This window comes from Phacochoerus africanus, chromosome 10 (genome assembly GCF_016906955.1).
Source record: "Phacochoerus africanus isolate WHEZ1 chromosome 10, ROS_Pafr_v1, whole genome shotgun sequence".
Classification (NCBI taxonomy): Eukaryota; Metazoa; Chordata; class Mammalia; order Artiodactyla; family Suidae; genus Phacochoerus; species Phacochoerus africanus.
In genome coordinates this window covers 16,822,022-16,966,200 of record NC_062553.1, presented here as the reverse complement: position 1 = coordinate 16,966,200, position 144,179 = coordinate 16,822,022, and the positions used below count along the sequence as shown (strand labels likewise).

The 144,179-nt window shown below is 39.0% G+C and overlaps 1 protein-coding gene across 1 annotated transcript; it reads right to left on the bottom strand.

Annotated features, from left to right (window-relative positions):
* Window positions 1–27,226: 27,226 nt before the first annotated feature.
* Window positions 27,227–141,165, bottom strand: LOC125137784 (cytosolic beta-glucosidase). The gene is made up of 5 exons (XM_047798838.1): window positions 141,055–141,165; window positions 104,515–104,742; window positions 93,253–94,049; window positions 92,444–92,567; window positions 27,227–28,459 (listed from the first exon to the last, which is right to left on the bottom strand). The coding sequence occupies exons 1-5, from the start codon at window positions 141,110–141,112 to the stop codon at window positions 28,257–28,259; spliced, it is 1,410 nt and encodes a 469-aa protein (XP_047654794.1). The 5' UTR covers window positions 141,113–141,165; the 3' UTR covers window positions 27,227–28,256.
* Between the last annotated feature and the right edge of the window lie 3,014 nt (window positions 141,166–144,179).

Here is a 144,179-nt window from a genome sequence, read left to right as displayed (position 1 = left end):
GACTTTGGGCAAGATGACTATCTGCCGACAAGAAATTCTATGAAGATGTTATCTAAAGGAGCTCTGTTAACGGAACTCTGAGACACACATAGGAATACATCCTATGAAGAGACATCTAGGCAAAACATCTCCTTGTCCATCACTGTCCACCCTTTGTGATGAGGAGTAACTTCTCTACAATTCCTGTAGGCCTCTGTTCTCAAGGGAAACTTAGAAGAGGAAGGAAAATGGAACAAAAGACATCCTCCACTACCTCAGATGGTTTCTGGACCACACCTGGTATTCAATATCTCTATCCTCCACTACCTGGTACAGTCCTTGGATGTCATGGTTATAGGCCTACTTCATATTTATTTGCTATAAACTGGCGTAGTATTATGTGGGATGGGCCAGTGAGTCAAAGATCAGATCTGGAAGTCTTTCAATAGTGATGCTGGTTGAGACCCTGTAGTCAGGAAAGAACATATACATAGAACATGCATCCTTTCCTGTGACACTTGATTACTAGACCCTCAATGGTAAAAAGTGACCAGTATAGTCAACTTTCCACCACCTGGCTCACTGGTCTATTCAAGGAGTGGTACTGTACAGTCTCATCATTGGTATCTATTATCAATCACCGGGTCTTTTGCCAATTGCAACAGCCACATCAGGCTTGAAGAGTGTGAGTCATGTCATACTCTGTCTCTGTCACCATGTATACCTCATTCACGTACCCATCATACCATCATTGCGTGGCCGATGACAGAGTCTGGTCAATGACAACCAACCAAGGGTTGTTTTTTCCTTTGTTTTGTTTTGAATATTTGGTTTTTCAGTACCTCTTTCATAGGGGATACTTTCTTCTGAACATTAATGTCCTTTAAAGATCTTTTCACTTAGCATTCATTCCCATGTATTCGCCTACATGCCTCTACCCCAGATGACCTTGTCCCCAGTCTTCTAATCCATCTCCTTCCAGATCTCTTACCACATGTCCAGGAGAGTCACAGCTTCCCATGAACTCATATATATTTTATCTTGAGGTTGTCACTCCTCTGGCCACACAAACTGATAACAAGTTACACCATTTGAATATCTGCCAAATTTGCATGGAACCAACATCCCTTCCGCCCACATTCCATTGTCCATAACTCCATTACATAGTCTTAACCTAATTTAAAGAAAGTTAGACAAGCTAATATCATTCTATTTCTGGAATATTCAAAGCTTTGTCTCTGCTACAGAGACAATAGAGAATAGAAAAAAAAAACGTAATGTTTAAGAATGTTGAGAATTTTCCAGGGCTCTTTTTAAAAAACACCAATTTTCAGTCCTAGGAATTGGAACAAGTCCCAAGAGGATTAAATAAAGATAAATAGACATCTCAAGCATTGTAATACTGAAAAACACCAAAGAAGATATCTTAAAGACAGATTGCTGACAAAGAAATGGATATTAGACCAATTTATTATTTATTAATAACAATAATGAAAGCCACACTGTATTGGAATAATACTTTGAATGTTATGAGAAAAAAAGAAAGTTGAACTATTGTTCTAGAAAGAGGGTAAAGACATTTTCAGACAGATAATATATGAGAAGCTCAACTTAGCTTCTCCCTAGAGTCGAGTCTCTGGGCTATACATTAAATAGAAGGAAAACAATCACAGATAGGATACCTGAGATAGAATGATAAGAAAAAAGTTTGGAAATATGGGTAAATTTAAATCAACATTGATTATTCAAAATAACTATAAAACTTTTTTTTCTGCTTTTTAGGGCTGCACCCACAGCATATGGAAATTCCAAGGCTAGGGGTCAAATTCAAGCTGCAGCTACCAGAATACGCCACATCCACAGAAACTCAGGATCTGAGCCACGTCTCCAACCTACACCACAGCTCACAGCTGTGTCTGCCACCTACACTACTGCTCACAGCTCACAGTTAAGCAGTATCCTTAACCCACTGAGCGAGACCAAGGATACTAGTGGGGTTCATTCCAACTGAGCCGCAATGGGGTATAAGATATTTTAATTGTTGGGTAAAAATAGAATTAAATGCAGAATAATACTAAGATTTAAGTTGGAAAGAGGGGTGAACAATATTAAAACATTTAAAGTCCTTGAATATCCAGTAGGATAATAAAGTGGTGGTGGGTGGTAATGGTTAAATAAATCTGTTAAAGGTATTCAGTAACTAATATAGATATTATATATATAATTAAAATATATTATATGTTATTTATATATAAATAAATATATGATTAATATCTATAAATATATATATTATTAAGCACATAACATCCAAACATACAAAGGGAAAAAATAAAATAAGGAGAAGAAAACAATATTTAGCCAAACAAATATGTCACAGAAGATATAGACAAATATATAGATAGATCATCTTATTTTATTTACATATAGATAAAAATCAAACAACATATCTTCATGTGTAGGTGTAAAATCATAGAGGGAATGTAGAGAGTGATTTAGAGAAAATTCAGGGTGGTGGTTACCCTGCAAGAGTGCAGGGGAGGAAGAGTAATGAGACAGATGCCATGGGGGAGGAGCAGGCATGTTTCTACTTCTTAAGCCAGAAGTTGGCACCCAGGTATGTCTCTTATTTTCTTTTAAAGGAATCATAAATATTTCAAATACTCTTTTACATTTTCATCAAAAAGTAAATATACAGGGAAACCGACCTTAGAAACCATGGTCTACTGAGTATGCAAAGTGGATGGATGGCTTGTCAGCACGTGTATTTTAGAGAAGGAATGGAGAGTGTCAATTAACGCAATAAATGGATCCAGAAAAGCACCAATCCAGCAGGTTGATTAAAGAGAGATCAGATAAGAGTGATTCTACTCTGGGTAAATACAACTATTTGGATATGCTCTCCCAGGGGTGGAGAGGAGAGAAAATCTGGTAGAATTCACTGCTTCTGGTTTGGTTTCTTGAAAACTACTCTGGGTCTTGCTTGTGGGTTTGTCTGACTGTGATGCCTGCATCAGTAAGACTATGTGTTAACTGCATTTGCATCGTGTACACACAATGTCACTTGTGTGGGCTATATACTTTTCTATGCTGTACTTTTTATATATCTTTTTATTTCTTTATTACTCAATGAATTTATTACATTTATAGTTATACAATGATCACCACAATCCAGTTTCCACCATGAAAAGCACAGCAGCAGGTTACTGTTCAATAACAGCAAAAAAAAAAAAAAAAGACAGCTAATAAGGCTTGAATTTCATATAAAGTTGCTTGAATAGTGTCTGCTCAGCTCCTTGAAGAAACTAGGATAAAATAATGGTAGATATTTTAGTAAAATATGCAAGGCGTTTGAACATTAAAACTGCCATTATCAGTAGAGAACTTGTATACCTAATTCTCTATACATTATGCTAAAAAATTAAAGCATTCTGTCTAATACAATGTAAGCATCAACGTTAATACAAAAATTAACTACAGGAAAGCACAAAAGTGAAAGAATGGAATTCTAAACGAACAGATTAGAAAGATGTTAGCATTAAGATATCTACAGCTTCTAAAATTAATACAGAGAGTTTCTAATGCAGCTCTCTGAAAAATTCATCCGTGGAAGTTCCACCAATAGTCATTTACATTTTCATAAGTGATATATAAAAGGACTAGTTGTTAAAATGCAGTATTGACTTCAGGTTTACAGTGAACCAATAAACCAAGACATGCCTGAAAGTGTATTCATCCAAACCGTCATCATCCGCCAGACATGGTGCTTCATCGCGGAGAAATACGAGGACCACACAATCAGTTTTTGTGCCTAGTGGAGTGAGTGAAGCAAATTCAGAGATTTCCCTGCTCACATAATGAGTCTCTGATTCCTGGTTCTCTGTCTCTTAGTAGATGCTTATTGAAATGTTATTTGAATGATGCCTACATGGTATGTTGGGTCAAAGAAATTTCAAAATACCAAGGCGTAGATAATGTTTGAACTGAATCTTTTAGGAGGGACAGGGCATTTCCAAGAAGAGAAATATTCAGTTGGCAGTGATCAATGGAAAGAAAGAGTGCTTTATTTCCATTCAAAATGGAAGATAACACAGGGGTAAATGGACACATAAGCCCTGAAAAGTTCAGAATGTCTGGAGGCTGAGGGTAGAGATGGGACTGGGATGTAGAATGGGCCATATAATAAAAGACCTCCATTCCAAACGGAAGAGCTTGCACTCTCTCCTATATAAGGTAAGTCTTCAGAGGTTGTTTAGCAGGGGAGTATTATGCAGGCTAGTTTCTATAAAGAGGAGAGCTCCTACAGCATATGGAAGATGGGTTGGAAGAGGAATTCCATGTCTTAAGCCCTGTGTCAGAGACCTCATGAAGGTGAAGGAGATACTGTGACTGCCTTCCAGGTGGTGGAGGCAGGTAAAATCAGGGAACAGATAATTGCTATGCAATGGCCAAGTGTTGTGATGAATTTATACACCATGGTGCTTTGAAAGCACAGAGGACTAACTTCCTTTTGGTGGAGAAGTCAGGGAGGGCTTCCAGGTGGAAGTGTCAGCTGAACTGGGACTAAAAAACCAGGAAATAAAGGCACACATGGTGTATTTTAACTCATTCCTCAGGCCACACCATAAGGTTAAGAGATCATAACTGATTCTTATCCAATCAAGTTTATTTGGGGGAACATGGCAGGATATAAACTGAAAAACAATTAATTCAATACTCAATAAAATAATTAAAGCAGTATTTAACCTTATTAACCACAAGGAATGTTTCATTGATTAACCATGCACAGAGAGAGTTTATCAAGGGCTAGGCACCAAAAAAGCTGCAGAAGAATTGTCAGAAGTACCAGAACTATGACCAGTGAGATTCTCACAATGGGAAAGGCCTTAGAATGGGTCCCATTTTACTAAGTTCCCTTAGATATTGAGATTCCATTTCTTCACCATCAAGAAGCTTATAATGCCATTGATAAAGCATATTTTTTTTCTTAGAAAAAAATAAAGGTCTAAACAAGGCTTATTAAAAGCTAGGGATATGAGTTCCCATCGTGGCTCAGTGGTTAACAAATCCAACTAGGGACCATGAGGTTGTGTGTTCGATCCCTGGCCTCGCTCAGTGGGTTGAGGATGGTGTTGCCGTGAGCTGTGGCATAGGTCACAGACACAGCTCAGATCCCGCATTGCTGTGGCTCTAGCGTAGGCCAGCAGCTGTATATCCGATTAGACCCCTAGCCTGGGAACCTCCGTATGCCCTGGGTGCTGCCCTAGAAAAGACAAAAAAAAAAAAAAAAAAGGATAGGAATAAGTGACATGATACAAAATGAAACTTCCAAACTTTCACAGGGATTCTGAGAGATGAACTGAGAAATTCCAGACAGAGGGAGTGCTCTGAACAGGGGGCTCAGGAATTAGCAAAAGCATCGCTTTCTCTTTTTCCCTCCCTCCCTTCCTTTCTCCTTCCTTCTTTTCTTCCCAACTTCCTTTCCTTGCACCCTTTCTCCCTCCCTTCCTCTCTCTTTTCTCCTTTCTTTCTTTTCTTCTTCCAATAGATATTTATTGAACCGAGAATTATGTAAAAAGTCAAAGACATATTCCTTTACTTTAAATTTGCTTATAGTTCAATGAAGGGACACCAAAAAGAGAATAGAGCCTGCCCTCCTTCCCCTCCTAAATCTAATCCATCCTTTGGAGATGGGAATAAGGGATTCACCAGGGCATACATCCCCAAAAAGGTGATGAAAAAACTAATCACGAAGGAGCCCAGAAGGTGTTCAAGGAAGTAAAATAACTCACACCAAAGCAAAATATGGAGTATGGTATATTCAAGGAAACACAAAGATTTCACTGTACTTGAAGCTCAGGGTGTGCTGGAGGGGGATGAAGGTAGGCCCTGAGCAGCAGTACCATGATGATTCATGGAACAGGAGACTGACCTGGGCCATGGTGGGAACCACAGGATGTGAGGTCGAATAGGTCATCTAAGGTTCTGCCAGCTAGAAAAGGCCAGATGGCCTTTACATAGAAAAGGTTCCTGATAGTCCTTCAGGACTGCGTTTGCTAAGCAATTTTGCACACTTGAGAGCAATCTGGGTACATTTAGGCCTTCTAACTATAGTTTGTGTTACCTGTAATTATTATTAATTAAGGAAGAGACTGGTGTATATGAAAGGAGTGTGGAAATCTGCAGGGTTCATTTTCGTATTTGTCAACTTTTATTTGAAAACAGCAGGTGAAATTCTGATTTGGGCAACGTTTAGCCTCAAACTATCATGCAGATTGTTTTGGTATCTATGTAATTGCAAAAGACTGCTTTGGTCGAAGCTCCTGAACACTTTCTATTGCTAATTTTGGCAATAAACCTGTTAATTAGTTAATTGTAAAACATTAGTGAATCAAGCAAAAAGAATCCATCTGTTTATAAAATTTCAAAAATCTCTTCTGGGCATAACATTTAAAAACAAGAGCTGGCTTGCACTGTATTGCCTACTAACTACAAACCATGTCTGTGGAATATTTGTACAGTCCCCTCTTAGGGCTAAGAGGTGATATTTTAATGCAACCATTTGCTGTATTTGAAAGTAATTTTGTAGGTGCATGGTGCTGCATACAATTTGTTTCCGGGACTGTTGGAAACTGAAAAATTGGTGAGAGATATGTGACTTTTTCCTCTATATCCCAAGCTGAACCTAGAAATAATTAGCCAGGCAGGAAATTAAAAAAAAAAAAAAAAAAAGCAGAAGGCCATTTCACACAGAGGCACACAGTTTTAAAAGCAAAGATTGTGGGGAAAAAAAAAAAAAAGAAAAGACAGAGGACTGCAAAACTTCCTAACAAAGAAAATCTGGAGTGGTCCTAGGAGAAGGGCCATAGAAAATACTGGTGAGCATGGCTTGGACCAGACTATAAAAAATGTGTTTCCGTAAAGAGGGATCTTTCAGCAACTATACCATCCAAGTCATGGGAATGCATTGAAAATCCTCCATTTGGAGAGTCCAATGAAAAATGTGTTTTGGAGAAATATTGACAATCTTCCATTTGGAAAACTGGGGAGATTCTTAAGGTCCTCCTTCTCGCTGAGCCCAGAGGTAAGAATAATGAGAAGCCCAGGAAAGCCCAGGCCCAAGAATAAAATAGGTGAAAAGGTCACCAGATTAGAAGCCAGAGATGTGGGTTCTAGTCCCAGCTGTGTACTAAGTAGTGGGTGAGCAAAGCCATGTCACCTATCCCCCAGCTCTCTGCTTTTCTGTTGAGGAACATATTTAGTCTGGGTTTAGATGGATAGATTTACATGCTCCCATTCACCGTCTCCTGCATACATAGCTAAGTTACTGATAATCATTGATGTAGGCATGGCTATGAAGAACTCCTACCACCTGGAATTCAGACTAACCTGATCTCTTGACATAAAGGTGCAGGGACAGAAGCCAAATCACAATGAGCTAAGGCACACAGAATTGGAATTATAAAGGTTTGGAGGAAGAAACAAGGCTTGAAATGTAAGATTCCAAAAACTATCCATGGTCCATAATCATAAACAGAGGTTATAGTTTTGATGGACACCTCATCAGAAGGGGAGTTAGTCCATTTGTTATCATCTGAATTTTTGGTTACAATTTGCCTTTCAATAATGCAAATGATTTCTATTTATGTTTTTTATTTTTTTGTCATTGGTCTTCATAGAATTTGGTTTGTATTCTATTAATTGTCTGAATTTCCTTTTGGATCTTTAATAAATACATTTAAAGATAACAAAGGAAAGTAGTCTTCAGATATATCTATATCCACATCATTTGTTTTGTTTCTTTAAGCATTCCAAAACATCTTAAACCTCTTTCAAAAACACGATTAAAATGAACACAGGTTAGGTCTCTGGAGAAGGGAATCAGAGGATCTAAAACATTCAAATAGTCTACCTCTCATTTATGCTTTCCCTTTCTGTGGAATTTATAATGTCTTGATGCAACTAGTTATTTCAACACTCTGGGAGACCCAGCCACTGGTAACTCCCACGCTCATCGATGACCTAATTGTAAGTCAAAATTCCATTTAGTATATCATTTCAAGGCTCGCCTTGCTTTGATATTTCCACTTGGAGATTCCAGTGAACATCTCTTGTTAAGGACTCAGATTTGCTTATGAGAGAATATACCATGATATGATAGAGAACCAAACTAAACTGGAGACATTTATGTCAGAAACAACGTGGAGATGGTCAGTGTGGGTGCATAATGGAAACTTAACCTAGCCCTACAAGAACTTAGAGCAGAGTACTCCAGCTACTCCCTGAATGCCAAGGGTGTTCACGCTATCTCCAGACTTCCTTGTTTTCCTGACTCAGCTACCCTAATCCAAATAAGGAGGAAAAACACCAGGCAACCAATTGGATAAAAAAGCCCAATGTCTTCTCCATTTACCCCATGAAAACCCCCAAATCTGTGAGCAACTTGGAATTCATTGAGTTTCCTGGATAGCTGATGGAAAGCTTTGCATCTTTTTGCTTCATTTTATTCAGTATGCAGAGTTTGGTTTTTGACATGTGGAAAGAACACCAAGGTAAGAGCCAGAAAACCTTGCCTCCAGTTCAGTCTTGAGAGCTGTGTGGCCTGTAATAATTCATTTAATTTCCTTAAGCCTGAGTTTCCTCAGTTATGAAAACAGAGAGTTGGACCAGGTATCATTTTAGACACTTTCTAGTGTAAACACTCTGAAATTTTATTTCTCAGGCTACTTTTAGGGGCATCCATTTGCTTCCAGCTCAGGCAAGCAGAGGCTAGTGCTGTTATAACCTAACAGCTAGATAGATAGACAAAGAATATAAATTTCCCTAAGTACTCTTGATTCTCCATTTTTATCAATAAATAAAAAGACTTAATTTTCCAGAGCAAATCCTGAGTTGCAAATGCCATTTTTTTCTTCACAGGGAAGTAAAAAAAAAATTAGCATTTAAAAATATGCCAGCATGTAGCATTTCGTTTGTTTCCATAATGTCTGATTTAAGGATAAAGATCTTTTTTCAACACTGAAAGCAAAACCTCCTAATTCATCGGGCTTAGAGGATAATTTACATATCCAATGGAACATTTATTTTATCTGACCAGAATTGAAGATGATACAACATTCTTGGCTGAGATTAAAAATATATAAGGATGGAATATTGATGGCAATACACAGGATAGAGAAGAAGAGCCTAGATGATGCACTGTGGATGATAAGAATGAAATGGTTCCTAGCTAAAGTGAAATGATAACCTCGAAAGATATAGATTAATGACAGTAGTTTATAAGATTGAAAAAGGAGAGGCAAGGATAAAAGAGGAATAAATTTAAGCATTTCAACGAAGGATGGAGAAATTTAAAGGATAGTGTTAATTGAATTATGTGTTGTAACCAGATAATACTCTATTATACAAAGATGAAAGCCACAGCTATATCAAACCATCAAGTGGAGAGACGTCAACTGAATCTGCAAGGGTTATTTTTAAAGCGGCAGATTCTAATACAAAATCTGAATCTCTGGCGTACAAGTTTAGTTTAAGCTTCCTAATTTATAATGGTGATAAACTTAACTTGATTGCTCAGGAACATATATCCAGATATGCAGCAACATCAGAATAGCTGAATGCACTGTTACTTTTCATCCATAATTCACTTTATTTATTTTGTATACATTTATTGAGTTCTTCTGAGTCCCTAATCCTAAGTGATTCAAAGGGCATTGTTTTTTCAATCTTTCTTCATTCAACAAACCTTTCCTAAGTACTTTCGGTGTGAAAAGCATTGTACTAAAGTTCAATGACTTAGAAGAAATTAATATGTTTTTATGGGCAAGGGCTATATTGCCTTTATCTTGCCATGACTAGCCAGAAGATCTGGTCTGATACATGTACCTGATAAATGTTAAAAGGAACTAAAACTTTTAGGGAGGCAGCTATATATAAAACTATATGCAAGGAGAACCAAATAATAAAATACATAGAACATGAAAAATGTTGGAGGAAGATATGGAAATAACCTAAGTATCTATCAACAAATGAATGGATAAAGAAGATGTGGTGTGTGTGTGTGTGTATGTGTGTGTATACACACCATGTATGTATATACAATGGAATACTACTCAGCCATAAAAAAGAATGAAATTTCGCTGTTTGCAGCAGTACAAAAGGACTTGGAGAACATTATGCTAAGTGAAATAAGTCAGCTGGATAAAGACAAATATTGTGTGACATCACTTATGTGTGGAATCTAAAAAATACAAAGGAGTGAATATGACAAAATAGAAGTAGACTCTCAGATACAGAGAACAAACTAGTGATTACCAGTGGGGAGAGATAGGAGGAGCATTACGGGAAATTAAGAGGTATAAGCTATTAGGTATACAATAAAGTTATATTGTACAATGTTTATTTATGAGAGTCAATTTTTATAATAACTATAAATGGAGTATTACCTGTTAAAATTTGAAACACTATATAATTTATATAATATTTTACATCAATTATACTTCAACAAAAAATAAAAGCTAAAAATTTATATTAAAAAGGTGCAGATCTCATTTGTCATTGAATATAATGTTTCCTAGGTTTGTTCCATGGAATAACAGTAAAAATGCTACTAAAATTAAAAGGGGTTGGAGATTCCTTGTTGAAATAATTTTGAAAGGAAGAGAATCAAACAAATTTCTTTACTTCCCAAAGATTTCAATGTGCTAAAATGTTATATTTCTCTCAGAATCAGCTATAGCACATAGCATTTCCAACCTTATTGATTCAGGGTACTTTTATTGTGATTCTAATATTCTGACTTTGGAAAGGGCTCAACTGGTCCATTTTCCTTTTATCTCCTCTTCTCAATCACTCTTAACCTAGTGAAAGACAACTTTGCAACTGCCTAAAGAACTCAGTGAATAAGTGATTCATCTGATTTTTTGAGCAAACTTGTTCTATCATTGGATAGCCTTAATTGTTAGAAATCTTTTGAGTTTTGAGCTGAAATCTGCCTCACAGTCTACTAGAGCATATGTTGGCAAACAATGGTTGGAAGGAAAAATCTGCCTTGGTGGCCTGGTTTTTTTTTTTGTTGTTGTTGTTTTATAGCCCTCAAGATAAGACTGCTTTTAGTATTTTTTTAAAAACTAAAAAAAAAAGATAGACAGAGAGAGGGAGAGAATATGCAATAGTTATTTTATGTAGCCCACGCAACCCAAAACATTTATAGCTTGGACTTTGACAAAAGAGTCTCCAGACCTGTGCTCTAAAGAAGTGGTCTCCAGACTTTCTGATCATGAACGTTTGGTAAGCAGTGTCTAAGGTAGTCCCAAAATATCCCTACATCCTTGTATTCAAGTCCTTGAATAAGTCCCTCCCCATGAGAATAGGTTAGTTTTGACAACTGCCTTCTGTTATTTCTTTTCTATTCTATTCTATTCTATTCTATTCTATTCTATTCTATTCTATTCTATTCTATTCTATTCATTTTACTGAACAGACTTGCTTCTATTTCACTGACTAGAATATGGCAAAAGTGATGAAATGCCTCTTCTAAAATTAATTTATAAAAAGACTGGCTTCTGACTTGGCTACTCTCTCTCTTTCTCCTATTCAAATGCTCCAAGGAAAGCCAGCTGCCGTATTGTGGGCTTTCCTATAAATAGTCAAGGAAAGGAGAAAGGCCTCAAGCTACCAGCAGCGAAGGACTAAGGTCTTCAGTCCAACAGTCTGCAAGGCACTAAATTTTATCAATAACCAGGTGAGTGAGCTTTAAACAGATTCTACTCTACTGAGCCTTCACATATGACACAGCCCTGGCCAACAGCTTTAGTTCAAATGCATAAGAGATCTTGGGCTAGAGGCAGCCAGCTAAATTATATCCAGATTCCTAACTCATAATCACTTTGGGATAATAAATATTTGCTCTTTTAAGATACTATATTCTGGGATAATTGTTATCCGGGAATAGATGACTTACAATATATTCCCATTAGTAACAATTTTCAGAGCATGCAGTCCCAATATATGTATATTTACTTATGAATTATAAACATGCACTACTGTAAATTTTTACTTTAACTACTAGTAAGGCTTACATTTTTCTTATTTTTTAGATAAAAATATAGAAGGGAGTTTCCATACCACGTTATAGGTATGGACCCTATTGCCTTGGTTTATCCAGCTCTTGATATGCCCACTTTTATGTTGGAGAATACAATATGTAAAGTAACACACACACAATCATAATAACACAAACAATCCCTAAAATTATAAACATAGAATTTTATTTGTCAGATCATACCTTTTTGATAAAATCAGATCATCCTGTCTAAAATAATTTATTTGTTCAGAAATGTTAGCTCTTCATTCATGTTAATCAGTAGATAACTCACCACAGATGTTACCTTGGAAACCTGTCCTTAGGTTTGTAGGAAATTTTCAGATGTCTAAGAGAGTTTGTTCCTGTCTTAAGGGTTACTTGGCCGCTGAAGAGGAATGTTAACAGCTGTGGGAGAAGCAATTAGTGTCCATTCTATCCTGATTGACAATTCTGTAAAATGCCCAGTAGCATTTTCTATGGTTGTACAAAATGGCGACCTTCTGTTTCCGAGTGCTGGGTAGACTGCGTTCTGGGTACAGTTATCATCATGCAGATGCCCCATGTGGCTTCCAATTAGAGAATCGAGACTAATTTCACTTCCCAACCAGACTGAAATATAAAAGAGATGGATAAGACCTTCATAGTGAGGTATGAACAGAGATTTCAGGCCAGCAGAATACATGAATATCAACTTTTAAGAACATTCAATTAAAAATGCAAAGGCAGAGCTCTCTGAAAAACTGGAAGGCTCTGGATGAAAGGAGAGAGATTAGTGAGAACCCCACGATGAATGCGCAGTTTTCATACAATGCCCTAATCAGGAGGACGAGTGGCAGTTGTAATGAAGCAGTGAGTTTGGAACAATGCCTTTCCCAGGGAAGTAGTCACTACAAAACAAGAGCTGCAGAAGGACAATACTGACTCATACACATGAAAGAGAATAATTACTTGAAGATGTTGTGTTCGACATCTGGTGAGCATCCTTGGTCCAAAGACAAAAATCCTAGAAACTGGAAAGTAGTGGGTTATTTTTTCCCTTGGCTTCCAAACTTCCTATTTTTCTCATGATGCATTTCATATTATCCTAATTATCTAAGTTGGTGCATTAATATAGAAAAACTATGATCTTCCATTTTCCCTAATTAAGACTATTAGGAAGACATTTTATGCTCTTATTTTTTTAATGAAATTCAATTTAAAGTCAGTGTATCAGATCTTATTAGCGGCTACATCATAACATATAATATTTCATTGGGGGCAAAATGCCTAAATCAAAAATTAGATCCAAACTTAAAGAATGCAAACTGCGATAGTAACATAGTCATGGTCTTTTGCATATATTTCATCCTGTATAAAATAAAACCTCCCTTGTGCCAAGTTTTAATCAAGCATATCCCTAGGAAGAACTATGACATGGAAGACCTGGAAAGATGTTTTACCACTCTGTCCTTTTAAATAATAGGGCATCCGAATAAAAAGCCCCACATACTTTATGGAGGGCATGAGTGGTGAATAAAGGAATTAACCCACCCTACACCATTTTTTTAAAGAACAAAAATAGGAAAATTTCATTCGGTTAATTCAGGAGGTATATTTAAGTGTTAATTGCATCGTGAACATGAAACTAATCACAATGGGATGGGATAAGACCTTGGAGAAAGCCATCCCTGCTGCCCAGCATGTAGCAGCTGTTCAATATTATATTTTTTAAATAAATGGGTCAAGTGTTTACTTTTTTCCCTAAAGGAACATGCAATCTAGTTGGGATTAACATACATTCTCTCATGTAACGTTCACCCGCTAATTTGACCAACGAAGATCAGGGAACTAGAGAGTATGGAGCCAGGAATTCAACCCTGTCTGTCTGACTCTGGAGTCCAGGCTATTAAATTGAACTTGCATCTTTCACCTGCTGGTGTTTCACTCTTTTGAGAGCTAAGGAGCATCCTCAATGATCTCTTGAAAGTTCCTCCTTCCCAGACTCTATTCTAGTATGTTTTCTTCCCTTATCTATTATTCTCCCTTAGAAATGTTATGGAACGACAATTCAGCCTCCCAGAGGAAATCTTCCAGCCAGAATTATTAAAACACAAGTAAACATGGGCTTGAGGGAAAACTATATTTCAGGTAAAACCTTAAGGGCTGCCTGGAAAGCGACTTTGCATGTATCCAGGGCGCCAAACAACCACCACCAGGACCATTGCTACGCAGGGATGTTTTCTTTGTCACCTCTGGACAAGAAGGACCTTTCTCAGTGATTTCCTATCACCACTCGAAAGTGATAAATTCTATGAACAGTTTAATGGACAAATAAAGGATTTCTGGATATCCCATGGAGGGGATTCTCAATTTTGCTGTGCTCCTAGTCCATCTCACAGGTATGCTTTGAGGACACAACCATGTTCACATTTTCACCAGGGCTCAGAATCGTCTGTTTCTCTTGGAATAGCTTGAAGTGGCTGAGCTCAGCTAAGACTAAAGATAAAGCATCTTAGGAAGCTGACAATTTAATTCAAGGCCTCAGTTTTAGCTCATGGGGACATAAAGGTTCTTGCCTAAGATCTTTTTTAAGCCTTAGAAAATTTGAACAATAGTGGGTAAATAAGCCAGAAAATAAAAATGTCAATTAGGATTCCCCAACCAACAGGAATAAATTGCTTCCTACAGCCAAAATATCCTGCCGCTTATTTTCTAGGTGTGCTTTGTTTTATTTTTTTACAATACTTAACTTGTAGCATTCAATATTTAACCTGTAGCTGTCTTTCCTAACATCCTATAACTGTTGAAGGAGGTACAGCCACTCTTGGCCAGTAGGCTTCATCCATCCACCCAGAATTGGATCAAACTGAGAAAAGGGGCAGCTTCAATTCCCAAAAAATGACAGATTTCCAAGTGCAACAAAAACAAGAACTTCTAGAAACACCACAGAATTTTTCTCACCCAATTTTTCTGTACTTTCTTCTGACTTGTAGCCTATCAATAGTCTGCACTGCCTTTGTCCTGTAACCATGATTATTAGGGATCAAAGTTTTTGTTTTCCCCATCCCCTTAGACATCCTTTTATCTTTGAGCAGCTTTCATTGAACAACTGGATAAGAATAGATGATCACATTGAAAGATAAGAAAAAGTTTTAAATCTCAGAGGGTTTTTTTTTTCAATTTGTAAAGTGCTTTCAGGTATGTAATTTGATTGGTACCAACTTTATTATAAGAACGTGAATTCTACAGTGAGGGAAGAAACTTAGAGAAGTTCATTGACAAAACTAAGATGAACAGGTCATTTAAACATTAGCACTGGAAGCTCTACTTGGGTCTTCCAGTTCTTAGGCCAATACCATTTCCACCTCACCACTATTAATGTTAATTGACTCACTGGCATACACCAAGGCCTCTCAAAGTGGCCAGCATCTGGCAACTCTTGAGAAATGCAAAGTCTCAGGTACTACACTAGAAGTGCTAAATCAGAAATTCAGAGATTGGGCCCAGCAATATTTTTTAAAACAATCTCTAGGTGATACTGATGCTCACGAATGTTTGAGAACCATTGTCATAGCTAAACATTGTAGCCTACATAATACCATGATCATCATACAATTTTTCATCAAATTTCTTAAGAACCACACAATATGCTCCAACTTTTGGTATCATAAAGCCATTCTAGGAATTAGTCCCTATACCAATAGTTTTTATATGAAGCCTCCAGAAGACCTCAAAACCACAAAGGGCAGAATGGCTAAAGTTTATCCAGACAATGCAGATGATGTGGCCATCATTTGCTACTTCTCTTCCCCTTATCTCTACAATTGGTAGATAAAGAAAATGATTTTTATTTCTTGAAATCAAGATCATCCAACAATTCAGTTTTATTAGAGTCAAAAATCTTCATCTTAGTTATGCAAATGCTCCCTTAAGGGTCTTCAATTTCTTCTCTTTTCACAGAATTAGAACAAAATATTTTAAAATATTTCATATATTTTTTGTGTATGGAAACACAGAAAGACCTAAAATAGCCAAAGCAATCTAGGAAAAGAAAAATGATTCTGAAGGAATCAGGCTCGGGGACTTCAGACTATAATACAAAGCTGCAGCAATCAAAATAGCATGGTACTGAGACAAAAACAGAAGTGTGATTCAGTGTAAAGGGATAGAAAGCCCCCAAATAAACTGAAGTACTTATGGTCAACTAATCTATGACAAAGGAAGCAAGAACATACACTGGAGAAAATACTGTCTCTTTAATAAACGGTTCTGGAAAACTGGACAGCTGCATGTAAAAGAAATTTTTATGTTAGAACACTCTTTATCACCACACACACAAATAAATTCAAAATGGATCAAGGACCTAAACATAAGGCTGGATGCTATGGAACTCCTAGAGGAAAACATAGGCAGAGCACTCTTGACATAAATCACAGCAATACCTTCATTGATCCACCTCCTAAAGAATGAAAATAAAAACAAACCAACAAAAATGGGACCTAAGTAAACTTAAAAGCTTTTGCACAGCAAAGGAAACCACTAAACAAATGAAAAGGCAACCCACAGAATGGGAGAAAATATTTGCAAATGAAGCAACTGCCAAGGGATTAATCTCCAAAATACACAAATATCTCATGCAGCTTTATATTAAAAAAAAATGCAACCCAATCAAAAACAAAAGGCAGAAGATCTTCATTTCTCCAAAGAAGACAAGCAGATGGGAAAAAAAAGCACATGAAAAGGTGTGCAACATCACTGATTAGCAGAGAAATGCAAATCAAAACTGCAATGAAGTATCACCTCACACCAATCAAAATGGCCATCATCCAAAAGTCTGCAAACAATAGGTGCTGGAGAGGGTATGGAAAAAGGGGAACACTCCTACACTGTTGGTGGGAATGGAAGCTGGTGCATCACTATGTAGGGCAGTATGGAGGTTCCTTAAAAAATTAAGTATGGATCTACCATATGATCCAGCATTCCAACTCCTGGGTGTATGGTGGGAAAACCATAATTTGAAAAGGTATAAGAACCCAATGTTCATTGCAACACTATTTACAATAGCTAAGACATGAAAACAACCTAAATTCCATTGACAAAGGACTGGATAAAGAAGATATGATACGTATATACAATGGAATATTACTCAGCCATGAAAAAGAATGAAATAATGCCATTTTCAGCAACATGGATGGACTAAGAGATCATCATACTAAGTGAAGTAAGTCAGACCAAGACAAATATCATAGGCTATCACTTATAGGTGAAAATTAATTAAAAAGATGCAAAAGAAGTTATTTATGAAACAGAAAGAAACAGAGATTTCAAAAACAATCTTGGTTACCACAGGGGAAATCATGGTGGAGGGCGCTGAGGGAGGAATTAGGAGGATGAGAATAACATATACACACTGCTGTGTGAAATAGACAATTAATAAAAACTGACTATATGGCACAGGGAAATCTATTCAATAGTTTGTAATAACCAATATGGGAAAAAGAATTGATATATGTATATGTATAACTGATTCACTTTGCTGGATATCTGAAATGAATACAGCATTATAAATCAACTATACTCCAATAAAATTTTTAAAAAGTTCCTTCTCAGTCTGCCTGGAATTGTATTTTCATCCAATTCATACGCAGCCAGAAAGCGTGGTTACCTCTCCCCACCCCTTACCCACTTCAGGAACACTGGAAATGTAAACCCTTTCAAGGGCTTTATTCCATGGTAGTTTAGAATGTGCATGTCTTGGATTTCATCAAGAAAAAAGAAGGGAGGTTAAGCCCCCCGTCATATGCTCCATAGCACTCTGTGCTTCTTCACAGTACTCATCACACTTCTAATTACTTGTTCAATGTCACTGTCTAATTACTTGTTCCCCACATGTTCTCTATTAAGACTTTTAGAGGCCCTAAGCTCTGACAGGATAATGGTGTCTCCTCCAACACCATATGGATTTTGAAATTAAAGAAAAAATTAAAACTTTCAAATAAGTTTAAGATGTCCAGCAAGGCTTTATTTCCCATCATGACTGCTTCGAGGCTTTACTCCAGATATCACATACTCAGCTTCATTTTAACAGAGGGGAGGAGGGCAGCTCCTTTGTCAGTGGTGCCTTAGGCATGGGTTGATTTCATTTGGTAACCCAGCATAATTTCCACATCAATTGTAAATTTCATGAGAACCAAAGCTGTATTCTGTATTGGTCACAATGCCGTCCTCATGCTGGCTCAATGCCTGAGTGAAGAGAGATTCTTAATAAACGTCTGATAAAAGGATCAGAGAATGAGTGAGTGAATGAGTGGGTGAGCGAGTAAAGAGAGCCAGAGGAAGGGAAAGGGGCAGAAAAGATAAAGTGACCACGAGGAAAGGAGGAGGGAAGGAAAAGAGGGGGGATAGAGAGGAAGAGGGGAAACAGAGAGAGGGCAGAGGGGCAGAAAGAAATAAAACCAGTTGGTTATCATCTTAATTTTGCTATAGTTTAGGAAAAAGAGGTACTAGGACTAAACATTTTAGTTCATTGTTAGCACACACAAAGAATTATCTGTTTCCTTATTGCTTACTTCTGGAATAAATGATACACTCATCTTTTTATAGAAATATGTACTGTGTCTTTATTTACTGACACGGCCCAATTTTCAAATACGTGACAGCCTACTGCTCACATTGCTTTTGTCATGGAATTAGGGAAATGTAGCATAAGCTTGAAATTTGCAGCTGCTGTCCAGTCAATGAGGAGGGCTCACCACGCAGATAGCGCTGTGATACATGAAGTTAGCTATTCAACTGTTAGAGTCCTTGGGACTTTTGATTTCTGTCACCCTGGAAAATGAACAGCGTTTGTGCTGACAGCTTTTTCTTTTTCCCCATTTCACCCCTTTCTAGTGAATCTAATCCAAACCAAGGTATGCATTTAAATAAATTTTACAAGCCATATCAAACCACAATATTAACAGTACTTGCTGAACAAAAATCCCAGGCAAATTATAGGGAACTTAGACATGCAATACATTTAGCCAAAGTGGAGCTTTTAGACGACATCAATCTTAAAGGTGTCAACACACAGCAATGATATTCAAACCTTATTTTCTCCTTTTTCTCGATATGAACAAAAGTAGGCTTTGGCACAGCATTCAAATTCATCAAATAAGCAACCAAGAATGGACGTATTGCATGGTGTAAAGTTTAGTAGAGGAGGCCCATATGCTGTGTAAAAATCCTCCTATATCTTTAGGTCCCCAGATCCTACTGTGACAAGGATATTATTATCCACTAGAGTCATAAAGCCTTTTATAGAGATATTTCCCCCCTTAGCCCTGTTATTTTAATTTGTGCACAGATTTTAGTACAGGCAATTTCCCCCTGCCAGGGCTTTTCACTAATAGAATTATACTATCTTAGCTCAAAATGGCCTTTGGTTCTTAGTCCACTGGGCTCAAAAGATTATTTCCTTGTGGTGGAGAGCCTTCCACACCACCCAGGAGCCCACCTTTATCTGCACCGAACACCCCAATCCTCTACATCCTTCAAGAGGCTACACAGCTGGGCCCAGCATGAAAATGACAAGCATTAGAACACTCTAAGAGTTTATTTTCCTCTGGCTGGGCATCTTGGCTTCTGGACTCCCGTCAATGCCATCACAACGCATGTCTTTCAATAAAAAGTGATCCTAACAGGATTAAATGTAATTTAGAGTCAATAAGGAGAAGTTTGCCATCGGGCGGAATTATAATAGACAGTGTGATCAGAACGAAGAGAATCTGGAAGGTTTTCAGAACGCATTCTACTGTAAAAATGAAACACAGAGAAGAGGAAAAAAACTCTGTTCTCAGCCAAACTCTCACTAGTTCCATCTTGCACACAAATCAATTCACAGTCTATTAAAGTAATAAGAACCATGTATTGTTACTGGCAGGAAAAATGAAAAAGAGATAGAGAATGGAAAACGAGGGTGACTTTTACACTGCTCTTCTTTGTTGCTATGCACATGGTAAATTAAATAAAATGTTTTGGGTTCTGCCTGATGTGGAATCTGAGCCCACAAAAGGCACATGGAGCCCAACACAGGATTCTAGTATAAGATGGTTCCCAAATCATCACTCAGAAGGCAGCAACTTTAGGAAGGCAAGTTGCTCTTTTGGAAGACAGCCTTCCTGGGCAGGGCAACTCTGGAAAAGTAATGGAGGAATTAGCCACTGGATTGCAACTCTAGCCCCGGGAAAACTAACTCTCCACTGACAGAAGGATGAGCTGCTGCTTTCTTGGATCTGCCAGTGATGTTCTTCATTGAATCACTGCTTTAGTACAGATGGAAGGGATAAGGACGCCAGGTAGGCCTGTAGCAAGAAGTGGTTGCCTGAAATTCTCTTTCCCTAATTTTTGAGTCTTTGCGCTAATATTAACAGAAAACAAAAATAATAAGAGCTACCACTAAATGGACGTGGTAATTTCCATTGAGTGGAGAGTGTTCTAAATTACCTAATTTGTACCATCTTATTTAAATTCTCACTACAGTCCTATAAAGTAGGTAGTTTTATTTTAATTCTTGCTTTACACATGAGGGAAGTAAAAATCAAAGATATGAGTAGTTACTTAAGGGTGTACATTTCATAAACGCTGGAGCTGTGATCAAACCCTGGAGCTGCAATCAAACCCTGGGTTATCTGACACTATCCATGAGCCTAATTTTATCTGCTCAACTGGAGATTGGAAATGCCGAATTTCATCATGGGAATAATTTTAGTTTGGTCAATGCCATTGCTGGGAAGAATCACTAGTTTATTAGGAGATAGAATGCAAAAACAAAATGGCCTGCATGAATGAATGTTTGATAAGGACAATGAAATCTTAAGGAAAGAAAGAAACTACACATCTACTACTTTGTGAAATGACTGGCTGTGAAATGTGGAAAATCAGCTCAAGTTTTACAGACATAGAAGACCTCACACTGAAATGTAGTGGTTTGGCTAAATCGTGTGTCATTGAAAATAACTGGGAACCAAAAACCATGGTTGCCAGGCTTGATGCTGCCACAACCTTATCAGGAATGGATATGAAGTAGCATTTTGATGTCTGGGAACAAACTGAGTTGCAACACTAGCTCCACTACTTACTGGCTCTGTAGTATAGACAAGTTATTTATCTTTCCTATGCCTCAGTTTCCTCGTCTGGAAAATCGGGATAATAATGGGAGAATTTAGTTCATAGCAAAGGATTAAATGAGTCAGTCTCCATCTTAAATTTTCATTGCAAATAAGAATATAACTCCCTAACACCCACTACATCGAAGATTTAATCCACATTTGTATGTTGCTAAGATATGCCAGATATCATGCTAAGTGCTGGAAACATTAGGATGAATAAGACCTCAAGTTGTTTGCCTTGGAGAAAGGCAAACAGAAATCTCTATATGTGACAGAGATATAATGAGTTGGTGATTATAGACTAGGAGTAGCAATTAATTTTTAAATATATCAAAGGTGTAACAAGTACTTTAAGAACATTTGTTGCCATGATGTGTTTAAAGTATCACCTACGTGGAGTAATGTGTATACTTTTCAATTTCTGCCAACTGTGTCATTGTTTCCTTACAGAGCCATCACTGACTTACCTATGTGCATTACTCCAACAACCAATGAATCACCTGACTGCTGAAGTTTGTCTTTAAAAATATTTTCCAGGAGTTCCTGTTGTGGCTCAGCAGAAATGAATCCGACTAGTATCCATGAGGGTGAGGGTTCGATCCCTGGCCTCATTCAGTGGGTCCGGGATCTGGTGTTGCTATGAGCTGTGGTGTAGGTTGCAAATGGGGCTTGGATCCCGTGTTGCTGTGCCTGTGGTATAGCCCAGCAGCTGTAGCTCTAAAGAAAAATAATAATAATATTTTCTAATAATAAAGGAAAAGAGAGCTAAGTTAAAAATTTAGGGAACAAATTATAAAGAAGGAAAAAACTAGCTGTCAGACCACAACACCGAAAGAGAAAAGAAGGACTGTCAAGACATTAATAGTAGTTATTTCTGTCTTATCTTTAGTCTCTGCCATTTCCATATACATAAGTTATTTGTCTATATTTAATATAGTGTCTAAATATATTATTAATTCTTTCCATATACAAATATATTTTTTAGGGCCACACCTGTGGCATATGGAGGTTCCCAGGCCAGGGGTCTAATCAGAGCTACAGCTGCCAACCTACACCACAGCCACAGCAACGTGAGATCCAAGCTGCATCTGCAATCCACACCACAGCTCACAGCAACGCCAGATCCTCAACCCATTGAGCGAGGCCAGGGATCGAACCTGCAACCCCATGGTTCCCAGTCAGATTCATTTCCACTGCACCATGACGGGAACTCTTCCATATACAATTTTAAAACTTTGGTGGAAGAAATAATTTTAGATTTTCAAAAGAGTTGCTAAGAGAATCCAGAGCATTTCATATATTCTTCACCTAGCTTCCCCTAATGTTAACTCCTTGTATAACCAGAGTGTTTATCAAAAGAAGTTGACAATAATAAGGTAATATTAATTAAACTGAAGAGGTTATTTGGATTTCCCAGTGTTTCCACTAACCTTTTTTTTTTCTGTTTCAGTATTTGATCCAAAGAAACTTGTTGCATTTTAGTTCCTGAGTATTTTTTATAATTAGTTATAATTATACATTAACTCTCCATATATGCATGTCCCACTTTAACCAGGGCCCTTAAATGCATCAACTGTGTTCTTCTAGAAAGAAGCTTTCTCTCTGATTCCTACCTCCATGTTTCTACGCCGCCTTTCAACATGTTGCTTTTAAATCATCATCCTGCCCAGAAATCTTCAACTTTCCTCTAAGAGAAAACCAAGGCATCTTTAAAGAACATCAGAGACTCCATATTCTAGTCCCAACCTGCCCATACTCTCCCCTAAGGAGAATTATCTTAGACACTACCTCAACAAGTGTTGTGCTTTCCATTTCCATTTTTTATATATATTCTTCATACTGTATTTTTGGCCACCTCCTCAGCATGCAGAAGTTCCCACACCAGGGCTCAAACTTGTATCATAGCAGCAACTCAGGCCACAGCAGTGACAATGCTAGATCCTTAACCCACTGAGCCCAGGGAACTCCTATATTACATATTTTATATCATATTGTCTTATTTTTCCATGCCCATAGAGTCATTTCTCTCATCCCAGCAAGCAGAGAGCTGTCTCCCCCTCTTAGCTGCTAGAAAATCCACTAAGCATCGTTTGTTATCATTTCATGTCTTTATCCTAGTTCTAACGCTAGACCAAGAGCTTCTTTAGACAACTGTCTTGTCTGCAGTATTGCATCTCCACAATGTATTGAAGTTTAGTTTTAAAAATATAGACTTATTAGGCTGCTGGAAATGTCATTTCTCATGATTATGAAAAAAATGGTGACTTCAGTTTCCAGTCCAAAATGTAAGGTGCTTACATGTTGTTGCTCCCACCCTAAGGACAAAAAAAAAAAAAAAAAAAGCCAAATAAACTGTAAATTAAAAATTCTTCTTATATCCACCAGAAAATTGTGGTCCTGGGGAAAAAAAATGCTGCCACAAAAATTGGAGAGACAGTGAATCACAAGCTACCAGAGCAGAAACCTCTGCAGGAACCAGAGGTAATGCACAGATTGAAATTTAAACATTATGGTTCACATTTATTGTACCCAACTGCTCTAAACCATGTTTCATTTAACCTCACAATAGCCTTAGGAAGAGCCCACTTAACAGATAGGGAAACGGAGGCTTAGGGGCACTCCATAAGGTTCCTCATGTAACTTGGCTGGGACATGTCAGAGCCAGGATTTTTTTTTTTTTCAGGGCTGCAGGTGCAGCATATGGAAGTTCCCAGGCTAGATGTTGAATCGGAGCTGCAACTACCAGCCTACACCACAGCCACAGCAACGCCAGAGCCGAGCCACAACTGCCACCTGCATCACAGCTCACAACAATGCTGGATCCTTAACCCACTGAGCAAGGCAACAGACTGAATCTGCATCCTCATAGAGACTACGTCAGGTTCTCAGCTCACTGAGCCACAATGGGAACTCCAGAGCCAGGATTTAAATGCAAGTGGGTTGGCTCCAGAGGCCACGTTCTTAATGTTACACTATATTTGCCTCTTCCCAGGCGCCAATACCACTCAGGCCAGGTCACATAAGGCAGTCATGGGTCAGGTGACACTGAGAGAGACTGGGAAAACTTGGGACAACCATGGGCTCTGTTTACTCTTCACAGGAGACACCAATGAACTCTCATCATTGGGAATCTAAACCCCCACTTCTACTGTCCCCCCAACTCACCTGCTGCCATAATTTATAAGGTTTCTTCTCCCCTCATGCTGCCATAACCCATAATTCTAAAGGCCACCGTAAAGTGTCTCTAAGTCCAAAAGTCTTCTAATCTCATTCTTTAAGGCTCATCACGCTTTGTACTCTGTACTCTATCTCTCCCAGGAAAGCTAGAGCCTAAAATATCGTGATCAGTGATAGATGTGTTCTCCAGGCCAGGTGTATTGCTAGTAATTAAACAGTATTAATTCCATCAGCTTTGATTTATTCTGCTCTTTCAATAATGAAGCCCAATCTTCTATTTTCTTTCTGCCTAGCACCAAGCAATAGAATTGGTGTTTAAGGATTATCATATAAATCTACTTTTTGGTCAGCCAGTACTGGGGAATTTTTTCCATATATTACACATGTATTCATTATTCCCTCGTTCATAAAAATAATTAAAAACTACAGGTCGAACTCAAATTCCCAGACCACAAAAGCCTGAATGGCACTCCGCTGCCAAATACCAAGGTTGCCATTGTCTTAGTTTACAGGTTTTTTAATGAGAATTCGTACCTTCTCATTCAATAAAGGGCTTAAGTGGACCTTTCCTGGTGGTGTTTGCATGAGTTCAAAATGAAAGCCCTATACCTCAAAATGAAAAGGGACTGCTGTTACCTTCTGCATGTTTCCTGCAATTCAGAAATGACTTGCCCCAAAATGAAAATTATTTTTTTAAAAAAATGTTTAAATAGATCCCCAGGATGTTTATAACATGTGTTCACAATTCTGTTTAAAAAAAAAAAAAAAAGCAAGGAAGGAAGGTAGAGAGAAAACAAGTAGATTCAATCCATCATTGTGATATCCAAGTTTTTCCTTAGATAAAACAGGCATAAAACATGTGCTTTACAAGCTTCAGGATGACCTTCAAGACATCTAAGTACAGTATCTATGGATTTTTAAGTATAATTAACAACTCCTGTTTTTCCATTGAGAGAATCTAAGTTCTGTTTCCTTGACAGGCAAAAGCCAATCAATTTTGTTCTCAAATGCTAATACAAGCAATTAAAAATAACATTAATTAAAATACTACAGGGGCTGTTGGGGTTTTGGCTGGCAGATTTTTTTTTTTCCTTCACCTTAACCTCACGGCAATTCTAATTTACAGGGCTAATTAGAGAAGCACCCTTGGTTTGATCCATCTCTGGGAGGAAGAGCTGGCCTTTCAAAGGCAGCAGAGATCTGCAGGAGGCCACTGCACTGTGAGGCAGCCAGGCACTGCCGCTAGATTGTTTGTTTCACCTGGTAGACCAAATGTGACAGATCGTTTTATTTACAGCACGAATATTAATTTTCTGGTTTTGGTAAGGAAAATACAGTGCTCGTTTGTATTGTTGTAAAATGTGTAAATATGCCCTGTAGGATAAGTAATATTCAAAGCAACATCCTAATTAAAAGGAAAACTCAGTTGTCTTGCAAGATAATATAAGGAGAGCACATAAATTGTAAATAAGATCCATGGTAAAAATGAAAAAGACAGGCTGGATAGGAGAGGAATGAAATAAGATTTGGAAATGTGCTTTTTAAATGAACACAAATTGTGAGATAATGTCTCCTTGAACAATAAAAATAACAAACCAGTGGCAAAGATGTAATAGAATTTCCTGTGTATACCGTTTTAATCTTCATATAATTTTCCCCAGTGCATCCACATTTATTGAACTACTACAATCACTTCTCTCTCACTCTGTTCAAAGTTCCTGAGAGAGTGTACTTTGCTGTAAATAATTCCCTGATTATGAACATGGAAACGATCCAAAAACTGACCACACTTCTGTTTTGCTTTTGTTTTTTAAATGACAAGAGCATCCACTGAAGGTGAAAGCCCTAGGAGAATGGCCAAGATTGTGCTGTTTCCTCAAGGAAGCAGAAAGAGAATGTAGAAAAACACCCTCCCCCCATCTTCCAACCTAAAGTTAACTCCACACCCTACTTTCCTTTTTTCTTTATTCACAAAATGCCGAGAAGACTTCCATGGAACCCCAACTTCCTCTGTGCTGGACAGAGAACAGAGCTGATGCCAAGGAGATATCAGGCTCAGTAAACAAGCCTGGAGGTGACTTGAAAAATGCATGTGATTGTGGCCTGTGTCTCAGTCTGAAAAATGGGGGTGATAATGCTTACCTCTTTGCTTCAAGCCTGATACACACGTGAAAGTTTACTAAATGTTACTTAAATATCGATGTATGCCATGGGAGCAGCTCTAGAAAAGGCAAAAAGACACACACACACACACAAAAAAAAAAAAAAAAATATATATATATATATATATATATATATATATGGATGTGAGGGCACAAATTCCATATCTGTGGAAGATTTGCTGGAATGAAGCCATGAAGTCCATAGGAAGCCCACCATCCGCTACTGACCCCCCTGGGGAAGCTCAGCGCAGTAACACATCCAATTGCAACTGACCACACACACATACATCTCAGACATTCAACTGCCAAACAATGAACTCCCCCCCTCCCGCTTTGTTTTCACTTGTGTAAGTCAATTAACTTATGTATTTATTTCCTGGCTGTCACTAATGTTCTTACAGATCCTTAATTTTTAAAAATATCCCAGAGTTGGGAGTTCCCATTGTGGGTCAGCAGAAATGAACCCGACTAGTACCCATGGGGCTGCAGGTCCAATCGCTGGCCTCACTCAGTGAGTTATGGATCCGGCATTTCCATGAACTGTGGTGTAGGTGGCAGACAGGGCTCAGATCTAGTGTGGCTGTGGCCGTGGCTTAGGCCGGTTGCTGCAGGCCTGATTCAACCCCTAACCTGGAAATTTCCCTATGCTGCACCTGTGGCCCTAAAGGACCAAAAAAAAAAGGAGAGACCATGCCCTGCTCATTCTTTTGTTTTTAATTTGGTGTCACTATACAGTAAGTATCCAATTGATGTTCAATATCCATACTCAAATACTCCTTTTGCCATTTACAATCTAATTTATATTATTTATGTATTATTTTTCAAAGACTTATCAGACAAGAGGAAGATGTACTCATTCGTGCAAAGATTAAAATAGTTGCCAAATACATCGACCAATCCATTTTATTAAGTAGGTTATCACTTCATCCTGTTGGTGGCTAGAATGCATAGCTATATAATGTAACTAAATTTGAATTTTGATTTGTAGACTAGATTAAATAGTAAAAAGTTATGAACCACATTACAGTGGATCTACATAAGCAAACGATAACTTACATAAACAGAAAACAATAGGCTCATAAACAAATATTCTTATAAGTGATTCGCTGTTAGAGTTGCAAATCATGAGCCTACTGTGCTCATAAATTTTGCGTTTTTTTTTCCAGAAAAATTCTAAGGATCTAAAATGAAGTTTACAAGTCTACCTGATTTCTTAACATAAAAATCAATTTCAGAGTTCCCATTGCGACACAGTGGTTAACGAATCAGACTAGGAACCATGAGGTTGCGGGTACGGTCCCTGCCCTTGCTCAGTGGGTTAACGATCCGGCGTTGCCGTGAGCTGTGGTGTAGGTTGCAGACGCGGCTCGGATCCCGCGTTGCTGTGGCTCTGGCGTAGGCTGGTGGCTGCAGTTCCGATTCAACCCCTAGCCTGGGAACCTCCATATGCCGCGGGAGTGGCAGAGAAAAGGCAAAAAGATAAAAACAAATCAATATCAGTGGCTTTCTATTCTATTTTTTTAAAGCGCCATTGATCAAATACGAAGAGGAAAAGCCATGATTAAATACATCCCCAGGCATGACATATTCAGACTTTGCGATCACAGATCAGCTGGGAGGACCTCTTGATTACAAATGCAACTTGAGGATGTCTGAGGGATCACCAAAGCAGATTTCATTATTGAGAGCAAAGGCCTCTTTTCCAGTGAAGTCGCCCAGCCATCATTTCTACAGGGGTCCTTCCAGGCCATTGTTCCTGATGATCTTAGCATACTCCTTGGCTGATGTGTAAGGCACTCGGGGTCTTGCTGGATCTTCAAAATCAACATGGAAGAGACCAAACCGGCTGCTGTACCCATGGCACCACTCAAAGTTATCCAGAAGAGACCAGGCACAATATACTTGAAGATTGACTTTATCAAGTTGTATAGCTGAAATTAAAAAAAAAAAAATTACCATTTCCCCCAAGGTTTTATGAGAACCCAGACAAAATCATCAGTGACCACTCTGGGTATCTTTCTTCTTCAGAGGATCCCAGTGGGAACAGAAAAAAAAACCTTGTCTCTATTCCCTTTTCTAATTATCCATTTTAACCATGCAGGGGCTTCATTCAAGAAGTTAAATTCCATAATTCTAAATATTTGGTTATTCATTCACTTTGACATTCATTGTATTCATTCATTCATTTGCTCAGTACATATCTTTTCAATACTTACTGCTTTTCAGACACAAAGAAATGTGTGCATGTCTCTCTCTCTCTCTCTCTCTCTCTCTCTCTCACACACACACACACACACACACACACACAGTTTCTCCCCAGTATGCTAGGATTCTACTCAGTAAAAACCCTACCCAGCTTCTAAATGTAACCTCAAGATAATCTAGAAAGTCCATTGGTAATTTGGGAAAAGTGATATTTAACGCAACTGAGAAAGCTCCAGCACTTACCTTGTGTCCCCATGATCAAATTAAGATATGTCTTATAATTCTGGAAATAGAATCTCCAAAGTGAAAAGAGTCCATGCAGAGTTGTGGCTGTGCCTCTATCCTGGACTGAGTAGGCCCAGAAATGCCATGACATCCTCTTTGCCCCACAACTAAACTCAAGAGTCATGCTTAAGCCCTCTAAGAACCAAAGCAAGAGACACCTCCCCTCCAAATGCACATATTTATAAAACAATATTTTGTATAATTTCATTCAATGGATGCCCCATGGCCCAGCCACGGATGCCATGTTGAGACCTCAAACTGTGGAGAATTCTTTAAGTAGTTTTGTACTGATTTCTATCACTTTAGTCGGGGAGTTTGAGCTCATTTTTTGCATTAGCATTTTTTAAGTTTGGCAAAACTCTTAGGTTGAATGAATATTTTCATCGAGCATTTTTTAAAAAGAATAACAAGTAAACTTTATATATGGGATGGGATGCACTAATATCTGTTTCATGGTGCAGCAATTAAATTAAAAGGCAGTTTTTCTTTACAAAATAGACATATTCCTAAATAAGCCCAGTGAACATGAACATTTATGTAACAAATGGGGATTGCTTTAGACCAAATAACTCTTATAACTTTAGCAAAGCAAGATCTTCCTTTATTTTTTCTGTTGTAAATCTGCATTTTTCAGGTCTCTGAAAAGTACTATACCCATATACTACTACACACGTGTTGGTCTCCAAATCTTCTTGGAATTTTTTTGACTATGGATATTGTATCAATAAAAGTTTTCTGATAGGTTAATTGATGTATAACCCCTCTACCTTTGTGCATGGAGGCACGCAAAGTACTTTATTTAGTGCCTTAGGAATGGCTTTCCAGGCAGGAACTGGCTCTTTTTAAAGTGTTGGAAAATGAAATATATACAATTCAAGCACATCAAGCATTGCAGGAATGAAAACATTTACTAGGTATTCCTTCTCCTACTTGTCCACGTACCCACATGTGTTTCCTGCTCTCTGTCAACCACAATCTTCAAAATACCAATATTTTAAAATAACTCTTGAAAGTTTAATTTCTGGATGGCATATGTCTAAGAATTAAAACGACCGAAACCAAATACCAGGTCAGAAAATAGCTCTTTTTTTTGACTGCCTCATAATTCAATGCAGGGACATGTGAGAATCTGCATAGTTTCTTTCTCATTTGCAAAACTACTGTCTAACAAGCCCGTCTGCCAGGTATAAAGCCAGACAGTTTCTGAAAACACACACAGTCCCACTGATCACGTACAAAAAGGATTGACTCATGTGCTAAACCAGGGGATAAAAACGATGCCCTGCCTGCTTGGAAGGGAACAAAAAGGAAATCTTGACAATTTCATTGTTAACTGCCAGGAGTTCCGCAGCAGGTACTAAACGGCCCGAGTGACACTGGTAGATGTCTCTGCGTTTTCATTGCAGGCACATTCGAGTAGAGAATTACCTAGTTAGGGCTGAGGAGCTAGCCTACTGGAATCCCTCTCGTGGTGCCACCACCGGGAAAAATTACAAAACCGTACTGGAACCTGCATGCCTCTCCTGTTCCAATCTCCTCGGGAACAGGAAGAGACTGTCATCACACTTCTTGTCACTGTGATTTATGAGGTCCCCAATCTTTAGTGGGGAAAAAACACTTCTGTGAATTCATTCTCTTTCTCTGAGCAGAGTTGCCGGCAGAGTAAACAGACTGACAGGAACTGTGGGTGGGTACAAAGTATGCAGGGCTGAGTATGACACCCATCACAGAGTTGGCTTGGTTTGGGACCAAAAGGCCAATGGGAAGGGTTAGCAGGTTGAACATAAATATGCAAAGAGAAAAGTATGTAAGACTAGCTAATATAATATAGCCTTAGGTTGTTCTCATTATAAGAACTCCATGCCAGCATTATACTACACACACACACACACACACACACACACAGCGGCACTCACATATACACTCACTGCCCAGTACTGGCCAAACTAAAAAGCTGAGGAAAATGTCCTTCACCAGACTCCCCTCACCTGTGACATCAACTCCAAATTCAAGGGATTGTCAAAATCACACTCAGTTTCAGTAATTTGCTAGAAGGAATCTCAGAGCTCACTGAAACTTTTATAGTTTATTATAGCAAAGGATGCAGATTACTATAAGCCAAAGGAAGAGACACATAGGTCAGAGACTGTTGGGTTTCAAACACGAAGTTTTCATTGTCCTCTTCCCAAGGAGTCAGGACAAGTTACCCTACTGGTGTTGGCAGGTGACAACACATACACAGAGAATTGCCAACCAGAGAAGCTCACCTGAGCACTGGTGTCCTGGGTTTTTATAGGGACTTTATTAAATTGGCATGATTGGTGGTGGATTGCCCATGTGAGTGACTCGGTTCCCAAGTCTGACCTAAAGCCCCCTGATCGGTCACGTGGTGGGTTTTCCTAAGGTGACTAGCCCTCACCCTCAACAAGGACATTCTGTCAGGTATGAACGGATTCCCTCCCAGCTAAGGGCAAAGACCAATCCATACTTTGGATTGGACAGAGCCAATTCTTTTTTGCACACATACATAGGCACACGATCTATTTTAGAAGCTCATTATATCTCATGATATTGGGCATATTAGTCTCAATGTACTGGTTTACATGGTGCTGCAATCATGCCTGTGTCTCTCATGTTACAAAAAGCTAGGAATTGGGCACTCAGCATCAATGAGATTTATTTCCCCACAGTTTATGAACAGAGGTAATCTTTATTTTCAAGATTGCCCAGGATTTATAGAAGACATCCGTGAATGTGGCACAACTAGGAAGCTATGAAAACAATCCACAGACCAGGAAAGGTCTGGGACAGCAATCTCACAGGGAAAAAATGAGAGATAAAACCCCAAGAATGCATGAGAGGAAAAATTACAGGCCTCTAGATTTCTGGGCTCAGGTAATAGCAGACTACACTATGCAAGCAAGTAACAACAACTGGTAAACATGCTGGATTAAAAAAAAATATATGGTCATACCCACAGCATATGGAAATTCCCAGGCCAGATATTGAATCCAAGCCACAGCAGTGACCTATGCTGCAGCTGCAGCAGTGCCAGATCCTTTAACCCCCTACACTGGGCCAAGGATCAAACCTTCACCTCTACAGTGAACCGAGCCACTGCAGTCAGGTTCTTAACCCACCACACCACAGCAGGGATTCCTTGGATACAATTTTTAAACAAATCTTCAAAACATCGGAAAGCCGACAGTTTCGTAGAGAATTACAGGGCCAAAGCAGAAAGTGGAAACAGATTGGTGGGCATGGCAGCTACTTTGCCTGATGGAATTCTCCAATCTTAGGAAATCAGAAATGTTTTATATTTTTTGGAGTGAAAATAGGTGTCAAAGAAATCAAATACGAGACCTCACACACAGAAAACTAAGGCCTCAAAAGACTAAACTCTCAGGGCAAAAGTAAGCCAGAAGCAAACCAGTCACCAGAGTCTTGAGTACCCTGGAGGTTCACCTCAATCTTGGATTGAGGTGATCTCAGCCTAGTAGTACTCAAGTACTGTGAAGATGCACATTCAAATTCTTTCTAAAGTAAGATACCTATATTCTAAACCTCCAATTATTATTAAAATTATTTTAAGTATAATTACTGGCACATAATTAAATATAACCAACAAACATGGGAAAGTCATAACATAAAAAAGCACCAGCATCAACAGACTACAGAAACAAACCCAGACTGATCTCAGTATTAGCATTGTCACACAGACTATAAAATAACCATGCTCATTATGTTTAAATCATGGAGACAAGCCTTAAATATATTTTGGAAAAGGAACCTCTGCAAGCTTGGGTCTGAATCTCGGATGAAGCAGTTACTTGGTGAAGGGACCTCTCATTTCTCAAGTACAATGGAGACACTACTATCAACTACGAGGACAATTGTAAAGATGAAATGGGATAGCATGGACACTAGCACAACACCTGGCCCATGGTAGGCTTCTGTTGCTTTCTTCTCTAGCCACCCCTGAGGAGAATGCAGAAGCCAAAGTAAAAATATACATGGATGTGCTCTCTCCCCCAACCCAAACAATCTGTTAAAGTAGAAATTGGGTTTAGTGAACATCTGGGACAGTGTGAAAGGGAAAAGGGGTCGCAGAGACAACATTCAGTCTAAGAAATGTGAATATCAAGATGAAGGAAGAGCTATAGACTGTGTAAATCTGAAGACAGGGCTCCTTACATGAGTTGACAGACTTCTTTCTTTTCTCCAGGTCAACATCTCCAAGTCATTGCCTGGCTTCCTGCCTCCCCAAGTCCTGAGAAGCAGTTCTGGGACCCAAGCATTGAGTTTTGAGTGTCCAAGCTCTCAATCCCGTGTGGTGTTACTTGAGCAAGTGCATCAGGTGTGGAAAAACCTAACAGAGTGAGTCTGAGTCAAAACCTTAAGTACAATGTAGCTAAGTCAATGTTATTACAAGTCCAAAAGACAGGACATCAAATAATCTCAGATTCAAAGTCATTGAAGTAGAATGATAACAGATCTGAGAAAAAGTAGAAGTAGAATGATAATAGATCTGAGAAAAAGACACAGGAGTTGTGGAGAGGTCTTGGGGAATGTTCATCGAGTATCTTCTATTTGCGTTAACTCGTTGCTGCATATGTGATGTATGGAAAAAACTAAGCCAATATAAAGACATGGAGCCCAAAGCAAATGTTAAATCATTACCAGTCCACCAGGGAATTTTCTCAAAATGTTGACTCTGACCACCTAAACCAGTTAGATCCTGGGGCATGGCTTTAAAAAAGTGTGTTAGCCCTACCCCAAACCTACTAAAATAGAATCTCCTGGGCTGTCTTATGGGCTAAATTACATTCCCCATAAATTCACATGTTGATGTTGAAGCCCTAACCCCTAGTACCTTAACATATGACCTTATTTGGACATAAGTCTTTAGAGAAGTGATTAAGTTAAAACGAGATCATTAGGGTGGGTCCTAATCCAGTATGACCCGTGCCCTTATAAGATGAAAGAGAATCACCAAGGGAGTATGGGCACAGATGGAAAATCCAGGGAGGACAGAGTGAGAAAGTGGTTAATTGAAAGCCAGAGAAAGACTTCAGGCAACGTCAAACCTGCTGATAACCTTGATCTAGGACTGCCAGTTTCCAGAACTGTGAGAAAATAAATTTCTGTTGTTTAAGCCACCTAGTATGTGGCGTTTTGTTACAGCAGCTCTTAGCAAACTAATACAGGTTGACAAGTGAGAGTTTCTATTTTTAATAAATTCCCTGTGTGATTTTTATACTTTATCAAGTTTGAGACACAAAAACCTGCCATAAGCTCTGATGGTCAGCCACAATTTTTTTTTTAATTAGAGTACAGTTGATTTACAATGTTGTGTCCACACAGAGACCAAGGGGAAGATGCTGTGTGCTCAGGATTGTCAAATGCCTTTTCATCCCACTGCTGAGTTGAAGCCGAGCCTTATCCCAGTGGATTGCAAGAAATCATCTCAATTCACCACGTGAAATAGGTTGTTTGAAGGCTCCTCCAAAGGATTTGTCCAGCCCAAACCTGTGAAGTGACCTGATTTGAGAAAAGAGCCTTTGCAAATGTAAGGGAAGAATCTCAAGATGAGATCATCCTGCATAATGGTGAATCGTACCGCCAATGACTAGTGTCCTTAGAAGAGAAAGAGAGAAGACAGAGAGGGAAGAAGGCCATGTGAAGACATGTAGAGATGAGAGGGCTCTGCCTACAAGCTAAGGAATGCCCAGGCAGCCACCAGAAGCTGGAGGACAGGCCTGGAACAGATTCCCTCCAAAGCTTCCAAAAGGAACCAACCTTACTGGCAAAACTTGATTTCAGTCTCTGGCCTCCAGAACTCTGAAAGAATGAATCTCTGCTCTCTAAGCCACCAAGTTTGTGGTCATTTGTTATAGAAGCCACAGGAAACAAATGCATCAGACTCTTTGGGGTGGATGCCAACTAGGCCCTGAGTACCAAACCACCCACTTGATCTTGCTGAGTGTTTGTGAGCCTCTCTCTCAAGACCAGCAAAGCTGGAGAGAGAAAGCCTTCCTGGAACATAGTCAGAAGCAGATTTTCTGGCAGCTTCCCCACACACTAACTTTGGAAATGTCTTTCTCTGCCTTTGGTGGACGTACATATGAATGCTATGACCAGAGGGCAGCTTTAGTTAAACGACAGTTTCTGCAAGAGGAGGCACACCAGCCGATTTCCCCTGTCTTTAAAAATAATAAAATACAACAGCATCAAGAAAATCTAAACACAGAAAATGCACAATAAGTCCTCCCCCTCCAACAACTCCAGGGGAATATTGGGTTGGGCAGCACCTGCGAAAATGCCCAAATAATCCCACAGCAGGAGGCCCCACCTGCCCAAGGGAACTCCTAGAATCAAAAACTATGACTCTCTGAAGAGACAGACTTTGAAAAGCGAAGGCTAATCTGTAAATATTTTATAGGGAAATGACAATTAACCAGAAATGAGCTGTAAAGATCTCTTAATTATCTGCATCATTCCTATTACTTACATTAGATTTAGGGGTGAGGAGGTGAAAGCTGCAAATAGCAAGCAGATCAAAGGTATCATACACAATTGTATTTTTATTCAATTATAAAGCTGATCAGAGGATGGGTACACATTCAGTGTCATCCTGCATAACTTCTCCATCAATATTACTCTTACAGTTACTTCTGTTGCGGGGGGGAGTTCTCATAAGAACCAAATTTCTCAGCAAATAAAGCTCTCTTCTACCAGAAAATCTCTCTTTCTTGCTCCGCCCCCTCCCTTTCTCTCTTCCTTCCTTCCTTTCTTTCCTTCTAGGGCTTTTCCCTTCTGTAAAGTGTGAGTAATAGAATCTCCTTCCTAGGATTGTGGTAGGTATGAAATATATTAATATGTATAAAGGTTTAGGAATAATGCCTAAGTTATAGCAACGACTCAATATACACTACTTGTTGGTACTGTTGTTGTTGTTATTTCCCTTAGAGTCTAGAAGGTCAATGAATGAAACCCATTTTTTCTCTTTCTCCCATCTGGCTCCAAACAGCTTTCAGAGGGTGTGGAGTCAGCACAAAACACTCAGTGCTGAGAATCAGAGAAATCAGGGCATCCAGGGAAAGGGCAGCATCTGGGGCAGGGTTGGTGCTCAGTGGGGAAGGGTCAGTTGTGGGTCACGAAAAATAAATCACTAAAGACAAGGACCTTAAGTTGAGCCTGCCGGGAACACCAAGTGTTGCTGAAGCCCACCTGCCTCGGTGCTCTCAGAGGTGAGGAGGGCATCACTTATGATTTCTGGAATCCTACTTCCACCTTACATATATTAAAGAAATATATGTGATGCTAGGATTTGGGATGATAAAGGTGAACAAAATAAGCAGCCCCTCTTTTTAAAGAGCTTAACAGCCTTCGCGGAAGACATAACTTAATCAAATTGCCACTCCGTGAGCCTTTAATTACAGTCTGTGAAAAGAATTACACAAGGAAAACATGAGAACTATAAGAACAGCATATTAGCTAACATTTTATTGAGCATTTGGGTACAGCTTTAAGGGTTTCATGTATGCATTAATTCATTTCATCTTTACAGTAAACCTGTAAGTTAGGAAGATATTACTGTTGTCTCCATCCTACAGAGAAGGGAATTGATGCACAGAGAGGGTAGATAACATTTGCAAAATTCAAATACCAAGTCAGTATGAGAGTTGAGAATGAAACTCAGGCAGGAAAACAACAGAACCAGGACACCATACTGAGTCATTTGTGTGTTTGTGTGTGTGTCTGTTTTACTTAACAACTCCAATTTTTTTTTCAATTTTTTTTTAAAAATCGTGTGCACATTTTACAGCTTACTTTCCATTTACAGTTATTACAAAATATTGGCTATATTCCCTGTAGCATACAATACGTCTTTGAACCTATCTTGCAGCCAATAGTTTTGCCTCCCACTCCGCCTATTGCCCTTCCAACCGGTAATCACTAGTTTGATCTCTATAGGAGTGAGTCTGCTTCTTTTTTGTTGTATTCACCAGTTTGTGGTATTTTTTAGATTCCACATATAAGTGATATCACACAATATTTGTCTTTCTCTGTCTGACTTATTTCATTTAGCATAATGCCCTTCAAGTCCAGCCATGTTGCAGCAAATGGCAAAAGTCCATTCTTTTTTGTGGCTGAGTAGTAAGTATTCCATTGTGTGTGTGTGTGTGTACATATATATCTTATACAAAGAAGATACACCATATCTTCTTTATCCATTCATATGTTGATAGACACTTAGGTTGCTTCCATACCTTGGCAACTGAAAAGAATGCTGCTGTGAACACTGGGGTGCGTGTATCTTTTTGAGTCAATGTTTTTTTTTTTTTTTTCAGACACGCTAAGGAATGGAATTACTGGGTCACATAGTAGCAAGGATATGAAGAAAAGGGAACCCTTGTACCCTGTTGGTAGGAATGTAAATTGGTGCAGCCACTGTGGAAATAACTATGTGGTTTCTTTTAAAAAAAAAAAAAACTTAAAAAAGAACTATTGTACTGAGTATTGACAACCACGGTAATGGAAGATCTATCTTGGTCAGCAAGGGTGGGAGGATGGGGTAAACAGAACAATTCGCTGGTGTGGGCAAGAGCTGAGAGCTCAAGGGTTATTTGGAATTATCAGCCGTTCCAGCCAGGGTTCTTTCTTACTTGTAAGTGACAGACGCTAACCTTCACTGATGAAGCATGAAAGAGGTGAAGTTGGAACTTGGCTCAAATGAAGCTCAGAAACAGTGCCCAAAAGCACAGAACAGAACTAGTGAGTGGAAGAAACTTCCTTAACTGCTAATGACCCTTAGCTACAGGGTGCCAAGTCCTATAGCTCATGTTGCTGTCAAAACCCATCTTTCTTGCAACCACAACAGCCCAGCATCTCAGCTGCTTTTGCACCAAAAACTAGATTTTATAACCACTGTCATTCTCAAAAGCTAGATGCCTCTGATCCTATCCTACCAGCACAATAGCTTCTGCCTCCCTCAAGCAGTTTGCTTTCAGATTAAATTTCATACGACTCAATCTAATTGGTGGAGACTAGATCACAGGTGTGTACTCTTGCTCCAAAGAAATCTGGGGAATATCATTCTCTACCTTGACGAGACAAAACTCTTTAAGTCTGGATATTCCTCAAATGTAGCAGGTGTATTCGACAAGTGCTAGACAGCCAGAAAACCTGACAGATGTCCACTTCACTAAATGAAGAGCGAAAAAATCCAAGAAAAATGAACAATATGTGAGAAAGACCAGGCAAGGAAAAGTTCATAGCACACTTAAGGAATGTAAAAAATATAGTTCAATGGATCATAAAGACTTATCAGGAACTCATCAAAACAGAGTTTACAGTGATGGTTACCAAGGGCTGGGAAGTGGGGGAAATAAGGAGATGTTGCTCAAAGGGCCCAAACTTTTAAATATAAAATGAATAAGTTTGAGGGAATCTAATGTACAGCATGGTCAATATAGTTAACAACACTGTATTATGAGAGTGAAAGTTACTGAGAGTATATTTTTTATTTTTTATTTTTATTTTTTCCATTATAGTTGATTTACAGTATTCTGTCAATTTCTACTGTACAGCAAAGTGACCCAGTCATATATATATTCACACACATTCTTTTTCTCACATTATCCTCCATCATGTTCCATCACAAGCGACTATCATTCCCTGTGCTATACAGCAGAATCTCATTGCTTATCCACTACAAATGCAATAGTTTGCATCCATTAACCCAGACTCCCAGTCCATCCCCTTTCCTCTCCCTCCCCCTAGGCAACAAGTCTGTTCTCCAAGCCCATGAGTTTCTTTTCTGCGGAAAGGTTCATTTGTGCCGTATGCTAGATTCCAGATATAAGTGATATCATATGGTATTTTTCTTACTCTTTCTGACTTACTTCACTTAGTGAGAGAGTCTCTAGTTACATCCATGTTGCTGCAAATGGCATTATTCTGTCCTTTTTATGGCTCAGTAGTAGTCCATTGTGTATATATACCACATCTTCTTAATCCATTCATCTGTTGATGGACATTTAAGTTGTTTCCATGTCTTGGCTATTGAGAATAGTGCTGCAGTGAACATACAGGTGCACGTATCTTTTTCAAGGAAAGTTTTGTCTGGACATATGCCCAAGAGTGGGATTGCTGGGTCATATGGTAATTCTATATTTAGTTTTCTGAGGTACCTCCACACTATTTTCCATAGTGGTTGTACCAATTTATATTCTCACCAACAGTATAGGAGGGTTTCCTTTTCTCCACACCCTCTCCAGTATTTGTTATTTCTGGACTTGTTAATGATGGCCGTTCTGACAGGTGTGAGGTCCTACCTCATAATAGTTTGATTTGCATTTCTCTAATAATCAGTAATGTTGAGCGTTTTTTTCATGTGCTTGTTGGCCGTCTGTATGTATATCTTCTTTGGAGAAATGTCTATTCAGGTCTTTTGTCTATTTTTCAATTGGGTTGTTGCTTTTTTTGCTGTTGAGTTGTATAAGTTGTTTGTATATTTTAGAGATTAATCCCTTGTCAGTTGCATTGTTTGAAACTATTTTCAAATAGTTGTAAATATTTGAAACTATTTTCAAATAGTAGGTTGTCTTTTTGGGTTTTTTTATGGAGAGGAGATATTAAATGTCCTTGTCACAAAAAATAAATTGCAATTATGTGAGATGATGGAGGTTTTAGCTAATGCTATGGTGGGGATCATTTTGCAAAATATAAGTGTATCAAATCAACATGTTGTACATATTAAACTTACACAATGTTATACGTCATTATATTTCAAAAAAGCTAGAGAAAAAAAAAAAGAATTCTAGAGAGAAAGAGAGCCAGGAGTCAGTGACCAAGACATGCAGGTCATTATGAAGATTTCAGGATTTTGATCTTTATCTCAACAGCAACAAAAAGTCATTGAAGAAGTTAAGCAAGGAAATGGGTTTAGCTAATTTGCAGCTTCAGAAGATTTTTGTGACCTCTGTGGAATACAGTTGAATGTAGCAAAAATGGAATCCAAGAGAGCATTTAGGAATGACTGCAGTAAACCATGAGGGAGATGATGGGAGCTTGGTCTGGGCTGGCAAAAGTGAAGAAAGAGAATCCAATTGATTCAACAGATACTCAGATAAAATCAACAGGATTGAGCAATTTATTGGTGATCAATGGTGAAGGAGATAAGGTAGAAAAGTCAGTACCATTTGATGGATGGTACTCAGCTTAATGAAGACATTATGGTGACTTTTTTGACCTCCGAATGAAAAATTGAATAGGTAGTTGGATAAACAAATAAAGAGCTCAAATTAGAGTCTGAGATTGAAATCTAAACTTTGGATTCATCATATAAAGATGGTAATTCATAGCTGATGTATTGAATATAGAGAATAAGAAAACAGGACTTGGTACAAGCCTTATGTTATCTCAACATTTAAAGATACTCTGTAAAGAGAGATGGATGAGGAGGACCAGAAATGCCCTATATCCTTGAGCTGATACAACCATAGGTGACACTTTCTGTGGATATAATTTAACTAAAGACACAACTAAAAGGGGGAATTTTGGAAATGATAATAGGTCTGTCTGACTCCGCAGCCCATAATCCTTCTATCAGAATAACATGGAAAGAGTGAAAATCTGGGACTATGGGTGATATGATAGTGCCAAAGCCACTATGGGAATCTCCTGGCCATACCATGTGGAGAGCATAAAGTGAGTGAAGTTTGGGGTGGTACCCGTAATGTAAATTCCTTAAGAGCAAAAATCTAGTGCTTGCAATGCAGGAAAAATACTTGAGTCTCCACCACTGCTTTTATAATCCTCTTATACCTCTCCAGGGAAAATGCAAGATCAAAACAAAAAAAAAACTTGCTCCAGTAAGAAATAAGTACACTCAGTAATTGGTCCAAGTATTCCTGGGGTGATGCAGTTAGGTTATGCAGTTATAACCTACGCAGGGAGGATTTCTCTTTCGTGAGATCGTGAAGTCAGAATGGTCATATAGCACAGATTCCTTCCCCTTGGAGCACCCTTTGCCCATGCTCAGACTTTATTCGAAGTCTTTTTTTCTTCGGAGTTCCCTGGTGGAACAGTGGGTTAAGGATCCTGCATTGTCACTGCTGTGGTCAGGGTCTCTGGTCAAATACTACATGATGACTCTAAAATTTATATCTCCAGCTCTGGCATCTCTCTTATCTGTAAAATCTATATGAAACCGATGACTTTATTTCTGCTCCTGTGGTCTAAATGACATTTAAAATTTAATATGTACATTTGTACACTAATGTTCAAAGCAGAATTATTCCCAATAGTCAAAAGATGGAACCAATACAAATGTCCATTACCGGGTACATGGATAAACAATATGTGGTAATGCCTACAATAGAATATTCTTCAATATTAAGAAAAATAAAATGTTGATGCATTCTATAATATGGATGAACACTGAAGACATGCAAACTAAAACAAGCCAAACATAGAAGACACCTACTCTATGATTCCATTTATATGAGGTACCTAAATGTCAAATTCACAGAAACAGAAAATAGAGTAACACTTACCAGGGATGGAGGGGAGGAACAATGAAGAGTTATTATTTAATCAGTACAAAGTTTCAGTTTGGGAATATGAAAAAGTTCTGGAGATGGATAGAGATGACAGTCGCACAACAATGTGTGTGTACTTAATGCTACTTACCTGTACACTCAAAAATAGTTAAAATGGTAAACTTTAAAAAAAATTGTAAATTTAATTTTGAAATTTTAAAAATTAATTTTAAAAATCTTTTACACTTTAAAAATAAATACACAAAATTTAACATGTCTAACATAGAACCTTTGATTTTTTTTTGTCTTTTTGTCTTTTTAGGGCCACACCCATGGCACATGGAAGTTCCCAAGCCAGGGGTCAAATTGGAACTACAGCTGCCAGCTTACGCCACAGCCACAGTAACGCAGGATCCAAGCCGCGTCTACGACCTACACTACAGCTCACAGCAACGCCAGATCGTCAATCCACTGAGCGAGGCCAGGGATTGAACCCACAACCTCACAGTTACCTGTTGGGTCTGTTAACCACTGCACAGCGACAGGAACTCCAAATTCTTGATTTTTAACCCACTCCTCCAACCTGACCCCATTCTAGATTTTAGAATCCCAACACATGGCATTGCCCATTCAGTTCTTCACACCAAATGCCTAGACGTCATGCTTGCTTCTCCCTTTTCCAGGTCCTCTCCCCCTGCCCATCTGTAAAGGGTTCGGCCTCCTCCAACTCCCTAGCATTTTAACCACCACAGTAACTTCCTGACTGGTCTCTTTGCCACTACTCTTCCACACAATATGGCCAGAAAGTGTAAATCTTTGCAAAACCAATTTCCCTCATCTCTTCCTCTTGTTTAACTCCCCCAGTTAACAGTTTCCTATTTCACTTAGAGCAAAATTTTAAATCTATCTCTGCCCGGCTCTCTTATGTCCTCTCCTTCCTGCCTTCCACTGGCCATTCTCCAGGCACGCTGGGTTTCTTTCTCTTCCATTAATGGACTTTACACCAACTCTCCTGCCTGGATCACTCCTTTAGGTCTTTACTTTGTGGTTCTTTATTGCCCTTCCAGTCTTACTTTAAATTCACCTCCACAACTGAATTTTTATGATGCCCCTATTTACATTCCTAACTACCCCATTCTCTCTCATATCCTGTACTATTTTCCTTGTGGTCTTATTGTTTAGTGGTATTGTCTTGTGCATGTATTGACTTATTTTTTGTATTGTTCTTCCCTATAAGACTGAAAATCCCATAAGAAAAAAAATGGGGGGAACTTGTCAATTTTTTTTCAAAATGTGCAGCACTGAGAATAGTACTTAACATGAAGTAGACTTTGAATAAGCACTTGTTGAAGGAATGAAAGAGAGAGGAAGGGAAAAATATATGGGAGAAAGAGAAAGGAAGGAAGGAAAAATTAAGGAGGGGAATCATTTAATATGCTCTTAATAATATTCTGGTCTCAGTATTCCAACTGGGTATTTGAATTTTACCATCTTCAGGCTGAATAGTTGAGCCTTCAATGGCCATTGATTGCAAGTCCCTATCCAGCCCCTGAGTCCCTGTTATTGCACTGCTGTCTGTTCCTACCACACGGGAAACCACTCTCTGCTTCCAGTCCCAACCTGGCTACTCCAGCTCTCCATCCTTCAGACCTAAGATTCCCTGGCACCATCCACTAGCCTCCCATTCTCTGACATTTCCCAAAAGCTTCTCCACTACCTCAACTTCATTTCTGATTCCCAGTATCTCTCAAGGAACCCTTTGTTTGAGCCTTGGCTGCATCTCTGGGGTAGTCTTCTTGAGGTTTTTTCCCCTTCTTTCAATGCTCTTGAGCAGTCTCATTCCACTCTCCTGGACACAGCACTAAGTGTGAATGGTGGCTCCTTGATCCCAGGAGTCCCTAGGGTACCATAGCAGCGCTTCAGAGGAAAACACATCTCGTTATATGACCTAATCCTAGGCCTGATGTACACACTTCAGAATAGCTATTATTTTTTAGATCATAAGAATATTAATCTACTTGTATATAGAACTATCCTATGTCTAATAAGTAAGAATAGTCCTCAAAAAAATTAGCTGGTGCCACAGATAGAAATATCAGAGTCCTGTACTTCTACATACAGGTGAAAGCCTAAGTTCTGGGTTCTATGGCTCCAAAGCTGGAAAAATGGGCACCACTGGTAAATTAAAAATGGCATAATAAAAATGTGCAGTTTTTCTCTAAAACTGATTAAGGCTTTAGAATTGAAACTTGTCAAACCATATTCCAAATAAATGGACTAATACTAGTACTTTGTTCTTGATTTTTTTCTTTCATTGCTTACATCCATAAAGTACTTTATACTATATAGCATCTACTGTATACAATGGTGCAGGAGGAAATCTAATGCAGACCTTGCCCTCAAGGTGAAGTAGAAGACCAAAGACACCACATCATTTCTCTGTTACGTGTATTCACTCAACACTGTAACTAACTTCCCTTTGTGGAAGTGAGTAAGACCCAGAATTAGCCATTTGTTCAGGGTCTGTCTTCTATTCCAGACTCTACACTCCATGAGGACAGGAAGCATGGGGATCTTGTATTCCCAAATCTTGGCACATTAGCGGATGAAGAATAGTTATCTAATGAATATTGCTTAAATGAGGGAATGACCACAAATCTACGATACTGAACATAATGTTAGCAAGATGAGAGTAGAGAAAAAGTCATTCTCAAGAAGGCAGGATTATTTTCTTGACCAAGATGACAAAAATTCTATTCCAAATGCACTGTGTCTAAATAAAGAAAATATTTCCTTCCAATCTTATCAACTCACAGTGCATTTGGAATGCTGGAATTTTTTTTATGATCACCTAGCTTCAAGATTATGTCTCTTATCACTTACTACTATTCCTATACATACCCAGTAATTGTTGAATCAATTATATTAAATACCCCCTAAAAAGCCATCCTCAGAAGAGTCAATGCCTCCTTTTGTGAATGACAAAGGGAGAGAAAGCAAGTGTCAGCATTCTCCTCACCACAAAAACATTTCGAGTTCTTGTGTACAGAGGCCACTGCAATTGCCTGAAGTAGAGATATAGGAAAGTGAGCCGCAGAGAGTTGGGAAGAACAGTGACACATTTTTAAAATGCTACCGTGTACATTTTCATATTGCTGGCACCAAGTTCAAGCCCAGGTGGGTACACCTCACCCAGACGGCCTGTCCTAGCCTATTGTACAAGTCTCACCAGTCTGATTTTTAAGGACAAGGAAGGACACTGCTTGGTGATGTGGCCACAAGCTGTTCAGGGAAGAGACTTTGCTCAGCACATTTCAGCTAGTGAGCAAGGCTGGGCTCGTTTCAGAGAGCCACATAAAATAAATAATCATGCAAAAGCAGATTCCTTCTGATAGGGCTCTGACAGCTGCTCCGAGAGGTGGGTGCTTGCAAGCCCATCTTTCAACAATGAACTGACCCAAAGATCCAGGAAAGCTCCAGACAGGACCATATGGCCTGGAATAAAAACATATTTCAAACTCTGTTTATTATGCACATCTTTCAAAGGTTCACTACTCTGTGATGAAACATTGCACCTGCAAGGCTTTAATAAGCTTCCCAAGCAAGTACAATTATAAAGTCCAGGCACCTGAAGAATTTGTCTTCTCTTACATTTAGCCATGACTGCCCACCAATGAGTCGTCTCATTCTTAATTATATGGGTTTACAGTATTTTGTAACCTCTGATCAATACATATTCAGAAAATAAAACTTCTTATTAAATATCTCTCCTCCTAAATTTTGGGGACTCCAAACTTATTGCCTGTAGAACCCTCCAGTCTGCAGAAAAGAAAAGCAGTAGTTTAATCATGCAACCCTTCAAGGACAGGAGAGCACTTGGAGTGAACTGAGGTAAGGCTTCATTCACCAGCAATGGGTAGACCCTGACCATTGACAGTTTCCCTTCACAAGTGAGCCCTATGACTCCACATCTGATCCAAATATTTGAGAAATGCAATCTGTTCATTATTCACTCAACAAATATCCACTGAGTAGCTAATATGTGCCAGACCCCAGGCCAGGTATGGTGATTTGGAGATTGATAACACAGTTTCAGCCCTCAAGAGTTGATGGTCTCATTGGGAAAATATATCCAAAAAGAATTGGTAGGTCCAAAGAGACACTGAAAGGACAAAAACTGGGGTGACTTAGCTCTCCTGGGAATCCACAAACAACTTTCCAGAAGAACAGGCATTTGAATCAAAACTTGAAAGATAAATATGAGTTCCTTAGATAGTCAAGAATGGGAAGGTATGAGCTGCATCTGGGTTGAAACTTTGTTCGTGTGTCCATTTTAATGGCCTCTCCCAAGCTCAAAAGCAAAGCAATACAGTTTGATGCCCTGATTCCTATTTCTATCTCTGCCTCTGAATAGCCTATGCATGAATGAGATGTGTATCTGAGACCACTAATATGACCCAACAATGGAATGGGCATCATGGGGGCACAGAAGAGGAACTCCCAATTCAGGTTTTTAAACAACCCTATGAGGCTGATGTCATCCTCATCTCAGATGAGAAATCAAATGACATGTTCAAGCTCCCATAAATAGCAAAGAGAAGTAGAATCTGAACTCTTTCTCCATCTCATTTTCTTTCCCCTATACAATTCATGTAATACTAGTAGCAAAATGATAATGATGATAGGAAATGTGTGTTGAATGCCTAGGCCCTCTTCTGAAAACTTCACATTTAGCAACTCATTTAATCCCCATGACAGTTCTACCTGGTAGGTGTTATTGTTGGCTCCATTTTTATCACCAAAGCAAATGAGTCCCAAAAGAGGTGCCAGCAATAAGCAGTATAAGTTGGAGCAAAGAATCTGCCTGTTGGCATATCCCCTGTGGGGAAAGTCTAGCACCACGGCAAACAGAACCATGGAGCTGTAAGTCAGTGACCTGACCCATCTTGTGTTCCTCAGAAGAGGCCACGGTATTTTTTTGTTGGTGGTCTTTTTTTCCCTTTTCTCTTTCTTTTTTTTTTTCTTTTTACAGCCCTACCTGCAGCATATGGAAGTTCCCAGGCTAAGGGTCAAATCAGAGGTACAGCTGTGACCTATGCTGCAGCTTGCAGCAATGTCAGATCCTTAACCCACTGAGCGAGGCCAGGGATTGAACTTGAATCCTCATGGAGACTACATCAGGTCCTTAAACCACTGAGCCACAGTGGGAACTCCCATGGTTCTTTCAAAGCCTGTGAACTAGGAAAAAATCCAGAACTCAGGCCCTCATTGTTTTAACCCACATATGAATGCTGAGTGCCATATCCCCCATTCTACCCTCAATTTCTTGAGTTTACCAGCACGGATATCCAGCCCCTCCTTGCTGGGCCACTAGCATTTGCCTTCTGAAATCTAGAGCCATGCTCCATGGATCCAGTTTGCATTTTCAAGGGGGAACCATGCTCCAGCAGCTTGAGTGTACTGACTGTGCTATCCTGGAGTGGGATTAACAACCACAGGCTTGACTGGCCAATGAGTCAGGCTGTGGAAACAGCCCTCTGGAGGACACTACTCACCAAAAGCCCATTAGCCAATTACTCAGAGCCCGTTTAGTAAATGAGCTTTCTGTGTACTAATTGGAGTGCTGTGAAAGGAAACCTGCAGTGAGAAGCCAGCTTGCTGCAGCCAGATTCCTCTCTTGGTGCACCCGGAATCAGGTGTGCTGGAGAGGCAGGTGGTATAGTGGCACAGCCACACACTTTCAGCCCAGGATGCCCAGATTTAAATCCCAGCTCTGGTCCAGCTGTGCAGACTGCAGCAACGTATTCTGGCCTTGGTTTCCCCATCTATGCAATGAGGATCATAGGGTCTATTTCGCTGGATTTGGAGGTCTCAAATGAGATAATGCACCTGTGTTCCATACATAACTATTGAGTAAATGTTAACTGATATTATTTACTGTCTTTGTTCGCTTGTGTGCAAAAACCCACCATATTCCAAAGGATGCAACATTAAAAAAGTGAGAGGAGAGAGGATACATTCACTCCAGTTTGATTACTCAGGTTTGAGTAATTAAACTTAGGGCATCTGCAATGTCTGTACACCACTCATTTGACGATTAAGATATACTTTATTAATAGTTTGCATCTGTTTGCTAAGTGACTTTTCTATATGGAAGCATTTGTTCTCTCATCATTCTGATTTTATGCTCCTTGAAGACAGGTTCCATATTCCTTCATGTCTGCCAGTACCATCCAAACACTCAATAGCTATTTGTTTGCTGATTGATGTTCTCGGTGTTCAGAAATTGAGTAAATTTCTGTCATTCCTAATGAAAATCAGCTAGAGTGATCACTGGCATGATAACTTTACTACCATGAATATGTCATTCTTTAAGATGGAAAGATTCTTTATTTTCTTTTTCTTTTTAGGGTCACACTTGGGTCACATGAAGTTTCCCAGGCTAGGGGTCCAATCAGAGCTACAGCTGCTGACCACAGCCACAGCCACAGCAACTCAGGATCCAGGCTGCCTCTGTGACCTACACCACACCTCACAGCAAGGCCGGATCCTTAATCCACTGAAGGAGGCCAGGGATAGAACTCGAAATCTCATTGTTCTGAGTCGGATTTGTTTCTGCTGCGCCAGGACAGGAACTCCAAGATTGAAAGATTCTAATCAGTTTAACCTCTATTCAGGTTTTGGTGTCAAATTAAACAGACACGTAGTCCAACCCATAGGGCAAAATGGTAGTAAAATAAGCCAAGGCCAGAACTTACACTTCTCCTGAGCCACAGGTAGTTTACTTTATGAGGACTTCACAAGAAAGTTAAAGTAGATGAATACAAAGGCTTGTGTGATCTTAGGCCAGCAGAGTTGGACTACAGTCAGCCTAAGTAGAATAGGCATGTCTGCCGTAGCCCAGCGGTCTACGTGAACCTGACTAGTATCCGTGAGGACATGGGTGCAGTCCCTGGCCTCACTTAGTGGGTTAGGGACCCAGCATTGCTGGTCTGCCATGGAGGTTGCAGACGTGCTTCAGATCTGGCGTTGCTATGGCTGTGGCGTAGGCTGGGGCCTGCAGCTCCAATTAGACCCCTAGTCTGGGAACTTCGATATGCTGCAGGTGTGGCCCTAAAAAGACAAAACAAAACAAAACAAAGTAGAATAGACTCTAAAAAGCAAAATGAAGTCCTGCATAAATTAATTGTAATTGTAAAAACTGGGCAAACTTGATCAAATAATTTTATTGTCTGAAAAACCTGAGGTCTATTTTAGTATACATGAAAACCATATGTTTGGTATTATTAAAACAACATTAACCCAGTTCGAGTACTTGATGATTACTCATTGAAAATTATAGTTGTCAAGATAAATACTAAAAAGAATAACTTCATAATGTGGTAAAAGCCAATTACTGCCATTCAATTTCTTTTATTTTTAATTTAATATCTCTTAAAAGCATAAAAAATAATATGTTGATTTGTTTAAAAGAAAAATAAGAAAAAAACAGTCACATCTTTTGTTAAACATAGATTGAATGGAAAAGTCAGAATTGTATACCTGCAGACCTGTCATTCAAACAGACTTAGGTAAAGAGTTAAATTACTCCTAATTATCAAGTTTCTATGGAAATAAATTTGTACTTTAAAAAAAAGAGTAGAAAACCCTGAAATAGTTTCCTTTCTTTAGTGTGGTCATTTTCCTGATTCCACAAGCAGAAGCAAATACAATGTGACCAGCTAATTCCCAGCTGTGTAAAGATTTAAATCCATGTCTGAACATTGGACAATCAAATTATGTAGTATCACAGTAGCCAGAAATAAACCCAACACATAAATGCAGTTTATTCAACATTATTAACACAAATAAAATTTATACCTACAGTCCTATGCATTAAAAATAACTTCTCTCACATCAAATAGCAATATTTTGCTATGCCAATCAAATTAAACCACCAGAAACATATGGAAAGAAATCAATTCTATAACAAACCTTTGAAAAATATGGCATTCATCATGTTCAAGACAGGTTAATTCCAGTTCTAAACAAACTTTCTCCTTCCAAGTTGGGGTTTTTGTTTTATGTTCTTTCTTTTCTTTGCTGGGAATGTACACAACAGAAACATTCTGTCAATCTAGACACAAAATCCTTTTCTCCCACCTACATGAATTAAAAGGAGAAGAAAAACAAAGCAACACACACACAATCCTACAAGATTCAGAAATTTTAACTGTATTTATTTTAGGCAAAAATGGGACAAAATCCTATGCCAAGAACGAGAAACTGAAAATCCTGGTGAGAAATGTTTATAGAAAAAGGCTGTCCCCTTGTTTTTTTGTCAACAGCTTTGGAAACTAAGTGTAAAATCACATCAGCAAATCTACTTGACTAAAGGGAGAGAAGCCACATTTAATGGCCTTCAAAACCCTATGCTCCACATAGCTCTCCAGATGAAAACTGATCGCCAGCCCCAAGGAGAGCCCGACTCTGAACAATAACGGCATCATCCACACCACCTGAATCATATTCCCAAATTAGCATCCTCTGCAGCTGCCATTAGCTCACATTTGAAAGACAGAGTCAGGACCAGTCTTCCAAATCATGGACCACAATAGCCTCACCTACAAGTTATGAGCAGAGGAACAATGGCTGCTCTAAAGTGCATACAGAATAGAAAAGGAGGAAAAGAAATGCATAAGTTATATATTTTGCAGCAGAATGAGACCTTACCAATTACCTAGTCTGGTCTTGTAGCTTCCATCACATGAGAGTGTGGGAGTGAAAATGTGGAATGCACTTTCCCCACTGGCAAAGAAGAAATGAACATACAGTGCCAAATGCCCATGGGGCTTCTCAGCATTTCTGCAGGTACCTACTTATTCTCCACGAAAATGGAAACAGTCAAAACTATTGTGTCAAAATTAAGAAAAAAGTTGGCTTTTCAACTTTTTTTTTTAGGGATTTGAAATTTGCATTTAGTTAAAACCAGTCAGTTGAAACATCAAAGTAAGTTTATTTTGTCTCAATTTTATCTTCAACATCCTAGTTAATTCATCAGGCATTCACTTATCAAGTCAACAAATATTTACTGAGAGCTACCAAATATCAGGCACTGCCCTGGCTGCAGGGGTAGAGCAATAAACCAAGCAAAGAAAGTCTCTGGGGGAAAAAAAAAAAAAAAAGCAAGAAAGTCTCTGGGAGAGGGTTGTCAATAAATAAGTTCAGACATGTATATACATCAGGTGATGGTAGGTGATATTAAAAAAAAGAAACTAGTGTAAGAGCTGAGAGTGTCAGAAGATGCTATTTTTTATAGAATAGCCAAGAAAAGCCTCACTGATTAATTGATATTTGAGACAGCGTTTATACAAGAAAGAGAGCAAATCTGAAACTATCCAATGAGAGCATTCTAGGCTAAGGAACAGCAAGTGTAAGCCTCTCCAGTGAAAGAATGTTGACATGTACAGGGAACAGCAAAAAGGCCTGGCTAGATTTGAATGATCGGAGGAAGAGTTGGAGAGCAGGAGGGGGAGAGGAAGTGGGGCCTGTCAGGTAGGCTTCTTGGAGGCCACTACAAGGACTTAGGATCTAATTCTAAGTGAGATGGAAAGTCAAAGCATTTTGAACAAAGAAGTGGCACGATGCGACTTGGCTGCTGTGTGAAGCGTGGACCACCAGGAGGTCAAAAGTCACTCTTGGGGAACCTGCCACACAGAAGAGTGAAAGCCAGTCTGTAAAGGAAGACAGACTAAAGGGCTCTAAGAAAGCCTGAGAAGCCCCTTGCCCTAAACTATTGCCTTCTATGTGATAACAATGTAATTCTGGTGCTAGCTCATTGAGGAATTGGCAAACGCGCCCAGTTTAAATTGTGAGAACAACACAGTGAAAATTTTTGACATTAAAAAAAAATGCCATTATCAGAGTTTCCCTGTGATGAATCAGGTTAAGGATCTGGTGGTGTCACTGCAGCGGCTCAGGTGGCTGCTGTGGTGCAGATTCAGTCCCTGGCTGGGGAACTTCCACATGCTGCAGGCGTGGGGGAAAAAATGCCATTGTGAAAGGCTGATTAAATAGAGCTTATGTACATTATACATTTACAGAATTAAATTCAAAACAGTTCTCTACCTGTATGTGTAACTGGGTCACCATGCTGTACAGCAGAAAATTGACAGAACCCTGTAAAGCAGCTATAATGAAAAAAAAATCATTATATAAATTTTAAAAAAAAAAGTTCAACAAAATTTTAAAGTTCTCTCATAAAATTGTATTCATTTGCTCTTGGGTTTTCTAAATTCTTAAAATTAGGCAAAAATATCATTTTCAAGAATTGACTATTTTAAAATCATGTGTATGACAAACTTAAGAAAGAGCAATAGAATGGCGTTAGCCTGCCTCTACCTCCTTCACTGTGATTCTATGGACAAGTTCCTTCCTTTTGCAGAGACGATATTCTCAGGAAAGAGTTGTAATATGGAAAGTGTTCCTAGTCTGTGCATTTATAGTCCTTTGGGGAGGGTCCCTCCTAATATCTGTTTTCTCCCATCTGTTCTCATGGCCAGGTATCCTGGAATCCACTGTGCATCTCTCAGGCACATCTGTGAGCTTTGCCTGCCTTGCCTGTACCTCCCACCAACCACTGGCAAAAACACCTCAGCTTTCCTGGAGAAATCATACTGCCCATACTCAGTGCACACATTTTGGATGGGACTGGCCCCATCCGCTAATCTAGATCTGGACACAAGCTCTATTTCTGGTCAATCAACTTTTTTCCCCAAACTGAAGTCCTCGTGATTTGGGCCCAAGGATGAACTCCTGATTCAGGTAATTTAGCCAAGGCTAAGCCAAGCATAGGCTAGAGAAAAGGGATGATGTAATTCTCTTCCCTTTGATCTTGAACCTACAGGATGTAAGCCTGGATCTGCCAGCAACTACCACAAAGAAAGAGAATGGGAGTTGAAGAAAATCCATTGAAAAACAGCACCTGGAGATGGAGAAGAAACAGATCTCTTTCAACCTCTAAGTTCAAGTAATTTGAAAAACTATCCTTGGACCTCTAAATCACTTGAGCAAATAGTTTCTTTCTTTCTGCTAAGTTTTTGTAACTGAAAGAGATGTATCTGATGTACTTGGTCTACAAGTCAAATTATTTATTTAGTCTAATACAATGATACACAAATATTCACATAATACAGGTAGATTATGAGCAACTAAAATATAAATCAGCATTAAAATAATTCTCTAACTATAAATATAAATCAGCATTAAAATAATTCTCTACCTGTCTTTACTAGGATTTTCTCAATAAATATATAGTAAAGGTATCATTAGAAAAGCTTGGTAGCCCCTTCAGGTTCTAAAAGCTTTGATTTATGCATTACATAAATCAAGGTATAAAACTGTTCATAAAATGACACACAGGCATTGGTCTTCAGAGATTAATCAATAAGCAGCTGTGGACTTTTGCTGGGTATTGTGACAATCATGTTACATTGTGGTTTTTGATGATTAGAGACATGGAAATAAATAAGGCTGTGAATTCTAAAACCAAACCAAACAAAAAAAAAACATAAAAATCCTAAAGATGCCTTTTGTTTTGATCCTTCTTCTGGTGCCAGTAGAGATTTCACACTGGGTAAAATAAATCACCAGCGCGCTAATGAAGCTGTGTTTCTCACTTTAAGGTCTTTTTGTGCTTCCCTCAAAGTGATAACAAATGGAACATCATCATTTTCCTTAGATCTGAGATCACAAAATGTCCACAAGCTATATACAGTTGTAGTGATACAATAGCCAGCAAAAAATAATGCTTTAAATATCACCCGCCACAAAACCTGGAATATAAAATGTGAAATTTGCAGAAGCATGACTAATGGGGTGATTTCTATTTTTTCAGCAACTGAACACCCAATCCATGAACTATGCACATATAATACTTAGAAAACAGTCTTAGAGAAAACTGACAGATATATGGGGTATTTTATCTTGCATTATGTGATTTGTAGAAGTAATCTTGACTGGAAGTACTTCAAAGGAAGGCATTAAACAAGTATAAAATAACTAATCTACAAGTATTTATTAAGTGTTTGCTATGTAGCCAGCCAAATCCAAGGTGATTGAGGAGGAAATAAGGTGAAATCTAGGGACCCTGTTGAAAGCGACCTGCTAACTGTGTCCCCCTCTTTCAGCCTCTTCCTTGCAAACCACTATACATGTGGGTCCCAGGCTAACTGGTTCAAATCACAGTCACACTTCACTCTCCAGCTCAAGGATCTTCAGTGGCTCCCTGATGCCTATTAAATACATTCTGGATATCTCAGGTTGGCACAACTCAGCCTTGATCTAAGTGTCTGGTCTTATCTCCCAGGTGACATGGACACAAATTAGCATTTTTTCTAAGAAGGAATTAGTTGGCTAGAATGGCTATGACAATTAGGATGGAGAAGAATAAGAAAAGGAGAAGAAGAGGAGACTAACATTCTTTGACTATTGCCATATGCTGTATATTAGCCATTGTGCCAAGTATTTAATGTCCATAGTCTCATTATAACCCATAAGAAGTGCACACATTTTCATCTCCATTTTTTTTAATTGAGGTTAGATTCACATACCATAAAATTAACCATTTTAAAGTGCATACACATCTGGTGTATTTACAATGTTGTACAACCACCACCTCTGTCTAGTTTCAAATATTTTCATCACCCCCAAAGAAACCTACATTTCTATCAAACATATTCTCCCCATCCTCCCCTCCTCAAAGCCCCAGCAATCACCCATCTATATTCTGAGGAAATTCAGTCTTAAAGTGGGGAAGCTACTCATCCAAATTCTCACTGGAACAGAATTGGGATTCTGTCTCTTGGCTTAAAACAATTAAGCTATGAGGCTTTTGAAACACAATTACTTGAAGAATAAGCTTGCTATGAAGGTAGGGATTAGAGAGTGGTTAAATGGTGCATCATGGGGACCTAGTAACCATAAAACAGACCAGATAGCCCAGCCACCCTGAAGGGAACACAGGCAATGCATCCAAGGAGATGTCACTGGAGCTCTCATTCAGTAACCTGAGGCTTCTAGAGGTTCATTTCTAGCCAATGTTTGCTCCCACCATTTATGTACCAGATGATATGCATTGAACACCTACTATGAGCTTAGTGTATAGTTTCCAGCTCTAAGCATAGTCCATTGATTTTTTTTTTATGCCTTTAAAACATCCCATGAGGGACAAAGTTCAAAACAACTGTAGATAAACCTGTACATACCTATTCTTGGTAAAATGGGCCATTTTGTTTGTCTCATGTTGGGAATCCCAGTTCTTTTGTAGGCTATAGCATGAATATTTTAAAATATATAGCAGATATAAATATCTCAGACTACAATATGATAGGCATACTGCAATATTATATTTATATGACATTACATGTTATGATAATTTAATCCAAATCTAGATGTACTATTTACACATAAGCAATCACACAAAGAGAAGGATCAAGATGGCAGAAGAGTAAGATGTCATGATCAAATTCTCTCACAAACACATAAAAAAAAATCTGCATATAGAACAATTCACACAGACCATCTTCTGAGCGCTGGCAGAAGACCTCAAACCTCCAAAAATGCAAGACACCTTCCACATAACTGGGTAGAACAAAAGAAAAAGAGAGAGAGAGAAAAAAAAGATATCAAGACAGGACTACCACTCCTGAGAGGGAGCTGTTAAAGAGAAAAGGAACACACACCCTGGGAAGCCACCTAACTGACGGAGAGACTAGCTGAGATGGAGCGACCTTGAAGTTGCCAAGAAAAACACAGCAGCTGGAATGAGGAGGGCAAAGCAGAGTGAGAGCTGCACAGACCATCTGCTCTACCACCCCAGACACCACAGACTGAGATGCTCGGGTGGAGGCTGGGAACTGAGAATCTGGCTTCTGAGGTCAGTTCTGGGGAGAGGACTGGGGTTCGCTGGGACAGCCCGAGGGGCTAGGGAGTGGTGCGCCATGGGCTGGGGAGCAGAAAGCCACAGTCAGGGAACCTGGGAGGAGGTATTGGCCCATAGGAGAAGCAAGGAGCCATTGCTGGTGAGGTTGACAGGAGGAGGGGCAGACCACCATAGGAATCTCTTTCCCTGTGCACACATGGACTCTCAGAGGGTGACATGCCTCTGGCACAGGATATGGGTGGTGATGCACTGCTTGCTCAGGCTACAGGAGACCAGGAGCCTCTTGTGCAGCTACACATGGCTGGGCAACTCTGTGTGGGCTAAGGGCAGTGGGGGGCTAAGCGTGATATGGCACCTCTTGCAAGACCTACAGGCAGCAGGGACAAAGCATAGTAGTCATCTCAGAAACCAGAGGAGGGTTGGGCTGCCACCATTAGGGGTCTGTGAATAGGCACCACCTGTGGCCCCACTCACTTCAGAGGTCAGCAAGAAAAAGGGCACTGCAACCGAGTAACACCCGTTGTTGCTCTCACTCCCCTGGGAACACACCTGCCCTGCTGCTACCACTGTCAAATGCTCCAGGCACCCACACATACCTTATTACTGTCACCTCCCAGAACCCTTCAACGAGGAGAGGCCTGAGCAGCACCTCCCACGTGGGCCGAGCAGGATAGGGTGCTTTTTATATGGTCTACAGGTGGCAGGGGCAAACCCACCACAGTTATCTCTGACTCCAGAGGTGGACATGGCCCACCACCACCAGGGGTCCATGAACAGACATCACTTGTGGCACCAGTCACCTCAGAGGGCACCAAAGAGGAGAGCATTTCAACTGAAGGCCACCCATTGTTACTCTCACACCCCTGGGAACTCACAAACCGTGCTGCTGCCACTGCCAAATGCTCAGGGCACTGTCTAGATCTACCTGATTTAGGGCTCTGCAACTAGGAGTAGCCTGCACAACCTTCCAGTGGGTCCTTGCTAATGTCAAGACCCAGCAACGAGGTGCTGACTACTAGCCCTGCCCATTGCCTCCTTCTCCGTGGAAATACACAGCACCCTATCAAGGGGATAACAGCCTGCTCACACTGAAGAAAGAGACAGCAAATATACAAAGTCCCACACCAAAAATAAATAGCAACCCCTCACAAAATACAAAGGGGCGCTCTTGCATAGAAATAGCCCTCCAAGACTACAATAGCTGATTTCCCTAAACTCACAGAATAAGAAAAATATAAGCAAAATGAAGAAACTCAGTAAACATTCCCAGTTAAAAGAACAGGAGAAGTCACCTGAAGCAGCAAACAATGAAACTGAACTCTGCAGTCTAAGACACTGAGTTAAAAAAGGAGATATTGAAAATACTGAAGGAATTAAGTGTGAATATGAAGGAATTAAGAGCAGATTTAAACAGTAATGCAGATTGCTTTAGAAAGAAACTAGAAAATATGAAGAGCCAAGAAAAATTAGAAAATTCATCTGAGAGATGCAAACTGAGTTAAAGGCACTAAAGAGTGGAATGAATAATGCAGAGGAACAAATTCGTGACTTGGAAGATAGAATAATGGAAATCACCCAATCAGGACAACAGACAGAAAGCCAAATGAAAAAAACATGAAAGAAATATAAGAGATCTATGAGCTAATATGAAGTGGGCCAATCTATGCATAATAGGAATTCCAGAAAGAGAAGAAAAAGAAAAGGGGATTGAAAATATATTTGAAGAAATTATGTCCGAAAACTTTCCAAATCTAAAGGAAACAAACATCAAGATACAGGAAGCACAGAAGGCCCCAAACAAGTTGAACCCAAACAGGCCCACACCAAGACATACCATAATAAAAACAGCAAAAGTTAAAGATTAAGAGAGGATCCTAAAGGCAGCAAGAGGAAAACAAAGCATCAATTACAAGGAAACCCCTATAAGGCTATCAGCTTATTTTGCCAAAGAAACATGAGGGCCAGAAAAGATTGTGGCAAGATATATTCAAAGTTCTAAATGGGATAAATTTGCAGGCTAGAATATTCTAACTAGCAAGAATATCATTTACAATAGAAGGAGAAATAAAGAATTCCTCCAACAAACAAAAACTAAGAGTACAGCAATACTAAACCCATTCTAAAATAAACACTGAAGAGAGTCTCTAAATTAAAAAAGAAGTAGAAGAAATAGAATGGAGGAAATCACAATTGGAAAGCAATCATTAAAATAAGCCAGTATTCATATCTAAAAGAAAAAAAAAAAAACAACCTATTGTAAAAGTGACAATAAACACCAGGAACAGCAAAAGGACAAACATGAAGATGTTAAAAATGGACTTCAAAATCATAAAATGTGGGGAAGGAGAGTAAGAAAATCTAGACTCTTTTTTTTTAGAATGTGTTTGAGCCTCCATGACTATCAGACTAAAGCAAGCAAATATAGGAAGTGTTAACATACTTGAAAAACAGGGCAACCCGCAAATCAAAACCAAACATTACATTCACAAAAACTAAAAAGAAGAGGGCACAAGCATAAAATAAAAGGAAATCATCCAAAAAAAAAAGAACAAAAGAGAAACAGAATCAACTGAAAAACAAGGTTTAAAATGGCATTAAATACAATTTACTAATAACTACCTTAAATGTCAATGGACTGAAAGACATAGAGTGACAGATTGGATAAAAAAGCATCTCAGCTCCACCCAAAGACAGCCACCGGGTGCCCACTCCTGGCTCATCTGGGAAAACACAGGCACCTTGGCTCTGCCCAGAGAATCAACAGATGCTTGCACCAGCAAAGCAGCGCCAGGGGGGACAGGGAGGGAGTGGGATGGATTGGGTATCTGGGGTTATTAGATGAAAACTCTTGCATTTGGAGTGGACAGGCAATGAGATCCTGCTATATAGCACAGGCAACTACATATCTAATCACTCGCAATGGAACATGATGAAAGATAATGTGAGAAAAAGAATATATATATATGTATATGACTGAGTCACTTTGCTGTACAGTAGAAATTGACAGAACACTGTAAATCAACTACAATGGAAGAAAATAGAAATCTTTAAAAACATTTTTTAAAATTAAAAAAAGAAAAAAGAAATCAGACCTGATCTTTAGTGACCTTCAACTCATTTTTAAACTTGTTTCCAAAGTTGAGAATGTAGCTTTCCGCCCTGTAGAAACCACGGGGTTATTATGGGATGATGCAAGTGTACTCTAGTTCGATTATTTCAACAAATAAAGGATAATAATCTTAAAAAAAAAAAAGAAATCATGCAAGTTAACTCTAAGAGTATAATGTTGTAGGATATCTCACTTGACTCTGGTCTGGATGAACTTCTAAAAGAGCTGCATGATTTATGCCCCTAATCCCGCCCCTGCTACCTACCTGTCTCAGAGTATTCCAGAGAAACAGGACCAATAGGATGTGGGGAAGGAAGGAGACATAGAGAGCAAGTGTTTTGTTTTTTTTTTTTTGTCTTTTGTCTTTTGTCTTTTTAGGGCCACAATCGCGGTATATGGAGGTTCTCAGGCTAGGGGTCCAAAATTGGAGCTGTAGCCACTGGCCTACACCGCAGCCAGTGGTAACATTGGATCCTTAACCCACTGAGCAAGGCCAGGGATCGAACCCAAAACCTCATGGTTACTAGTCCGGTTAGTTAACCATTGAGCCATGACGGGAACTCCAAGAGCTAGATTTATTTTAATGAATTGGCTCATGTGATCACAGGGACTCAGAAGTACAGAGTCTGCAGGGGAGGCTAGAGTTGATGTGGCACCTTGAGTCCAAGGCAACCTGGAGGCAGAATTCCTTCTTCTCCAAGGGAACCTCATTCTTTCTCTCTTAATTTCTTCAACTGATGGAATGAAGCCCACCTGTACATTACAGAGGGTAACTTGCTTTACTCAAAGTCTACTGAGTTAAATGTTAATCACAACTGAAAAAAAAAAAAAAAAAAAAAAAACCTTCAGAGCAAAATCTAGACTGGTGTTTTATCAATCTGGCTATTATAGCCAAACTAACACATAATTTTTTTTGTAGGTTCCACTGAATATATTTTGCATTTTATTTTTTCAAAAACTTTATTATAGTCAATTTACAATGTTCTGTCAATTTCTACTGTACAGCAAATGGACCCAGTTATACATATTATTATACATAATTAAGGGGGGGGCCCTAATCTTATTAAACTAGTGTCCTTATAAAAAGAGGAAGTGAAACTAGACATCTTTATCTTCCCCCTGTGCTCAGAGGAAAGGTCACGTGAGGACACAGCAAGAAGGCAGCTATGTACACACTGAGAAGCCTCACCAGAAACCAAATTGTTAGAAATTTTATCTAGCCTCCAGAAACGTTAATAAAATGAATTTCTGTTGTATAAGTCACCCAGTCTGTAGTATTTTACTATGGTAGCCCTAGCAAACTAATACACTCCCCAAATCTCTTCCTGGTGGAGCAGCCAGGGGTCCACTGAGAACAAATATCAGATTCCCTCCATCCTCTGCACAGAACCTTACAAGGACTCCTATCTCCATCCAAGTAGAAGTCAATGCAATTAAAGGCTTACCCTGCCCTATGGGACCTAATCATATACTTTTCCTCTCTCCCTCAGGGACTTCTTTCCCCTCAGCATGATGTTCCAGCCACACGGGCCCCCTTGCCTGGGTCATGCCAGGCCAGATCTCAGCTCTGGATCTTCTCTCTGCCTGGAAGCTTCTTCCCAAGTGCAAAAACTGTTCCCACTCTCATCTCCTCCAAGCCAAACCTCATAAGACCCCTACTTAATGAGATGTGTGCTACAACCAGCCCTTGACCTTCACCTCTAGCCTCTGCTCCCAGCATCTCTGGTCCCCTTGCCCCTGCTATACCTCATCAACTCTCAGGAACCCCATGAAGCATATGCTATTGTTACCCTCATTCTACAGAGGAAGAAACTGAGGAACAGATGTTTTAGTTGCCTTGCCCTTTCCCATGAATCCCCAAAGTGGAGAGACCAGAATCTGAGGCCAGGCCGTCTTACTCTAATTCCATGCCCTTCATCACTCAATTAGACTCTCTTAGCTATTTAGAGGGAGAGAAGGAAGTGCCATTTTTTCCCAGTTTTACTGAGATACAATTGACATATGACATTGTGTAACTTTCAGATGTTCAAAGTAGTGGTTTGACATACGTATACATTATGAAATGATGACCACAGGCAGTGCTGCTTTCTGAGTGAGCAACGAGCCAGACATAGCCCACAGCCTGGTGCTGGTGCACACATTTGTACACTGTTTCATTTAACTGCCAGACAATTCTGTGAAGTCAACATGGTTTCTTTTATACAAATGCAGAACAGCTTTTTAAGGAGAGATTGGGTAACACAGCGAATGAGAGCATCCCAATCTCCTCTCCAAAATCTGTATCTCCTCTACCCCATGCCCCGAGGAGCCAATTCTCTTCATCCCTCATTCTGACTTCAATAATACCTGCTTCTGTTATAGGAGTCCCTCAATGCCTCCAACGTTCCAGACTCTCCTCTTGTGAATGTAACACAATGGCCAGAATTTCAGACTTTTCTCACACCACATGAGAAAGACCAATGTCTCCTTTAATTGCTTCAATGGAAAGGATGGAAACTATCTTTGCAAATATCTTCTTGTATCCTTCTATCTCTCTTTGGGTAATATCCCCTTCCATGCTCCAATCAGAGCGTCTCGGGAATGGGATTCTCTTAATGACTTGAACTAATTAAAGCTCTTCTCTGAAGCTAGGAGAGAACCAAGCTTGCTAAAAATAGGTTCCCAAAATCAGGACCAAAGGAATTGCTCAAAGGAAATGTGGGATGACGTCAGAAGAGATAACATATGTCCACTAGGAAAGGATGAGGTATAAAACCATTGTAGGTGTTTAATACTTAATCAGGATATTAGTGCATTCACTGATTTCCACATGTGGTACCTAGTCAGGTACAAGGAAATGAGAAGAGTGTGCATGGGATGATAGTCTGAGTGGGAGTTGATGGGGACGTATAGGGGAATATTTCATCTCCTGCCGCAGGAAATGGGTAAACAAATGCAAGAATGAGGTCACGCTGAGAGGACTGAGTGCCTTAGGTCAGCCGTGAGCATCAGAAGTTTGAGGGAGAGCAAGAACAGGAAGGCCGAAAGTTGCATGAAAGAGAAAAAGGTTTTGCTTACTTGACAATTTTGCCTCCTCTGTGAGGCATGAGCTATCAGACAGGCAAGCTACAAAACAAGAAGAGATCGACTCTGCAAAAACAAGCATACATTACAGAAATTCTCAGATGGGATGATACTCCTGAGAATTCTGTTATGTCCTAGCTAATTAGCCAAGTAGATAATTCATTTTACTCTTGAGAATCCCGTTTCCCCTGGGGGGGGGCGGAATATTCAAGGTCTGCAAAAAGAGAGTCCCATACCACTGTGAGTGTTGCTAAGTACCAAGCATTTGTCCTCCAGGGCAGGAGCCCAGCAAGGGCAAAGCAAAGCCAAATTACCTGGCTTTAAGGATAGCCACTCCCTCATCCTTCCCATCCTCCCCCTCCATCTAATATTCCTGTCACCTCCCAAGCGTTTAGGCATGGAGATATCTCATGCTGTGGGAATGCAGATCCTAGAGAGAATTCCTCTTGTTACAACCAAAGTATACAGTAGGGAGAATCACACAGCATGATGCGGGCAGACACAGGGGGAACAAAAGGCATACCCAGTGCTCAGTGCGTGAGAAGAGCATCACTGGATAAAAATGAGTGAAAGCAGATAGCTGCAGAAGCCCTCTTGAGCAACACAGTCTCACCCCTGCCCCCACCTCATGCAGAACAGGTCTGGACAGAGCTATAATGAAGGTGGGAATGCATCTAAAGACGGAATGGAGCAAGAGAAAGGAGTTTAGCCATGACAACACAGGAAGTTGGGCAGAATTTGTCAATATGTGTCCAGCATCTCGAGGGATTGGTGCCCTGGGCAACAGGTACCATTTTTTGTGCCCCCATGTAGGAATCACGTTATAATAGAGGTGAGAGCATCAAGCTAAAAGATGATGCTGCTGTTCATCCTTGCCCTACCATCACCATCTAGCCACTTTTTAAGCTTTTCTTATGTTTCACCTACAGCTTTCTTCCAGAAAAAGAATGTGTTAACTAACAGTATTTCAAGTCATAAATTAATAAATTGACAGTTTGGTTTATATGTCAGTGTCTTGCAAGTTCTTAGATGCAAGTCTACCCCATGAGAAACTGATATGCTTTGGAAATGCTAACACTTTAGTTCCTGAACAAGAAAAGTTAAAGAGCATGGCTATAACCATGCTCCAAAGGGCCATGTCCAACTCTCCGGCTGGATTCTCCAGACCTCACTCCTTTAGTTCCATGCCCTTCAGACTACAACAGCAATGCAGGGTCACCACCAAGCTCAACTTAATGGCAAAGGATCCACTCTAATTAGAAATATAAGAGCCAGCTTTTGTAGGTTGAAATGTTATGGCTGCCTTATTCAAAGCAGCCAAAAGGCAAAACACCAAACAGAATTTAAGAGCTGTAGTATTTTTTTAAAAAATAATATATATACATACATATACGTACAACTGAATCACTTTGCTCTACAGCAGAAATTGTCACAACATTGTACATTAACAATACTTTAATAATAATATAAAAAAAAGAGCTGTAGTGAGTATGCATTTCATAAGTGAGGACAGAGAACCTCCAAGAAGTCAAATGACTTGAATATGGTCACAATTATTGGCAAAAACAGAACACAAGATTCTTGATTTAAGTCTAGGGGTTTTTTTTCCTACTGCAGCGCAATGGTCCCCAAAACCATCAAAGTTATCACCATACCCACAAAAAGCCATGTTTCTATGACATCTCTCTTTTGTGTGTGTGTGTGTCTTTTTGCCTTTTCTAGGGCCGCTCCCACGGGCATATGGAAGTTCCCAGGCTAGGGGTCGAACCAGAGCTGTAGCCACCGGCCTACGCCAGAGCCACAGCAACATGCAATCCAAGCCTCATCTGCAACCTACACCACAGCTCACGGCAATGCCAGATCCTTAACCCTCTGAGCAAGGCCAGGGACTGAACCCGCAACCTCATGATTCCTAGTCAGATTCATTAACCACTGCGCCACGACAGGAACTCCCCTATGACATCTCTTGAATTCATAGTTATTCCTTTTTCTTATCCAGAAATCTTTTCCTTCATTTTTAAATAAATTTTGTTGGAGTATAGTTGACTTACAAAGTTATATTAGTTTCGAGTATACAACAAAGTAAATACATATACATATATCCATTCCTTTTCAGATTCTTTTCTCATGTAGGTTATTACACAGTACTAAGTAGGTTATCCTGTGCTATATAGTAGGTCCTTGTTACCTATCCATTTTATATATAGTAGTGTGCATGTGTCAATCCCAACCCCCTAATTTATCCTTTCCCCACCATGTTTCATAGTTATTCTTAAGCAAAGTAAATTTGAAGATATAGCTAATTCCAGTCTTTGTCCTCAGTATAGGAATTTGATTGAATTTCAAAGGTGAAATGCTCCGACTAGTTTGTAACCAAATTCTAACTGCTCTCATATTCTCTGCTTCCTTACTATAATGATGCTAATATTTCATAAAAAAGTCAATACTGATCAAGAGAAATCTTAATCTCAATATACTGTCAACAGACATGAGTTTTAACTCTTGCATACGACACAGAAAGCTACTGACAAAATTATAGACTGTCAAACCTTATTTATTTGGGTATCAGGAGATGATACCATTTTGTCTCTTGAAGAACTCACATGCATCCTTCCACTGAGTAAAGAAAACAATGCCACTCACAGTTTTTTGTTTTTTTTGGTTTTTTTTTGTTTTTTTTGTTTTTTTTTTTTGTCCTGGGTGATGGGCGACTCAGCAGTACATGTAGTGTTCAATCAAAGGGACTGTGCCTGACTGACTAGACTTCATGCCTTTCCATCAAGCTAGCCATGCTGAGTTCAAGCCATATTCAGGCAGAACTTCCGGAGAAAGCTATTTAGTGATCATGAAAAGTGGAGAGTCTAGGGATGGGTCACCTATGTTATGGGCTGAGCTCACTAACTAAACATTTAGCAAAATGAAAAGCTAGGGAATTAGAACAAATAATGTATCAGATTGGAGAGAGAAACTATAGACAATAAAATAGAAGTGAAACACATGGTGGCTAGAGATCTGGAAATCTAAAGAAAGTAACTACTCAGGGGAAAATGCCTATGAATTCAGCATAGAGACCCTGCCATTTTCCTTGTGATTATAATGATTGGTTTCCCAGCACAACTTAGATTCCTGAAGAGTTATCTTCTTTAGTGTTACACTTTTGTTACTAATCTGCCTAATCGTATATGTGAATTTTGCTTTAAGCCCTCTCTATTCCTATATGAAAGCAAGCAGCCAAAATAGAAAATACCCATTTTAAAAATGTATTATGGTGGGGAGGGATGAATTGGGAGTTTGGGATTGGAGTATGCACACTGTGGTCTATGGAAAGATTGGCCAACAGGAACCTGCTGTAGAGTACAGGGAACTCTACCCAATATTCTGTGATAATCTATATAGGAAAAGAATCTGAAAAAGAATGAATGTGTGTACAAGTATAACTGAATCGCTTTGTTGTAGAGCAGAAATTATCATAACATTGTAAATCAACTATAATTCAATAAAACCTTAAAATTATTGTTTTAAATGGTTGCAGGGAGTTCCCGTCGTGGCGCAGTGGTTAACGAATCCGACTAGGAACCATGAGGTTGTGGGTTTGGTCCCTGGCCTTGCTCAGCGGGTTAAGGACCCGGCGTTGCCGTGAGCTGTGGTGTAGGTTGCAGACGTGGCTCGGATCCCGCGTTGCTGTGGCGTTGGCGTAGGCCGGCGGCTACAGCTCCGATTCGACCCCTAGCCTGGGAACCTCCATATGCCGCAGGAGCGGCCCAAAGAAACAGCAAAAAGACCAAAATAAATAAATAAATAAAAATAAATAAATAAATGGTTGCAGGAGCTAAGTGGTAATGCACAAACCATATATGGATGGGTTAGCAACCATCTTTCTTTTAAAATATGACTCTGATCCTAACTCTGGGCAGTCAGGTGTCTGGAGTGTTGAGAAATAGCAGAGTGCAACCAAAGTGGACTGAGGCAGCAAGAGTAGTGGGAGACGAGGTCTAAGAGTCTGAATAAGAAGGGGACTGTGTAGGACCCTGTCAGTCCATTAAGGGCTTTGCACTATTCCTCTGTGTGATGTGGAAAGCCATTGAAGAGCTCTAATCAGGATATATACATGATCTGAGTTCTGCTTTAAAAGGATAGCTCCAGCTTCTGTGTGTTGAAGAAATGAGAAACCAGTTACAAGCCTAGTCCATTAGTCCAAGAAAAGATGAAGCTGGCTTAAACCTAGGTGTTTGCAGATTTATTGGCTGAGAGGGCATTAAAAAATAAGAAGAGACAAAATAATTCCACAATTTGGGACTCAAGTCACTGGGAACTTGGAGTTGCCACTGAATGAGGTGCTGTGCCAAGGGACCAGGCATGCAGGGATGAACAAGACATGGTGGCTCTGAGAGCCCACAGTCTAGACGAGGAGATGGACAAGAAAATTGATGTCCATAAAAGCAATTGCATTTCTTAGACACTTCCTTTGTACCAGGCACTAAATTTTCTACAAATATGACATAATCCAGTCTTTATGATGATGTCATGTGGTTGATACAATTCACCCTGTTGTTCAGATGGGAAAATTGAAGCTCGGTAGAGGGAAATGGCTATCTGAGGAGCTAAGAGCTAAAAGATGGAGAAGGGGTTTGAAACCATATCTGCCTAACCTCAAACTTATGCTCATTAGTACTCTGTCTGAACCAAACTCTGCCTCAACCTAATCTGAGGGAATAAGACGGTCAGGCAATCTAAAGCAGACCCATGAGGACAGGGAGCAGTTTACCTATGACAGGATGATTGCATGATCACTTTTAATCCAAAAAACAATAAGGATGGACTCAATGATTTCCACAGTTTCTATCAACACTAAAAGCCTATCATTTTAAAACATGGTGATGCTTCTTTACAGCAAAATGAAAGTCATTTTTATTCCTTAAGATTGAACAGCATGTAACCCAATTCTCTTGTTTATACAAAGCTATTCCAAACTGAGCCGAATTGAGCCTCAAGCCTTAGAGTTTGCCCATTTTGAAATAAAAGACCATTAAGGGTGAGAGAAGACAGTGAACACAGAAGGGTAAGGAGAGAAAGGACAAGGCACATCAAGGGAATAGAGGCCTTGTCATAAAATAAGAAAGGGGAATAAAAATGAGCTTTGGAAAGTTGTCATTTTCCAGAAAACTGAAGAACTTTTGCATCATTTATACTGAGACATCTTGATTGTGTACTAAAAAGTTCAATGACAACTAAAAAAGGAGCCTGTGTTTTAACAGAAACTTTCCTTTCTACACTCTTTGTTGTTCCAAATCCTGGTTTGTAATAACACATCTTCAATTTATCACAACTGCAAAATCATATGAACATGTTTTCACCCAGAAAGCACATAAATCACACACAGCCAGAAAAAGATAATGTAGCATATTTATGTTTGCCTTCGATATGAGATATGTCTGTGAGATTAAAGTAAAATTTGGCCTAGATGTAAGGAATCACAAAAACAACTTAGGGTTTAATTAGCATGTAACAGGGGGCATGTTTTTCTTCATCATCGCCACTAAATTTATGATGGGCGTGCATAAAATGTAGGGATCCCAGTAGCAGTAGGCAGCTAAGGGGATATGTCACTTGACTTGCTGATATTGAAAGCAGATGAAGTTACAGTGAAATGACACCAAAGTGTTTGATTAACATAAACAGAAAAGGAAAAGTTCTAATCTGCGGTTTTTAAACTGTGGCTCATGGAACCAGAGTGTCATATTCCAAAGGGAAAAATGCTCTCTCTCTTTTTCTCCTCTTTTGGATGGCTTCATATGATATTGCTGATACAATTACAGCTTAAAAATCTCATTGCAAGTTTTTTTTAAAAGTTGTGTAAAACTGCATCTAAGAATATAATGAATGGATTCCATGTTTAAAAATATGGAATATTTTTCCATCATGGCTCAGTGGTAATGAACCTGACTAGTATCCATGAGGATGTGGGTTCAATCTCTGGCCTCACTCAGAGGGTTAAGGATCACGTTGCCGTGAGCTGTCATGTAGGTCACAGACGCAACTCAGATCCTATGTTGCTGTGGCTGTGGTGTAGACTGTCAGATGCAGCTCCAATTCAACCCCTAGCCTGGGAACTGCTATATGCTGTGGGTATGGCCCTAAAAAAGTGAAATATATATATGTATATTAAAAAATGGCAGACTTTGCTGCCTATTTTAAAATAATCATTGTCTTTACATACTTTCTGGAGACTGCTAGGAAAAATGCTATTCAGTTGTTATAATGGCTAGCATCTTCTCAGAACAAATGCTAAAAATGAAAACCATAATAGGATGTACAGACAAAAAAAAAAAAGGAGATCCCATCATGGCTTAGTGGAAACAAATCTGACTAGTATCAATGAGGATGCAGGTTCGATCCCATGCCTTGCTCAGTGAGTTAAGGATCTGACATTGCTGTGCCTGTGGTATAGGCCAGCGGCTATAGCTCTGATTCGACCCTTAGGCTGAAACCTCCATATGCCAGAGGTGTGGCCCTAAAAAAAGACAAAAAAAAAGACAAAAAGAAAAAGAAGGTTTAGAGGAATTGAACAGCTGCCTCATAGAAGACATTTAGATAACTAATTAATAAATGAAATATTCTCTAAAATTAAATAAATATAAATGAAAACAATAGAAACATATATGCTAATGTAAATACCACATCAAATTAGCAAACTGTATGTCACCTGTATGTGTGCAATTTAAGTAATACTTACTATTTATGAAGATGTGGCAAAATGGGTAACCTAGTAAGTCTTAAAAATTAATTTCTAGAGATCGATTTGAAAATATATATTTAAACACCTTTAAAAATGCATATTTTTGACTCAGTAATTTTCCATCTTGAATTATATTCTAAGGACACAACAGAAGCTTGGTCAAAAAAATATTTTCCAGTTATTTACCATGATTTTATGTATGATTTCCATGTGAGCACAAGCACCTAACTCCACCAATTTCCATATTCCTATAAATATTTCAAAATGTACATAGGTGAAACCTGCATCAATTCCAGAAACCATAAAATATTTGCTCCATCTGCCAAAAAAGCAAGGTTTTTGGTTTGTCTGCTGGAGAGAGAGAGGGCAGATGGCCCCAGAATGAATGGATGAAGAACAGAGGGTACACTGGTGTGGACAGGAAGTAAATACAGAACATGTCTATGGAAGATCACATCATCAGCAGGAGGACCACAGCTTGGTTCCATCCAAAAGAGAAGGAAAACAATTAGACCTTTGAGAAGGTACTGCCTGTCATAAGAGAACTCCTAAAAATATAGAAAATGCTTTACTCTGAAAGAGACTTACTGTGGGAGTTCCCATGTGGTTCAGCAGGTTAAGAACTCAACATGGTCTCCATGAGGACACGGGTTTCGATCCCTGGCTTCATTCAGTAGGTTAAGGATCCAGTATTGCCGCAGGCTGTGGCATAGGTTGCAAATGTGACTCAGATCCCATGCTGCTGTGGCTGTATAATAGGCCTCAGCTGCAGCTCTGATTCAACCCCTAGTGGGAACTTCATATGCTGCAGGAGCGGCCATAAAAAAGAAAAGTGAATGAAGAGAGAAAGAGAGAAAGAGAGAAAGAGAGAAAGAGAGAAAGAGAGAAAGAGAGAAAGAGAGAAAGAGAGAAAGAGAGAAAGAAAGAAAGAAAGAAGAAAGAAAGAAAGAAAGAAAGAAAGAAAGAAAGAAAGAAAGAAAGAAAGAAAGAAAGAAAGAAAGAGGAAGGAAGGAAGAAACTTATTGCAAGAAAAGTACACGTTTCCAAACTGTCTGTCTTTTTGTCTATTTATATGAGGATTTAAGTAGTCATAAGTTCAGGAAAAACACATGGAGAAAATTAATTAATGACTCAAAAAGCACCATGGTGGTAGAGATCAGATAACCAGGCACAGTCAAAAATCAAATTAGTGAAGTGGAAGAAACAATTGGAAATCTGCCCACAGAAGGGCAAGAAGATTTAACTGTAAGAAAAAAAAAAATAAAAAGACATGGAGAACAGATCCAGAAATGCCGATCTGTAAAAGTTAGAATCTCAGAGGCTGTGGTATAGATGAGACACACCTATCAAAGATATAATAGCATAACATTTTCATGAGCTTAAGAAAAACCTGAAACTAATGTTGCAAATGGTTCATCAGTGGGCTACATTAATGAAAGGAGAAAAATCATAGGTTACGTAGCTCAAGAATTAACAGCTGTTCTCATAAGCATCCATGTAGGTGCTTGATCACCCACAGAAAAATACAAATCAATTTGCAAACTTCGCTTCCACAATGGTAACATCCAGAGGAAAAATTGATCAAACTTTCTATTAAAAAAAGAAGAAGAGGAGAAGTTGGAAGGGGAGAGTTTTGAAGGCTTACAAGTTGTTATTCATGTGCAAAGACAACAGAAATGCACTCTCAAACAGTGTATTTCAGAAATGCTCTGAAAACATCACACCTGTATAAAACTCTTCCTAAGTATTTTTCAAATAAATTCTACCATTTCACAATAGCTCAGCATAAATGAGAACACTAGTCTGAAGTATCTCTTAGAAACTAGGTCTTTTTCAATTCTCAGATCCACAGAGAGGCTATGTTCTATGCAAACGATGCTCCACAAATAATAACATGGAAATTTTTAGATTTCTCTTTACTATTAGGAGATCAAAGCCCTTAAATCAATGATTCTCAGCATCATCTGCACATTAGAATCTCCGGGGGAACTTGTAAAATCCCTAATGCCCAGGCCATACCCCCTACATTTAAATTAGGACCGCTGTTTCTGTACTCCCGTTTTTCCTGTAGTGTTATTCACTATAGCCTAGATATGGAAACAATCTAAATGTCTGTCTTCAAATGAATGGATAAAGATTGCGCGACATAGATAATAGATCTCATACATATGTGTGTGTGTATATATACACATATACACTGTGTATATAGAATATATACATATATACACAATGTATATAAATATACCCATACAATAGATTTTGTAATGTTATTCAGCCATGAAAAAAAAAAGAAAATCCTTCCATTTGCAACAGAATGGATGGACCTTGAGGACATTATGCTAAGTGAAATAAGTCAGATAGAGACAAATATTGTTAAGATCTCACTTATATGTGAAGTTTAAAAAAAAAAAGCTGAACTCATAGAAACAGAAAATAGAATAGTAGTTGCCAGATGCTGAGGTGGGGAGGGGAGAGGAATGGGGAGATGTTGGTCAAAGGGCACAAAACTTGTAGTTATCGGATAAATGAGTTCTGGGGATTTAAAGTGCAGTATGGTGACTATAATTAATAACACTGTATTGTATACTTGAGAGTTGCTAAGACAGTAGATCTAAAATGTTCTCACCACAAACACACACAAAAAGGTAATTATATGAGGTGATAGAAGTGCTAACTAACCCTATTGTGGTAATCATTTCACTATATATATATATATATATATATGCATGTATATAAACTTCACCCTGTACACCTTACAATTACACATTGATATATGTCAATTGTTTCTTTTAAAAAACTGGAAAAAATAAATTATAATCACTGGGGGAGAGCCCAGATGGAACCCAGTATTTTTTAAATCTCCTCAGGCTATTTCAACATGCAGCCAAGATTAAAAAGCAGCACTCCAAATTTTTATCCTGTATACAGTAGAAAAGAGATCATTTTAAAAGAAATGTCAGAATATGCAACTTCCACTATAATATTTTTAAATTATGTTTATTTTGCTTTTAAGATCCTTTAAAAATACTTGCATGCCACCATAAATGAAATTTCAAGCCCTGTTGGTGGATCATTCTCAATGACTCCAAAATAATGGCTTGGGGAAACTGTCTCCATCACACACTCCCTCTGTATTATATCCCTTACTCAGAACACATTAATCCGAGCTACACTTGGAAAACATAATTTTAAACTGGGTTAATTTCAAAGTCCACAAATGGAAAGGAGACACACACAAAGGGACTTCAGCCAGTATAGGAAATAACCAGGTCTGCAGACTATATGGCAAAGGAATATTTTTAAAGATTATTTCAATATCTTGTATATTTTTATTGCAGTAATAAAAGCAAGCATTACATATCTGGATGCATAATTGACTCAGGGTCAAAGTGACCCCAATGTTATGTTAAGTAACCACTAAACATGGCTCCTTCGCCATGTTTATGTTCATGCTCCAAAAGGAGAATGTTCAGGAGTTCCCGTCGTGGCGCAGTGGTTAACGAATCCAACTAGGAACCATGAGGTTGCAGGTTCAGTCCCTGCCCTTGCTCAGTGGGTTGACGATCCGGCGCGTTGCCCTGAGCTGTGGTGTAGGTTGCAGACGCGGCTTGGATCCTGTGTTGCTGTGGCTCTGGCATAGGCCGGCGGCTACAGCTTGGATTGGACCCCTAGCCTGAGAACCTCCATATGCCGCGGGAGCGGCCCAAGAAATGGCAAAAAGACAAAAAAAAAAAAAAAAAAGGAGAATGTTCATCTCCTAGGTCACTGAGATAGCATGTGGGTCAGTGACTATAGGAGATACACTGATGAGATTCTAACACTCTTTTATGAAGTGTGTGAAAGAAAGGCCCAATCCATGCAACAGCGAAGGTCATGACTTTGGCACAGGCCAGAGAATTCAGACCAAAGTTAGGTTCATAGTGGGATCTCCAGATTGAACCTCCAAAACTGTTCTGTCCAGACATTTATTTATTAATGTTCTGCAGCATAGTGAAGGAGGTGTCCAAGTCGAACACCTCGTGATTGATTGGGGCACACGACTTTAAAGAATCAAGTGTGCTTACTTATAATTCCACGAAGTCTCTGTAATTCATGTTTCTATCATCCACGAGAATCCCTGAAATCCAATTCCAATGCAAAAATATTTATCTCAACAGAGTTTGAGGAAATAAAGCCAACACATGTCATTCTGAGCACATATTAACTTTAAAGACCAGAAGTCAACCAAAAAAAAACTAACTTTTTATACGCTGTAATCATTCATGTTATGAAAACAAAACTACTGGATCTTAATAATTCCAAAAACTAAAAAGAAACAGGTACATGAGATGATAGAAGTGCTAATTATCATAACAATGGCAACCATAGCACAACTATAAATATATCAAATCAACATGTTGCACAAATTCAATTGTCACAATCTTGTATGTCAAATATACTTGATTTTTTTTTTTTTTTAAGGCAAAAAAATCGCAAAGCCAGAGCTTAAATTGGGAGACCAAAGTAGGACTTGGCTATGAAGTGGTATTCCAAACTGTGTTCTTCCATGCTGGGCATAAGGTTAAATATTATACTGGCAGGTTGGCAGTGTTTCAAGACCTCATGACATCGGACTGCTCTAGTGTGGAATTTGTGAGACTTACATCAGGGCCTTGGCTAAAACTCCCGGAGATTCACAGAATTCAGGATGGGAGGTGATCACATCCAGACAGCAGCTGTGCCTTATCTATTTCTGTGTCCCCCAAAGAAACAGACACGCCGTGGGTATCCATAAATATCAGGTGATTGCTCACACTTGTGGAATGACCATCCCACATGGGACAGACTCCTCTCAACAGTGTCTTTGACAGATGCGCATCTGGCATCTGCTTCCACGCCATCTATTGACGTGTATCTAATGATCTGCTGAGGACATCCGTTCCCTTACTCAGCCCTGCTAATTGTCAGAAAGCTCTGTCTTCTATTGAACTGAAACTTGCTTTCATGTAATGGGCCCCCACTGGCCCGAGCTCTGCCCTCTCCAACAACACAAAATGAGCCTTTTATGTGATAGCTCTTTAACAATTTTCGCAAAAATTAACAGGCCTCTCCCAAGATGAGATTATTCTGAGTATGATTTAGATTGTTAATATTAACACTAATGCTTAATAGTGCCATAGATAGAAGATAATATTCCAGATATAAATGGAGAGTGATGCCCTTGCCTCTTTTAACCAGGAGATTTGGCACTATAAATGCAAGTAAAGCAAAATTTTATGACTTTTTTTTTTTTTGTACTTTTTTTTTCTTGGCCACCCCATGGCATATGGCGTTCCCAGGCCAGGGATCAGTTGCAACCTGCACTACAGCTGCAGCAGTGGTAATGCCAAATCCCTTAATCCACCGTGCCAGGCCAGGGATCGATCTGTGTCCTGGCACTACACAGACACCACCAATCCTGCCACAGGAGGAACTCTTAAAGCAAAATTTTAAATGGCTAAAACATGTACGTTTGCTTCCATGGAGTATATTCAACAATTCCTATCAAGGTTCTAGCTTGACTCCTTTCAAGTTTCATGTCCAAACCAAGAATCATATTGCCTAATATCCTTCAGTGGTTCCTATCAATTTCTTTCAATCAAGAGAAATGTATTAAGTTCCTATTATGTGCCAGGAACAGTTCTATGTCCTGGGTTGCCAGAAACGAGCAGGGAAGCTTGTCAAGCTTATAGTCTATGAAGATGTGTCAGGAAACCAATAAGAAATGCAATTTCAGGTCAATAAAACAGATAAAAAGTGATTGGAAATGGAGTCTGTATCATAGATCTAAAGGAAAAGCCTCTGTGAGAAGGTAAAATTTAAGCTAAGACCTATTTGATGAACATGGACAAATCATAAAAGTAGCAGCAAGTATGTTCCTAATGAGATTTTTGTCTCTGCAGAATTTGTCATGTGCAAATTTGAAACATCCCTCAACTCTTCACCCAAAGTGTTGGTTCAAATGTTGCCGGGGACAGGATCAGGACAAAAGAAACTTTAAGCAGCTAGGAGTTTCCTGCTAGACTGCCTTGTTTCCACATCTAATTACAAGGACTCTGCAAAGCAAATAATAGGGTTTCAGGATTTCCAAAGCTGGACCAGAATTCCTCCCCTAATAAACTCCCATCAATAGTAGAGAGGATAGTGCACTGCCGGCTATGGGGGTTGTTTTCCTCGCCAGCAAAGCCACCTAGTGAGGACCCAAGGAACTTAGATGAATGCATTTCAGTGTATTGATACTTGCCACACCAGCCCCAGTGGGAGGCTCACAGCTGGGTATCTGGGGCCGATACAGTTAAAACTTCCTTTCCCAGAGCAAGGGTGTATTTGCCTCCCCTAAACAACTTGCCTTCATCAGTAGCATACCCTTGAGTTAGCAGATGAAGTCTAGGGCAAGCCTAAACTGCGTATGTGTTTACACAGAAGGCCCTTGAGGGCAATATTCTGGAAATGGGGTGACACAGACAACGCCTCCATAAGTTATCACTTGGCCCTGCCACCAGTTCACCTACAAAAAGCAAAAGCCTTACACATCTTTCTTGTGTTTGCCTTTGCAACATATTATCTCCAAAGAAGGGACAATTTCCCTCAACCCCTACGTTTAGCTAGAAAACCCTCCAATTAATGCTAAGCACACGTATTTTATTTAGATTCCAGTTGCTAGCCTATTAAGCATACTAATTCACCCAAACTCTGTATAGCCTACAGATTTTTATACCTATGGCACCCCTTATACATAGGGTAAGTGCTTGTGATAATGCAGGTTATATTTGCACAACTCCAGAGAACACACTTGACATAAAGTCATTGTAGATTTGTTTAGTCTTTGACATCATTTTCCAGAAAATGTTATGTAAAGTGTTTTGAAGAAAAGGAGCCTTATTCTAAGGGGTACAAAGACACCATGTGGGCTAACTGTGGAGCTTCTTCATAAACCCCCATGTAGGAAATGCCTTTCAAACATATGAGCTACTCAAGGACATTCAGTACAGCACTGTTTGTACAGGTGGAAAAAAAACATGCCCATCATTTGGACCCCAAAGGTCTATCATCAAGAGAACAGATAAATGAATGTGATCTGGTCACATATCAGAATATCATAGATCCATTTTTTAAAGTGAAATAAATCTAAAAGTACTGACATGGATAAAATTGATGGATGTAATGTTGAAAACAGTTATGTGTAGTGTGACATCATTTATATAAATAGTAAAATACACAAAACTATGTTCAAATAGGTTGTAAGTCCCTGCGTTTTGTAGCAAAATGTACATCTAGAACACAAGTTGACACAAACCATCTTCAGGATCAGGGTTATCCAGGAAGGAAGAAAGGAGATTTAGGAAGGGCACAAAGGGGTTTCACCTGGGTCAATAGCATCACATTTCTTCTTTTAATGTAAAATATATGCTGCAAAATATTAACATTTGCTAAATCTGGGTCACAATTATGTGGATACTTGTATTTTTCTGTATGCTTGAAATACCTTTTTTAAGTGAAAGAGAAAGGAAGTGAAGCTTCATTTCCCCAAAGGAGCTGCTATGTTTTCCCCCCTCTGATAATGAGATCCCTATTATTCAGTGGCTTTCCTATTTTTCTTTTTTTAGCAACAGAGTCTTCCTTTCAAATGAAAATTTGTATGGATTCCTAGTAGATACAACCAATGAAAGCTGAGGTGCCCTGGAGCCCTGATTTATCACCTTCTCTCATGCAACGTGAGTCCCCAAAGATATCTCTGCAGAACCCAAGGCTCCACAGTACACAATCTGAACTCTACTGAAATAACAAATGGTGAGCCTCTTTTGACCAGGATGCCAGGAAGCTAAGCTCCAGTTTTCCAGCTTTCTGTCAACATTTATGGTCAGGACATTTGCATTCTCCCTTTCTCTCCTGGTTCTGGCTTACTAGATGGTATTTCTTTTCATCAAGAACCTGGATGTAACAAAATGACCCATCTTCAATAATTGACAAAAATTAATACCTCTCAACAAGTTAAACTGGCATTTAACTGTCCTCCCTACCATTATTCTGAATAACAGAGATTTAACTGTGCTTGTGTTATTCAAAATATATTTTTAAAAATAGAAATACAAAAAGAAGATGATTTTTTTAAAGAAGCAAATCTCACATAAAAGGAAAGCAACAAATGACTTAGACTGAATACAATTACACATATTTATAAGATAATCTAGGATTAGGAATATCAAAAGTTAAAAAATAATTTAATTTATTTGAGGGATGACCACAATATTTACAAATATTGAATAATTATACTGTATACCTGAAATTAATGTTACATATCAATTATACCTCAAAAATTTAAGTTAAAGAATAAGAAACATCATACAAAATTCCCTCAACTACTGACCAATATGATATGGTATTTCTGTGACGAACAACATATTAGTAGAAAAAGCTAGTGAAAATATTTTAACTTTAACTTTGTGAATATTCTTAAGTTTTAACATTTTATATTAACATAAATTCATTTGCTCTGCTAGGGAAATCTGATGATATACTTAGGAGAATGTCACATTTCCTTAAAGAAGCCTACTCAATAAAACATTGCAATTGACAATTCTAATATACCAAAGTTCAAAATCATGCTTCCCAGAAGATTCAACATGGTCCTTTAATGTAAGTATAGTTTGTCAAACATGAAACATGTTTACAATTGTCAAGACTGGCCATCAACAAAAAGTCTACAAACAATAAATGTTGAAGAGGGTGCAGAGAAAAGGGAACCCTCTTATACTGCTGGTGGGAATGTAAATTGGCACTACCACTATGGAAAATGGTATGGGGGTTCTTCAAAAAACTAAAAATACAACTACCATATGATTCAGTAATCCCACTCCTGGGCATCTATCTGAAGAAAATCATAATTCAAAGAGATGCATGTGATCCAGTGTTCACTGCAGCACTATTTACAATAGACAAGACATGGAAACAACATAAATGTCCATCAATAGAGAAATGGATAAAGATGTGGTACATATATACAGTGGAATTATTACTCAGCCATAAAAAAGAATGAAATCATGCCATCTGCAGCAACATGGATGGATTTAGAGATTTTCACACTAAGTGAAGTTAGACAGTGAAAGACAAACATCATAAGATACCACTTATATGTGGAATCTTAAAAAAAAAAATACAAATGAACTTATTTGCAAAAGAGAAGCAGAGACACAGACTCCGAAAAACTTATGGTTACCAAAAGGATCAGGTGTAAGGGAGGGATGTACTGGGGATTTGGGATTGGTATATGCACACTGGGGTATGGAATGATTGGCCAACAGGGATACACTGTATAGCACAGAGAATTCTACCCAATATTCTATGATAATCTATGTGGAAAAAGAATCTGAAAGAGAATGGCCATGTGTGTATATATATATGACTGAATCACTTTGTTGTACAGCAGAAATTATTACAACCTTGTTAATTAATATCAATAAAACTTAAAAAAAAACAGACACAGGTTTTCTGTGGCTGGAGAAACAGTGATAGCCTTACCATTGAGTTGCTGGCTTTTTTTTTTCCTGGGCTAGGGGTCAAATCAGAGCTATGGCTACTGGCATATGCCACAGCCACAGCAAAGCAGGATCTGAGCAAAGTCCGCAAACTACACCACAGCTCATGGATACTAGTTGGATTTGTTTCTGCTGCACCACAATGAGAACTCCCAAGTTTCTGGCTTTTAATATATGTCTATACAATGAGAAAAAGAGTCACGTTGGGATGAAATTACCCACAGTAGTAGTAATAGGCAACTTACCCTATGAATTGATCTGCAGTTACCTAGTGAGTTTAGTCTCAGACAACACAGGGTGAGCCTGCCTATTGCTGCTTTCTGGCTTTTTGCTCAGGCTCCATGTCTTCACCTAGCATCCACCCAGAGGTCACCAAGAAAAGCTCTATATTTTGACAGGAGCATCCTCCCCAATCCTGGCTTCACACCAGGGCCAAGAGTTGCCTGACCTTGCAAAGAAAAATTAACTCCTCACCTTTCCTTTCTCCCCATTTAAAGAAACAATTAGCCTCCTTCTACAGCTACCATTGTTCTCAGTAAGTCCTGGGGGTGTCAGCTGAGATGTGAAGGACACTGCAGAAGAGAAGACTGTCAGTTGGAAGGGGGGGGATACCGGGTCAAGACAGAGATTTAAGGGAAGGCAGCATGAGGCAGACAGAGGGGAGTGGATGAATACTATGTCCTATGGTCATCAGTTAAGCCTCTAAAATCAATCTGCTTGCCTGAAAATCTCCCTTACTGAGATCACAAAGAAACAATAATACAGATAATTTTTTTAAAAAAAACTTTATTTCTAACACAGGTCAGTGGTGAAGCCATCTTTTAAAGCAGTGTGTGATATCATGTGGGAGAAGCAACAAAGGGGGGGAATGTAGAAAATTCAAAGAACCACAAAAAGGATTAAAAGCATGGTGATATTTTCATGAGGAAGGTCATGTAACCTAAGAAATCCAGTGAAGATAAGTCTAAAACATGATTGAATGAGAGTAAGTGCTGATGAAACACCAAGATAGATTGATTACCAATGTCAGTTGAACTGTCCATCGCTGGAAACCCATAGGAGAAGAACAGACAACCCTCAGGGTTAGAAGATGTAATTACTCACCTGCACAAAATCAGACTGGATGACTAGTATTATGACCTTGTCATCAAAAAATGTGCAGAGGGCATTGTATAGATTCAGATTACTGTTTAAGAATATTCAAAGGTTAATTCTAGAGTTTCTTCCAGGCAATAAAGTCAACACATAGGCTCTGAGAATGGATATAAGACCAGTATTAAATGAACCCATACAGCAAATGTCCAGTTGATCCCTAGGGCAGCATTTGGATTCCAGCAATATACAATAAGCTCTTTATTAGTCAGGTCGTCAGGAAATGGAGTGCTCCAGCTAATCAAATATTTTCTGTTAATTGTTACCACATGCCGAAGGATTACAAATTTTTAAAGAAAGAGAATAAATTAAAATACACTTAACACTGAAACTAAACTGATTATAATTTAATCTTTAATTATTCAGAATGCATTTCAGGGTCATCAAGAGAAGCATAAATTGTCAGTGCTTGATGACTGTGCAGGAAGTCACAATTTTTCTAAAATCCTGGTTAATAGATGCTAGGTAACAAGGAATTCACTGCGTTCGTTATCATTTGGGGATTTACATGCCAGGCGTTTTGTTTGGATGTGAAGTGTATCATTAATCCTCACTAAAAATAAAATTCCACAGATGATGAACTGATATTCATAGAGTTAGAAGAACTCATCCAAGGTTATACAACAGGAAAGGGTGTCAGCTAGATTTTGAATATAGAACTTTGTCTTTAAGTAATATGCGCTTTCACTATATCAAACAAGCAAATCCTTGTTGTGTAAAAGTATCCAAAAAATTTGCTGCCTGGGAAGTCCTGTTGTGGCTCAGCAGATTACTAACCTGACTAGTATCCACAAGGATGTGTGTTTGATCCCTGGCCTCACTCAGTGAGTTAAGGATCTGGCGTTGCCATGAGCTGTGGTGTAAGTTGCAGGTGCAGCTTAGATCCTGAGTGGCTGTGGCTGTGGCACAGGCCAGCAGCTGCCACTCCGATTTGAATCCTAGCCTGGGAACTTCCATATGCCACAGATGTGGCCCTAAAGAGCAAAAAAAAAAAAAAAAAAAAAAAAAATCCTGCCTATCCATATAAAACTGAAGTACAGTCAGTGGATCATATAGTTTGTTTTTCCAAACATGCTGAAGAATTTTTCTGAACCATTCTTGAGATTGCTACCATGTATTCATGAGGGCAGCATGTTTTAGCCCTGAAACATTTTTGCAGGTTTTCTTTTTTTTTTTGATAAAAGGCCAAAAGATTAAGAACACAGGGCAAACATCTTTGGAAAAATATTTTAAGAGACTAAATTAGCACAGCCTCATCCACATAAAAAAATGATTTACCAATAAGTATATATACTTCCTATACATTCATTTACTCATGTTTTATGCAATGATCTAATTTTTATATTATCCCACTTATTTTTCACTATAAAATATATTTGAATTGACTATTACTCATACAAAAATAGTCATTTGAAGCTACATAAGACTTTAGGCTGGGTGTACATCTATAAAAGAAGATGTGGTACATATATACAATGGAATACTATCCAGCCATAAAATAGAATGAAATAATGCCACCTGCAGCAAAATGGATACAACTGGAGATTATCACACTAAGTGAAGTAAGTGAGAAAGAGAAAGACTAATACCATATGACATCACTTACATGTGGAATCTAAAATATGACACAAATGGACCTAACTATGAAACAGAAGCAAATTCAAGGACATAGAGAACAGATCTGTGGTTGCCAAGGAGGAAGGGGTTGGGAGAGGAATAGAGGGAGAGGTTGGAGTTATCGGATGTAAGCTATTATGTATAGAATAGATAAATAACAGGGTCCTAATGTATAGCACAGGGAACAATATTCAATGTTCTATGATAAACTATAAATGGAAAAGAATAGGTCAAAAAAGAATGTGCATATGTGTATAAATGAATCACTTTGCTGTGCAGCAGAAATTGTAAATCAAATATACTTCTATTTTATAAATAAATAAATAAATGGAATTCCACTCTTTAGGGGAGAAAAAGTTGTTTTATTAACAAACTGATATATTCCTTCTCCTATCACCTGCTTTTTAGTCCTAAATGCATTCACAATGTCACTGGAGACATTTATGGCTTCTTGTTCACCTGTATTCACAAAGACCAACTAAAATTTTTCAAGGTTCAAATGCATTTTCTTCCTCCATCCATAATGGTTTCATTTATCTCTAAAGCAGGCAGTGATTCCCATAATGGAATTTCACAAACAAGGGGGAAATATGGATGAACTTTAGAAGAGCACCGAATCATCTCAGGCCATGATACGGTTTCATTAGCTAATCTCATTCACACACAGGAGACTCTGCAGTTCTGAGATGACCCTCATCAAAGAAACTGGCCTTCCTCCCCTCCTCTGCACGAGGCATTTCTAGATAAGCCTTAAGAATTACTTTCTATTCCAAAAGAAACTATTTTCATCTCTAGCATCATGCTGATACTTTCATTGTAATGAAGAAAATGTGACCTAAACAGTAACTTGGGTTAAAAGGAGCCCTGATTGGAGTAAACGCTCTGCTCAAAAGTTCAGACTAGAAAAGTCGACTTCCCACATATGAAGTCCCTACACAGAATTATGGTCGGGAGGTAATTCCGAAATGCTACCCCTCCTTCTAATTCAGGATCTTGCCCAGAGACAAAAGTTTCCTGCTCAAGTTAAATTTAAGGAAAGTTAAAATTACTGCACTGCCTAACTGAATTAAATTATCCATTTATGGCGAAGCTTGAAAATCATACTTAACTGTCTTAAAACTTGATAGATTAGGTGGTGCTGGCCAGGATCGTGTTTTGAAAGGTGATTTCACTGCTTGTGATTGTAACGGCCATGGAGTTGTTCAGTTGGGAATTTTACTCTAATGCTTTGAACTGATTTGTTCATTCAATTTCCTCTCGGAGATTTTATACCCTCCACAGTAACTTTGTTAAACTTGAATCTGAGGTGACCCTTCTGATTCTGAACTGCAGGGGAAAACTTTCTCAGGGGAAGAAAAGTGAGGTTCATTTTCAACATGAATGACTAAAAGAGGAAACACCCAGATTGAAGGTCAAGAAAATGTTACCTGGAAACTGAATCAATATCAATAGAAAGAGTTCACTGAAGAGCAAGGTCTAATTTTATGGCCAGATAAAAAGTGTTCACATTGCAAATTAAGTAGCTGGATAAGAAGAATGGAGAAAAATTTTTAAAGACTATTAATTATAACTCCTTAGCCTTAATTTTATAGCCTAAGGAGTTATCAAGAGTTCTAATAAAATATGATCCTTGACAAACCTGTCTAGAAAGAATATTTAAAGGGTCACATAATTCTTAAACTGGAAGGATCCCAAAAGAATAGCAAGTTCAACTTTTTTGTTTTGTTTTGTTTAATTAAATTTTTATTAGAGTTGATTTACAGTGTTGTGCCATTTTCTGATGTAGAGCAAAGTGACCCAGTGTGTATACACACACACACACACACACCCCTTCCCTTTCTTATATTATCTTCCATCATGGTCTATCCCAAGAGACTGGATATAGCTCCCTGTGCTATACAGCAGGACTTCATTGCTTATCCATTCTAAATACAGTTCAACTTTTCCTCTTTTTTTTTTTTTTTTTGTCCACACCCACAGCATGCAAAAGTTCTAAGGTCAGGGATCAAACCTGCACCACAGCTGCGATCCAAGCCACAGCTGTAGCAATGCCAGATCCTTAACCCATTGCACCACCAGAGAACTCCCAATCCATTTATTTTTCAAATGAAGAAACTGAGGCACAGAAAGATTAAGTGCATTTACAGAAAAAAAGATTTTAAAACTTCAGCTTCAATAGACTTCAGTTATTGTTACAGCAAACCTAAGTTTAATATCAAAAGGGTATTATTAGCACCCATGCATAATACCAATGTATGAAAATTGTTCTCATAATGGTAAAAGCAATCTACCATTTCTTTACAATTTAAAACAAAAATGGTATATAAATCTAATATTTCATTGAAATTCTCTGGAGTAATTCAGTTTTTCTGCTAATCTACTCAATCTCCTACCCACTCATTAAATATTTGCTGAGCACTTACTTACTGAATGCTAAATATATAGCTCAAAAATCCAAAATGGTATTCTGGTCAGAATTCTGTCTGTAAAAAAAATGGTGAATAAAATCTTACTACACACCGTTCCTGCCTATGAATGCTTATACCTTTCAATAACTTCTATTTTGTCATAAAATGGTTTTCTTCCTTTCAAGGATTAAAATGGGCATTGTCTTCAAGAATCAAAGTGTTTTCCAAGTTCCATCTGTTCAATTGTCTTATTCAACAAGTATTTAAGTGTGACAGGGCTACAGCTGTGCAAGGATCCCATGGATCAGTTACAGCATCAGTGTTTAATGTTTTCATTTGTAATATTGTTTCTTTTTTCTTTTTTTTTTTTTTTGGTCTTTTTGCTATTTCTTTGGGCCGCTCCTGTGGCATATGGAGGTTCCCAGACTAGGGGTCGAATAGGAGCTGTAGCCCCCGGCCCATGCCAGAGCCACAGCAACGCGGGATCCGAGCCACGTCTGCAACCTACACCACAGCTCACGGCAATGCCAGATCCTTAACCCACTGAGCAAGGGCAGGGACCGAACCCGCAACCTCATGGTTCCTAGTCGGATTCTTTAACCACTGCACCACAACAGAAACTCCTATTGTTTCTTATATAAAGTGTCAGACTCACTATTGAAAAAAAATATATAGAATGTAGTTAACCATTAATTTAGCCAATGACAAGCCTGAGAAAGCTGGCAGAAACAACATGTATGTCACTATAGAATAATTGCCCAGCATTGAGTAATGTCAAAGGTGTAAATAGGTAAGATAAGGCCACAGAGATGAAGACCATAGAGCTTGTGAGTTTAACACGGCTTAAGGTCTAATTATCCATGCTGCAAATTCAGAGACTCATTTTTTTAGAGCACACAGAGCTAATCCCCACCGATGAACTCCTAAGACTCACTTATAAAATATAATGTCAATGTAATGATTTATAGTAGGGAATATCCTTTTCCAAGCTTTGGAAAACTCCAAAAGTTTCTTATGTTCCCTGAGTAGGAATGGCTAATCCCTAGCCATCCACTTCTCTTTCTTCTCTCCAAAAACCCACTACTTTCCAACAGAATCCTTAAAACAGTCATACGGAGAACCTCTGCCAATCATACTAAGATAAATTCTACTAGCCTCGTTCCAAAGTAAATTCTTAGATAACTTATGGGTCAGGTAGTAATAAGGTTATTTTGGAGATTAGGAAATAAGAGTTAACGTAGGCAGACACTTGAGGACCACTTCACCTGGGCCCTGGGGAAAATCTGAGAAGTTCACCTTCTCTCAGTTCTAATAGCTCTCTCAACACCTGAATATTCCAGCCTTGCTCTCTCCTGGAACAGGTTAAAAAAAAAAAAAGTCATTATCTCTTCAAACTCCTGTTTCCATTTCCTTTGTATATATACCTCAAAGTGGATTTGCTGAATCATATGGTAGTTCTATTTTTGAGGAACCAACATACTGTTTTCTATGGCAGATGAATCAATTTACATTATTACCAACAGTGTACAAGGGTTCTGTCATCCCTACAGCCTCCCCAATACTTATCTCTTGTCTTCTTGGTGATAGCCAAGAGATGTATAAATTCCTGTGTTCACTGAAACATTATTCATAATACCATGACATGGAAAGGATCTAAGCATCTATCAACAAATGATCGACAGATGAATGAATAATAATAAAGTTGTGGCACACACACACACACAGTGGACTATGCCATGGAAAGAAGAAAAGGAAATCCTGCTATTTGCATCGACATGGCTGGAACTTGAGGTCATTGTGCTAAGTGAAATGCCAGACAAAGACAAATCACTTATATGTGGAATCTAAAAAAGCCAAATTTGTAAAAACAGAGAATGATGGTTACTAGATGCTGGGGTGGGAGAGATGTCTTTTAAGGGCACAAACTGTGAACATTTAAATAGATATGTAAGTTCTGGAGAGCTAATGCACAGTATAGCAATTAGTAAACAATACCATATTATAAACTTCAAAGTTGCTATGATACTAGATTTTAATTGTTCCTACCAAAAAAAAAAGGCAATGATAATTCTGAACATAATAGACGTATTAGCTAACACTAAGGTGGTAATCATATTATAATATAAATATATCAAATGAACTTGTTGCCCACCTTAAACTTACAGTGTTTTATCTCAATTTCATTTAAAAAATCATTATCAAGTCATTCTTTTTCTCCATTTCTTTGAGATTCTATTGATTCTGCTATTTATATTAGAAAAATTGATTTTCTTCTATTTGGCAGTTCAATTATTTTACAGGTATCTTTTACAGTTATAAAAATACAACTGCACTTCTGTTTGCTGCTACATAACAAAAAACTGCTGGACAGATTGTCATAAGAATGGAGGGTGAGTTTGGGATGCTCTAAATTAATGTTTCTAAAAGCTGTATAGTAGCCTTAAAATTCACTGGGCCTGGGGTGGTAAGGGACCTTAAGTAATTATCCCCTCAAAGCAGTTGGAACTGCATTAAGAAGATGCTCAAGAGAATGTCCCTCTGTAGGGGCAGATGTATTAAAAAGCTATGGGAAGAGAAGATAAAGAATGATTCCTAATCAGGAATCACAAAGGCAGAGTCTCTGATGGCTGATTGAGCTGCTTCTCACATGGGTAACTCTATGAAACCTATTCCCATGAAGTAGATGCAGCAGGTTCTATGTTTCTAAGAGAGTGCCTGCTAAATGGTGTATGTTCCTGATCATAGCATGTTCCTGAGCATCACCTGGATAAGCCAGATCAAGTACCTCAACAACAGTGTGTGTGTGTTTGAGAGAGAGATTCTGAGCTTTACCAAGCACCATGCCAGTCATCTAGTTATAGAACACATGCTCTAAAACCCCTAAACATACCCACCATCATCGCCCTTCAGAAACATGGGAAAAGAAGAACCACAGTATAGAATCCGAGAAATGTAGGTGTCAGTCATGATCCGGATGCTGAGCACCAATCCCTTCTCTTTGCAGTGGAGAATCCTAAGGTCCAGATTCTATATTTTGGCCACAATGGTGAATGCTCTGAAAGGTATAAAGTAACTCTATCAAAGGAGGAAAAGAGGACCTACCATTTTACAGAGTTCGGGGCATATGAATACATAAATTATCTATAAATTATCTTATTTCATTTTCACAACTGACTGTGGGTTAGGCAATATGGCCATTAGCATCCATCCCATTTAACAGGTGAGGAACTTGACATTCTGAGAGCCTGATGAGAATTTACCCGAAGGCACATCCCTAGCGCACAGGACAGAACATTCACTCTCCAGAACCTGCACACTTTCTACCCTGCCATGGTTCATATAGGGGATGGAAGACAAAGGTAAGGATGCCACGGAACACAAGTAGGGGAGGAGCCACAGGGGTGGTCACCTGGCATATTTCTGTTTAAGGTTGACTATGTAATCTCTGGCTAAGTTTATGCATGGTCTGAGCATGTAAGTTGGTGGGAAACAAATACACTGGAAATTGTTTTTTTCATGACGTCTCAAATTCCACAAGTCCATACACCAGCACACACTAACAATTCTTGTGCACAGCCTTCGAATCTCATTCTTCCTTCTCTATTATGACCTTGACTCCTCTTTGCTAGCTGCCATCCAGTCCAACAAGGACCAACAGTCCCGAGTGAATCAAACATCCCACATACACCTACCCAAGGCTGTGAGCTCTCCATGAGCTATGAGATGAACGGCTCCTTGGGGCTAAGGTGACAAAGGTTTACTTTGAGAAGCAATAGAACAATAGGCATGGAGTGGGCCTCTATATTCAGATAACTGAGTCTCTATTCTGCAATTGCAATGGATTTTTAATTGGTTCATTTTTCCAAAAGGTCAGTGTGTCAACCTTTGAGATCCTTCCTTAATTCTTAGGATTTTTTAAATGCACATTTTGAAAAACACAGGTGCTTAACACATTTTGTCCAGTTAAATGGGCCTCTGTAATCTGAAATTGACATAGGCAGGTGGCTGCCAGGTCTGCACCACTTTGGGAAATGGATGTATTTCTCCTTTCCCGGCTCTCCCTGGGAAGGGGAAGCGGAGAAGGGAGGGAGAATGCTGACAGTCAACAGCAGGGTGATTCTGCGCTCAGCATCCTGTCTTGGTGGTATACCCAAGAGCTGCAAGATTTATAACCTTCTTGTTACAATGCATCAGCTTCAACACTTTCAGTGAAGTCTTCAATAACTTCGATGACATCTTGCTGAGGGGTTTTGTCATTAAAAGCCTAAAGCTGGTCATTAACAAACCTTCTCTGCAATCATCTACCGCTGTGCTAACTCAGGCATGGATCTGACTGGAAAGTTGGGCTGGCTCAGAAACTTTCCAGAAGGCTGCTTTTTTCTTTCTTTCTTTTTTTTTTTTTTTTTCTTGTGTAGGGTATATTTCTTTAGGGAAAGAAAACACAATTCCCAGTCATTTCATCATTTATTTCTCATTATCTATTGATGAACTCTTCTCTGATAGACATAACCAAATTCAACAAACATATGTAGAAAGCTACTAGATGACGGAAATGGGGCTCGAGGCTGAAAATATAATTATTAAAAAGACAGATCTGACTCTCAGATGGTTCAGAGATTCCACACACACCCCCCCCTTCAAATTAATCATCATTTAGGCACTCTTTCATAATGTGCCAGACTCTGTATTTAGGCTTTATAAGCATTATTTTGTTCATTTTTCACCGTGTTTTAGAAGGCAGATGTTCTTATTATCTCCGTTTTTAAAGAGTAGATGGATGAAGTATTGTTTTTCGAGACTTTCCCCCAAATTATTGAACTTATAAGTGGAAGAACCAAGTTTCAAACCCATGTCTTGCGTGACTTCAAGCTTGTCAATATACTCAAAATAATAGGATTGGACCAGGAAGAAGGCAAAGTCCGTGCCATTCCAAGTTGAGGAAAAATAGTGAGCCAAGTGAAGGGCACAGACACATTGGGTGGGCACAGGATGAACCCAGGTGGAATCCCCTCCCAGGAGTTGAGGTCATGGGCCAGGTGTCACCAGTTGGGAATAACCTTCCCTGGTTTCACAGTCTTGCTCACCTTCTCAACAACATTCGAATTATTGACATATCCATGTGTGTGTGCTTACCTATGAACTTCAACTTGCCTGCTGGCTTTGGAGCAGCAAGGACTGACATAAATGTTATGAATATAATAAAGATTCATATCAGGTGAGAAAAGCCTCAGTCTTTGTAGATCACTGCTTCCCGAACTTTTACCAAAATTCTTGTGGCAGAATAATTCCAGCCACACAGTGATTTGACAGTTGTTTCTCCTGCTAAGGATTTGATTTTTTTCACCTAATGATCCAGTGGAAATAATGAATGGAGGAGGTCCTGACTGCTTTGTCCTCCACCAGATTCAACTGTAAATAACCAGCGGGTCAATGTTTCAACATTAATTCAGAGGTTTCCCAAAAAGAATGATGGAGAAAACTGCAGACATAAGGGAATGTTTGTTAAGTATAACCTAGAGACTTGGGGTGGGGAAGGGGGATTAAAAAAAAAACAGTTTGGGGATGCTATTTTTTTAATAACAAGGAAAATAACTTGAGATGATAAATACACTCTTAAGAATGCACATTTTGGAATCACAATAAGTATTACCATGGGTTGAGGTCCTATTGTGTGGCAGGCAATTATTTGGCGTTTTTAACACAGTAGCTTATGAAATGGAATCCTTACAACAACTCTGCCAGGGAAAGTGTTATCCCATTTTTATAGATGAACAGAGGGTTTGGGAAGTGGAACAATTTGCCCCTTATTAAATAACTGGAGCTGGAATGCAAGCCTAGTTATATGTTATTTCACATTTTTGTGTCTCTTCTGTGTTGCTTTTCTCTTATCTGTATCTACATTAATTAAAACACAACCTATTTAAAGGCATTTAAATAATGCAATGATTAAAAAGGCATTAGCTGATTCCTCTTTTTTTTTTTCTTTAAATGACATTTTTCCTCTTTTTTTTCTCTTTCCCAAAAGGAAACAGAAACATTAGCTTTCTTTTTACTGCTCAGTTAATTGCTGTGGGATTTTTACCTGAAGAGATTAGTAAGACCTCCAGGCAGACGCCATTGATCCAACTATAGTGTCATTATGTGCCTGTCCTTATGCGTGATGCTGGAGGGAGGGCTTTGTTCATGGGAATCACAAAGACATCATCCATCTGACTCCCTGGGTTCTGGCGGGCTCTCACCTGCAGAGCTTCCCACCAATGTCTTCCTTGGTCTGTTATTATTTTTAATTGCTCACAGGGTGTTTATTACTAGTAAAGTTTTCCCCCATCAAGATCATCAGAGCTACCTCAGAGGAGTCTCAGAAAATTGATTAGTAACTTCAGCTCCATTCCTCTGATACGAGGCATGATAGGGCATTGTATGAGCTTTGCCCAAGCTCATCGGACCTGCAGGCTCCTACACAGGCAGCAGGAAGCACTTTCAAAGAATCTATGCAAGCCCAGAGCACCAAAAGTTAAGGGAAACGTTCTATAAGACTGGTGGGACAAGCAAGTACCCTGAGTCAGAAAGCCCTGGACTCATAGATCTTATTAAACACCAAAATAATAGTAGTAGTGGTAATAATACACACATTTTGGCTTCTTCCAATAAATATTATTTGGAAAGATTTTGATCTTGAGCAAATGACTCAGTCTCTTCAAAACTCAGTTTTCTCATCTGTAAAATAGGTGCAATGATCTCATCTCACTGTTTTGAAAATAAAATAAGATGATGGTATCAATGAAGACCCTTGTGTTCCAAGTGATAGAAACAATTAGAATCAAGTGAAACCAAAAGAGTACTTAATGGTAATTAAAAGTAATGTCTCTCACTTGCAATAGAACATGACAAGATAATATGAGAAAAAGAATGGGTGTGAATATATATATATATATATATATATATATATATATATGCACGACTGGGTCACTGGGTTAGAAATGGACAGAACCTTGTAAATCAACTACACTTGAATTTAAAATTTTTAATTAAAAAAATAAAAGTAATGTCTCAAGAACATGAATGCCGCTGAGTCTGAAGGAAAACTGGAATTAGAGGGGCAAGTGCCATCCTGAAGCTCTTCCTATTTCTTGTTTTCATTTCTCTTGATGCACCTGCAGTTTCTGCCTCTTCAGTACTCACTTGAGCTTCACATGGCAAGACACAGCCACCAATGACCCACAAAGTCACATCTCCTTGCCAAGCCAGGCTACAAGACAGACACTAAATGCTCCAAGTTCTAAATCTCAGAGAAGAACTGGGATTGGCTCAGCTCATGTCATTAGCTTACAGCTAGCCCAATTAATTATCTGTTGACAAAGAGCACTATTTTATTCTACTTACAGGGCTATCCCTATGGTAAGCCTAAGAATAGGAGGAGATGGGTATTTCACCGGAAAAAAAAAAGGATTAGTTACTAGATTTTCTAGCTTTCTAATTCTGAGTTTCACCACAGATGAACTAATTGGTGCCCACTACAATAATATATGAAATGTAACTATCGCCAAACCCAGTCCAGAATAGACAGATTTAATAGGGAATTTTCTATCAATGTGTAGACTTCCGCACGTTTTGAATGGCTACATTTTTAAAAGCAAAATACATACAATACCCTATGTCGATTATACTAAATATAAATCATCTAATGTTAAGAATCAGGAGAGAATGTAGATGCTATGAAGAGTTAATGGTTTAAATGCATCATATCATTTACATCAATTCAAAAGTACAAGAGAAATTCAACACGTTCAGAAACAAGATTTTGTTCCTAACTCTATTCTTCTGTCCTGTCATTCAGAAATCTGAATCGTCTCACATTTTCTATTCTTGTCTTCAGGTGCTTTTCTACAAGTTTTTAGTGTTAAAGATCTAAGGGACTGTATAAAGTACTTGAAACAATTTCTGAGAGCAAGGAAATGGCCTTATACGTTAGCACTACACAGAGCAGCAAGCTGGGAATGAAGAAAGCCAATTTCTATTTTACTCTCTTTTCCCTAAAATACACAGACCGATTTTGGACAAGCCATTTGTGGTCCCTCTGCAATCCACAAATCTAATGGTGGGAACCAGCCCTCTTGTCTCAGGGTGAAGCTGCGAACATCAGCATATCCACTATGAATAGAGTCATTTACAGGGAACAGTGGGGAGGAATCCCAGAAAACTAGATATTTCCCTTTCTTATCAGAAGAGGAATTCCCACACAGAAGAGGAATCTGGTGTGCGTAGAACACAAAAGAATGACTGAGTGTGGATCAGATTGTAGGAATCCAATTGCCCTCTGCCGATAAACTCCAGGCCTGAGTGAGGGATTGAGTCAGTATATTTTAGGTTTGGGAAAGAAACCACTTTATGTCACTTTCTGGAATTCCCTCTGGTGAATTCCAGTATATTACTGATTTATTTTGGAAAGAATCATTCCAGGACCTCTCAAATAGAATGTTGAGAAATAACTGCGCCCATCATCACAAAAAAAGGTGTGTGTGTGTGGGGGCGGGGGGTTTGAAAGTCTCATTTTTCCATTGGATTTGGTTACAATGAAATGACTCCTTTATAAGGAGGAGAAATTAAATTTGCGAAGCAGCATCATTCCAAGTGGTAGCGAAAAGGGAAAAATTAACTGAGGTAGAAATGGGTGTTACCAGTTAAAACTTATGCCTTTACATTTGTTTTCAAATATGAAAAAAATTCCACGGGGAAAAAAGGAGTTACCAGAATAATAATATTGTCTTGAAACGAAATTCACAGATTCTGTATCATAAATAAATAAATTCACAAACAAACAACTGTTTCTGCCACTTGGTTACAGTGTAAACGAAATATGCATTGATTGAAGATACATACTACTTTATATTTTATTGCACAAATGCTTAATTTTGGCCCCTTAAGAATTCTGTATTCATTTTCTTGGTATTTAAGATATTAAAAAGTGCAAATAAGCATGCTCACATGCTCTAGTTGGTCAGTGATGATCTTTTTGTAAGAAGTAGTGCTCTCTTCCAGCAGCCACCACTCCTATTCACCTTCCCCTTCACCCAGGAGTCGCAAAATGCTGAAGACCATCAGTGTTTACTTGATTAAATTTTAAGAGGTTGAAGCTAGGCCAAATCCTCATCTCCCTCTTTTCTACTTTTTCTCCTCTGTCTCTTAATTACATGGCTTTACACTGATTTACATGAATGCCAGCTATCAAAATCATTGGTCTTTGCTGAATGCAGATAGGCACACGGGAAAATTATATTAAGTTTGCTCAATTGATCTTTCATCATTTCAAATGGTACCTTTGAACAGCTCCTGAAATGTCTGTCTGAAATACTCCCAGCGCTGAGTGTCATCAAAAGATGCGGGGTCACCCTGGGGAAACCCATTCTCGGTGATGTAAATTACAGGGTTATTATATGTATCCTGGAAAAAAAGAAAGCAGAAGTTTTATTCCAAACAGATGTTTAAAAAAAAAAAAGCTCATAAAATCAGGTGCATTACCCTCTATCTTCTCTAAGCTACAACCCCCAAACTAGTTTTCATCAAATTGCATTGACCCTATTAACTTAATTTTCCACGCACTGACCTTTTATAACTAACAATGGAAAAGAAAAACTGTGCAAATATCCATGAAGACAGTCAAATGACTCTTGTTATAGTGAGACAGAAATATCTTACTTCCATCAGCATCTGCTGATTGTCACTGCTCCTTAACCCTTTGGTCCCCTCCCCACAGCAGGGACCCTATAAACTGATAATTTAAAATATTATGCCAACCAGCGTAATAGAAACCCAAAAATAATCCAGCTATTGTGACCCTTATTATGCCTTTTAGAAGCCCCAGTTGTGACCCCAACTTGAAAAATATGTCCGAGCTGCTACTCTAGCCACAACTAAAGAGTGAATTCCAACTTTATAATCATGGTTTTGAAGCTTTTTGTCAGCTAGTCACTCTTCATTAACTTAAATCCTAGTCTTCTCTTCCAAGGACAACAAACGCAAATACTACTGCCTAAACCATTCTATTTTTCAGGTTCTTATACACACAGACATATGCCTACCTTCCCATGTTTGGGTACCCATGGAAGCAAACAAACTGGGCATCTACCTTAATGTATTTCAGTAGTTTACGTATTCCCCACGGTACCACGTAGATCCACTTCATACTTATCCAGGATGGGTCTGGAAAAATCTCAACCTCCGCATCTTGGAGAAAGCCCAGTTCTCCTTTCTCGTTCTCCTGGTACTTGACTAGACGAGTCGTGTAATATTGCACAGCAAAGAAATCAGCTGTGCCTTTGATCATTCTCTTCTCTTCTTCTGTAAATTCTGGAAGCCTTGACGATGGGTAGCCTTGCTTTTTACTCATGAGGGCAATCTGGGACTTGATGACTTCTGGATAATCACCATCAATAAATATAGGCTTAGCAAAGAAATCCAACTGGAAGGCCATGGCTCTTTTCGCTGCTTCCTGGTCAGACACTGAATTGGGATCTGCTGGTTCCACCCAGCCAGCAAAAATTGCTAGAGACACCTTCCCCTTCTGCTCTTTTCGGAATAAGGAATCATAGCTGTGCCATGATCTGGCGTGAGCTTTAATCAAGTTATGAGCTGCCTGATAACCTTTAGTTCCAGGGTGAGGCACACCAGGAGGAAATATACCAAACTCATATGCCATCAGGGAGAAAATATTAGGCTCATTGACAGTGATCCACTGCTTGACTCGATCCCCAAAGGTACTGAAACAAAACCGGGCATAGTTGTCAAAAGATTCAATGATAGTCTCTGACAACCACCCTCCTTGGTCTTCTAAGGCCTGAGGCAAATCAAAGTGGAAGAGGGTCACGATGGGTGTGACCCTGTTTTTTAACAAGTCGTCAATGATCTTGTTGTAGTAGTCAATTCCTAGGAGAGAAATAAAAGAAGTATGAGAATAAAAGTTATTTTTAGTATGTCGACAGTAAATAAGAATTGGGAGAGGATCAGGAATAATCAGTTTTTAAATAGCTTTAATCCAAAGTAAGATTTATTACTCCCTACCTATGATATTAAAGGCTGGGAGGAAACATGAGGAAGTCCAAGAAAGGATGGCTGATCAGAAAGGGGAATGGGAGGGGGGTGACACAATTGTGGAGGAGGTATATCCAGAAAGGGATGCATTTGGGCAAGCACCTAACTTTGTGTCACTGACACTCTTATTGAAAATATCACACATGCTTCTTGGTGTTTGATTCATCTCTCAGCTCCACTAGAATACAAGCTCCCATGATAGCAGGAGCCTTGTCTTTCTAATTTACCTCTGGATCCCCCAAATCCTGGAACAATACCAGAAATTTAGTAGAGACTCAATAACCAGTTGTTGCACGAACAAATGGATTTCGACAATATTAAATATAAAGTAAAGAAACTGAATTCAATGACCGCCTCAGTGCTGCTCCAAACCCATCAATCTCTGAAGTCCAGGAAAAGAGACTCACTGAGCATGGACCAGAGCTCATCATTGGTCCCAGGGTGTGGGTTCCAAGGGCAGGGATATAGGGGCCTGGTCCAGCAAGAAACACTCAGGGAATCTGATCTAAAATTCAAGACCCCCCCTACATTAATTCAATCATTAATTTATTCATTCCTCAAATACAGATTTACAGAGAAACTACTATATGCTGGACTTATGATCATAAGATAAGAACCGTCCTTGTCCTAAGAAAACAAATTTTAGTAGCGACAAAAAAGTTCATAAGCAATTATAATACAGTATTATTTTTAAAGATAAATTATAGAATGCTATTTAAACCATGTATTAAAGAGTCCAAATCCTAAAGGCGTTTGGAAATCCGTTTTGAAAGTAATGTACTAAAATGGTTTCAAAAATCAACTGCTGTGATAGACTACCTAAGTTCTACCCCTTTACCCACTAATTCAGTGATCTCAGGTTATTTACTTTACGTTTCTGAATTATCTTTGCATGTCTGTAAGATGTGGACAACAATAGAAATCTATTTCCATAACTGTTGTGAGAGTTTAATGAGTTGATAGAGTGAACATACTTAGAACAGTTCTTGGCATCGTTAGCTATCATCCTAATAACAATTATTATGGTTCTCGTTGGCATGAGTGACATCTAAGTGGATACTCTAAAGATGGATATTAATGACACACATAAGGCAAGGAGGAGTGATCTAGGAAGAGAAAAAAAGGAAACAAATGTGCAAAAGATCGATGGAGGAACAAAAATAAACTAAGGGCCCCCAAATGTGACCCTTCTATTTATTCCAAGCTTGCTGTAGCAATGAGTCAGCCATGGTTACTTGCAATAGTAGGTACTTAAATGCTGTCAGGGAAGAGGGAAAGATTTGTAATAAAACAAAAAAAAAAAAATGGAGGGAGGATTCGGCTACCTTCTGATTTAAGGAAGTTGGCACAGGGAGGTTGGGGGTGACCTAACTAAAACCAGGGTATCCTATGCAATGGGTTTGGCTTTTTCTTGTTGACCCTGAGTTCAAATTGGCGGGTAGAGAAGTGGAAAAACAGAATAGCTGGCATTTGTTGGCCATGTTCTGACTATTCTGGGCTGACTGGACTGCCGCAGAGGTTGTGGTTTGGCTTCCTGGATTTCCCATGTGGGTCAGAGTTTTGTTGTCATTTATGGCATGGACATTGTTTTGTTTGAACATTCATTCTCTTAGAAGAATATGGCTCTTTTCGGGAACTGCAAATTCACAATAAGGAAAGTGTATAGCTCAGCAAAAGAGAAATAAGAACAGAGAGATATAAGCAGGGTAAGCAGAAGCCAAATTATCCAAGGTCATGTGGTGTCTGCCTAGCTGCCCATAAGAGAGGGTTATTTTAACAACAGCTCATTTAATTTGCAAACATGAACATAACATGAAGCACACATAGCACCTCCATATTTGGAAGACCCATTTTGATGCCACTACTGACTGATGAACATAATAAGCTACCCGCTGACCCCATCTCTGCTCCACAAAATGCCCACGCCATAATCCATGGAACATAAATAGGTCACCTGACAGATGTGATTCAGGTTAAAGATCCTGAGATGGGAAGATTTCTCTAGATGGTTCAGGTGGGCCCAATCTAGGCACCTGAGCCCTTACAAGTGAAAGAGGATGGCAGAAGAGTGGGTCAAAAAATGCAACAACAAAATAAGACACAATAAGTGGCAGCATGAAAGGGACTCCACCTATCAATGCTGGCTTGGAAGATGGAAGAAGAGAGCCACAAGCCAAGGAATGCAGGTGGCCTCTAGAAGCTGAAATGGTCCTCAGCTGACAGTCATCAAAGAAATGCAGACTTCAGTTCTATGACCACAAGAAACTGAATCCTGCCAACAATCTGAATGAGCCAAGACTCAGCTAAGACTCTCTTCGATCTGTGAAAAAGAAAACAGCCCTGTAACCACTGTGATATAATTCTGGGGAGACCTGGGTCAGATTTCTGATCTACATAACTCTAAGATAATCAATTTGTGTTGTTTTAAGCAAGTAAGTGTGTGATGGTTTGTTGCAGCAGCAATGGAAAACTAATACACTCACCAATGTATTAGTGAAATGCCAACGCTTTCCTTTTCTCTCTCAATAAAAGAGGGTTTCCCATCCCATTTATGGTCCTCTGTAAGCCCACATTCCCTTATTTGTAAAGAGAAATATCCAAAGATGGTATGAAAGGATCATCTTGGTATCAGTACGTATTAAGGTTTTCACAGCCAACACCTTACATTGACTTTAAATATAAAAATACTAACAGTTCTTATTTTTCACATTCATACTATATGTACATGATATCACACACTTTGCTTAATCTGCGCTAAACCCAAGAGGTAGGCATTTTTAGTCTCAATAAACCTATGAAAAAATGGAGATTCAGAAAGTAACTTAAAACACCAATGTTTTCAGGTAGCACAGCCAATGTTTAAAGTCTTTCTGTCTCATTACAAAGACTATACTGTTCCCGCCCTAACATTTTCACACTTTCCAATGTTTCAGAACCAGAAACATGGTGATTCTGTCTTCCTTGCCTTAAAATCACCTACTTTGGAGCTGATTCATAATATCTTTTTTTTTTTAATTTCTGGAGGAATCAGTGATTTATAAGCATCATTAGATATGGCACTATCATTAATGATAACAATCAATGTAATTCAAATAACATGATGATCTGCAATTGAAGATTAAAAAATTTTAAGTAAAACTTTTTCTCACTCATCACCATGGCAGAGCAACAAAGCATCGCATATTTAATATTTATCATCCCAGAACTGAAAACTGTACTTCTGGTTTGTAGTTTCTTTGATGCTGTAATTACACAGTAAAGCGAGGTTTTTAAGAACAGAGTTCTGGACCAGACAATTCAGTCAAGGGATCATGGAAACTTTGCTGTCCAGCCAAAATTAACACAACATTATAAATCAACTGCACATCAATAAAACTAATTTTTAAAGGGGGATCATGGACAAATCACACTGCCTTTCTACACCCACATTTCCTCATTTGTAAGAGAGGAATATTAATAGTGCCACCTCATGGAGTTTCCGCCACGGCAGAGCAGGTTAAGGATCTGGCATTCTCCCTGAAGCAGCTTGGGTGCTGAGGCTCAGATTTGATCTCTGGCCTAGTGTAGTAGGTTAAGGATACAGCACTGCCCCCAGCTAGGGTGTAGGCTGCAGCTGTAGCTTGGATTCAGTCCCTAACCTGGGAACTTCCATGTGCCACAGGTTTGACCAAAAGAAAAAAAAAATAGTGCTACTTCATGAATGTTTAAGTATTAAATGAGAAAAAATAGAGGATTCTTTAGCTTTATTAGACTAGTGAAATTCAGGGTAATTAATTCTATGCATAGATATGTATTTTCAAATGATCATATGTTACACATCTAGGAAACTTAAAACCCTAAGAGGTCATCTGGACCCTGTTCTGCATTTGGATATTTAGGGCAGGGTTCTTCTAAGTATTAAAATTTCCACAGCAGTATTTCATAGTTACTGTCATCACCTCTGATTTAATTAAGCTCACTCATTCTTACTTGATTTTTGAAATTTAAGTTTAAGTTAAAGGTCTTTTGGAAATAGGGAAAAGACATTCACTAAGATTAACTCAAATATAAAAGTGCTATTAGAGACAAGAGGCTGGTTGGAGTGGGATGCAATGGGTGTTATTTGAAATGATACAGAGATAATAGACACCCAATGACAAAAATATAATTGCAACTGGGACTCAAGGATTTGAAGCTGAGAAAATCTTTGCCTCTCAGCAATGACTGGTGTCTCCCATCCCAACTTCTCTCAACACACCTGTTCCATCCTTCTGCTGCCCAAAGAACCAGGTTCCTTCATGCATTCAGTTTCCTATGGTCTCAAAATGACCTGCCCATCAGCCAACCATACCTCATATCCCTAGTGCCAACAACCCACCAACTCAGCCTCCAGGTCCCTAACTCCAAACATCCCTGAGAGAGGAAAGCAATTGAGAAGGATTCTTTTTTAATGAAGCTGCACAAATTATGTATCACAGGAAAATAAGTTTTTCCCTCATCCAGTCAGTTGTGGCCATGAGCAGAACTGGATTATTTAGAACAAAGAAATGGGGACATGCTCTTAGAGAGGATGTGGCTGAAACTTGCAAAGATGATTTCTCAGTACAGAAAACAACTGCACTGGAAAATTCTCCTAGTCAAACTGTAAATGTCTCAACATTGAATTCATTTTGACCAAGTGGCTACTGTGAGTCAAGCGTGATAACCATCTATGTCCACTCCTCACTAGACAAACACCACCGACTTCCTCCACTGCTCCAGCTTCTCTTGGCATATGGACTGGGTTTGTTTCCCATTGCTGCTGTGACCAGTTACCACAAACTTCATGGCCTGAGCCAACACCAAATTATTATCTTACTGTTCCAGGCATCAGAGGTCCAAAATAATTCTCACTGAGCTAAAATCAAGATGTCAGCAAGGCTGCATCCCTTCTAGAAACTCCCAAGGAGAATCCATTTCCTTGTCTTTTCCAGATTCTAGAGGCTCATGGCCCCTTCCCCCAATTTCAAAGCCAGAAATGAGAAGACCTTGTCTCCTCTCTGACCTCTGCTTCAGTCTTTATATATTTTCTCTCTGACTCTGATCCTCTTGCCTCCCTTTTTCAGGGAGCTATGGGATTACATTGGTACCGTCCAGATCATCCCAGGTAATCCCCCCACCTAAAAATCCTTTACTTAATCATATCTGTAAAGTCCCTGTTACCACGTGAGATAATATATTCACAGTTGCTAAGAATTAGAACATGGATATTAACTGAGGGGCTGTTAACTGAGCCTATCACATTGCCCAACAGAGAGGAGGAAATTTGCAAATGTTTCTTCAGTTATTTACTTAATGGCCATTCTTGCTAAGTGTGCTCATATTTGAAAATCTTAAAAGTGCAAAAGAAATGCTGCCTAACCATTCCTTTTTTCTTTTGTATTTCCAATATGTGAGCCTTTGGCTAATCACCCAAAACTTACATTTTCAGCAGATAGGAAAATGCATTTGAACAGTTGAGAAATACAGAAATATGTGATTTCAGTGGCCAGCTCCATCTCTTCTTGTTAAACCTCAAAAACTTGACATTTGAAAGAGAAAGGCTGTGCCACAATTCCATTTTGTAAAACATTCTTCCATTTTGGGAACACCGGATTTTACTTACATATTTCTAAATGTCTCTCACTTAGCTTTAAAATAGGGAGTCAAACCAAAACAAACAAACAAACAAACAAAAAATCAGGCTTCCTTGCTTGGGAAGGATAGTGACAAAGGCTTTCTAATTCTTTACATGCTCTTTGAGAAAATGTTTAAAAAGAAAAAACAAATGTTGGCCTTTCTAAGTTAAAACAGTTCCAATTGCTTCAACAGATCACTGCACAAGAGTGAGCAACCACTTATTGAAATTCTGCCTACTGGAAGCACCTCCAGTGCCCTCTTGTTCATGGAAAAGTCTGTAATATTAATCAGCAATGGCTTTACAGAAGCCGGTGCCAAACATAAAAAGCTCAGTGCTGGGAGCACGTGATCCCCACTTGAGAATTGCTTAAGGGATTCCCTGATGTTGTCCAGGTGGCCCCAGTGACTCCAGCCCCACCTGCTAGCCTCTAGCCTGTCCTGCTGTCCTGCTCTTGGATTCCTGATCTACACTGTGATCCATGAACGTCTGTGCATCGTAAGTTGGGTTCTAATGGCTGGGTATGTTGATGTATCAGTACAGGTCCAGAATCCTTTATTGGAAAATCTTGGCAGCCATGAATTCAGAATTTGGGAAATTTAAAAAGTAAACATAGAGTAAATATTATACATTAACACCACCAGTGTGTCTGGGTCAGTATCCCTTAATATTTCTGCAGCAAGGCGTTCCCACTGTGGTACAATGGGCTAAGAATCCAACTGTAGTGACTCAGATCATTGGTTTGACCCCTAGCTTGGCACAGTGGGTTAAAGGATCCAGCATTGCCACAGCTGTAGTGCTGGCTGCAGCTGTGGCTCATATTTAATCCCTGGCCCAGGAACTTTCATATGCCATGGGTGGGACCATTAGAAGAATAAAAGAAAGAAGGAAGAGTTCATTTTTAATATATATACAAATATATTTATTTAAATTTACAATATATATTTAATACATTTATAATATATGTTTATTAAATATATATTTAATATAAATGTATGTTAAATATATATTTACATATATATTCCTGCAGTGAAATAGAAAAATATTTATGTAAATATATATTTTAAAATATAAATATATATTAAATATATATAGTTACATATATATTCCTGCAGTGATATAGATAAATATTCTCACCAAGCAAAATTAATTGAGACGATAAAAAACTTTCCATCAACCCAGGTCAGCTTTTGCTGCCAAATTTGTTTTAGAACTAGACTTGCTAAAAAGGATTCAGTATTCAGAACCTTTTAGATTTTAGAATTTCAGATAAGGGATTATGGACCTATATTACAAGTTAATAGCTTGGGTCGTTTTGTTGTTGTTGTTGTTTGCTATTCAAATGGAGTCCTGGTGAAAACTCCAAACTCCTAGAATCCTAGGTTAGAACAGCGGAAAGAGTATTTTAGTAATGCAGTGCATCCACTTCATGTTCCTAGCAGGGAAACTGCAGCACAAGAGTGCACATGGTTTGGTGAGGTTGTCAATGTCTCTAGCTCCTGCATGTTTGACATCAAACAGACCTAGGCTGAACTCAGCACTAACTAAATTTGTCATTTTGGCAAATTCATACCCAGCCTGCCACCCCAGGTTACTGTGACTCCCTCTGTTTAGAGAAGGCCCGTACTCAGAGGGCTGTTAGGAGCATAAAGTCAGCAAAAGCAGGAGCAGTGCCAGGCACCGTGAGCTGCACATACTACATGCTCAATAAAACGCAACCATTTTCATCTTCAGGGTGATTTTGATGGTTGTTATTGGCCTAATCCAATTAAATTCAGTACGTGTTCCCTGAATTTCTCCTGCAAGGCGCTATACTAGGTCACAGTGGTGGACAAGGCAGAGTCATCCACCCCTCACCCTGTAAACAATTCAGGATTCTCTTATACCTGTGTTATGAGCACATAGCACTGTCCCTGACATAGTAGATATGTGCTTGTTGGGTTGAATTAAACTCAGGGAGCTCACAATTTAACAGGGGATTTGATAATGCTAAGAGCGGAGAATGTAAAAAATAGCCTAAGAGGTTTTCAAAGTGCTATGGGAATTTGTTTTTTAAAAAAATATTTTTTAAAAAATCGTAGAATAAGGAAACACTTGAAGAAGAGGAAACACTTATGCTAGACTTTAACAATAGAATAAACATTCAGCGAGCATAGTTGGGAGTTTTAAATAGGCTGTTCCAAGCAGGAGGAAGAACTTAAGGAAACTTCTACAATGTGGGAAACTGCATAGTATGTTTAATAAGTAGTGGTTTAGGTGCTTAGGGCATTGAGTGGAGGAATTGCATGGACCACATTCATGGGGGAATTTCAACCTGCAATGCTTCAGAGATGAGTGAAGACCAAGTCAAATACAACCTGGAGTGATATATGAAGGAGTTTTGATGACTCAAAAATTTTTTATCTTGCTTTGATTGTTTAACAAGAGATGATGCAAGCCAGCATGACTTGGGCCAAGCTTTTTGAAAACTGCTGTGGTGGCATTCTGTACGAAGAATTAAAGGACAAAGAGGGTGGAAGTAGACAGACCTTCAAGGATATCAAAAAGCCCTTGACGAGAATGATAAACACCTAAACCAGGGCAGAGACAGGGAAGAGAACTAGGAGGGGAGATGTTAAAGAGGCATAAAGAGAATGGATCATATTTGGCAACCAATTAGATATAAGAAGCAAAGAAAAGAGAAGATTTCAAAGATTACTCTCAGTTTTAAAACCTAGAAGGTTATGATGGTGCCAGAGAAAAGGCAGGGTGCAGATGGTGGAAAATTACAAGTTAATTTTTAAACTGAACAGCAAATTATCTCCTGTTCAAAGTCAAAAAATGAACCTAGTGAGTGATGCTAAGAAACTAGACTCCAACAAACAAGTTAGTCAGGAATATCTTTAGAATCAGGTCATGGACCTGCTAATCTTGTGCTGGCCTTATCTGGGGGAGGCCACTTTAAGGCCATGTGCTACAGATGAGTCCCTAAGTCGTGGTTCTGTTTCACATTGTAGAGATAACCCCACCTTTCGGTGCAAGTGCACAAGCTCACCTGGGAACTGTTATCACAGGTGGTTCTGACTGGGTAGGAAATCAGATAACCCCTCAGTATCAGTGTTTGCTCTTTGAGCTGGAAGTGTGGTGAGGCAAGCAGGTGCCTTCACAAAAAAACTTGCAATTGTGAGATGTGGAGAGTACATACCCTCTAAATTTTGCAAATTTTAAGTATCCCCTGCGTCACCTACTCCCAGATCTAGGAGTAATGTGAAATCTGTCCCAGAACAAAGGAGCAATAAAAGTTATTTATTAAGAAGTCATTATAGGAGTTCCCACTGTGGTTCAGTGGGTAAAAAACCCGAGTAGTATTCATGAGGATGAATACTACTCACTCAGTGGATTAAGGATCCATCATTGCTGCAAGCTGCAGTGTAGCTCGCAGATGCAGCTTAGATTCGGTGTTGCCAAGGCTGTGGCATAGGCTGGAGGCTGCAGCTCCAATTCGACCCCTAGCCAGGGAGCTTCTATATGCTGCAGGTGCTGCCTTAAAAAGAAAAACCAAAAATTGAAGTTATTACATCGTCATGCAGGAGTTACAAAACTTTTCCTCTAAAGGACCACATAGTAAACATATCAAGCTTTGCAGGTCAAACAACCTTTGTCTCATCTACTCATTTCTAACATTGTGGTGGGAAAGCAGCATAGACTACATGTGACAATGGGCACAGTAGTTTTGCAATAAAACTTTATTTACAAAAACAGGATCCAGGCCAAAATTGGTTTTCCAACCCTGTCCTATGGCAGGAGTTAGCCAGAGTTTAGGTTAAAATTTCAGATTCACCAAAAAATACAAATTTACGAAACACCTGGATTTGAACATACACCTCTGTAAAATGTGATAATTTTACCTTCCCCACTAATTTGTGGCCATTAGAGAAAATGTATGTAAAATATCTCATGAATAATAGGTGTTCAAATAGGGCAGTCATCTCTTTAATTGCAAGGCATAAAACAAATGATAGCTAACACTTATTGAATGCTTTTATGCTATACCAGCTACTGTGCAAAGCCCTTTAAATGAATATTTCATTTACTCTTCCAACATCACCCTGAAGTGGGAAGTATTACGGTACTGCTTTCTACTACTGGAGAAACTGAGGCACCAAGTGACATCCAAGAGCTGCTCTCACAGATAGTAAACGATGTGGCTGGCACTTAATCCCAAGTAAACAGACTCCAGGGGCTCTAGAGCTAACCTTTGTGCAAATTAATTAGCTCCACTAATTCAGCTCCCATTGAAATGCTCAGAATCTTCTCAAGTTCTTACAGAGCTTTTCATGACTCATCACAGCATAACACAACTGAAAATAGTTCATACACAACTTTTGGAAATTCACCTTTGGGTCGATATTCAAATAACATCTTACATAAATAAAACCCTTATATCAACCCCCACCCTGCCCATCAATTTCCACCCCCTCCCAATAAAAATCCCTGGTTGAGGGAAACAAGAATAGTACTGAGAAAACTCATGCAAACCCATTTCAAAAGATTTATCCTATAATCACTCTAAAAACTTGGAATTTCAAAGCTACACTGCAGCATAGCATACTGGATTAATTATGCCAGACTGCAGCAATAACCTTGAATTAAAGCTGCAACCTTCTATTTTTAAGAAACACTTGCCTTTCTGGTTGATGAAACCTGTCGTCCCATCAGGTAACAGACGTGACCAGGAAAGAGAGAAGCGGTAATGAGTCAATCCAAGCTGTTTGATACATTTCAAATCTTCCTCCCACAGAGTGTAGCTGCCACAAGCTACATCACCAGTCTGGTTCTTGAAAACTCTCTCTCTTCCCTGATGGGTGAATGTGTCCCAGACACTAGGGCCTTTTCCATCTGCATCCCAGCCTCCTGAGAAAAAGAAGAAAATGAAACGGTTACACTCTTGACATCAAGAGGCATATGTGGAATGTAAATATTTGTCGCCAAAAGAACATCCCTCATTAACTCAATGTGCCATATTTATAACTTTAAAATATGCCTTGAAAATAACATGCATGAGCAGGTTATGTGTTCGGCTGTCCTTGATCCCTGAAGCTGACTGGTGGCAAATGAAAAATGATTGCATAATGCCACAGCAGAGCGGGCTTTCACGGTTCATTATCTGAAGATCTCCCAGCTGGTAGACAGAGGCAGGGCTCAGCTTATGCATGTCTGAGCTGCAAACATCTCCTCCTTGTGAACGATTCTCCTGGCCATGACTGATATCCCTTGTCCTTGTGGTGCATGAAGCAATCTCAGGACCTTATCTTTGCCCTGGAACCCTGAACCCTATCCTCTTGTCATCTGACAATGGAGCACAAGATGGTCCAGTCATTGTGGGGTGGGCGCTAGTTCCTGCCATTGTGGAGCAGATACTGTCATCCTATAATCATTCCTTCACACCTCCCGTAATTCAACAAATCATGCTATGTGTCAGTCAGGCTCTATGCTAAGCTCGGGGGATATCAGGGTGAATTCTGCTATGCTTCTTGTCCCCGGAGAACTTAGCTACATGCAATAATGGTAAAGCAGCTGGAATAAGGGATGCCACAGGGAAGCCAGGGAGGGTCGTTTATGGAGACATTGCCAAGAGTCAGAAGTCTCTTGAGACACTTCAAGACTGAAATCTGAAGGAAACGTTGAATCATCAAGGTGAATTTCTAGGAAGTGGGGGTAGGAGGGAAATAGGAAAAAAAAAAAAAAAGAGGATCTAGGATCAGAATAAGCCCGGAGATAAGAGAGAGAGTCACAAACATTAGAGGGACAGAAAGTAAAAACTACATTAGATTTGAAATATCTACTCATATAGAAATGTTATTTAGAATCTGTTTTATGGTTTAAATGATTAGCTTAAAAAATCTCATGACACCTTAATTCCATTTCTAAAAGCACACCCTGGAGAAATGCTTACATATTTTCACAGAGATTATATGAGATTATTGAGGCAAAGTTTCCTGTCAGCAAAAATTCTGAAAGCAACTAGGTCCTATCAACAGTATAACAGATAAATATTTTGAGGTCTATCTGTAGAGAGGAAACACTAATCAGCAGTTAAAGTGAATGAATCGGAGTGTAGATAACCCCTCTGCTCTGGTCTGGATGTCTGTGTCCCACCAAACTCAGATGTTGAAATTCTAATGCCCAGTGTGATGGTATTAGGAGGTGGGACCTTTGGGAGATGCTTAAGTCCTGATCCTAGAGCCCTCATGAATGAGAATCGTGCTCCTAAAAGGATGCCCCACAGCACCTCCTAGCTCCTTCACATACAAAATGGTCTGTGATACAGGAGTCAGCCCTCACCTGGTCATGCTGGCACCCTGGTCCCCAACTTCCAGCATCCAGAAAAGAAATAAATGCTTGTTGCTTATAAACCCCTTAGTTTATGGTGTTTTGTTTTTGTTGTCCAAATGGACTAAGACACCCTCACAACCATAATGTTGAACAAAAAAATCAAAATTCAAAGAATGTATGTAGGAATAAATACACAGAGCCCAGGATATTTTTATGACAGTGAAACTACTAAAATTGAACACAGATTTTTCACTGTGCAGTGGGTCTGCTCCCCTAATGCCACACTGTTCAAGGGTTGACTGTATTCTATATGATACTGTAGTGGTGTATACATGGCATTTGTCAAAACCCATAAACTATGAAACTTATTTGATAATAACATCCCATGCTAATGCCAGATGTTAATGGTAAGGGAAATTAGGGAAGTGGAATAAATAAGAATTCTGTACCTTCCTTTAAATTTTCCTATAAATCTAAAATTACTCTGAAATATAAATGTTATTAATTTTTAAAACATATATACAGTACATTTATCATGTTTTGCATGTTTAAAATATGTAAAACAACCCATGGTTTTTCAAGACATATACATATGAGGTGAACATATATAGCGTGCCTGGGAATGATCAATTCAGGCTAGTGGTTGCCTTTGGGGAGAAAAGGGAGGAAAATGGAAACAGGAAGGAGCCTGAGGGCAGTCTGCATCTTGTATGTTTCACTCCTTAAGCTGCCTAAAAGGAATATGAGGGGCTGTTGATTACATTATCCACAATCCTTTTTATATCCCTAAAACAGTTCATAATGACATTTATGTAAGAAAGGAGGTCACAGCTAGAGTAAACTAAAGCAGTTAGAGGAAAATCCTTTGGCCCTCATTTAGCATCTGATTACTCATATTTTGTGCACAATTCTAATAGGATTAGGTGTAGTCTCCAGACCAACAAAAAGCCAACATGAGCTATAATTTATAGGAGAGAACCATGGGGAGACAGAAAAGGCTGCTAAAAGAAAGACTGACAAAAGCAAAAATGACAGTTGATGTCAAGGTAGGGTACTAGAGATCCATACAAAGAAATCATGAGGATTAAAAATTATTGTACTCTGAAGCCATGTAACATAGAAGCAAGATGTTTTATATAACCGAATGGCTCTCAAGTTATGTCTATATATGGGTTTTAGAGAAAGGAAGAAAAAGAATACTGGTATTAAGTCTCAGAGTGAAAAAGGTTTGAATACTAAAATACAATTTTGGTCATGTATGGTGTGTTCATAGTTTTGGATAATGATTTACAATTAACAAAGAAGTTAAATCTCAGAGAGTTTAGGCAGTGGTGTGCTGGTAACTATTAACAACTGGCCACATGTTAAAATACATATACATATGTTTATTGTAAGTGTTATTGATATAAAGGATGTGTGATACACAATTTCAAAATCAGCAATTTTCTTTACTGTAAATTACATATAGCCAATTGATTTGCACAGAATGCTCATTTAGATTTTTGCCAAATGCTTATATCAGTAGCCAAGCTATATATACAACCTTACAAATGTGAGTAATGACTCATGTGACTGCTGACAGATATTTTTGTATAAATTAAGAATGAAAGGAAAAATAACAAAGGTGTAGCAGAATTTTACTTATCCATCAGTGACATGAGCAACTTCTTCGCTGAATTGGATAATAGTTTTCAAACACTAGAAAAATATTTCCTTGATTTTTTTGTCCTGCTCACAATGCAACAATTATAAGCATGACATACATACATTTATTGCATTGTTAATATTTTCTCTATCACTTTCTTAGGTCCAGACAATCAATAAAACAATAAATCAAATACCGATTTGGAGCACTTGCCAATTTCTGTGGTGTAAATACTTCTACATGCCCAATTTCAAGCAACCAATGGGATAGCACTGAAGGCAGAATTGCAAAAAGATGAGCAGCACCACATTCTTATATAGTATTTCTTCTATACAGATATGAGCAATCTAAATAACATCAAGATCATAGCTAATAACAAAATGCGGTAAAAATAATTAGGAAGTAATGATTTTGAATATTTATTACTTTTGTTTTTACTATAAATTATTTACTTATAAGTTCATATAATTGAATTTTTAATGCTGGATGTGTCTAAGAATAGCTCATAAAATTGCTGAAAAATTAACAGTAGGCACTGGTGAGGCAGCACTAGCCAGCTTCACCACATCACTGATAAGTGACTTGCCTAAGATCACACTCTTAGTGAGTAGTAGAACCAAGGTGTGTCTCTACATCTGTCTGATGTTGAAATGCAAGTCTTTCCAGGGGACCATGCCATTCTTAGTAATACGATTGACTACTGGCAGAAGACTCAACTGATGCCCCTGCTGTTCAATTTATGAAGTCTCAGAAGCACATAACATGACTTACACACATTTTGGAAAACACTCCATCTGAAGTGCTGAAAACAAGTTTTGACAATCTTAAGAAGTAAATGCCAGTTAGCAGGGAAATGCACTTACATGGAGAAGCTCATTCTAGCTGTACACTAGATGAAGCATGTAAAAGCAACATTGTTTCTATGAGAACTAGAACATTATTTGAAAATTAACCATTATAATTAAAATTTTGAGAAAAATACATAGTGGCCAGTACTCATTAGTACTTGAATGTAAATCTCCCTACATGGGTGAAATTAATAATTCATGCGTTCACTGGGGATTTTCTCAAGATTGCAATTATGTCCACATAGTAAAAGTCTGCTTGTTCTTTGTGAGGAATAAGGCTAACATTTCCAGGCAGACTACATATCCTGAGCTGTCCTAGCAACTGCAATTGCTGGATGAAATATGGGAAACATAATTTTAAATATGCCACCAATCTGGCAGGATGTTAGACAACCCAAAAACAAAGTGAGAGAGGTAATTCAGAGGCATGAGTGAGCAGTGATGCAGGTTTTTGTCCGAGAGAACTTGAAAAGCTCAGATGATGTGAGCTTCCATTTTAATGGCTTATGGGACAAGGGAGAAAAAGTCAACTTCTAAAGCTCACCAAAGATGGGAAGCCTCTATTGACATGCTCACATAAGTGTGATGACGCAAGGACTCCACATACTGCGCCAGAGTAAGAAGAAACAAGCTCTACCTAAGACAGAGACAACACAACTGTCTTGACTCAGAGTTGCAGGGGAGACGTTACTCCTTAATGTAGGTAACCACCACTCAACTTTCAAGCCACTAATGAAGCGTGAGAATAAAGTTTTTAGCAGACATATAAGCTCTCCCCCTGGATAGTGGGGAAAAAAAAATAAATTCTGTCATTGATCTTACTGGAGGATAAATTTCTCCAAAACAATGATGTAAATCAAGAAAGACTAAAATCTAGGCTCCGGGAAATGAGGAATTCAGCAGAAGAATAACACAGTTTTGCAGGACACTCAAGGGGTAACCGGTCCATTTGAGCATGTCAAAAGCTATGGGAGATATTTCTTCATGAATATTATACTACTAGAATATCTAGTTTTAATTTTATTTTTTTAATTTAAAAGATCTACTAGGGAATTGTCAGCATGCACAATAGGAGAGAATAGTACAGCGAAGCCCCATGTACCTTGGATTCAGCTTTGGAAATTTCCAAACTTTTATCAATCCTGTTTCACCTCTGTCACACCCATGCTTCTTCATTCAATCTGTAAACATTTCAGTATACTCAACTGACAAGAATATTTTTTAACTGTGGTAAAGTACACATAACATAAAACTCGCCATCTTAACCAAGCTTAAGGGTACCGTTCAGTGGCACTAATTGTACACATGTGGTTGGGTAATCATCACCATCCATTTCCAGAACTCTTTCCATCGCACAAAACTGAAACTTTGTCCCAACGTAGCAATGACTCCCATTCTCTATGGTATTGGAATTATGCATGGGGGCAGTAAAAGTGGGAAGGGAGAGGGAGAGAAAGTGAGCAAATGGGTATAAATCTTCATTTTCACAGGGAGAAGTCAATAGAATATAACTACAATAGAAAAAAAAAAATCCTCAACAACTAGTAATACAAGCATGCTATTTAAAATACAGTCATTGATGAATCTACCTCCATGATGGGATATTTTAATTAACCCAAGTTCTGTCAAACTTTTAAAAACAAAAACAAAAACTCTACTCTTTTATGAGTTATTCCAAAATATATGAAAGAACTCCTCCACTCACTTTATGTGCTTAGAATAACCTTGATACTAAAAACCTCTCTCAGAAACTGAAACAAAAGAGAATCAGGATAGTGATTAACAAGATTGAGCTAATAGATACATAGTCACTGCACAATAATGAATGCTGCAATGAAAAAAAATATATATACTCTTTTCATATAGACAAAAATATTATGAAAATTGAGCACAAACTGCTTCATAAATAAAGTCTCCATAAATTTCAAAAGGTTGGAGAAATACAAATGGCAATCTCTGACAAATCATGTTAGAATTAAGTAACTAAAGAACATTAGTTTGGTTTTTCAGTAATCTGCAAAGGTACATTTGAATAGCTTAAGATTAAAGAAAGCATCAAAGAAAATATTAAAAACTAAAAAATTGGAGTTCTCCTTGTGACTAAGTGGGTTAAGAACATGACATAGGGTCCATTAGGATGCAGATTCAATCCTCAGCCTTGCTCAGTGGGTAAAGGATCTGGTACTGCTGCACGCTGTGGGGCAGGTGTAGGCCTGCAGCTGCACACCAAATTTAACCACTAGCCTGGGAGCTTCCAAATGCCACAGGTGCGGCTTTAGGGGAAAAAAATGAAAAACTAATTATGACATCAGTTAATGCATGTATTAGAAAAAAAAACAAGAGTTACAGCTAATAAATTAGCTATGAGTTGTAGCTCATAAGCTAAAGAATATATAATGGAGTTATAAAAAATAATCTGAAAAAGAGGGGGAAAAGAATAAAGACAGATGGGGCAAAATAAAAAACAAATAGCAAGGTGGTAGATTTAAACCTAACCATATCAATAGTATCATTAAATGTAAATGAGTCTTAAAAACCTAATTGAAAAGCCAAGATTATCAGGTTGGTAAAAACACTAGACTCAGTTATATACTGCCTATATGAAATCAACTTTAGGGATAAAGACAAAAGAAAGTTAAAAGTGACAGGATGAAAAAGATGATGCACCATGCTAACACTAATCCAAGGAGACTGGAGGAGATCTATTAATACTAGGATAGATTTCAGAACAAGAACATTACCAGGCACAAGGAAAGCCACATCGAAACATTAAAGGGGGTTATTTTATTAAGAGAACTTAAAATCCTAAATGTTTATTCACCTAATAACAGAGACTCAAGATACATGACGCAAGCAAAAACTAATCAAACTGCAAAAAATGAGACAAATCCACAATTATATTTGGATATTTCAATTAAAAAGACCAGCCAGACTACTTAAAAAATGGACAAAAGATGTTGAGTTCCCTCACAGAAGGCAAGACATAGGGCTAGTAAACATTTTAAAACATGTAAGCGATCATTAAAAATCTGGGAACTGCAAATGAAAACCACAATGAGATACCATTCTACAACCACACAGTTGGCACAAATTTAAGAGCTGAGCAGTAGCAAGAGAGATTGTTGCAAAGCAGGAATATTTATACACTGCTGGTAGAAGAGCTATATGGAAATATTTAGGAAAGTTGAAGAAGCACACATATTGAAATTCTCTAATTCACATACCACTATATACCCTGTTGCTACAAATGTAGACCAAGAGACATGCACAGCCATGATTGCAGCAACAATAGCAACAACAACCCACACTGGAAACAGCCCAAATGTCTTTAGTCAGGACAATGAATCAATGAATGAATAAATAAACCAAAAGATATTCATACAGGGAAAGACTATAGAGGAGTGAGAATGAATGAACTACATTTGTATATATCATTATATGTGCATTTCCCAAATATAATATTGAGAGGGAAGAAGCAAATTTCAAAAAATATAGACAATATATTTCCATTTCTATAATGTCCAAAACATGTAAGGCTAAATAATAAATTGTTCAGCTATATAGGCTCATGTGCTGAAATTATAAAGAAAAGCAAGGAATTAATAAATGCAAAGTTCATTTTAGTGGGTAACTCTGGGAAAGGGGTTAGGAGATATTACTGAAGAAAGGTCCTAGAAATATGGTGACTATGCAGATATTACTGGGGGGTTGTTTTTGTTTTTTATGTTTTTTTTGTTTTGTTTTTTGGGGTTTTTTTGTTTTGTTTTTTAGGGCTGCACTTGCAGCACATAGAAGTTCCCAGGCTAGGGGTCGAATCGGAGCTACAGCTGCAGGCCTACCCCACAGCCACAGCAACTCGGGATCTGAGCTGCCTCTGTGACCTACCCCACAGCTCATGGCAATGCCATATCCTTCACCCACTGAGCAGGGCCAGGCATCAAACCTACATCCTCATGGATACAAGTTAGATTTGTTTCTGCTGGGCCACAATGAGTTCCCTATTTTTGTTTTTTGATTCCATACCTATAAACTATAAATGCTTTTTATGTATTGTTTCTCAAAGAAACAAACTTTATAATGCATTTTCTTGTTCACAGTAAAAGCCATTTACTGAGCATTCGCTCTCTCTCAGTCCTATACCAACAACTTTCATGAACCATCCCATTCTTTTCCTTATGATGATCCTTAGAAGATGCACTATTAATACGAAGAACAAAAGTATAAAGACTGAGTAGGTATCCAAGCTCATGTAGCTAATAACTGTGAATATCAAAACATGTTTAATACCATGAACATATTTAAACGCTTGATGTTGATAAGGGTAAAACTAGTATATCATGAATATCAAAACGTGATATACTACTTTTACCCTTATCAACATCAACAGTTTAAACTCCTTCATTACGTACAACTTAGGTGAGTCTTGGACAAAATGAAATCTTTTTTTTGTGAATTGATGTTGTGTTCTACCTTCAAACATTTCCCCCCAAATAACTGCACTATCCACTTTACTGTGAGTACTTCACAGTCTAGTTGTTAGCAGATAAATAAAGTCTCAGACTACATAAAAGTTGTATTAAAATCATGTAACAAACACTGCAGGAGAACCAAGAAGCAAGCACTCAAGAGTTACTTCTATCTTTGGGAGGCAGATAGATTTGCCCATGAGAAAACATTTAACGCAGGTGTTGAAAGATGAGCAAGAGTCATCACAGTGGATCCAATGAGGAAAAAAAAATATGTGCAGTTCAAGTGCCAATGCTGGGGCTGAATTGCAGAAAGAACATACTAGGAAGCCAAAGACCAGTTAGCAGATTATTGCAATATTTTTGGCATGAAATGATAAGCTCCTGTATTTTGTTTAATAATTCAGGAGAAATTTGAATCGTCTCTCAAATTCTCACCATATGAGGACATAGAAAGTATTCCCACAAAAAAGTAATTATTGATATTACCTATAAACCTAAATATCGAAGGCTTCTAAGGCTGCAAAAATTGTGGAAAGAGCACAGGCTCTAAAGCCGGCCTAGATGCATTTCAGGTCTATCTCCACTTCTTACTTGACTCTCTGTATGTAGAGAGGGTGTACAATATCTACTTTGTAGAGTTCTCATCAAAATCAACTGAGGAGTTCCCGTCGTGGCGCAGTGGTTAACGAATCCGACTAGGAACCATGAGGTTGCGGGTTCGGTCCCTGCCCTTGCTCAGTGGGTTAACGATCCAGCGTTGCCGCGAGCTGTGGTGTAGGTTGCAGACGCGGCTCGGATCCCGCGTTGCTGTGGCTCTGGCGTAGGCCGGTGGCTACAGCTCGGATTCGACCCCTAGCCTGGGAACCTCCATATGCCGCGGGAGCGGCCCAAGAAATAGCAAAAAGACAAAAAAAAAAAATCAACTGAGCCACAGCAAAAGTGTCTATCAAGGTACACAGCAGACAGTGTATGTCCAGCAGGTGTTAGTTTTCTTCTCTTTTAGACTCAATGAAATAAACACTCACTACATTTGCACAAAAAGTGACCGGTTGCTCTCTTTTCTTCTTTCTGTGGCCAGCTCTTGATGCCAGCGCATACATGTAGAAAGCACTCTAAACTACTAATATTGGCAAACTTGTCTTTGATGAAGATCCAGTGTCTGGATCTGCATAACTCGGTCTGGGGGGCCCTTGGCTTCCTGATTTAGAAATCATCACTACAACTGCTGTCATGTCACTTTCACTTTTGCCATGACAATGCCCTTTGTGAAGACAGATCTATAGAGACCTCGTCCTCTGCGCAAAGGAAATCACGTCGAGCAAAAACTAAACAGGTGTGAGTGTGTATATGTACATATTTTTCCTTCAAAACTCCCAAAATGACCCTACCGTACTATTTTTTCTCAGGAACATTCTCTGACTCGCCACCACAATCACATAGCACTGGACAGAAAAACACATAGCATCGAGTCATCCTTAAAAATACCTTTTGCCTCCTTTTCACTTTGAGCCCTGCCAAGGCAGGGGCCATGTTTCACCCACTTACCTGTGTTTCTCCAATAGTAAGAATGGTGTATGGAAACAGGGTGTGCGGAGTGAAATGCTTGTGGTGTGGCATACTTAACGTAAAATAGGAATATCGATGCTTACTATGTCGTTGCTTCACCGAGATAGGGAAAAACCATCCCCATATTTGTAAGTGATTGCAAATTATTTACTTGAAATTCGTGACTGCCATTTATAAATGAAGACCAGGTGTGCTTTCACATGAAAACATTTGTTTATTTTTACAACAGCATTCATTAAGATATTCGCAACTATTCTACCTGAAACATTGAAGTTGTAAGGAGCAAAGATGCTCAGATCTAGAAACAGTGCTCTGTGCCTGAAGTTAATCCAGAAAGGACAGGAACCCCCAAAGTGACAAGAAAAATCACCATATGATGTGGAAATGCAGTTCACTATCATAGCACAGGAGGATGGAAGGTTCCGGAAGGGATATCGCCAAGAAAATAAAAACAAAAGAAATTGATGAAGTATGTGATGTGTTTGAACATGTCGAGAAGTAATTTACATTTCAGGGAGACAGTGTAGGTATGAATTAATGAGAGAATCACAGAATAGGAAGCCAGCAATAACGAAGATAAGAGTTCCCACTGGGATGCAGTGGGTAAAAGATCCTATGGTTCAGTCCCTGGCCCAGGAACCTCCATATGCCATGGGAGTGGTCATAAAAATAAATAAATAAATAAACAAACAAACAAAAAAGACAAGTACCAACTCTCAGGCAAAATAAAAACCATGTGAGAGGAGTTCCTGTCGTGGCGCAGTGGTTAACGAATCTGACTAGGAACCATGAGGTTGTGGGTTCAATCCCTGGCCTCAGTGGGTTAAGGATCCGGCATTGCTGTGAGCTGTGGTGTAGGCCGCAAACGTGGCTCGGATCCCTCATTGCTGTGGCTGTGGCATAGGCCAGTGTCTACAGCTCAGATTAGATCCCTAGCCTAGGAAGCTCCATGTGCCGTGGGAGTGGCCCTAGAAAAGGTAAAAAGACAAAAAAAAAAAAGAAGAAGTGAGAAAAGAAACTCAATCATAAGATGTTGGGCTCACTTGCCCATAAGATGACATAAAACTTACTACATGATAATTAAAACAAAATTTGTTACATAACCACATTGGAAAAGTGGAGAAGAGAATTTTGCTTTGTTAGCAGAAGCTATAACCAGACCTAAAAAATAACTAAATAAATAAAAACCCTAATCTAACATAACAGGAAGTCAATATGTTATATTTTCAACTAGAACATCAAATAATATCTGTATAGGCATGCTATTTAGAAATACAGAAGTGAAGAAAAAGTAAAAGGATTCAAAAATGTTGGTTTGGGGGAAAATAAAAAGCAGAGAGGAGTGACATAAAAATCTTTTTTTGGTGTTGGGTGTTATAACTTTCACATTACTGAGTTTTTAAACTTTGCACATGTTATGAAGACAAACCTAAAAGATAAGTTAGAAAGATAAAGATAACCACAAGAGAACGAAAATGGTAGACCTAGGCTCCAAACTAGTCGCACTGGTTCACGGGTAGGAGGACACGTCACTGAAGGATGCATGTGGAAACGTGCGTGTGTGTTTCCATTATCCCAGTGACCCAAAAGCTGCTGAAATTTAGTGGTAGAGCCAATAAAGAGGTTTTGCTAAGTACAGAGCAGCCACAGACACCAAGGAATGGCTGGATCAACTGCCAATGGTACCTCCACTGGGAAACACTGCAGGATATAGGAAAAAGAGTAAAGAAAAATATAACGAGGAGGTAAAAAAGATAGGAGGGGCCGGACAAAGCAAAAAGAAACTATCATGTTAGAAGATATAAAAGAATGCAAACTATTACTTTTAGAGCGGATAAGTAATGAGGTCCTACCGTGCAGCACAGGGAACTATATCCAGTCTCTTGGGATGGAACATGATGGAAGAGAGTATGAGAAAAAGAATGTATATATATATATATATGTATGACTGGGTCACTATGATGTACAGCAGAAATTAACAAAACACTGTAAATCAACTGCACTTTAATAAAAATAAAAATTTTTTGAAAGATATTGAAAATGAAATGGCAGAAAAAGGTTGAAAAGTATTGGTATTCATAAAAATTATAAATCTACAAAAAAGTCCTATTTCAACAAAAGTAAAGATTAAGAGGAAAAAAATATGTACATGTAAGTCCTGATAAAAAAAGAAGTAGACTTAGTAATATTAATATGATACAAAATAAATACAAAGAAAAAGCATTGTCATGCAAAGAATAATAAGCTTATATTAATAAAAGTTATAGTCCATCAAAACTATGGTAATCATGAACTTTTGCATCTAATAATGGGTTTTTGGGGGTTTTTTGTTTGTTTTGAAATATACAAGAAAAAAACCTGCCACCAATGAAGGGATATATTGAAAGATTAATTAACAGGGATATATTGAAAACTTAATTAACACAGTGAGATACTCTTTCAGAAGTTTACAAAGAAAGAAAGAATTTGATTAACATACTTTATCCGTTTATCAGTTTATTCTCTATGGATAGATGTCTATGTATGACTTTATGCATATTGATAGATATGTATGTATGTGTGTATATATAAATATGATACACATACATGTGAACGAGAAAAACAGACTGGTGCTCAGCAATAGAAAATTATTGCCAAACAACCTTGAAATATTCACAAATATTAGAATTACGCCAGTTACATTCTCTGACAATTAAATCAAAAAGAGGAAAGGAAGGGAGGAAGGAAAGAGGGAGAAAGGGAGGGAGTGGAGCGGGAGGGAGGGAAGGAGGTGGGAGGAGAGAAGGGAGAGGGAAGGAAAGCGGAAGATTTTTAACAACCAAAGAATAAGCCAATCTATCCACTTGGATTTTTTTTTTTTTTTAATTCTAACTAAATCTTAGAGTAAACAGAGAATAAAGCAGAATGATTTTTGAGGGAAAATGTGTTATTAAAATTATCTTAAGAAAAGGCAAAAACCTGAAAACAAACATCTTAATGCAGCTAAGTGCTGTAGAACAGACTTTTCCTGAACAGATGGGAGCTGAGGCTGACTGACTAGAGGAAGTGATGGGCTGGGGAGACAGCTTCCCATGCACCTGGGGTACCAGGATACAGCCCTGCATGGGGGAGGTCTCTGGAAGCCACAGACGCATCCCTGCGAAGAAGAATCAGTTCTAAATATCTGCCAAAATCAGATGTTGTGAAGCCAACTGAAGAACTCGCCTTTTCTTTACCTTGCCTGTGACCAGGTCAACTGGGTTCAACCAGGTCAACTGGGTTCTACCAGATGAGAAATTTTGGGAAACAACTGGAAATAAGAGAAGCAGGGGGGAAAAAGACCACAACTCCTCCTCCAAGAGAGCTAAGAGAGAGACTTAACCTTAAATAGGATTTGGAGTTTTAACTATTTCATAGATTAATTATTCTAAAAACCAAAATGAGGCTATGTTTTGCAACTGAAGTGGGCATATGTATCAGCCAGGATCCCAGCAGGGAACAGATGGCATTCAAACTGGGTAATTGAGGAGAGTTTCTCGCAAGGGCTGTTTGCTATGGAGTGAGCAGGGTTTGGGGGAAGCAACAAGGGGTGGGCTGTACCTCCAGGCTTGCAACAGCATGAAGTCATTAGCACCCCTGAGGGGGCTGGGGTGGGGCACAGAATGGGCTTCCAAAGCCTGTAGAGAGTAGTGGCTTGCCCAGGGCTCCCTGGCAGAAGGGCCTTTAGTAGAGCCAGCCCACTGCAGTCCAGCAGGAGGGGAACAGAAAGAATAAATACTTCATCTTCTCCCTCCTTCCACCCAAACTCTACCACCTCCTGCTAATGCTTCCGATTGATTAAGTCCAAACTGAAGCCAAAAGAAAGATATGATGTCATTTGCAGTGACATGGATGGACCAAAAAATTATCACATTAAGTGAAGTTGGTCAGATAGTGAAAGACAAACATCATATGATATCACTCTATGTGGAGTCTTAAAAAAAAAAAAAAAGGATAGAATGAACTTATTTGCGGAATAGCAACAGACTCACAGACTTTGAAAAACTTATGGACTGGCGGGTTGGGATTCACATATGCACACTGAAGTATATGGAATGATTGGACATTGGGGACCTGCTGTATAGCAGAGAGAACTCGACACAGTAGTCTGTGAAAATCTATGTGGGGAAATTATCTGGGAGAGAATGGATACGTGTATATGTATGACTGGGTCACTTTTTTGTACAGCAGAAGTTATCACAGCCTTGTAAATTAATTATGCTTCTATAAAACTTTAAAAAAATAAAAAAGGAGCCCCCGTTGTGGCTCAGCAGAAATGAACCCGACTAGTATCCATGAGGATCCATGAGGTTTCATCCCTGGCCCTGGTCAGTGGGTTGAGGATCCAGCGTTGCTGTGAGCTGCAGTCTAGGTCACAGACGTGGCTCGGACCTGCCATTGCTGTGGCTGTGGCATAGGCCGGCATCTGCAGCTCTGATTCAACACCAAGCCTGGGAACTTCCACATGCTGTGTGTATGTATGGCCCTAAAAAGACCAAAAAAATAAATTAAATTAAAATTAAAAAAAAAAAAAGCTGAAGCCGAAGGACAATGCATTACTTAGAGGCTGGCTCCCAGGGCCAAGAGCAAGGAAAAGTAGGGAGTGGATCTCAATGGACAAATGGAAAATATCCAATGTGATAGCTAAACAACAAAGTCCTACAGTATAGCACAGGGAACTATTCAATATCTCGTAATAAACTATAATAGAAAAGAATATGAAAAAGAATGTATGTACGTATATGTAGAACGGAATCCCTTTGCTGTATACCAGAAGCTAATACAACATTGTAAATTAACTCTATTTCAGTTTTCTTAAAAAGGAAGAAAATATTTAGTACACAGTAAGATTTAAGGCCACCAGAGAAACAGAGCCCCTCTGTGTTTTCTCCTAAAGGGAAGGGAAGAACTATCCCCACTAGGTAAGCATAAAGGTGTGATAGTTGAGGGTGTTCCCATCGTGGCTCAGCAGAAAACAAACCCCACTAATATCTGTGAGGATGCAGGTTCAGTCCCTGCCCTTGCTCAGTGGGTTAAGGATCTAGCATTGTATCCTTAATGGTGTAGGTCGTAGACGCAGCTCATCCCGCGTTGCTGTGTCTGTGGCATAGGCCAGCAGCTGCAGCTCTGATTTGACCTCTAGCCTAGGAACTTCCATATGCCACACCTACGGCTCTTTAAAAAAATAATAATAATAATTAAAAAAAAATAAAGGGACAGTGTGGGGGGGGAAGAGAAGTTGCTTTTATGAGTATGCCCCAAGTATGGTACTTGTGGACTGTATGATTACAATGTATAATGGACCCTGATTGTAAATTGATCACTGACTTAGTAATTTGGGGAATGATAAAGCCTTCTAGGAATAAATAGTGAAAGGAAATTTAATCCTGGTGCAGGGATTCAACCTTCTGGGCTCCAGCTGTGAACTTGTTCTGCTGTTTCTGATGCCCGTAATGTCTTCAGCCACAAACAGCCCTCAGCCTCCTTCATTTACTGCAGTCCTGCTTAACATAAAGCTTTTGTCTTCCCTGCTTTTGCCTCCGCTATTCTACGGCAATTATTCTTTTATCTTTCAATTAAGTCTCTGCATTCAGTCATTGATGCACAGAATTACCCCATCTAGTGCAAGACACTTTTCTCAGTCTTTGAAAGAAAACCTCTACTCTTCTTTTCAGCCATCAGAGCCCTGCGTTCATCCAGACTGGCTTCAGCTTCTGATTGCCCCTGTGCTAATCTGAGCCCCATTCGGAAGGATGGAATGGAACACTAGAAAAAGCATCATGGTGATAATTATAGTTATCATTTATTAAGCCCTCGCCATGAGGTAGCAAGTTTGCTCAGCACTTTACATGAGCAGGGAAGGAAAAATTTTTTCCTTGACTCGCTAAGGGTCTCTGACTGGGCTTGAAAATTAAACAAAGACAGATTAACTGGAGAAAAGCATACAGATTCATTTCATATAAGTTTTACATGACATGGGAGGCTTCGTGAGGAAATGGAGACTGAATGAAATGGTTAAACCTGAGTGTTTTTATGCTGGGCTTGATGAAGAGCATGTAGTTGGGGAGGAATGTGACAGGTCAAAGAGTATGCATTCATGTGGGGGAAACTTAGCAAGGCTCATTTATTCAGATTTTTCTCAGTGTCCCCCTGTCTTCTGAGATAAGGATGCCCTTTTCCTCCAGGTAGAGGGAGAGCACGGGAAGGTTTCATGACTGTTTCCGGGGAAGAAGGTCAGAGTGACCTTCCTGTTTCTGCCACTTTCTCAAACTCCTACACTTCTGAAGCTGCCATGGTTTGGGAGACAGTACCCTGAACCCCATGGCATGCTTTTTGCCTTATGAGTCTACCCCTTTGAGACAGGAAGAATCTGAAGCTTCCTTGAGTATAAGGAGTGATAAAACCAAAACTGTAGGCTGGTGTAAGCTGATCCAAATCATGCCCTGACTACACTCAATGGCTTCTCCATTCACATTTTCTGTATATTAACTTAATGCTATGCCTCACTATCTTTGTGACCTTGGAGAACTCACTCACCCTCTCTCTGCCTCCGTCTCCTTATCTGCAAAATGAAAACGATAAGAATGCCTGGGTCCTCCTGAGTGGCGGTGTTGCTGAGAAAATGTACTGGTTGCCTTATGGGACTCGAGGCCTTTAAAACTGACTGGCTGGGAGGCAGTGTCTAATTGTTGATGCTGGATAACAGTATTTATAACTACCATACCAGGCTATTCTCTCTCTTAAGGAGGGATCTCAGAGTAACTAGTCCTTTTAGGAACACCTTGTCTCCCTGCCCCTGTTGATATCCACAGGGCTTGTCTCTTTTCTAGACTAGCTGGCCCCCCAGCTACATTGACTCTCCAGGCTGGTGACCATCCAACCCGTTGGCTGTGGCTGGAGAATCTCATGTGGTTCCTCTCATGCCTACATCCTGTCATCTTCTGGTCATTCAGCACCTTGAGGAGGACATTCATCCTGTTCCAGAACCTTGGAGCAGGGGGGGATGGCTCTTGAACAAAATGCACTATAAATATGTCCCCCTAGAGGCAAGCATTTTTTTTTTCCAGCAGGCTTTTTTTTCTATTTCCCTTTTAAAAATAATAATAATAAAGTTCTCTTATTACATAACTATGGGACAAGGGATCAAACAGTGCTTAAAATGCAAAAAGTGTCCTACATTCAAATAGCTGTTGCCCAGAAAAAAACACCCTTTGCGAGACTTAAATAAACCCTTTAACTCTTTCTTGCTTCTGATGCATAAAAATTACAAAGAGCGCCATGCTTTCATCTGTTATTTCCTCCTGTGAGACGCAAAATACCCCAAGAAACCTCAACTCCTGGGAATTCTGGCCTAATTCCAGAAGCAAATCAACCCCAAAATTTTATAAACACTCATTTTATTTTCATTATTTTCTTATCAACTTCAAATTACAGATTTTCATTGTACAACATAACTAAGCAAAATAATGGGCTCCCTAAATCTACTCTGTGAATTGGGCCAGGTAAATCGATTCTGTTTGTCAGTTAAATTCAAATGTCTCCTTTTAATTAATTCCATGTTGATCTATGTTTTCTAGAATACCTATAAAAACTTGGCATTCATGAAAATGGGCTAATGGCATTCTTTTTTCATTAGTAAAAAAAATCACAAGCTTCAGATGCTTGCTGGATCTTTCTTTTATCATATCAACAAATATTCACGAATAATATAATGGTGACGATACTAAGGCATGATTCTGGAGTTTCAATCCTACTTTCCATTTCCCAGAAGAAGAGAAAAGAGCTGAGGGTAGGTAGATAGGAGAGCTAACCTGAAGACAGGTATTAGCACCTAAAGAATGTCAAGCCCACAAATTAATGAAGCAAGAATTCCTGACAACCTGCCCAAACAGGAACATGGGTTTATTTTTCCATCTGTAATTAAAACTAAAAATTCTAGAACTCCCACATACTAATTCACCCTGGACAACTTAACTTCTTTGAAACTGTATCCTTATTTTTAAATAGGGAATAATTATATAGGAAATGCAGCAAATAGTAGTTGTTTAAAAAGTCACTTATTGTTGTTATTATTATTATTATTATTATTACCATAGTTCCCATGATAGCAAGCTCTCTCCATACGTGATTTTTAGCTTTTCAAATATCTCATTAAACTTGCTAAGGTATATTTAGATCTGTGTAATAGATCCAAACCCATTTAATGACAGACTGTGTCATAAGGGAACTCTGCTGTGGCTTTTGTCTTTGAGAAAAATGCTGTTCAGAATCAATGTATCATAGAAATTAAAGGCCCAACTTGAGGTATTATTGAGTCATAGTCCATTGCCCGAGGAGAGCAGAACCATCCATCCCCCACAGAGAGGTCTACACTTGGTACCCACGGGTCTTACTAAATCTTTATGTGATCTAAGTTTTGTTATACTTGAAATGGCTAATTAGAAGAGGTAGGGGAGTCTGAAATGTCACAGCAAGTTCCTCTTGGCCCACTGTCACGTTTCATGAATTCTTGTGTTGAACCCATTTGGATTAAGCAGTGACCCAGTCCAAACAAATTGCTTCTGTGCCTCTTATCTCCTATTACCTATTTATGTCCCAATACATCTGCATTGCGTGGCTCAGTAAGATCCATTAAGTCCTTGGGCAGTGTTTACAGCTAATTTTTTTTTTTTATTATTTCTTTGAGGCTCAGATTTATCACAATAAAGTGATAGAAAGCTCCTGTGCAGACCGTGAGTAAAACGCTTTTTAAAGGAAAGGGAAGAAAAGAAGTCTAAGATATGCGATTTCAGTCTGGGAATTCTCAGAGCAACCCTGTGGGTGCGAGACAATCATTTCTTGTAGATTTTAAGTAAAGTTACAGTTTACCTTTATTTGCAGACCCAAAATTCTAAGAAAACATTACTTGCCGTCAATTCCTCTGGCTTTAAAAATATTTATGAGATTGAAACGGTCACCTAGAGGCAGACATTTCATTTCAATGTCAAAGGTCAGGCACATTGGCTAACACCCCAGATGATATTGATGTACTTTCAAAATTTAAACTAATGTTTATACCATTTATTTATTCATTCATTCATAGAGCACCCATCTTGAAGGATCTGGGACACTGAACAAGGTTTACATAAATCTGACTGTTTTTTCCTCTGGGCCATTTGGCTCAGTCTGGTAGACCATAAATATTCAATAATACTTTACAATGACAAAGCATCTTTTATGCAAACATCTCTAAGCACATTATTCACCAATATTACAATCTCCTTTTTAACCTACTGGTAAAGTCACAGAAACTAATTGACTTTCTTCAAGGTCCTACCACAAATTGTTTATTTTGTAGAGTCCAGGTGTCCTGATCTGAGCTCTAACTAAAGGGAGGAAAAAAACAAACAATGACATTTTTTAGGTGCTTAAGCTGATGACCTCCACTAAATATTTCTAAATTGAATCTGTTTGGCAAAACGTCCTCCTTAAAGATGTTAAATGTTGCGATGCATCCAATCGAATTTTATAACTTTTGTTCCAATTTGCCCAGGGCCAGTTACCATTTTCAGAGCCCCGAGAATAACCTATTTTAATTGAATCCTGTTAAAATCACTTAAACTTTCACTCTTTAATCAAATCAGGTTTCTAAATAGAAATTAAGGTAGGAGCAAAAAAATAAAACTTTGCATGGAAAGGTCCAGCTGAAGTAATAACATGACTGTATCAAAATATTCCAGCAAAGTAAAAAGCTGGGAATTACTGTGAGATTTGGGCAAGTCTCAAACAGTTCAGGTTACCTAAACAAAAGGAAATATTTTAAATTCTTTATTTTGCCTCTTCTCTCAAATGTTAAAGTGAGGCAGGTTAAAGGTAGAAATTTAAAAAAAAAAAAAAAAAAAGGAAGATTTTTTTTTTTTAAATGACTTACAACTGTGAACGCCGTAAGAACACACTTTGCAAACCCTCAACTTCAGTGGGTATAATTGACTGAGGGCCCCATCTGCTGAGCCCTGAAATCCATCACATGTGCTAGAGTTTGCACTGAGGCATACTTCTCCATGTTGGCCCAGCTAATGATGAGTGTGGCAAGACTGCTATGACAAGCCTGGACCTGGAAGATGCAGGACTCTTCTGATAGGCAATTTTGGATCAAGGACTCCCCAGAAACCTGGGTAAACTTTCTTTGAACTGCACTTAAGTCTAAATGCTTCATTCAAACTTCCTTTCTTCCTTCCCTCACGCCTTCACTCATCAGATCCCCATCCAAAACTTTCCTGGCTCCCACTCCAGTTTCTTTCATGGATACTTCCTTGAATAAATTTCTTCCATGTCCAATAGAATCCTGGCATCTGCTTCTTGGAGGACCTAGACTTAACACATCACTTAAGGGTGTTGAGGATGATAATGATGATGGTGACAATTCTGGTGATGGTGGTGGTGGTGGTGGTGGTGGTAGCAGTGGTGTGGCAGTCCTGATGGAAGTAAATATAATGATGATTAAGGACTAACGTTTAAAGAATTCTTGAAAAATTGCCATGCCCTATGCTAAGAGATTGCCTAAATTATTTCATGTGTTACTCCCAGTGACCTCCAGAGGGTAGATATTACTCATCTGAGGGAAGTAAACCTTAAAAAGCTTAAGTAACAAAAACAAGACCACATTGCTTATGAAAGTCAAATTTGAATTCTTGTTTTTCCTAAGCCAGGGAAGTGTAGAAGCACTGGTACCAGCAACTACTGTATTGTGTCACTGCTGTATTAATATTTTCTGTATAATCTTCCAGCCCTTTTTCAGAATAGTCATTACATAGTTATAATTATACCCCAAATAGTAAATGTAATAAGTTAGCCTTTTGTAAGAAATTAAATTTTACTTGAATTTTCTGATTCCTCTAAAATTTTCACAATCGAATTCATTTTTGTTGCATAGACCTGATTTGATCATACAAATACTGTTAGTTAACTTATGTAAATAATTTCCATATTTATATCACATGTACAAAGAGCAACTTCTGTGTAGTGGGGGAATTTTTTCCAAGCCATTAAAACAAACAAAGGTCAAGCAAATCAGCTAAGGCCAAGTAACTTAGAAAACCAGGACCATTAAAACATCCAAAAAACAATACCCAGTCTTCTCTTTGAGAATTTATTGACACTATTAAATAGACCACTTAATAACAAACTAATAGGCTTTTTCTAAACACAACAACTTGTACAATAAAATGCACTTCAAAGGATTTATACCCTGTAAGTGTCTTTCTAAGAAGACACCAGCCTGGAACCCGTAGCTGCTTGCTTATTCCAGAACAGAACTTTCTGATGGCAGCAAATTCCAAAAAGAATGATTTGAAGCTCCTTTGACTCATATACTGACTGTCCTCATGGTCCCCCAGGAATCACTGGGTCAGTCTTTAATCTTGGCACATTTCAGATGATATCTCAAAACAACTCCCGGAATACAGAGTATTCTGAAGTTTTCATGTGGAGGAATGATTGTAGTTGCTACAAATAGTTTCTACTATATTCCAGCTGGCAGTAAAAAGGGATTTCCATCAGAGACCTCTCAAAACAAGTCTTCTTAAATAAATATGCATTCTAACGAGAAAAGCACGCTTGTCTTGCAAATAGAACTTTAAGACGAGCTATCATGATATCAATTCCCAATAGGCTGTCCCTCTTGAAGATCCTCTTACCTGAAAGGGAAGCTATTGCTGCCCTTCGCTGACTCTTCCACTCATCCCATCACTAAAATTCCACTTCTGCTGGAATTTGGATGGGGTCAGAGCTATATTGTGATGCAAATCAATGACAATATCCTCAATTGTGTAGAGGTTGGAGAAGACCCAATTTTCAACTTTCTCCATCCAACCCGGTACAAACCTTTAGCTCTGACACTTAAATGGGCAAGACACTGAATCCTTGAATATTCTCTTAGCCTTTCAAAATCTACCACCTCTGCAACGCCTTCCCTGAATGTCACAACTCATGTTAACCCCTGTCCCTTGAAAACATGTATTGTCTCCACCATTGGGCTGGCTTCAAGTTCCCTGTTGCCTTTTGTTGCTTTGTTTCTTCTTCCCATATCATGTTCCTTCCCACATTGTGTTCCATCATGACGCCATTGACATTGATTATATCAATCCATAGTCTAGCCTCTATAAAATAAGGAACATACATTGATGTTTTAAAAAACACATTCTGGGAGTTCCTTTGTGACTCAGTGTGTTACATCCCTGGCCCGGGAACTTCTGCCATAAAGATAATTTTTTTAATGTTTTAAAATAAAAATTTTAAATATAAATAAAAATAAAAACCACATTCCCTGGAAAGGAGTCAGGAGTTGCCAAGCGGGGAAGAAGTGGTAAAGAAGGGAACACTAGGTGGGCAGGCTTACATTCTCCCACCCTTCTCTTCAACTAGAGATGCTCCATCTGTGTCAGTTTTATGAAAGTTCTGAGTTTGATTTTCCTTGAAAACCAAGTTCAACTGCATTAAAAAATATTTTAGGAGTTCCCATTGTGGCTCATGAGTAACAAACCCAACTAGTATCCATGAGGACGCAGGTTTGATCCCTGGCCTCGCTCAATGGGTTAAGGATCTGGCATTGCTGTGGCTGTGGTATAGGCTGGCAGCTGTGGCTCTGATTCAACCCCTAGCCCAGGAACTTCCATATGTGCCAGGTGCGGCCAAAAAAAAATTTTTTAAACCACTGGACTCGACGGTTGCTCAAGTTCTTTCTAGTATTCTCATATTCTATAACAATGTCACTCTTTCTCACATTCTGGAAGAATACCACTCATCTAATTCTTTCACATTCTTCTGCAGCATTTAATCAGACTTTGCAAACTGCTCCTTTTTCTATTTATTTCCTCCCATTTCCAGAATTCTCTTTCTTTATGACTCGAACAATCAGCCATACAGTGGTGACTACCAGCACATTCAACACAACAGGGAGATATAAATCTCCAGTCACTTCCTCGGCGTTTCCATGTACATACCCCGAGGGAATCTCAAAGTGAACCTATTATAATTCTACCAAATTCCAAACCTGCTTCTTCTCCAGTATATTTTCTCTCTCTTCATAGCATCATCTGCCAGAAAGGTACCTAATCTGATAGCCAAGAGTCGCTTTCATCTTTCTTCTGTTTCCTTCACACTCTAGATCGTTTTTATGAACGTATCCTTTCGGTTCTTCCTCCACAATGTCTCTTTCCGCTTTTTTCTCCATTTGGTCTCCTCCGTTCAAACTCAGGTCTTTGTCATCATCTGCCTCCTCTGTTGCAGTTGCCTGACATCAGTTCCTTTGCTTCCATGGTTCCCTCCTTCAGTTCATCCTCCACACTGTACTCAAAAGATTTTGAATATACAGACTTGATCATACTACTTGCTGCGCTTAAGAAGAAGCTACCAAAAACTCATTGCACATAATCCTAATACCAACCCCTTAGCCTGGTGCCTTATGTGCATCACAACATGGACCTATTTACTGTTCTGATTCCAGGTCCTGCCGTGCACTGTATCATCAGAAAACATGGCCAGTGGCAGGCAGTCTTTCTCAAAACACAAGCCAACAACAGCACAACCACACAACCACATCTTTCTTTTCCTCGGCAAGATTAAAAATTTTTGTTCTTCCAAAAGATACAGTTAAGAAAACAGGGAGTTCCCATCCTGGCGCAGTGGTTAACGAATCTGACTAGGAACCATGAGGTTGTGGGTTCGATCCCTGCCCTTGCTCAGTGGGTTAAGGATCCGGCGTTGCCATGAGCTGTGGTGTAGGTTGCAGACGTGGCTCGGATCCTGCGTTGCTGTGGCTCTGGCGTAGGCCAGTGGCCACAGCTCTGATTAGACCCCTAGCCTAGGAACCTCCATATGCCTCAGGAGTGGCCCAAGAAATGGCAAAAAGACCAAAAAAAAAAAAAAAAAGAAAGAAAGAAAACAAAAAGCCATGTCAAGGCTGGAAGGAAATATTCACAGAACATTTCTGACACAGCGCTTAAATATCTAAAGAACTCTTACCAGTGCAATAAGCAAAAGACAAACAATTCATTTTTAAATATTTAACAGACACTTCACAAAAGATGATATACAAATTGCCTAAAAACACAGGTAAAAGTATTCAACATCACTAGATATCAGGGAAATGTAAATTACAACCGTAGTGAGATACTAATTCCTACCTACCAATGTGACTAAGATCAAAGGGACTGACAATAATAAGTGCTGACGTACATGTGGAGTAACTGGAACTCCCATCCATTGTTGGTAAGAATGACTAATGTACAGTCATGTTGGAAAACAGTTAGCTCTGAGTAGCTCTTCAGGCTTTTGTTTCAACGCTTGGTAAAAGCCTTTGTAAAATGCAGTGTACTTATTTTTTAAAAATGTAAATTCCTGGGCCCCATTTGTAAATACCACTATTTTATAACCTGGTACTAGGACCCCAAATTTACATTTTAAAAAGAACTCTGGGTGACTCTCATACATTCTAAAGTAGTAGATTTCTAAACATTTTACCTCCTTTTACTAGACGTGGCTATACATTTCCCCCAAATAACATAAGCATTCATACTATTGTGTCTGGACTCAAAATGTTTTCTTGGCCAACATGTCATTCCTTGTGACTTTCCCTGAAAAATAAAACAAATTTCCCCTGAAAAGCTCAATTTAGGAGGCATACAATCCTCCCCAGCTTTATTCTTATAGCCCCAGCCTTCCCACCTAGGCGCCAACAGACTTTTTTTTTGTTCTTCTGTTACCTCGCATCGTAGTCATGTGTATGCCTCTCTCCCTCACGAGAATGCTGGATACAAATGATCATTTTATTTACCTTGTACACCTCCAGACTCTAGCACTCACAGTACATAAATATTTAATTGGGAAGAACTACATAGTATTAATTCAAGTAAAGGTAGCCATTCAATTTCATTTAATTGGCTAATTCATGCCAGGGAAACTGGGCCTCCAAGTCCAACATGGAGGCAGATATTTTCTGAATCTTCTTGTGAAATTTCTCTCCAGCCAAGAGAAAAGCCATCATCTAACGGAAAGCCAACCTGATAATTGTTTAGTATTTTCTTGAATCACTTCTATGTAGTTCTTCCCAATTAGATATTTATAAACTGTGGGCGCTAAAGTCTGGAGGTATACAAGGTGAATAAAATGATTGTTTTAGTATAGTTGTACCTGGTCTTTTAGAGCCACAGAGTGTCCTGGGATGACCCTGGAGGATGTTTGGCCCAGGTGTACAGTTTCTACACGGAGAACTTGTCCTTTCTTCCTTCATCAACTCAATTGGGCGAAAAGAATGTTTTGTGTGCCTATGTTTGCCAAGTTCTTGGCCCCACAAAGAACCAGAGGATACACTAGAGCCCTTGTCACATCCATCTACATGTCACTTCACACAAACACACAGGCCACAGCCAAAGCCCCTTTCTAATATTTCACCCCGTGTGGAGCTGTAGTCTCCCACACTCTGATACTGAGTGGCTGCTGTATATCTCTAAACTGTGCCTGCCATCTAGACACAGATGACAATTTATAAGATATATAAAGGGACAGGCCATCGAGAGAAAATATTGCCCTTTCAAAGAGCCCCAAGTATGCATCCGTATGATGGACTACGATGACTCCAAAGGCAGATTATTGTCTTTAGAGTAAATAATGCTCATTTCCCCCCAAGTCTCAAAGCCTGTATTTAAATGATTATTCATAGGTGTTGTGGGAGACTTTAAGCCTTAGCTTGGCAATTCCCAACATAATAATGGGAAATGTTTCAAAAGCCATGCTTATGAGTCACCTGTGTAGAAACTCACCATGGCCTCTTGCATTATGTTCCAAATTCCCAGGCCAACCCCCCAAATCTATTTATCTCATTACACACCTGAAGGGCACTCAGTGACACCATCCTCTGTTTACAACATTGCTCCGTTGAGAGCATATCCTCTGAATTACTAGTCAAGTGACACGTAAATACATTTCTCTCTGCCTGTGAGGATGCACAGGAGCCTTTGATGGTGTCAAAGGCTGAAAATGAGAAGCAGGTGAGATCAGATAGTTCCAGAAATCAGAGTCCTGTTAACCTTACACAAACACTTAAGAAATGTCCTTCTCCACATGATTATTGCTCATTAGGGACAAAAAAATTATAGCCTCCACAGTAAAGAGAGAGAATTTGAAGTTACTCCCACCTTCTCCTTGCCACCTAGTAGAAACATAAACATGGTTATAAGAGGAATTGACATTGAATCTGAAACTGTCCAACCTCTTGTCTGTATTTTCAATTTTTCCCCTAACTCCATTAAGTAATTACTGTGGTTGGTATACATTTTAAATAGACTATAAATGGGTGCATCATAGGAAATAGTTTCCTATTTTGAATCAACTAAATTTACAGTTTCAAAATATAAGATAGGCTGTTTTAGATTAAAAAGAGAAGAAGAAAATCCAGCTTGGTTTTTTTTTCTATTATTAAAATGTAAAGGATTTTTTAAATCTCATTTATTTTGTCAATTGGTTTTGCTTAACACTCTTCAGCCCAGTCCACTCTCAATTATCCATGCTAAGGAAGGGGGATCAGTGGCCTGGATAATCTAAAACAGCAGACAATTTTAAAAGCCCTTGTATTTGGCCCAGGCATACTTTATAATCAAACTCTGATTATTCACACTAATGAAAGGAAGAGCAGACACCTTGAGAAAGATCCAAAGCCAATACAGATCTGCTCAGCTACTTTAGGGCACCCCAAGGCAGAGGCCTACATAGCAGAGGAGAAGGAAAATAAGGGCCCCAGCTGCTCCCTTGCCATTCAAAACACTCAGCTGCTCTGTCCGTATCAATGCCGCTCATGATATTAGTCATCCTTAAAATCATAGAGTTATGTCCAAATGCCCCCAGGTAAAAAAGACATATTACCCATATTGTTCCAAGTAATTAATGCAAGAATACATTGTTTATAGGTATGAAAAACTTCTTGGGGCGTTTCCTTTGCCACACCTCACTCCCCAGCACCTTACTATCCCTGTCAAGCTCATATCACATACTGAGACGAGCAGCATAAAGGATAAAGACAAAAGAGGCAGTAAGCTGCAGTAGGAAAAGATCCAGCCTGCAAGTTAGGAAGCCTGGATCTTTGTCCTCTGTTGGTCTTTGCTCATGCCAAATGTCAGGTATGCACTCAAGCAGAGGGAACAGTGCGTGCAACAGTACATGAAGGTCATGGCACATTTAAAGAATTACTTGTGCTTCATTTTGGTCAAAGAACAAGATTTGAATGAAGAAGAAACAAGAGATGAAACTGGGGATGTAGTCAGAGGTAAAATTACGGAGTTTTTCAATTCCGTGCAAGATGTCCAGAAAGTATTCTGCAGACAGAAAGACAACAACAAATTTTTAAATAATTGTTAAAATGTATTGAATGCATACTGTTTGCCCAGCATGAATGCTCTAATCATCTGATGTTCATAAACACATTTAATACTTACAACAACCCCAAGAGAGTCACCTTTACTGTTCCTACTTTACAAATGAGGAAACAAGACATATAAAGCTTAGGTAACTTCCAGGATCACACACTGGCAAGTGGCGGAGTCAGGGTTCAAATCTAGTCTGTTTGATCTCATAACTCATGTCATCTTTCAACAAATGGAATGGTGTGTTCAGAATTTTAAAAGACCACGCTAAAATCAATGTGCCAGAGAGACTGGAGGAGAGTGAAGGGGAGGGAAGGAGAATTTAAAACAAGAGATAGTGAGTTCCAGAACTAAAACAAAGGAAGTGGTAATAGAGAAGAAAGGTGTAATCAAGAGGTTTACGGGAGACAGAACAAAAAATAATTGGTTAAATACAGGAGAGAGAAAGAGGAAGGGTCTAGCATGAGTTCCATATTTCTGTCTTGGACACTGTGTGATGACCTAATAATTTTTAAAGAATTGCTTAAGCTCGTGCACCAGTGATCTTACCTGGAAAGGAATCCCTACCAGATGGACAGGCCCAGGAAGGAACAGCACAAATAATGCTTTTTTTTTTTTTCCATTATGATGCTGGCACATATTCATCCAAATACACAAGTGTCCCATCTTAACTGATGAATTTAGTGGTGACAAATTAATTTATGTACAGATATTTAGGACAATATATAGAATGCTACTCCAAAGTAATGATTGAGATGCAGTAAATTTTCTCTTATTTTTCAAAGTTACATATATTGACTCACATTTAGCTTCCTATGTAACATCCATGTGTTTAAGAAGATAGAGATAGGAGAAAGGGCACCAGAAGAAGGGAAAAGAGGCAGACATTATAGCTTATCAGGATATTTATAAGTGGCTACAGAAACCAAATCCACTTACAGAACATTCTCATTAGGGTGAACAAAATTATGTGATATCATGAAAGTCTGTGAATGTTTAGAAAAGAGCTGAAGTACATACTCAAAACTTGAAAATACCTAACTGGTTGTTCTATTTTATACTTTGCTTGTTTGTATATTTTAAATATGCAATTATTTTGTGGTACTTTCATAGTACAAATAAACATGTTTTTTTACTAAACAAATGTGATAACCATCCATTCTGTATCAAGAACTTTACCAATAGAAAAGAATACACAAGAAGGCAGACCATCATCAATAAATAACCTACATGCACCAACAGCAATTGCAACAGATACATTTCAGCCCTTAAACCAGATAAGGTACTGGGAAATTTGGTGCATGGAGACCCTGTGTTTCCAGAATAAAGGAAGGTAACAAATGATGAAAAATTCAAATGGCTTATAATAGCTGACCTCAGAAACAGGCACCTAGACATACAGCCTTTCTTGGTCGTAACACCAATCCTCCACCATGGCTTTCCACATATTGTCTGAATATTTCATTTTCTCTTGTTATGGTGTCTGAAACTCCATCATTCTCATGTTATCTCATCCTCTTCCTAAAAAGTATAGGACTAGAAAATTTCCAGAGATTGAATGCATGTGTGACGAAGAGAAAGATGATAAGGTTAAGAAGCAGACAGGGGAATTTCATTGTTAACTTTAAATAATAACACATGGTTTATAAGACACTTTCCTTAGTAAACGCATGTAAATAAGGACTTCCGGTTCAAGATGGGGAGTGGAATGTACATATTTAATTTCGCTCCCACTCACGACCCCATTGAAATGACAGTAAATTTTTTTAAAAAGGATCCACAACCAAGCTGAAAACAAACAAACAAAAAAAGCCCCCAAAGAATACCACATTGACTCAAGCATTTCTGGCAAGTAGAAAAAAAAGAGGATTGAATAGTCTGAGAAACTAAAGCAAAGGATTGCAACATACACTTGCACACTGAAGACGGCTGGCAAGGATTAAGACAGGTTGCCCTTGAGAGCCTGTGGGTCAGCCACTGCTGAGCGCAGAGCAGGCCTCAGAGTAATCATCACAGTAATTAATTAAAGGATTATTTAATGTACTGCTGGCCTGACTGGGTCCTCTCCTCCATAAACAGAGCAGTTGATGCTGCCTTCACCCCATGTGCAAGTCTCAAGATGTGCTTAATAAAAGTGAGCAATGTGATGGGAAGGAATTGCTATCAAAGGTACTGAGACAGTTGAGAAAAGTAGAATAAACTCTAGAACCAACTGTGAAATTTAAGGGTAACACAGATGGGGAACAAAAGTCAAAAGCAACCCATCAGAGAAAGACAAATACTATATGACCTCACACGTGGAATCTAAGAAAACAGAAATAACCAAACTCATAGATAAAGACATCAAATGTGTACCTTCCAGAGGTGCATGAAGGGGGAATGGAATGAAGGTGGTCAGAAGTTACAAACTCCTAGTTAGAAGATAAATAATTACTGAAGATGTAATGTGCTACATGGCTGTAGTGAACACTGTTGTATGCTATACTTGAAAGTTACTAAGAGAGGAGATCCTAAAAATTTGCATCAAAAGTAAAAAATTTGTTGTATCTAAAGGAGATAATGGATGTTAGCTAAATATATTGTGGTGATCAATTGACATTTTTGTAAATCAAGTGTTTATGTTGCACACTTTAAACTCATACAGTGCTATATGACAATTATATCTCAATTAAACTGAAGAAAAAAGCAATAGGCCTAATAAAAACATTTTTAAAAAAGCAGCTAACAAACTATTCTTTCTTAAAGTCCTCATTATCTGGCAATTATTGAGATCTAAATCTTGGCTCCCTTCCTGCACACGTAGTCCTTTATGAGAAGACTAACTGTGAACAGGTCCTACCTACTTACACAGAACCCTGCTTCTTATAGTTATAGGGTCAGCACTGTTTCAGTTCAGTAGAACTACTTATCTTCAAAGGAATCCTAACTAAGTTACTAATATAAACATATCCTTTCATTCAAAAATGTAAATAGGTATTCAGGGATCACCAACCATTTGACAAAAACAAAGAGCCTGAAAGATAAAGACCCAAATGAACAAAAAAAACCCAAAGATTTCAAAGTGGATATAAAAAGGAAAAAAAAAGGAAACAAAGAACTTAATTTTTTAATTAGCATTCTTAAAAACATTTGCGGGATGACTATATCCAAAAAATAAAATATGACTTCCTAGAAATTAGACAATCAAAGACTCAGAATGTGTTCCTAGGAGTTGCCTTCTGGCTTAGTGGGTTAAGGATCTGGCATTGTCATTGCTGTGGCTCTGGTTACAGTTGTGGTTCAGGTTTGATCCCCAGCCTAGAAATTTCTTCATGCCACAGGTGTGGCCAAAAAGAAAAAGAAAAAAAAAACAGAATGTGTTCCTTAAACTTAAATATGATTGCCATTATTAATTATTCAATAGAGGGGTTGAAAACTGGAATGAACAAAGATAATGCCTAAATTAGTAATCTGGAAGAAAAAAACTGAGGAAATCAATCCAGATCCAAAGAAGCAGAAATTGTAAGAAAAAACTCTCCCTCTAATACTTATCCAATGAAATTTCAAAATAGAATTTTTTTTATTTTGTACGTGAGAAATCTGAGGATTGGAGAAATTAAGTGATTTGTCTCTATGGTAGTTTACAAATAGAGTCTGCTATATTCCAGATGTGTCCCATTCATAAACCTAAAGCTGAAATTCAGTCATTACATGGAAGTCTGGCCCCAGTGGTTGATCACACCTAGCACCCACTCTGATTAGTTAATGTGGGTACCAGTCTAGTCAAATCAGTTGTTGACAGCTGGCCTCTACTCTTCTTCTTTTTTTTTTTTTTTGTAATGATTTTTATTTTTTCCATCATGGCTGGTTTACAGTGTTCTGTAAATTTTCTACTATACAGAAAGATGACCCAGTCACACATACATATATATTTTTTTTCTCACATTATTATGCTCCATCATAAGTAACTAGAGTTCCCAGTGCCATACAGCAGGATCTCATTGCTTATCCATTCCAAATGCACTAGTTTGCATCTATCACCCCAAATTCCCAGTCCATCACACTCCCTCCCACTCCCCCTTGGCAACCACAAGTCCATGATTTTCTTTCTTTTCTGTGGAAAGGTTCATTTGTGGTGTATATTAGATTCCAGATATAAGCGATATCATATGGCATTTGTCTTTCTCTTTCTGACTTACTTCACTCAGTATGAGAGTCTCTAGTTTCATCCATGTTGCTGTAAATGGCATTATTTTGTTCTTTTTTATGGCTGAGTAGTATTCCATTGTGTATATATACCATACCTTCTTTTTTATATAGTTTAATGGTTTTTATTTTTTCCATTATAGTTGGTTTACACTTTTCTGAGTGCGAAAATAAGCCCAAGTTTCTCAACTATAGGATTTCATCCTTGACACACCAAGGTAAATAGATATCCAAAGTTTGAGACCAGCGCCAATATCCGCCAACATAAAGCCAAAGTCCAGTTAAATCAAAGTCTGAACATTATATTGATATCCAGGGCAGTATCAATGGTTGATAACGGCGTTTGTAAAACTGAGACCTTTGCCTCCTTAAAAACCACAAACTCAGATTCCCCCAGGAGGCGTTAACTGAGTAGTTTAGACTTTGCTTAGGATTTTGCAGAACATGTTCACCCTTTAAGAGCCTTCCCTAAAATCACTGAGTTATAAGCTCATAAGAGCTATAGAATTGGGCCCTAAATGTTATTTTCACAGCCCCACTGTGGCTTACCAAGGAAGTAAACAAAATGCCATGGAGCTACCTTCTGTTTTGTCTCTCACACTCCCTGCAGCCGAAAGCACAGGCAGAGTCAGATTCACAAGGGGTTCAACAATCATGGGAATTTTTCTGTACTTTAAAAGAGTGCATGAAAGTCACTTGTGTACGTACGAGGATTATCTGCAACTTCTGCCCTGCCTCTTCATCCAACAAAGACATTTTTACCAGTTTTACAGTGTTCCTGACATCTCACCCAAAATTCATAATTTTGCTTCTGCTTGTATCACTTGTTTGTTATTTACTTTATATGGCTCTTTCCTCTGAAAGGCTCAAGGCACCACACAGACAACTCTGATATAATCAACATTACGTTAAACTCCTCTTTAAAAACCCTAGCCAGCGAAGTGACCAGCTTATAGGCACAAGGGACATGGCCAAGTTCAGGAAGAAGGAAAAAATATGCAAGCAAGTAGTCAGGACGTTAGGAGGCCCAGTTACCGGAAGGCCTGTCCTGCCCTTTCTGGTCACTCTACCTGCAAGACCCAGACAGTGCCTTCAATTCCAAAGAACAGAGCCAAAAATATCTCCATTTCTGTGTGAGGGTGGGGCATAGGTCTGTAGGGGAGTGTCTGAAAACAAAGATACCTACAGAGGCAATGCATTCCGAAAATAAATAGGAAAAGATCCATAGTGACATTTTATGATAAATCATTGAGATAGACTGAAATCACCAAGATAGATTTCTTTTTTTATAGCAAATATAAGTCATGCTCGATCCTCAGTTCTATGGAATGTTTATGATGTCCAAAGGCTCTATAGGCTTTTAGAGGTCAGAGCAGCCTCAAAAGTTCAGAGAGTCTCAAAATCAAAAAGCTGAGGGGTCACCTCAGCTTCTAAATCCCAGACCACATTGATTTGGCAAAGCCACACGTTGACATCCTGCATGTGTGATCTTCCCAGTGGTGAAAGGGGTAATTAAACAGTGACTCTCCTAGCAGCTGCTAGTAAATCAGGCCAAAAATGAGCAAGAAGGGAGTATATCCTAATTTGCAGCCTAGAGAAGAAATGACCATTCCCAGTAAATGGAGCAAAGATGTCACTCTGCTATCAGTACAGACTTGGAGAGAATTCAGCAAGGAGAAAGAACACCACATCCTCCTCCTCGTCCTCATCATCATCATTACTATTACTACTAGTGGGCTTGTCATTATTGTTATTTAGTGGGTACTACGTGCCAAGCACTCTGGTGCTCCGGTTATACATGCCGACCTCTCTCATCCCTAGACCAAACCTATAGAATGGTCATGATCATTTTCTTAACTTTACAAATAAAGCCCATAAGACGTATAAGCTATCAGCCCAAGTCACTCAGCTGGTAAGTGCTTGAGCTAGGATTCAAACCCAGCGCAAAAGGATAGGCAAGAAAAAAAAAAAAAACAAGCAAATGTATAAAAGGCATATGTGAGTTGACAAAAAGAGCAAAAAGAGAAAACATATTGGATCAATTTCTTCCTCCAAAAGCTACTGACTGATAGAGAGTTACCTGTACAATAGCAGGTTAGGGACCACAAATAAAGACCGAACAATAAATAAGGTAGCAGGAAGCCCAGTGCAGGTGGAAGAGGTATAGCAACACAGAGACCCTGTGAAGGGGGGAGCTCAGGAGGGACCAGTAAGCTTATTCCCAGGGCCTGAGTGAGCAGGATTTGAGAGCTGGTACCTGAAACCCACTATGTCATCTTGTATAATTGATTGCAGGTTTCAGCCACATTCCCGTGGAGTTCTAAAGTCAGTCATTCTCAGTAATCCCTTTGTGAACCCTCCCTCCACCTAAATATAAATACCGTGCATTGGGCACTTACAAAGCATCAAGCATTTAACACATAACATCTTAAACTTCGCAGCAACACTATAAGGTAGATACCATAAACAGCCCCATCTTATAGATAAGGCGGCACAGAGAAGTTGAGTAACTTGCCCAAAGTCACAGAGTTAGTAAAAGGTAGAGATGGACCCACCATCTAGGGAGTCTGGCTCCAGAGCCCAACTTCCTAGTCTATGTTGTGCTCCTTCTAGAACCTGATTCTGTGCACTCCACTCCAGGGCACTACCATCCTCTCTCGGTTCTGTCTGACCTCTCTTCTGGGAAGAAAACTAGCCAAGTCTCTTGTTTTCCCTCCTAGAGGGCCAGCCTCATCAAGTCACCCACGCTGACCAAGTTGAAATTATCTTGGAAAAGGCGAAAGTTACCAAAAAGGAAGCGGCAATTGATATGGATTCCCTGGTAACCTGGACATTCCCAGACATTGTTTTGAGACTGCCTTGTATCTCAGAGCATATATGCATCATAACACACATAGTCCCGATAGAAGACAGCTTCTACATGACAGTCATTGCAATTATTGTAGCAGAGATTCCTCGTTCTCATTTCTGGAGGTCTGGGAAATTGCAGCTGAAGCTGAGATTCAATTATGCCAGGACCATCCTGCCCTCTGTCTAGAAAAATCTTCACCATCTTCAAATGGCTCCCTCTTTCTCTTCCTTAAAGTTTTAGATTAGATGACAATAATTCACAGAGATCCTCTTTGATCACCCAATTTAAGTAGCCTCTTTCACTCAATTCTTGACCAAAACATCCTGTTGTCATCATAGCCCTGCCACGAGCAGTAATTATTTCATTTATTAATTCACTTGTTTTTGTTGAGGTATTTGTTGTCTAGACTGCCTTAACAAAGTGCCACAAACCAGGTGGCTTAAATCACAGAGACTTAGTTTCTCTCAGTTCTAGAGGCTGGAAGTCCAAAATCAAGGGGTGGGCTGGGCTGTGCTCCCTCTGAGACTCTAGATGCAACCACTCCTTGCCTCTTCTGGCTTCTAGTGGTGGCCATCGGTCCTTGGTGTTCTTTGGTTTTCAGCTGCAGCACTGCAGTCTCTGCATCTGCTGTCCCACGGCATCCTCCGTATGTGTTTCTCTGTCCAAATTTCCCTCTTCTTACAAGGACACCCGTCACACTGCTCCATCCTCCTCCATCATGAGCTTCCCTTGGTTTAGCTAATGACATCCTTAAATGGTTAGTTCTGGCCCCAGAAGTGTAAGAGAAAAACTTTCTATGTTTAAACCTCCCAGTTTATGGTCATTTGCTACAGCAGCTCCAGGAATATGCTGCAAGAAATGCTCTTAGCTTTATTCAAGCCTGGGTTTGCACAGTGATTTGACCTAATAAATAGTTTCCCATGATAGGTATTAACAATCCCTAATTTCTTAGGTGGAAAAAATGTGTGTGTGTGTGTGTGTGTGTGTGTGTGTGTGTATGAAAAGCTAAACGTCCTATTTTGTACACAAAGCAACGGAGCCTCTAGGAGGATACTATTCACAGGCTCATGCGTGGCAGAACTCAGACCTCCATCTCCATCCTGGGTGATTTTTGCCATCTTATGATTATCCCCCCTCCCTTTACTTCTCAGCTGCCCAGGAAATGAGGGTGCCTTGTACTCTCCAGGAAAAGAACAGGGCACCTCTCCCCCCTGAAGAACATCCTTCAGTGAAGTCTCTTGAACACTTTCAAGGTATTTACGCAAACTGTTCCAGCCAATAGGACAAATGGTTATTGTTTTTAGGGAGGTTACGGCAAATGCGTTTAAGAATCTGACAATAAAAGCAGCTGGTCCCATGTCCACTGAGGGCTCAGACAAGTTGGATCTGACTGAAAATATACAGCTGCAGCTGGGTCTTCAGCCCCTCACCTCCTCCACCCTCGTGCCTAAGAAAAGGGACATGGGAAATGTGAGCCTCTTCTGTGTGAAAGGGATAGTTTCAATTATAAAATTACAAGTTCTTCAACCCTTTCCTTTTGCTTTTTTTTTTTTTTTTTTTTTTTTTTTTTTTTGCTTTTTAGGGCCACACCTGCAGCATATGGAGGTCCCCAGGCTAGGAGTCCAATCAGAGCTACAGCTGCTAACCAACGCCACAGCCACAGCGGGATCCTAGCCAAATCTGAGACCTACACCACAGCTCACGGCAATGCCAGATCCTCAACCCAGTGAACGAGGCCAGGGATCGGACCCTCAACTTCATGGTTCCTAGTCAGATTCATTTCCGATGTGCCATGGGAACACCCCCTTTTCCTTTTCTTTTTATCCCCCCTCATTCTTACTGTCTCCCCCAGGTGTAAAGAATCCACCAGAAGTAATCCACCCCAGCCCCAGAGAAGGGGAATTGTTTCTCCTACCTTCCACTTGATAAGCTGAGGTGGCCGCCCCCCATCCAAATCCTGCAGGGAAAGCCATGCTTTCGGAACACAGAGACTGGAATACTCAGGCAACAGAGCCGCACGCTTTAGGCAGCGTTGTCTGGTCGTTGTGCAAACAGTAAGTGAACTTTCACCCTTGACTGGAGTCTCAGAAAGCAAACAAGTATCCAAACAAGAAGGGACCTGATTAAAGGATCCCGCTTGACTGGCCACAGCCTTGATATGAATAAACCTTAGGGCAAGCATTGATGCTGTCTTCTCTGGGCACTCCCTTCTTCTTAGCAGAGCTGGATCAGCTTAGGGGCTGACCAACTCCCTGCGTCGACTAGCACCCATCCTTCTAGGCTTTTCCTTCTTTTAACAAAAATCATTATTTTTTAACTTATTTTTTCCTGCTTTGATTTACCAGGTTGTGTTGGTTTCAGGTGTACATCAAAGTGATTCAGTTATATCTGTGTTATGTGGTTTATGGTTTCCTAGCTTCCAGTGTGGCTATTGAGAAGTCTGATGGTAAATCAAGTCCTAATCTGTTTTGCGTCCCAGCCCACCCTCCATGCTCCCCACGCCCCCGGTTCTGCAATTTCAGTCATGTGCCTTGATGCGGAACTCCTCGTCCACAGTGCCAGACACTCAGTGTGTGGACCACACTCATGCAGGAGATAAACAACCGGGGAAGCTGGGTACATGGGTACATGGAAACACTCTGTACGATCTTTGCAACCTTTCTGTACATCTAAAATTGATCCCAAATTAAGTGTTTTTAATACCTGTAGAAAGAGGAGTTAGGAAAAATCAAAATGAGGAAAGTTAATTCCTTAGTTCCCCTAAGCCAGGGCTAAGTCATCCTACATTGTGTAACGACAGGACTGGAATGAGGTATAACTGGATTGAAATCCTACCCTCTCCAGTCGTCCTAAGGCTGAGAAGAGAAAAGAGGTTAATTATAAAAGCAAATGAGGGGAGGTATTTAAAGGACATGGCTTTGGTGAAACGAGCGTGAAAACTGTAGGCCACACTATTAAATTGAGTCCCTATGGTCATTCAGCACTAAAGCAATCCTCATAAATTGAATAAAAAATATATATATTAAAATATTTTCATTATTGAACACTAGATGGCAGTGTTGTAATTTTTTAAGTTTATAAATTGCTCTGTGAAGTGTTATTAAAATTTAGTTCTCCCATCAATGGCCATCCACCCCATAACCCCTAGCTGATTGTGACTGCACTTGTCATGATTTTTCTCTAGAAAGAAAACTACCTTCTCCATGCTCCACCTTCTCTGGAATTATTAGACCACAAAAGGAAGAATTTAATTTTCCTCAGCTCTGATGGGATTCTCCAGTAGAGCATTCTAAAGCATTTGGATGTCAGGACCTCTTTACACTCTTAAAAGGAATTGAAGCTCCTCAAGAGACTTTTCTCCTGTGGGTTATATTTATCAATATTTACTCTGTTTGAAATTAAAACTGAGATTTTAAAAATATTTACTTATGACTTCATTTAAAACAGCAAAATAACATGTGAGCATAAATATTTTATGAAAAGTAATCATATAATCTCAAAGACTGTTTAATGCGAAGAGTGCTTTGCATTCTTGCAAATCTTTCCTGCCTGACTTAAAGGAAGACAGCAGGATGTTTATATCTGCTTCTTACTTGTTTCATTGCCTCTGGAAAACTCCACTGTATACTTACAGAAGAATAAGAGATGAGAGTGAAAATGGCGAATTACGTCTTAGTGTAAAGGTGGGTCCTGGAGTTCCTGTTGCGGCTCAGAGATAATGAACCCGAGTAGGGTCCATGAGGACGTGAGTTTGATCCCTGGCCTCAATCAGTGGGTTAAGGATCTGGTGTTGCCATGATCCGTGGTGTAGGTCTCAGACATATCTCAGATCTGGCATTGCTGTGGCTATGGCTGTGACTGGCAGCTGCAGCTCCAACTCAACCCCTATCCTGGGAACTTGCAGGTGCAACTTGTATGTTGCAGGTGCGGGCCTAAAAAGACAAAAAAAAAAAAAAAACCAGCATAAATGTGGGTCCTCAAAAGGGTCTTGAGGGCACCCAGGGGACCTTAGCTCTCCTGACACCTCCTCCAGGACCCTCCACTGCTTCCCACCATCTCTTGTATTCTCACCTTACAGAGAGCCCGTTCCACTAATACTCCCCACACAAAGCCTTTCTGGCCATCAGACCTATGAATTTGCAGCCCCAATCTTGAGTAAGAAAAAAAATATATTTTACATCTCTATTTTTTTTTGTTTTTGCGGTTTTTGTTTTGAAATGTATAAATTATTTAATTAAATCATAGTTTATTTAGTGTTGTGCCAGTTTCTGCTGTACAGTGTAATGACTATATATATACATGACATTTATATGTATATTCTTTTTCTCAGACCATCTTCCATCGTGTTCTATCCCAAGAGACTGGATATAGTTCCCTGTGCTACACAGTAGGACCACATTGTTTATCCATTCTAAACATAACAATTTGTATCTACTAACCCCAAGTTCCCAGTCCATCCCACTCCCTCCCCCTGCCCACTTAGCAACCGCAAGTCTGTTCTCCATGTCTGTAAGTCTGTTTCTGTTTTGTAGATAAGATAATTTGTGCCGCATTTTAGATTCCCCATATACGTGATATCGTAAGGTATTTGTCTCGTTCTGACTTACTTCACTTAGTATGGAGAATCTCTAGCTGCGTTCATGTTGCTGCAAATGGAATTAGTTTGTTCATTTTATGGCTGAGTAGCATTCCAATGTATACGTGTACTACATCTTCTTAATCCATCCATCTAACGATAGATATTTAGGCCATTTCTACGTCTTGGTTACTGGGAATAGTACTGCAATGAACATAGGGGTGCATGTATCTTCTTGAATTATAGTTTTGTCTGGATATATGGCAAGGAGTAGGATTGCTGGATCAGTTTCCTTATGCAAAAAGAATTCTGATTCCATAACCTCATCTAGCAAGACTAGCTGACAATTTAATTTGTTATCAAGTCCCCTCTTGTACGGCCATCTTAGAACCATACAAGAAAATTCAGTTCTTATGAAGAACAAATTAAAAGAAAATGCTTGGGAGTTCCCATTGTGACTCAGT

Coding starts and splice junctions, on each gene's coding strand:
- LOC125137784 (XM_047798838.1), bottom strand. CDS start 141,112: ATGGCTTTCCCTGCAGGATTTGGATGGGGGGCGGCCACCTCAGCTTAT. Junction 104,743..141,054: donor CTCAGCTTATCAAGTGGAAG/GTAGGAGAAACA, acceptor TCTTTTTCTCAG/GAGGCTGGGATGCAGATGGA. Junction 94,050..104,514: donor AGGTTTCATCAACCAGAAAG/GCAAGTGTTTCT, acceptor TTTCTCTCCTAG/GAATTGACTACTACAACAAG.